The sequence below is a fragment of the Ranitomeya variabilis genome, chromosome 5 (genome assembly GCF_051348905.1).
Source record: "Ranitomeya variabilis isolate aRanVar5 chromosome 5, aRanVar5.hap1, whole genome shotgun sequence".
Taxonomy (NCBI): domain Eukaryota; kingdom Metazoa; phylum Chordata; class Amphibia; order Anura; family Dendrobatidae; genus Ranitomeya; species Ranitomeya variabilis.
The window spans coordinates 40681151-40825329 of record NC_135236.1 but is presented as its reverse complement, the minus strand read 5'-3'; the positions used below and the strand labels follow the sequence as shown (position 1 = coordinate 40825329).

General features: G+C 46.3%; 2 protein-coding genes across 2 annotated transcripts; one reads left to right on the top strand and one right to left on the bottom strand.

Annotated features, from left to right (window-relative positions):
• Positions 1-43589: 43589 nt before the first annotated feature.
• Positions 43590-139198, bottom strand: LOC143774275 (NXPE family member 3-like). Its single transcript, XM_077261691.1, has 7 exons — positions 139123-139198; positions 138843-139006; positions 109499-110014; positions 71022-71242; positions 70494-70564; positions 59720-59935; positions 43590-45139 (listed from the first exon to the last, which is right to left on the bottom strand). The coding sequence occupies exons 2-7, from the start codon at positions 138954-138956 to the stop codon at positions 44607-44609; spliced, it is 1671 nt and encodes a 556-aa protein (XP_077117806.1). The 5' UTR covers positions 138957-139006; positions 139123-139198; the 3' UTR covers positions 43590-44606.
• Positions 60808-69722, top strand: LOC143773359 (uncharacterized). Its single transcript, XM_077260834.1, has 3 exons — positions 60808-62284; positions 62379-63286; positions 69642-69722. Exons 1-3 carry the CDS (start codon positions 61387-61389, stop codon positions 69720-69722), a joined length of 1887 nt encoding a protein of 628 aa, XP_077116949.1. The 5' UTR covers positions 60808-61386.
• Positions 139199-144179: the final 4981 nt, after the last annotated feature.

Genomic DNA, 144179 nt, shown 5'->3' with positions numbered 1-144179 from the left:
AGGCAAGATAGCTTTCCTGTTTCTACCTTTAGGGGAAGCTAGATCTCCGGCTGTGACGAGGTGTCCAGGGAGTGGCAGGAACATCCCACGGCTACTGCTAGTGTCTGTGTTAAGATTAGGAACTGCGGCCGGTATAGTTACCACCTGCTCAGAGCTAGTCGCATGTCGCTCCTTAATCACCAGAACATAACAGTACAACTGGCCAAAGATGAGCTGAATGCATCTCAAAAGAAGGAAAAGAAAAAGAGTTCTGAGCCATTTTTTTTTTCTTTAGTCTGTTTTGTCTTTTTCCTTCCTCTTAATCTCTGGGTGATTCAGGATTTGGATGTGGGCATGGATGTTCAGGGGTTGTTTTCTCGTGTGGATCAGCTTGCTGTAAGAGTACAGAGTATTCAAAATTATGTTGTTCAGACTCCGGCCTTAGAGCCTAGAATTCCTACTCCGGATTTCTTTTACGGGGATAGAACTAAGTTTTTGAACTTTAAAAATAACTGCAAATTGTTTTTTGCTCTGAAACCCCGTTCCTCTGGTGACCCCATTCAGCAAGTAAAAATAGTTATTTCTCTGCTGCGTGGTGACCCTCAGGACTGGGCATTCTCCCTTGAGTCAGGGGATCCGGCATTGCTTAATGTAGATGCATTTTTTCAATCGCTCGGATTATTGTATGACGAACCTAACTCTGTAGAGCATGCTTAGAAAACACTGTTGGCCCTGTGTCAGGGTCAGGAAGCGGCAGAATTATACTGCCAGAAATTAAGAAAATGGTCTGTGCTCACTAAATGGAATGAGGATGCTCTGGCAGCAATTTTCAGAAAGGGTCTTTCTGAAGCCCTTAAGGATGTTATCGTGGGGTTCCCCACGCCTGTTGGTTTGAGCGAGTCTATGTCTCTGGCCATTCAGATTGATCGGCGCCTGCGTGAACGCAAAGTGGTGCACCATATGGCAGCGTCCTCTGAGCAGAGTCCTGAGCCTATGCAATGTGATAGGATTTTGACTAGAGCGGAACAGAGGGGATACAGACGTCAGAATGGGCTGTGTTTTTACTGTGGGGATTCTGCTCATGCTATTTCTGATTGCCCTAAGCGTATTAAGAGGGTCGCTAGATCTGTTACCATTAGTACTGTGCAGCCTAAGTTTCTCCTGTCTGTGACCCTGATTTGCTCATTGTCATCTTTTTCTGTCATGGCATTTGTGGATTCGGGCGCTGCCCTGAACTTAATGGACTTGGAATTCGCCAGGTGCTGTGGTTTTTCTTTGCAGCCTTTGCAGAGTCCCATACCCTTAAGGGGTATTGATGCTACACCGTTGGCCAAGAATAAACCTCAGTATTGGACTCAGCTGACTATGTGCATGGCTCCAGCACATCAGGAAGATTGTCGTTTTCTGGTGTTGCACAATTTACATGATGTTGTACTGGGTTTTCCATGGTTACAGGTGCTGGATTGGAAATCAATGTCTGTGACTAGTTGGGGTTGTCAAGGGGTACATAGTGACGTTCCTTTAATGTCAATTTCCTCTTCCCCCTCTTCTGATGTTCCTGAATTTTTGTCAGATTTCCAGGATGTATTTGATGAGCCCAAGTCCAGTTCCCTTCCTCCACATAGGGACTGTGATTGTGCTATTGACTTGATTCCTGGCTGTAAGTTCACTAAGGGCCGACTTTTCAATCTGTCTGTGCCAGAGCATGCAGCCATGCGGAGCTATGTAAAGGAGTCTTTAGAGAAGGGGCATATTCGGCCGTCTTCATCACCATTGGGAGCGGGATTCTTTTTTGTTGCCAAGAAGGATGGCTCCTTGAGACCCTGTATTGATTATCGTCTTCTTAATAAGATCACGGTCAAATTCCAATACCCTTTACCTTTGCTCTCTGATTTGTTTGCTCGGATTAAGGGGGCTAGTTGGTTTACCAAGATTGACCTTCGAGGGGCATATAATCTTGTTCGTATTAAACAGGGTGACGAATGGAAAACTGCATTTAATACGCCCGAAGGCCATTTTGAATACCTGGTGATGCCTTTCGGGCTTTCTAATGCTCCTTCTGTATTTCAGTCCTTTATGCATGATATTTTCCGCAATTATCTTGACAAATTCTTGATTGTGTATTTGGATGATATTTAGATTTTTTTCCAATGATTGGGAGTCTCATGTGAAGCAGGTCAGGATGGTATTCCAGATCCTTCGTGATAATGCTCTATTTGTGAAGGGGTCTAAGTGCCTATTTGGAGTTCAGAAGGTCTCTTTTTTGGGGTTTATTTTTTCTACTTCTTCTATAGAAATGGATCCTGTTAAGGTCCAAGCCATTCATGACTGGATTCAACCCACATCTGTGAAGAGCCTTCAGAAATTTTTGGGCTTTGCTAATTTTTATCGCCGTTTCATTGCCAACTTCTCTAGTGTGGTTAAACCCCTGACCGATTTGACGAAGAAAGGTGCTGATGTGACTAATTGGTCCTCTGAGGCTGTTGAGGCCTTTCAGTAGCTTAAACGCCGATTTACTTCTGCCCCTGTCTTGCGTCAGCCGGATGTTTCTCTTCCTTTTCAGGTTGAGGTTGACGCTTCTGAGATTGGGGCAGGGGCCGTTTTGTCACAGAGGAATTCTGATGGTTCCTTGATGAAGCCATGTGCCTTCTTTTCCCGAAAGTTTTCGCCTGCGGAACGCAATTATGATGTCGGCAATCGGGAGTTGTTGGCTATGAAGTGGGCATTTGAGGAATGGCGACATTGGCTTGAGGGAGCCAAGCACCGCATTGTGGTCTTGACCGATCATAAGAATCTGATTTACCTCGAGTCGGCCAAGCGGCTGAACCCTAGACAGGCTCGGTGGTCCCTGTTTTTCTCCCGTTTTGATTTTGTGGTCTCATATCTTCCGGGATCTAAGAATGTTAAGGCGGATGCCCTCTCTAGGAGTATTTTGCCTGATTCTCCTGGAGTCCTTGAGCCGGTTGGCATTCTTAGGGAAGGGGTGATTCTGTCTGCCATCTCCCCTGATTTGCGGCGGGCGCTTCAGGAATTTCAGGCTGATAAACCTGACCGCTGTCCTGTGGGGAAGCTGTTTGTTCCTGATAGATGGACAAGTAAGGTAATTTCTGAGGTCCATTGTTCTGTGTTGGCCGGTCATCCTGGGATTTTTGGTACCAGAGATTTGGTTGCTAGGTCCTTTTGGTGGCCTTCCTTGTCGCGGGATGTGCGTTCGTTTGTGCAGTCCTTGTGGGACTTGTGCCCGGGCTAAGCCTTGCTTTTCCCGCGCTAGTGGGTTGCTTTTGCCTTTGCCTGTCCCGGAGAGGCCTTGGACGCATATTTCCATGGATTTTATTTCGGATCTTCCTGTGTCCCAGAGGATGTCTGTTATCTGGGTGGTTTGTGACCGGTTCTCTAAAATGGTCCATTTGGTACCTTTGCCTAAATTGCCTTCCTCCTCTGATTTGGTTCCATTATTTTTTCAGCATGTGGTTCGTTTGCATGGCATTCCGGAGAACATTGTGTCGGACAGAGGTTCCCAGTTTGTTTCCAGGTTTTGGCGGGCCTTTTGTGCTAAGATGGGCATTAATTTGTCTTTTTCTTCGGCGTTCCATCCTCAGACAAATGGCCAAACTGAGCGAACTAATCAAACCTTGGAAACCTATTTGAGATGCTTTGTGTCTGCTGATCAGGATGATTGGGTGGCTTTCTTGCCGTTGGCCGAGTTTGCCCTTAATAATCGGGCCAGTTCGGCTACTTTGGTTTCGCCTTTCTTTTGTAATTTTGGTTTCCATCCTCGTTTTTCTTCAGGGCAGGTTGAGCCTTCTGATTGTCCTGGTGTGGATTCTGTGATGGACAGGTTGCAGCAGATTTGGACTCATGTGGTGGACAATTTGACATTGTCCCAGGAAAAGGCTCAGCGTTTTGCTAACCGCCGTCGGTGTGTTGGTCCTCGGCTTCGTGTGATTAGGAACTGCGGTCGGTATAGTTACCACCTGCTCAGAGCTAGTCGCATGTCGCTCCTTAATCACCACACCATAACAAATCTCCACGTTAGTCGTTATCGTAAGACATTTTTAATTATACCCGTCTGGAAAAAGTTACAGGAAGCCACATTTTAAACAACTGATTTTTCTCCTCATTAGTTAAATCAAACTTATCAGCAAAACTCTCCAATATCTCTGAATTTCTGCACAGATGGGTTTTGTTATCATATGCAGGAATGATTTTGCATAATTTTAACAACTTTTTCCTAATTTGGAGTTGGGCCTCTGGGACGTCTTCTATTTTTAGTGGCCCTTGTACATCTGCCCTAGTACGTCATCTTCATCAGTTCTCATGTCTCCTCCCACATTTCCTGCATCTTTTTTTACATCATGAGACACAAGGTCACCTTTAGTGGCCATTACAGACACATGTCTTACATCTTGTTCACTCTCCATATTACAGTCAATCTTGGGAACATCCCTAATTTCCTTTGACACCTTCTACACAGTCTTTTTTAGATTTCTCTGACACAAACTTGTGAAATACATCAACCAAATGTAAAATATTTTTCAATTTTTCTTTTTCTCTGGAAATCAGCTTCTTCTTCTTAGAATCTATCTTTAAATTCTCAATCATGCATTCTGCATATAAACTAAGCCAAAAGGCTTCTAAATTAGACTTGTTTAAAGATATAAATTTCAGTTGACTTGACTTAGAATATGAATTAGTTAAATCCATTTTTCTTACCTTGAAATATCTCAGCTTGTAGTTCCTTTGTTGGACAACGCTGGGCTCTGGTCATCAGCACGTCTATCTTCAGTACGTCTGGCACTTGTAATACTTCTAGTACTTGTCAATCCATCTGGCACCTGTTAGTCTCACTCATAGGTTCTGTGTGATCCTTGTGACTTGAAGTATCTTAATGGAATTCCTGAAAACTTGCACGATTGACATTTAGTGAAGCTCTTCTCTCTTCCCCTGTGTGTAAGTAGAAGGAAATCCACAAAAATAGCACGAAAAATCAGGTATGGCTGGCTGGCCGGCCAAATGTTAAATATGCTTATTTTGCATATTTATTTAATCAGGACTCTTTACCAGATGCCTCATAAAAAATGTAGTGGTTTATTGGATTGTCCACCAAAAAACACCATTGCAGCAAAACATAAAGTAGGTGAAATAGTTACAGAGATTGTCAATTTGTCCATATCAAAGTTTGTTCCCAATTTTTCCTGAGATTCTGAATGGTAAATGGCGTCTGTCTCTGTCATGGAGTATGATACAAGTCATCATAAGCACATGGCTACCAGCTGTTCATTCCATCTGTGTGGAGTCTGAAGTCCGTAGAGAATGAAGGAGAAGGCACAAATGACAGCCCCCAAGTGACCGCCCCCACCCTCCTAAGAGCGGTGATTATATATGTCCCTTAGACCACATGTTCTCTCTATATGGTGTTAACTTTTACTCTGAGCTAAATATACAGGAATAGCTTTTTGTAATGTCAGCGAAACCTTCCACAAAGCTCAGTAAAGCAATTGAGTGTAACAATAATAATTAATATTTAGCACAATCCTGTTATTGATTGCTGTCAGAAGGACTTTTCTGTTCAAGAAATGTCATTTATAGGGTTCATTTTATCTGCTGATGCGTCCTGGGAAGTTGCAGGCCATAGTAGATTGAGTACAACCAGGTCATTCAAAGCATTACAATGTTTTCTAGGATTCACCAACTATTATAGGAAATTCATTAGGGATTTTTTCTCAGATTGCTAAATCTCTTATTGACCTCACATTTAAGGGGGGCAGATCTCAAGGTTTGGCTACTGAATGCTATTAGGGCTTTTGAAAAATGGAAAGAGTTTTAAGTCTGTTCCTGTTCTAATCCAACCCAATCTCCAATAAACATTTATTGTGGAGGTGGATGCTTTGGAGGTTGGGGTAGAGGCTGTTATATCTTAGCATTCCAAAACTCTGACCAATTTTCAGCCATGTGCTTTTTTCTATAAAAAATTTTGGGTCAGCTGGAAGAAATCTTGATGTTAGAAGTTGTGAGTCTCTGGCTTTTAAACTGTCATTGACCATCAGAAGTTAGCACATATTAAATTAGATAAATGACTAACTCCTAGACAGGCCAGATGGTCTTTATTTTTTTCTAGATTCAATTTCTCTATCATATTGAGGCCAGAGTCCAAGAATGGGAAGTCTGACACACTATCATGCAATCATAGCTCTGTTTCTCCTCCAGCTGTGGTTTTTGTGGTATCTTCGGAGTGGGAAACTGAGATCAATAAAGTCCAGTCATTGGCTCTTTCCATCACTTCTGGGTGCAAATTATTTCTGCCTGTGTACCTAGGATTGTGTCTGTTGCAGAAGTTTTATGATTTTGTCTTGAGTGGTCATCCTGGGATGCGGAAAGCTATTACTAGGCTTTTTGGCGTCTGTCAATGAATAATGATATTAAAGATTTTACATCCGCTTGTGAAGTCTGAGCACTCTTTAAAGTCTGTCATAACTGGCCGGCCAAGGAATTCGTTTAATTGCCAATTCCATAAAGACCGTGGACTCATTGGTCCATGGATTTCATTAAAGATTTGCCTTCGGTTGTAAAACTGTTATTTGGCTGGTGGTTGACCAATTCAGCAAACAGTCTCATTTTCTTCCTTTGTCAGGGTTATCTAAACGTTACTCAGCATCACAGACAGTGCACAGAAAAGACAGCATGAGCTCACAGCTGATTCTTTCTGTGAGGTAACACATTTACCTGCCTGTTTTATCACAGGAGTATTTCTGCCACGTCTTCAGTCCTCATCACAAATAAAGTCAGTGACATGATTTTAGTGGCAGCTGCAGCCAGAGCTGGAGCAGCTCTGCATGGTCAGACACAGCCATTACACAATACATAGCAGGGGCATATTTATAAAATTATCTAAGCACAGGAACATTATCTTAACACATCCAATTGTGGAACTTATTTTTATTCTAAAATCTATTGATGAAAATGTACATTTAACCCCTTACTGACATCAGACGGTATAGTACGTCCGATGTCAGCTCCCCTGCTTTGATGCAGGGCTCCGCGGTGAGCCCGCATCAAAGCCGGAACATGTCAGCTGTTTTGAACCCGCAATAGCGGCGGGTGAAATCGCGATTCACCCGCTGCTATTAACTAGTTAAATGCCGCTGTCAAACGCAGACAGCGGCATTTAACTACCGCATCCGGCCGGGCAGCCGGAAATGACGTCATCGCCGACCCCCGTCACATGATCGGGGGTCGGCGATGTATCAGGACAGTAACCATAGAGGTCCTTGAGACCTCTATGGTTATTGATCGCCGGTAGTTGTGAGCGCTACCCTGTGGTCGGCGCTCACAGCACACCTGATTTTCTGCTACATAGCAGCGAACAGCAGATCACTGCTATGTAGCAGAGCCGATCGTGCTGTGCCTGCTTCTAGCCTCCCATGGAGGCTATTGAAGCATGGCAAAAGTTAAAAAAAGGTAAAAAAATGTGAAAAAAATAAATAAAATATAAAAGTTTAAATCACCCCCCTTTCGCCCCAATCAAAATAAATCAATTAAAAAAAAAATCTAATCTACACATATTTGGTATCGCCACGTTCAGAATCGCCCGATCTATCAATAAAAAAAAGCATTAACCTGATTGCTAAACGGCGTAACGAGAAAAAAAATCAAAACGCCAGAATTACGTTTTTTGGTCGCCGCGACATTGCATTAAAATGCAATAACGGGCGATCAAAAGAACGTATCTGCACCGAATTGGAATCATTAAAAACGCCAGCTCAGCACGCAAAAAATAAGCCCTCAACCGACCCCAGATCATGAAAAATGGAGACGCTACAAGTATCGGAAAATGGCGCAATTTTTTTTTTTTTAGCAAAGTTTGGAATTTTTTTTCACCACTTAGGTAAAAAATAACCTAGTCATGTTAGGTGTCAATGAACTCGTAATGACCTGAAGAATCATAATGGCAGGTCAGTTTTAGCATTTAGTGAACCTAGCAAAAAAGCCAAGCAAAAAACAAGTGTGGGATTGCACTTTTTTTGCAATTTCACCGCACTTGGAATTTTTTTCCCGTTTTCTAGTACACGACATGGTAAAACCAATGATGTCGTTCAAAAGTACAACTTGTCCCGCAAAAAATAAGCCCTCACATGGCCAAATTGACGGAAAAATAGAAAAGTTATGGCTCTGGGAAGGAGGGGAGTGAAAAACAAACACGGAAAAACGAAAAATCCCACGGTCATGAAGGGGTTAAACTGTCTGTTACTCTAATTATACACAGCACTATTTTGCATTTAAAAAAAACAGGCCACATTTTTTCCAGTGTAGTATTTCCAAGACAGCCCTCATATATCTGCGTGCTCCAAGTTTGGTCATTGTAGACCGGTGGACCCCTTTTTTGCTGTCTGATACTCTCATTCTATACAGTACTATTTTGCATACAAAAAAGGCCACATATTTACCAGTGTGGTATTTCCGTGACAGCCCTCATATATCAGCGTTCTCTAAGTTTGGTCATTGTAGACCAGTGGACCCTTTTTTTTGCTGTCTGTTACTCTCATTCTATACTGCACTATTTTGCATATAAGAAAATGCCACATATTTGCCAGTGTGGTATTTCCGTGACAGCCCTCATATATCTGCGCGCTCCAAGTTTTGTCATTGTAGGCCGGTGTACCACTTTTTTTGCTGTCTGATACTCTAATTCTATACAGCACTATTTTGCATTTAAAAAAGCAAAAAACAAGCCACATATTTGCCAGTGTGGTATTTCCGTCACAGCCCTCATATATCTGCGTGCTCCAAGTTTTGTCATTGTAGGCCGGTGTACCCCTTTTTTTGCTGTCTGATACTCTAATTCTATACAGCACTATTTAGCTTCAAAAAATATAAAAAGGCCACATATTTGACAGTGTGCTATCGCTGTCAGACGTCTGATGTATTTGTGGCCTACAAAATGTGGAATTCAGGCCTACATTCAGCTGTATTTGCTATCTGTTACCCCAGTTCGCTACACGATTTTAGTTTAAAAAATTAACATATGCAGGCCACAAATCGAACGGTGTGATATCTCGTTAAAAATACTTCTCTTTCAAGTTGATATGGCTGCTTCATGACTGTGTTAAATGCTCCAACTACTACCTCCACCATAATCATCATCTTCTGCCTAGAGGCAGTCACTGCGCACATAGAAAGTCTGAGGTGCAGAGTGTGAACGCTTAGGCGGTGCTGTACTCTGTCTCTGTATTACGAAGGCGTATGTTACCGCCAATTAAAGTGTTACTGCCAGAAAGCGAGGAGCCATGTTCACAGTGACCGCCAGAGAGCGAGGCACCATGCGATCAATGACCGTAAGTACAGCACACATTCGCGGTAAAGAGAGAGACAGTTTATGCTCCGTGTTCAGCTTTGCAAAACAATAATTAAAGGGCACAGAGGAATGACAGAGGACGTTGGTATGGTCAGCAAGGTACTCCCTCAGCATTTTCCCAAACAAAGCACTCCTTGTGAGAGTCCCCCATGCATCAGGGCCAGTGCGATAGGAGGGTCTGAGAAAACTGTCCTTGAACTTTGTCAGTGTTCCACTGCCTCTGCTGAATTGTAGTTGTGTCTTTCTCACCTGTACTCTTTGCTTGGCCAACGAACTGTGACCTCTTCTGCCAGCGTTTTCAGATGGGAATGTTTTCAATAATTCTGCAAGAAGGGCCCTATGGTTCTCCAACATTGTAGTACACCTGTATGCCTCTGGAATAAGTCTCCTTGTATCATGGGTCTAGAAGTGTCACCAATCAGTATTCCCTCTCTGTCACCCCAAATTTTGAGAACGCGAGGGTGACAGGAAAGGCAGCGGAACATAAACTCAGCCATGTGTGGAAGACTGCTAACAGTTGATACTTCCGTGTCATCACCAAGAGGACAACTGACCTTGCTCTCCTCCTCCTCCTTGTCCTCAGGCCACCAAAACTTTCGCAAAAACCTCAGTAATATAATTGTAAATACTTAATTGTAAATACATTCCCCTGTAGTTTTTATCTCCCCCACCTCATTGTAGAATGTAAGTTGTCATGAGCAGGATGTTTTTTTGGGGTTTAATTATTGTTATCGTTGTTACTTAGTGTAGATTGTAAGCTGTCACGAGCAGGGTTGTTTTATTTCTGTTTAATTATTGTATTATTGTTATCATTGTTACTTAGGACTGTTGTGTTTGAAACTAAATATGTTGACGCTGTTGAGGGAGGATCTAAAGTGATCCTTCACGGTTAACTCAGTGATTTCCAAGTTAATCTACAAGGCGTTGCCGGCAACTGAAAATGACCAGACGGAGACGTGTGTCTCTGTTTGGGGGGGGATCAAGCTGATCTCTCTGGCCCCCGTTTATTGTGTATGACTTTTCATAGTCATAGAAATTATACTTCAACCAATCAGCATAAGAACACGCTCACAGTTCTTAACCTATAAGAATACAGGAACAGTCTGGACGTCAAAGTCTTTTGGAAGTGCATCTGAACAGCAAGGTGGATTGCTGTTGAGGGGAGATAGAGAGAAAAAAAAATAAAAAATCTATAAATCTTCAGCACAGCGAGTGTGAGCGAGCTGAGTGTGACCTGAGCGTAAGTGTGAACGGCGGTAAGTGTGTGACTTGTGATTCAGTGACTTTGGAATCAGGGAGTTTCCAAGGGAGGAATTGCTTCTGTTTTTTTTTTGTTTTTTTGGGTTTAATTAATACTTTGTATTTATTTTTAATTAACGTTTCTGTGTGGTGCAATCCCCATTAGGAAATGTGCTCCACAATTGTTAATGCCATCCAGTGTACATCTTGCCACATGTATGCAGTCCTTGACCAGCCGGTCGAGGGTACATACTGCTGTGCGAGATGTGAGCACATTGTGCATTTGGAAACCCAGATACTGGATCTAAATGTGCAGCTGGCAACACTGAGATCCATAGACAATATGGAGAGGAGTCTTCTGCTCACAGAGCAGACGCTCAATGGGATAGATGAGGAGGGGGATGGTAGGATGGAGCTGCAGGACAGTGTGGCAGTTAGCTGGGTGACAGATAGAAGGCGGGGTAGAGGGAAGAGTGCCAGGGAGGCTAGTCCTGATCTGGCACACCCCAATAAGTTTGCTAAGTTGGCAGATGAGGGGGGTGCCAGTGCAGGGGTAGCACTGCTGCAGCCAGGCATGTCCTCTGAAAGCCGGAGGAGTGACTGCTCCAGTAAGGAGGGAAATAGGAGAGCAGGGCAGGCCAGACAGGTGCTGGTAGTGGGGGACTCAATTATTAGGGGAACAGATAGGGCAATCTGTCACAAAGACAGGGATCGTCGGACGGTGTGCTGCCTACCTGGCGCTCGAGTCCGACACATCGCTGATCGGGTGGACAGATTACTGGGAGGGGCTGGTGAGGACCCAGCGGTCATGGTGCACATTGGCACAAATGACAAAGTTAGAGGTAGGTGGAAGGTCCTTAAAGATGATTTCAGGGAATTAGGCTGCAAGCTGAAAGCAAGGACCTCCAACGTGGTATTTTCCGAAATACTGCCTGTACCACGTGCCACGCCAGAGAGGCAACGGGAGATTAGGGAGGTTAATAAGTGGCTCAAGAATTGGTGTAGGAAGGAGGGGTTTGGGTTCCTGCAGAACTGGGCCGACTTCTCAGTTGGCTACAGGCTCTACGCTAGGGACGGGCTGCACCTCAATGGGGAAGGTGCAGCTGTGCTGGGGGAGAAAATGGTTAGAAGGTTGGAGGAGTGTTTAAACTAGGGATTGGGGGGGAGGGTATTCATTTTATAGGAGGGGAAGATAGTGCAGATAGAGACCTGGGCACAAATAAGGAAGTTGGGGGTGGCGGTGGCATGGGGGGTGGGGTTAGAACAGTTAGTAATTTAAGAAAGAATAGAGGTACAGAGAGTAACATCAAGTGCATGTATACTAATGCCAGAAGCCTCGCCAACAAAATGGATGAATTAGAACTAATGTTGTTGGAGCATAATTATGACATGGTGGGGATATCTGAGACGTGGCTGGATGAGAGCCATGACTGGGCTGTTAACTTGCAGGGCTATAGCCTTTTCAGAAATGACCGTACAGATAAGCGAGGGGGTGGGGTGTGTCTGTATGTAAAATCGACCTTAAAACCCATCCTGCATGATAATATAGGTGAATCTAATGAAAATGTAGAGTCTCTGTGGGTGGAGATAAGGGGAGGGGGAAGAAAAAATAATAAATTACTGATAGGGGTTTGTTATAAATCTCCAAAACTAATGGAAGCAATGGAGAATATCCTCGTAAAGCAAATAGATGAAGCTGCGACTCAAGGAGAAGTCATTATTATGGGGGACTTCAACTATCCTGAAATAGATTGGGGAACAGAAACCTGCAGTTCCAGCAAAGGTAATCGGTTTTTGACAACTATGAGAGACAATTACCTTTCACAATTGGTTCAGGACCCAACAAGGAGGGGGGCACTGCTAGACCTAATATTAACCAACAGGCCAGACCGCATATCAAATATAAGGGTTGGGGGTCACTTGGGGAATAGTGATCACAAAATAATAAGTTTTCATGTAACCTTTAATAAGATGGGTAGAAGGGGGGTGACAAGGACACTAAACTTCAGGAGGGCAAATTTCCAACGGATGAGAGAGGATCTTGGTGCAATTAACTGGGACGATATCCTGAGACATAAAAGTACACAAAGAAAATGGGAGACATTTATTAGCATCCTGGATAGGACCTGTGCACAGTATATACCGTATGGGAATAAACATACTAGAAATAGGAGGAAACCAATATGGCTAAATAGAGCTGTAAGGGGCGCAATAAGGGACAAAAAGAAAGCATTTAGAGAATTAAAGGAAGTAGGTAGTGAGGAGGCATTAAATAAATACAGAAAATTAAATACATTCTGTAAAAAGCAAATCAAGGCAGCAAAGATTGAGACAGAGAGACTCATTGCCAGAGAGAGTAAAAATAATCCCAAAATATTCTTTAACTATATAAATAGTAAGAAACTAAAAAATGACAGTGTTGGCCCCCTTAAAAATAGTCTGGGTGAAATGGTGGATGAGGATGAGGAAAAAGCCAATATGCTAAATGACTTTTTTTCATCAGTATTTACAAAAGAAAATCCCATGGCAGCCAATATGACTAGTGATAAAAATTCCCAATTAAATGTCACCTGCTTAACCCAGCAGGAAGTACAGCGGCGTCTAAAAATAACTAAAATTGACAAATCTCCGGGCCCGGATGGGATACACCCCCGAGTACTGCAGGAACTAAGTACAGTCATTGATAGACCATTATTTTTAATCTTTAAAGACTCCATAATAACAGGGTCTGTACCACAGGACTGGCGTATAGCAAATGTGGTGCCAATATTCAAAAAAGGGGCAAAAACTGAACTCGGTAATTATAGGCCAGTAAGTTTAACCTCTACTGTGGGTAAAATCCTGGAGGGCATTCTAAGGGATGCTATGCTGGAGTATCTGAAGAGGAATAACCTCATGACCCAGTATCAGCACGGGTTTACTAGGGACCGTTCATGTCAGACTAATTTGATCAGCTTCTATGAAGAGGTAAGTTCCGGACTGGACCAAGGGAACCCAGTGGACGTAGTATATATGGACTTTTCCAAAGCTTTTGATACGGTGCCACACAAAAGGTTGTTACATAAAATGAGAGTAATGGGGATAGGGGAAAATATGTGTAAGTGGGTTGAGAGCTGGCTCAGGGATAGGAAACAAAGGGTGGTTATTAATGGAGCACACTCGGACAGGGTCACGGTTAGCAGTGGGGTACCACAGGGGTCAGTATTGGGCCCTCTTCTTTTTAACATATTTATTAATGACCTTGTAGGGGGCATTCAGAGTAGAATTTCAATATTTGCAGATGACACTAAACTCTGCAGGGTAATCAATACAGGGGAGGACAATTTTATATTACAGGATGATTTATGTAAACTAGAAGCTTGGGCTGATAAATGGCAAATGAGCTTTAATGGGGATAAATGTAAGGTCATGCACTTGGGTAGAAGTAATAAGATGTATAACTATGTGCTTAATTCTAAAACTCTGGGCAAAACCGTCAATGAAAAAGACCTGGGTGTATGGGTGGATGACAAACTCATATTCAGTGGCCAGTGTCAGGCAGCTGCTACAAAGGCAAATAAAATAATGGGATGTATTAAAAGAGGCATAGATGCTCATGAGGAGAACATAATTTTACCTCTATACAAGTCACTAGTTCGACCACACTTAGAATACTGTGCACAGTTCTGGTCTCCGGTGTATAAGAAAGACATAGCTGAACTGGAGCGGGTGCAGAGAAGAGCGACCAAGGTTATTAGAGGACTGAGGGGTCTGCAATACCAAGATAGGTTATTACACTTGGGGCTATTTAGTTTGGAAAAATGAAGACTAAGGGGTGATCTTATGTTAATGTATAAATATATGAGGGGACAGTACAAAGACCTTTCTGATGATCTTTTTAATCATAGACCTGAGACAGGGACAAGGGGGCATCCTCTACGTCTGGAGGAAAGAAGGTTTAAGCATAATAACAGACGCGGATTCTTTACTGTAAGAGCAGTGAGACTATGGAACTCTCTGCCGTATGATGTTGTAATGAGTGATTCATTAATTAAATTTAAGAGGGGACTGGATACCTTTCTGGAAAAGTATAATGTTACAGGGTATATACACTAGATTCCTTGATAAGGCGTTGATCCAGGGAACTAGTCTGATTGCCGTATGTGGAGTCGGGAAGGAATTTTTTTCCCCATGGTGGAGTTACTCTTTGCCACATGGGTTTTTTTTGCCTTCCCCTGGATCAACATGTTAGGGCATGTTAGGTTAGGCTATGGGTTGAACTAGATGGACTTACAGTCTTCCTTCAACCTTAATAACTATGTAACTATGTAACTATGTAACTATGAACAATGCACCCTCAGTCTCATGTTCTGTTTAGATTGCAACAATCAAGGTCTCATAACAGCTGTAAACTTTAGCCTACTAACAAAATTTATATCAAAACAACAAAATGGAGTCGAAAAGCACAAAATGGAGATTCTTAATTTGTCCCTTCACATTCCCCCCTAGATACATTTTGTTAACTAATGTCCAGCATCAGAGGTACTATCCCAAGCTATAAGCTTGAGGGGTACTGGTCTTCACATGGCTGGTGCCATGTTACCAGCCATGGCTGTTACAGCGTACCCGTCCCCCCTGTATACTAGAATTTACGAATAACAATTATTGATAACAGTGGTGGGGATCTTTTGAAAATAGCCATGCTCTTGGCTTCAACATCTTCCTCAGATAACTTTGTGAAATCGATGTAGAGAAGAGCAGGGGTGGCAACGCTTTTGGTTTCATCATTAGTTGTCTTAGTGCAAAATTTCCTAATACATACAGAAATACACCAAAGAACAAGTTTTAGTATTACATACATGACAAGGATAAAGGCAGCGATGTGTAACAAACTCTGTAAGATTCCAGCTATCCAGCCCCCAAGTCCCTCAAATCAATTGGCTAGATTAAGAAAGGAGAAGGTGTCTGCACACCAACTGTCCTTATTACGGTCATTGTCTTTATTATATTGATCTCTGAGTCTTTGAATGTCCTCTAACTTCATAGTGCTATTGGGATCTATATAATGACAGCATGCGGGTCCAATAACCTGACACATACCACCCTGTGCTGCTGTTGAGTAATCCAGTACTACAGTATGTTGATTAGTGACTATGATAAGTTGGTTTTGGACAGCAACAGTAGTATTAAGTATATCCAATATATCCTCAAATTTGATCATCTAGAAAAGCTGTGGCCCTAACCAATTTATCCCACATTTGTGTAATCATAGGGTAAATAAAAATAGAACTGACAATTTTATTGGCTATACCCATCTGTACTACTAATCTTTCATGATATTGTACAAACTTATTATTCAAGGATGTTGGGGAATTTAGGCTGTCCCATGTGGTTACCAATATTATTATATAGCAATACGAAAAACCAAAACATTATATCCCCTTATTTGCTACTAGTCTGTTTGACCAGCTTGCAGTGCGATACGTGGATCCACGTCGGCCTTCCCTCCAGCTTTACTGACATAGGAGTGATACTGAGGACTTGGTAGGGACCGTCATACAAGGGTTCTAGTCCATATTTTCTGACATGCCTTTTCACGACCACAAAACCACCAGATTTCAAGTTGTGACAAGTGTCGGTTTCTGCTGAATCTGGAAGGGAAGAAGAAACTAAAACATAGGTGTTAGCAAGATTTTTACTAAGCTGAATAACATATTGAACAGCACGGTCAGTTTCTTCTGACAACTACTGAGACTGGAAATTTTCAACTGGGGGCCTAGCACCAAACAATATCTCATATGGGGACAGGCCATATTTTGCCTTAGGGGTAGTGCAAATGTGGTACAGTACAATGGGTAGGAGCTCTGGCCATGGAGCCATAGTCTCCTGCATCATTTTGGTCAATTGTCCCTTCAGTGTGCCGTTCAGCCTCTCAACTTTCCCACTGGATTGTGGATAGTACAGAGTATGGAGGGCTACAGTGGATCCAAGCATTATCAAAACCTCCTGATACACATGAGAAGAAAAGACCGGGCCTTGGTCACTTTTAACGACTTCTGGAACACTATATCTGCATATGACTTCCTTCACCAGTTTCTTCGCTGTAGTCTTTGCAGTCATGTTGGTAACGGGGAATGCCTCTGGCCAACTGGAGAACATGTCGACAACCACCAGACAATATTCATACCTTCCAGACTTAGGCAATGTGATGTGGTCCACCTGGAGCCTTTGGAAAGGATAGTCGGGCTTAGCAAGGTGCTTCGGGGTACATGTTGAAATTGACCGGGATTGCAGGTCTGACAGATAGTACATGCACGGTTGAGTGCTGTCAGGACTGTAGAAATACCTGGAGCCCAGTAGAATTTTTGTACCAGGGCTAGGGCCTGGTTTTTTCCTTGATGTGTGGGCCCATGTGCCCACATGGCAATAGCAGGGTACATCCGCTTAGGGAAACACACAAGTTGGTCCTTTTTCCAGAGACCATTGTCCATACATGCTCCATCAGCCTTCCACTGCTTCACCTCTTCCTTTGGGGACATTCTCTGCATCGTCATTAAGCGGTCTCGCGGGGTCCGACAGAAAACCTCAGTCTGGCGTAGATCATCAGGTTCCTGTAGAGTCAGTGTTTCTTGTAACTGTTTACGCTGAGAGTGTGTGGTCACCATAGCTGGTATGGTCAGGTCAATGGGTAGGAGAGCAGCAGCTTTTGCTTGCATATCTGCAAAGGCGTTACCAACAGTCTGTGGACTGTTCCTAGGACCGGGCTCCTTAACTTTGATAAAGGCCACCTGGGTAGATAATTTGATTGAGTCCATGAGGGTTTTAACAGCTTCAGCAGTCTTCACTGGAGTCCCGGCGGTGGTAATAAACCCTCGATTGGCCCATAGGGCTCCGAAATCATGAGCAATACAAAATGCATACTGTGAGTCCATGTATATATTAGCCCACCTGTTATGATCTGGTGACCTTGGAGCTGCATGAGAGACTTTCTCAGGAGTAGGTGGTACCTGTACTGACCGCAAACCCTAAACTAACACCGCAACTAGAAGTAGCCGTGGGATGTACCTAACACGTCCTAGACATCTCGACACAGCCGGAGGACAAAATATCCCTATAGATGGAAATGGGAATTCTATCTTGCCTCAGAGCAGAACCTTAAAGGATAGGCAGCCCCCCACAAATATTGACTGTGAGTATAGGAGGAAAGACACACTCAGGCAGAAAAACAGGATTTAGCAAAAGAGGCACTTCTAGCTAAATAGAAAAGGATAGGACAGAATTCTAAGCGGTCAGTATTAAAATCCTAAAAATATCCACAGCAGATAATACAAATATTCCACATCTAACTAAAGACATAGAAAGTATATCTGCATCTCCTGAGAATCCAGCACGACTGAAAAATCCAAACAAAGTCTAAGCTGGACAAAAACACAATAATTTGCACTGAATTGCAAAGCACACTGCATGTGTGCACAGAGACAAAAAACCAGACACTTATCTTAGCTGAATTGGTAGCAGGGCATGAGGAGCCAGAGAGAGATGCAATCCCTCCAAGTACAATGGACAACTGGCACAGACTCATGGATCCTGCACACCTAAATACCTAATAGAGCTGCAATCAGCAGAAACACCTGCCCGGATTACAACCCCAAGACAACTGCACTACCACCAACAGCCACCGGAGGGAGCCCAAGAGCAGAATTCACAACACCCGCCTGTCTTTGGCCAGAATACATGCAGTAGACAGAGCCTGAAGTTCTACTTCTTGTGCTGACAGTGAGGGAGGTAGGGCAGCTGCGTGCACTACACCGCATCCAGTGTGGAACCTGCCAAAATCATCAGCATATCTTGAACCGTCTTTCAGGGCATTGTAGAGAGGTTGCATTATGCGGGATGCGTGCGATATCCACTGACGACAATAAGTACATAGTCCAAGAAAATGCTGGAGTTCAGTCTCATCTTTCGGAAAAGGAAGGGAGCTGACGGCTATTATTCCTTCTTTTGTGAGGTGTCTGACACCCTGAAGGAGACAGTGACCCAAAAATATCACTTGACCAAGGCAGAACGGAAGTTTCGAGGGCGAAACCCGACAGTTCAGATCTGCCAGATACTTGAGGAGGCTAACAGTGGCAGCAATGGCTTCCTGCTCTGTTCGTGCACACAACAAAAAATCATCCACATTATGTTCATCTGCATAGGGGTTATTTAACGTGAGGACCATCTTACCGTCATCTTGGAATTGTATTCTGGAGCGGAACTGTGATAATAAATCTGCCCCCAATAAATTTACCGGACATACGGGAGAGATTAGGAACTGAACAGTAACTTCAGGGAAGGGTCCCAATGGGATGGGTTTTGTAAGAGTATATTTATTGTATCTGCCATCTACTCTAATTAAAACAAACTCTTGATCTGAGAATTGACATGGCGGGGCTGGGGAGTGAGATTCCCAGACATAGGGTTAAAAGGGGTATTGGAGAACTGAATTTGTGTAGGGTGGGAGGAGGGCAGGAGCTGGAGTCTGTTACATGGGCCACTGATAAGGAAAGGAGCTGTGTCCTTGCAGCTGTGGGGGGGGGCTGTATTTGGAGCGGGAATTGCTGTGGCTACTGGTTTAACCTTTGCCTTTTCTGCTGATGCAGAACGGGCTAAGTTCTTTTGAAAACTCTTTACTACTTTTAATGCATCATCCGGAGTGGAAGTCTCGATATCGGGTCTGACTGATATTATTGCCTCTTTCAATTCAGATTTAAGGCCGGACATTAAAGCTGCTACAAAAAGGTGTGAATGGGCTTTTTGTTACAATGAGAATCCCAGATCTTTAAATACTACCATAAGACGCCCATAGAACTTCTCGGCAGTCCAGGATATATTGGTGCTTTGGGGTTAAGGGGCATAGGGCTTACAGTCGGGAGTAGAGGCTTAATTTCCTGGGGAGGGACCATATTTCACTTTCAGGGAGACCCCCCTGTCCCAAATTTTTAATTATTTGCTTTCCAGACACATTAATCTCAGTCACTTTCTCAGTTCCTTCTAGTACCACAAAACATCCAGTTTTTTGTCATAGTAATAGACAACTTTCCTTTTTCAACGTGACAAAACAATCAGAATTCACGTCCTCTGTTGATCCTCAATTTGCTATATATCAACCACTCAACTTGAAGCAGGTGAATCTTTTACCAATCTTTCAATCACACTGATAACCAAACAATCACTTACAAGTTTCCTTCTAAAACTAGGCACTTTATTTCACTTTCAATTTCCAATTTCAACTTACATTATTTCTTTGTACTTCAAAACAATATTGTCGCTTTAAACAAAACACAGATCTCCCAGCGCGTACTACACCAAGAAAATACAGAGAGACTTAGAACGCAGCTACGTGCCCCCTCCATACCAGAGACACAGCATAGATAAGAAAATCGCAACATTCCTCAGCACAGAAAGAAGAAAGCAATCGCGCAGCTATTTGACCCCCCCATCTGGTATTTTAGAAATTTCACACAGAAACGGAATACAGCAGTTCTCAGACTTAATTAATTTCTACAAAAACTACATCACACAATTCATGTGCCAGAACACCTTAGAAAAACCAATGATTGAGAATATTTTCCTCATCTTTGGGCTAACAATATCAGATTCATCACACAAATTCAAAGTCTTCTTCTTCTTCCACGGAAACTGATTCTCCTTTAGAGCTAAATATCCTTACTTAGTCGTGCATAGTACTAGAGCGGCCGTATAGTCTATTCCACTAGGTTTACCTGTCCCCCGCTGGGACAACCCAAAATTGCGGTACTCAGCGAAAGGAGGAGGGCGTCTCAGACTTTCCCTCCGGACACCTCTGGAAATACACATATATATCTATATCTGAGTTACGCATCCTACCCATCTTCGATCACCTCACCGCGCCTGATTCTAACAGTGATCAGGAATTCAGGATATTTTGACTATAAAGAGAATTACATCACTGGTCAATCCGAGGTGTCCATCCCTTATGAGGTACGGTTCGAGCACTGGGCTCCCAACGGAACTACACCTCTATATGATTCCACCCAAGAATCACCCCACCATCGGGGACAAACCTCAGATCCTCTTTGCAGCAACAAACACAGGAAAAGCACACCAAACGGTCAGTCTGGACAGTATAACTGCCAACTTACCGTGGTTGTGGGGGATGATCAGTCCCAATTTTCCAGTGCCTGCGTCCGGTCCGAGGGTCCTTTGTCTTGTTTTCCTCCGGGGGGCAGAGGCGTTCCTATTTGGGGCCCCATGTTTCGGGCGCCAACTGTTGAGGGAGGATCTAAAGTGATCCTTCACGGTTAACTCAGTGATTTCCAAATTAATCTACAAGGCGTTGCCGGCAACTGAAAATGACCAGACGGAGACGTGTGTCTCTGATTGGGGGGGATCAAGCTGATCTCTCTGGCCCCCGTTTATTGTGTATGACTTTTCATAGTCATAGAAATTATACTTCAACCAATCAGCATAAGAACACGCTCACAGTTCTTAACCTATAAGAATACAGGAACAGTCTGGACGTCAAAGTCTCGTAGAACAATGCACCCTCAGTCTCATGTTCTGTTTAGATTGCAACAATCAAGGTCTCATAACAGCTGTAAACTTTAGCCTACTAACAAAATTTATATCAAAACAACAAAATGGAGTCGAAACGCACAAAATGGAGAATCTTTCTTAATTTGTCCCTTCACAACGCTACATAAATAACTATGAATATTAATATTAGAACACAGAGAAGCAGGATGGAGATGTTAATTATGGCATCATTGCCGCTCACCATCTTGGTGAATTCCTCAAAGTTTTGGAGGATGGTGCATATGTCTGACATCCATGTCCACTCCTGAGATCTCATGTGTGAACTTAAAACCAACAGCCTTGTTGATGCTGGTAGTCAACATCTGCCCTCTTCTGCTCACAAATCCTTTCCAAAATATGCAGTGTAAAGTTCCAATGCATGGGGAGGACATCACACACCCGTCGGTGAGCCAGAAGCTAAAAGTGCTGCAGAAGCACGGCAACGGCGGATGAAGCTGTAGCTGACTTTCTAAAATGGGTTCGCAGAGCCTCGTAATTTTCCAAGCACATCTGCCACCTCCGGGTCGCTTTTCAGAAAACGTTGAACAATGAGGTTAAGCACATGGGCCAGGCATGGCACGTGTGTGAGCTTGCCTCGACACAGAGCAGCCACCAGGTTCCAGCCATTGTCACACACGACTATGCCTGGTTGTAGGTTCAGTGGTGTCAGCCACACATCTGCCTGCGCTTTCAGAGCTGTCCACAACTCTTCGTCATTGTGCAGTTTATCACCTAAGCATATTAGCTTCAGCACAGCCTGTTGCCGCTTGCCTGAGGCAGTGCTGCAGTGCTTCCAGCTTGTGACTGATGTGTTACTTTCGGAGATGGAGGCCGAAGAGTATGCGAAGGGGGAGGAGGTGCAGTAGCTGTAGACTGTGGTGGCAACCCAGATTTAGGTAGGGCCCGCAATACTCGGGGTTGGGAGGACGTGCACCATCCCAAGGTTGGACTGGGTCCCGGTTTCCACTATGTTAACCCAGTGTGCCATTAGTGAGATGTACCATCTCTGACCACAAGCACTTGTCCACGTGTCTGTGGTTAAGTGGACTTTCCAAATAACAGCATTGTGGATGGCACGGGTAATGTTGTGGGACACGTGCCTGTGTAATGCCGGGACAGCACACAGGTACAAATAATCCCGCATGTTCGGGGCCTCAGGGTGATCCTCGACTCTGCCCTCTCTTTCAAGATGCAGATCCAAGCCCTTAATAAATATAGCACAATTTGTACTTAGTTTTTAAGCTTTAAATAGAAAAAACCACTAAATAAGATAGAAAATACAGCGACAGTGGAATTTAAAACATAACTTTTACTAATATTGGATAAAAGTCACAATAGTGTCACCCAAAGTGATATAAAAATAAGGGGCAAGGTCCCAACCAAGAGACCTACAAAAAAAACCCCGTTAGGATTCAAAACAACTCCGCCCGAGTTAGCAAAAAAGCGGAATGTATCCAGACCAACGTATGGTTTAAACAATAGCTGCCAGAGACATATACATATGAATAGCAGAACCATATATATTGCAGTTGGTTGCAGGTAAAACAATTATCGTTGCATAGAAAAAATGGCATCTATTATTGATGATGCTATAAATAACTGTTAAGATGAAAACGGAAAAGGAACAATCTCACCCATTCCAAGATACGTGAGCAGGAGCACCGGAAAAACCTCTAGTCAGGAAACGATCCGGGACTTGATGAAAAGGGATGACAATACCCTGTCATTCCCTATGGGGCTACCGGTAAGCTATCCCCAGAGCTCCTGCCCTTACAAGGGCAGTCCACAACTACCCCTGCAATAGAATGCCCTGCACTCTCCCTGTGTTCAGTCCCGACGCATTTCCTCCAAGTCAATCATCAGGGGACCAGCTTGTATAGAGAGATGAGTGCCTACATATTAAGAGAGGGAGACAATAAGTTCTGCCACCCACTATGCTGTCTTACAGGGATGTACTGAACACAGGGAGAGTGCAGGGCATTCTATTGCAGGGGTAGTTGTGGACTGCCCTTGTAAGGGCAGGAGCTCTGGGGATAGCTTACCGGTAGCCCCATAGGGAATGACAGGGTATTGTCATCCCTTTTCATCAAGTCCCGGATCGTTTCCTGATTTTCCTTTCAAGCGCTTGAAAGACCTTAGATGACGTCACGGCTTGTGATTGGTCGCGTTGCGGTCACGTGACCGCTCCGCGACCAATCACAGGCCGCGACGTCATCTAAGGACTTTCAAGCGCTCATTCTTAGGAACGGAAGATGCCGGTTACATCGGTAAGGTCCAGGCTGTGTCGGAGAGGTGAGTATATCAATATTTTTTATTTTTAGTCTTTATTTTACACATTAATATCGATCCCGATACCGATTCCCGATACCACAAAAGTATCGGATCTCGGTATCGGAATTCCGATACAGCAAATATCGGCCGATACCCGATACTTGCGGTATCGGAATGCTCAACACTACTGATCACATATTATTTAGCTACTAATAAAGACATTTGTGTTGAGCATTTGAATTAATGCAGTAGTCCATTTAAAATGGTTAAGGCAAGGGACGGGGAAGTGGACGTGATGCTGATGGTGCATCCAGAGCAGGGCCGGCGTCAGCACCCGGCGCACCCGGGCAAGTGCCGGGGCCCTGGCGACACAGGGGGCCCACTCACGCTGTCATAGATGCATGGCACAAGCATCTTCTCACTCGTCACTCAGCCAGGCAGGCAGGCACATAGGGGTTAAGAGAACGTAGCCAGCCGTGACTGTTTGTGGGCGGAGAGAGCACGTTCTCCTGCTCTGCTCTCCGCCCCTGGCTGGCTACAGTGAGTGCATGCAGCCTGCTCTCCGCCCCTGGCTGGCTACAGTGAGTGCATGTGTGCCCCGCTCTGCAGCCCTCTGCAGCCGTCCTGTGTACCCCCACCCTGCCTGTGTGCCTCTGCAGCCGTCCTGTGTACCCCCACCCTGCCTGCCAGGCTCCGCAGCTGTCCTGTGTACCCCACTCTGCCTGTGTGCCCCGCTCCGCAGCCGTCCTGTGTACCCCCACCCTGCCTGTGTGCCTGCCAGGCTCTGCAGCTGTCCTGTGTACCCCCACCCTGCCTGTGTGCCTGCCAGGCTCCGCAGCCGTCCTGTGTACCCCACTCTGCCTGTGTGCCCCACTCCGCAGCCGTCCTGTGTACCCCCACCCTGCCTGTGTGCCCCGCTCTGCAGCCGTCCTGTGTACCCCACTCTGCCTGTGTGCCCCGCTCCGCAGCCGTCCTGTGTACCCCCACCCTGCCTGTGTGCCCTGCTCTGCATCCGTCCTGTACCCTCACCCTGCCTGTGTGCCCTGCTCTGCAGCCGTCCTGTGTACCTCAGTGCCCCAATAATAGAGTAGCACCCCCATAATAGAGTAGCACATAACTGAACCCCATGAGACATAAGACACATTCATGTACACACGGCAATACAGAGCGAGCTGCTCCTGCGTGCTGAACTTATCAGGCAGATTCCGGAGGAGCTCCTACCAGCGCCTGAGTGACTCTGAGTGCAATGGTATCCCTGTATTCTGGGGTTCTGGGTGAGCTGGGCGGCTGCAGGTTGCAGCTGAGATGCTGAAGTACTGTATATACACTGTACAGTACCACTCCTCCTGTATATATACACTGCACAGCACCTCTCCTGTATATATACACTGCACAGCACCTTTCCTCCTGTATATATACACTGCACAGCACCTCTCCTGTATATATACACTGCACAGCACCTCTCCCCCTGTATATATACACTGCACAGTACCACTCCTCCTGTCCTGTATATACACTGCACAGTACCACTCCTCCTCTCCTGTATATATACACTGCACAGTACCACTCCTCCTCTCCTGTATATATACACTGCACAGTACCACTCCTCCTGTCCTGTATATACACTGTACAGTACCGCTCCTCCTGTCCTGTATATATACACTGCACAGTACCACTCCTCCTGTCCTGTATATACACTGCACAGTACCACTCCTCCTCTCCTGTATATATACACTGCACAGTACCACTCCTCCTCTCCTGTATATATACACTGCACAGTACCACTCCTCCTGTCCTGTATATACACTGTACAGTACCGCTCCTCCTGTCCTGTATATATACACTGCACAGTACCACTCCTCCTGTCCTGTATATACACTGCACAGTACCGCTCCTCCTGTCCTATATATATACACTGCACAGTACCACTCCTCCTGTCCTGTATATATACACTGCACAGTACCACTCCTCCTGTATATATACACTGCACAGTACCACTCATCCTGTCCTGTATATATACACTGCACAGCACCACTCCTCCTGTTCTTTATATATACACTGCACAGTACCACTCCTCCAGTCCTGTATATATACTGCACAGTACCACTCCTCCTGTATATATACACTGCACAGTACCACTCATCCTGTCCTGTATATATACACTGCAGAATTAACAATAGCTGTCAGTCATGTAAGAAGTGAAATCTGGCATTGTACTATACATTTCTCTGTCATATCTGTGCATCATAAATCGGGGTATGTGTTAAAGGAGGGGCCCACTGAGACTCTTTCGCCCGGGGCCCTCAAAAACCTGGAGCCGGCCCTGATCCAGAGGACAAGGCCGTGGGCAAGGTGAAAGTGGGCAACAACAAAGACCCACATCTTCTCGCTCGACCTTCCTGTCCCAGTTTCTGGGGGACCGCAGCACACCACTATTGAAGCCAGAGCAGTGTGAAATGGTTGTTGGTTGGATAGCGGATAATGCTTCCAGTCACTTAGCCACCACCACCTTGTCTTCCACACGGTCAAGTCTGAGTAACCATAAGTGTGGCCAGGATATTCCTCACCCTGATCCTCCTTCCTCCCACCATGCCAAGTGCCATGAGACAACTGATCCCACACTTGGACACTCTGAAGAGCTGTTCAGTTTTCCATTTCAAGATTCAGAAATCTCTGCCGGTCAACTTGAAGTGGGGATAGATGAGATCGCATGTAGAGCTGCCCAAAGCTTTGACCAGCCCAGGTCACACAAAGGCGATGATGGGAAAGTGTCACAAAAGGTGGACGATGATGAGACACAATTGCTAGAAAGTCAGGAGGAGGAGCAGGGTGCGGATGTGGAAGACGAGGTGGTGAATGACATAGTGACTGACCCAACCTGGCAGGAGGACATGCATAGCGAGTACAGCATCACAAATGGGGAAGGAGGCATATCCCCCAACAGGCAGGAAGAAGCAGTGTGGTGGCCACAGACAGAAGGCATGCATCCGTTCCCTGTAACACCAACATGAGTGAAGTTGCCATTCCACCTGTGAGATCTTTCCGAGTCTGGCTATTTTTAAAGACTCTGCCAATAACCCCAAACAGGCCATTTGCAGCACCTGCCATGCCCGCATCAGCAAGGGTAGCAAAACAACCAGCCTGACCACCACCAGCATGATCAGGCACATGCAAGCAAAGCACCCGACTTTGTGGGCCGAACCCCAGGCTCCAGGACCACTGCCTGCTGGTCACACCACTGCTTCTTCCACTGTTTTGCATAGAAGCCAATCCCCAGTACACCGTGCATGTGAAGATGCCTCTAGCCCTGCACCTGTTGTGTCCCACAGTCAAGCAGCACCATCAGCAAGCGCTTTCACGTCCTTGTCCCAGCACAGGGTTCAGTTGTCTATAACCCAGTCTTTGGAATGCAAGCGGAAATATCCAGCCAATGCCCCACAGGCCATAGTCCTCAATTCTAATATTTCTCTTCTGCTTGCGCTAAAAATGCTGCCTTTTAGGCTTGTTGAGATGGAAGATTTCTGCAACCTGATAGCGGCAGCCGTCCCAAGGTACTTGGTCCCCAGTCGCCACTATTTCTCCCTGTGTGCTGTATCGGCATTACACCAGCATGTGTCCCACAACATTACCCGTGCCCTCAAGAATGCTGTTACCGGGAAAGTCCACCTAACCACGGACACGTGGACAAGTGCTTGAGGGCAGGGACTGTCAGAAGCTGGAAGCACTGCGGCATTGCCTCAGCCAAGCGGCAACCGGCTGTGCTGAAGATAATCTGCATAGGTGACAAACCGCACAATGCAGAAGAGTTGTGGACAGCGCTAAAAGAGCAGTCATAAATTTGGATGACACCGCTGAACCTACAGCCAGGCATGGTCATGTGTGACAATGGCCATAACCTGGTGGCGGCTCTGAGGCAAGGTGAGCTCACACACGTACCTTGCTTGGCCCATGTGCTTAACCTCATGGTTCAATATTTTCTGTAAAGCTACCCGGAGCTGCCAGATCTGCTAGTGAAATCTGTCTGCCCATTTTAAAAGGTCAGCTACAGCTTCAGCCGCTCTTGCCGTGCTTCAGCAGCGGTTTCAGCTTCCAGCTCACCGACTGTTGTGTGATGTCTCCACGCTTTGGAACTCTACACTGCATATGTTGGAAAGGATTTGTAAGCAGAAGAGGGCCGTTGTTGACTACCAGCATCAACAAGGCCATCAAATTTCAGGTCAGACTCCACACTTAAGACCTCAGGAGTGGACATTGATGTCAGACATATGTAACATCCTCCAAAACTTTGAGGACTGCACCAAGATGGTGAGCGGTGATGACGCCATAATTAGCATCACCATCCCGCTTCTCAGCATTCTGAAAAACTCTCTGCTCACAATCAAAGAGGATGCATTGCAGGCAGAGCACGAGGACATGGAGCAAGGAAACATACAGGAGGATTACACTCAGCCCAGCCTCATGTCTTCTCAACTTGGATTGGAAGGCAATGAGGAGGAGGAGGAGGAAGGACAGGAGCTACTTTCATGCGCTATAAACGGTACTACAAACACATCTGTATTAGCTTCTGTTCAGCGGGGATGGCCTGAGTACAGGGAGGATGAGGATGAGGAGGACAGCATGGACAGTCATCCTGTTGGTGAGGACACGGAAGTCTTGTCTGGCACGCATGGCTGACTTTATGTTGCGCTGCATTTCACGTGACCCTCGGATTATCAAAATTTTGGGTGACACTCATTACTGGTTGGTGACACTTTTAGACCCATGCTACAAGGAGAACTTTCAATCTCTTCTGTCTAAGGCAGAGAGGTGTACTAAAATGTTGCAGAATCACAGGGCCCTTGTAGCGGAATTACATAGAAAATTTCCATGTGAGAACGCTGGCAGCAGACGTCAGAGTTTGTTGTACAACCAAGGACTCCAAGCGAGAGAGACAGAAGTACAATCCAGCTCAGGCAGGGGAACAATGGCCAAGTTCTGGGACAGTTTTCTCAGACCCTCCCATCGTGGCGGCACAGAGGCAAGGGGTGCTGTCACAAGAAGTGCAATGTTTGGGAAGATGGTGAGGGAGTACCTTGCAGATCGTACAAACTTCCTCCGTGATTCCTCTGTGCCTTTTAATTATTGGGTATCCAAGCTGGACACGTGGCTCTCTATGCCTTGGAGGTCCTGGCCTGCCCTGCTGCTAGCATTCTGTCAGAGACTTCTGTACACCACCAAGTGAAAACAGCGAAACATAACTTCAAATACATTCTCTTTTTGGGGAGGTGTATTCTCCTGCACCTCTCCACTACCACACATGGGTATACGCTTCCAGATTTGGTCTGTTTGTTTTTATCCTCCTCCTTATCCTCATCCTCCTCATCCAGAACCACTACATTACCAGGGTGAACGTGGTCTGTATGGTGCATTTTGGCCAAGGGTGCTGTGATGGCACTCTTTTATTTTTTTAAAAAAGGACAATACATTGGGGAATTTAGCATGACATTACATTGGGCCTACTTCTAAACTCTGTCTCCTGCAATCTGTCCTGTACCTGCCAGTAGATCACCAGGGTGATCGTGGTCTGTACGGTGTATTTTTGGCAAGGGGGCTGTGATGGCATTCTTTTATTTTTTAAAAAAAGGACAACACATTGGGGAATTGGGCATGAAATTACATTGGACCTACTTCTTAACTGGGTCGCCTGCAATCTGTCCTGTACCTGCCAGTAGATCACCAGGATCAATGTGGTCTGTACGGTGCATTTTGGGCAAGGGGGCTATGATGGCACTCTTTTATTTTTTTTAAAAAAGGACAACACATTGGGAAATTGGGCATGACTGTTATGACCTGGTGGTTAAGAGGCCACACTGATATGACCTGGTGGCTAAAACGCAACATGGGACGAGCTCTGAGAAGGTGGTATCTCTACTGACCGCAGTCCCAGAATATAGAAAGCTATCTTGCCTCAGAGAAAACCCCAAAAGGAAAGATAGCCCCCCACAAATATTGACTGTGAGTGGAGAGGGAAATTACGTACACAGAAATGAAATCAGACTTCAGCAAAGGAGGCCAATACTAAACTTGATAGACAGAGAGAAAAGGATACTGTGCGGTCAGTATTAAAAACTACAAAATCCACGCAGAGTTTACAAAAATGAACTCCACACCGACTCACGGTGTGGAGGGGCAAATCTGCTTTCCCAGAGCTTCCAGCTAGCCTGAATATGACATAGTGACAAGCTGGACAAAAAGAGACATATTTGCAAAGCAATAGAGTCCAAAACAAATGGACAAGCAAGGACTAGCAAGAACTTATCTTTTGCTGACAAGGACAGGCCATATGAGAAATCCAAGGAGAGAACCAAATCCAACCCAGAACATTGACAGCAGGCATGAACTAAAGCCCAGAGCAGGTTTAAATAACAAACCCACGCAAGGCGATCAGTGGAGGCAGCTGCTACAGCTACCTAAAAGAGCAGCAGTTCCACTTGAAACCACCAGAGGGAGCCCAAGGGCAGAACTCGCAAAAATACATTAGCAACCACAGGAGGGAGCTCCAGAACGGAATTCACAACAGTACCCCCCCCTTGAGGAGGGGTCACCGAACCCTCACCAGAGCTCCCAGGCCGATCAGGACGAGCCAAATGGAAAGCATGAACCAAATCGGCAGCATGAACATCGGAGGCAACAACCCAAGAATTATCCTCCTGGCCATAACCCTTCCACTTGACCAGATATTGGAGCTTCCGCCTCGAAAAACGAGAATCCAAAATCTTCTCCACCACATATTCCAATTCCCCCTCAACCAACACCGGAGCAGGAGGATCAACGGAGGGAACCATAGGTACCACATATCTCCGCAACAAGGATCTATGGAACACATTATGAATGGAAAAAGAAGCTGGAAGGGCCAAACGAAAAGACACCGGATTGATAATTTCAGAAATCTTATAAGGCCCAATAAAGCGAGGCTTGAACTTAGGGGAAGAAACTTTCATAGGAACATGACGAGAAGACAACCAGACCAAATCCCCAACACGAAGCCGGGGACCAACACACCGACGACGGTTAGCAAAACGTTGAGCCTTTTCCTGAGACAACGTCAAATTGTCCACCACATGAGTCCAAATTTGCTGCAACCTGTCCACCACAGAATCCACACCAGGACAGTCAGAAGGCTCAAGCTGCCCCAAAGAAAAACAAGGATGAAAACCAAAATTACAAAAAAAAGGCGAAACCAAAGTAGCCGAACTAGCCCGATTATTAAGGGCAAACTCGGCCAATGGCAAAAAGGTCACCCAATCATCCTGATCGGCAGACACAAAGCATCTCAAATAAAGGTACCGTCACACTAAGCGACGCTGCAGTGATACAGACAACGATGCCGATCGCTGCAGCGTCGCTGTTTGGTCGCTGGAGAGCTGTCACACAGACAGCTCTCCAGCGACCAACGATGCCGAGGTCCCTGGGTAACCAGGGTAAACATCGGGTTGCTAAGTGCAGGGCCGCGCTTAGTAACCGATGTTTACCCTGGTTACCAGTGTAAAATGTAAAATAACAAACACTACATACTCACCTTCGCGTCCCCCGGCGTCCGCTTCCCTGCACTGACTGAGCGCCGGCCCTAACAGCAGAGCGGTGACGTCACCGCTGTGCTCTGCTTTCACTTACGGCCGGCGCTCAGTCAGTGCAGGAAGCGGACGGCGAGGGACGTGTGACAGACATCAGCGGGTGAGTATGTACTGTTTGTTTTTTTACATTTTACACTGGTAACCAGGGTAAACATTGGGTTACTAAGCGCGGCCCTGCGCTTAGTAACCCGATATTTACCCTGGTTACCATTGTAAAACATCGCTGGTATCGTTGCTTTTGCTGTCAAACACAACGATACACGGCGATCTGATGACCAAATAAAGTTCTGAACTTTAATCAACGACCAGCGATATCACAGCAGGATCCTGATCGCTACTGCGTGTCAAACACAACGATATCGCTAGCCAGGACGCTGCAACATCACGGATTGCTAGCGATATCGTTTAGTGTGATGGTACCTTAAGTCTCCAAAGTCTGATTAGTTCGCTCGGTCTGGCCATTTGTCTGAGGATGAAATGCAGAAGAAAAAGACAAATCAATGCCCAGCCTAGCACAAAAGGCCCGCCAAAACCTAGAAACAAACTGGGAACCTCTGTCGGACACAATATTCTCCAGAATACCATGCAAACAAACCATGGAACCAACTCTGAAGAGGAAGGCAATTTAGGCAAAGGCACCAAATGAACCATCTTAGAAAACCGGTCACAAACAACCCAGATAACCGACATCCTCTGGGAAACCGGAAGATCAGAAATAAAATCCATAGAAATATGCATCCAGGGCCTCTCAGGGACCGGCAATGGCAAAAGTAACCCACTAGCACGGGAACAACAAGGCTTGGCCCACGCACAAGTCCCACAGGAATGCACAAAAGAACGCACATCATGTGACAACGAAGGCCACCAAAAAGACCTACCAACCAAATCTCTGGTACCAAAAATACCAGGATGACCAGCCAACACAGAACAGTGAACCTCAGAAATCACTCTACTAGTCCATCTGTCAGGAACAAACAATTTCCCCACAGGACAGCGGTCAGGTCTATCAGCCTGAAATTCCTGAAGAACCCGCTGTAAATCAGGGAATATGGCAGAAAGGACCACCCCTTCTTTCAGAATGCCGAACGGTTCAAGGACCTCAGGAGAATCAGGCAAAAAACTCCTAGAAAGGGCATCAGCCTTAATATTCTTAGAACCCGGAAGATACGAAACCACGAAATCAAAACGGGAAAAAAACAAGGACCATCGAGCCTTCAGCCGTTTGGCAGACTCGAGGTAAATCAAATTCTTATGATCGGTCAGGACCACAATACGGTGCTTAGCTCCCTCAAGCCAATGTCGCCACTCCTCAAACGCCCACTTCATAGCCAACAACTCCCGATTGCCGACATCATAATTGCGTTCAGCAGGCAAAAACTTGCGGGAGAAGAAGGCACACGGTTTCATCAAAGAACCAACAGAATCCCTCTGAGACAAAACGGCCCCTGCCCCAATCTCAGAAGCATCAATCTGAACCTGAAACGGAAGAGAAACATCTGGTTGGCGCAACACCGGAGCAGAAGTAAATCGGCGTTTAAGCTCCTGAAAGGCAGAGACAGCCGCAGAGGACCAATTCGCCACATCAGCGCCTTTTTTCGTCAAATCAGTCAAGGGTTTAACCACGCTGGAGAAGTTAGCAATGAAACGGCGATAAAAATTTGCAAAACCCAAAAATTTCTGAAGGCTCTTCACGGATGTGGGTTGAATCCAATCATGAATGGCCTGAACCTTAACCGGATCCATCTCCATAGATGAGGGAGAAAAAATAAAGCCCAAAAAAGAAACCTTCTGCACCCCAAAGAGACACTTAGACCCCTTCACAAACAAAGCATTGTCACGAAGGATCTGAAATACCATCCTGACCTGTTCCACATGAGACTTCCAATCATCGGAAAAAATCAAAATATCGTCCAAATATACAATCAAGAATTTATCAATATAAGTCCGGAAGATATCATGCATGAAGGATTGAAAAACAGATGGAGCGTTAGTGAGCCCGAATGGCATCACAAGGTATTCAAAATGGCCTTTGGGCGTATTAAACGCAGTTTTCCATTCATCACCCTGTTTAATACGAACAAGATTATATGCCCCCGAAGGTCAATCTTCGTAAACCAACTAGCCCCCTTAATCCTAGCAAACAAATCGGAAAGCAGAGGTAAAGGGTATTGAAACTTGAACGTGATCTTATTCAAGAGGCGATAATCAATACAAGGTCTCAAGGAGCCATCCTTCTTAGCAACAAAAAAAAAACCTGCTCCCAACGGTGAAGAAGATGGCCGAATATGCCCTTTCTCCAAAGACTCCTTAACATAACTCCACATGGCGGTATGTTCAGGCACAGGCAGGTTGAAAAGTCGGCCCTTAGGAAACTTACTGCCTGGAATCAAGTCAATCGCACAATCACAGTCCCTGTGCGGTGGAAGGGAACTGGACTTGGGCTCATCGAATACATCCTGAAAATCAGACAAAAACTCTGGAATTTCAGAAGAGGAAGAAGAGGAGATTGACATCAAAGGAACATCATTATGAACCCCCTGACAACCCCAACTAGTCACAGACATAGATTTCCAATCCAACACAGGATTATGTACCTGCAACCACGGGAAACCCAGCACGATAACATCATGCAAATTATGCAACACCAGAAATCGACAATCTTCCTGATGGGCTGGCGCCATGTGCATGGTCACCTGTGTCCAAAACTGGGGTTTATTTTTAGCCAAAGGTGTAGCATCAATCCCCCTTAAAGGAATAGGGTTCTGCAAAGGCTGCAAGGGAAAACCACAACGCCTGGCAAACTCAAAATCCATTAAGTTCAAGGCGGCGCCTGAATCCACAAACGCCATGACAGAAAATGATGACAATGAGCAGATCAAGGACACCGATAACAGAAATTTAGGTTGTACAGTACTGATAGTAAATGAACTAGCGATCCTTTTTGTCCGCTTAGGGCAGACTGAAATGACATGAGAAGCGTCGCCACAATGACTTTGCTCTAAGGACGACGCCACAGCGCGCACAGTTTGACGCTCTCGCAAGCGCCGATCAATCTGAATGGCCAGAGACATAGAATCACTCAGACCGGAAGGCGTGGGAAACCCCACCATAACATCTTTAACGGATTCAGAAAGACCCTTTCTGAAAATTGCTGCCAAAGCATCATCATTCCATTTAGTCAACACAGACCATTTTCTAAATTTCTGACAAAACAATTCTGCCGCCTCTTTAACAGAATTAAGAATATAGTCAACAAATTTTTACCTATTCTCTATGAGGATGCCAGTTTGGCTACAATTTTGGGTACAGGAATTAATGTGATATCAAGAAAAGCTTTGACTATCGGCAATAGGGTTTCACCGAGCATGTTCCGTTCCTGCACAAATAGCAGTAGAACCTGGCTAAATTATACGGGTTTCTATAAATGTGGCAGTAACAGATGTAAAACGTGTGATCATGCACTAGTCACCAAGACATTTAATGATTCCACTGTTTCTCAGTTTTTCAATATAAAGCAATATATTAACTGTAATACTGCTTGTGTAGTTTACAAGATTGATTGTACAATATGTAATTTGTCTTATATTGGGTGTACCTCTCACAAGTTAAAAGTACGAATTATTGAACATTTGCGAGATGTAGAAAAATCAGGTGATTCTGTTCGTTCTATGTCAGCAGCATCTAGGCATTTTAGCACTCAGCACGCTGGCAATACTGATTGTTTTCGTGCTTATGGTATAGAACGAGTTAACAAACCTTTATGAGGAGGTGATTTCAGACGCTGTCTTTTGATGCGAGAGGCGTTCTGGATTTATCACCTGAACACTCGCTTTCCTGCAGGTCTTAACAAGCGCAACGAACTGATGTATCATTATTAGGATTTTGTGTCATGAGTATTTGAGAATAATGTTTCTTTTACATATGTTCATATTTGTATAAGTGTATATGTGTAATAATTTTTCGTTTTTATGTGTGTATTTTTATACCATTAGGACCTTTCCTTGTCATGTGATTGAGGGTTTTCTGTTCATTGGTTGGTGGTAGCTATATGAAGTCAATTGTTCATTTATGTGTAGCTTTGACAAAGATCTGCAAAGATCGAAACGGGTAGCTCGTTTCCTATTGTGCTATGGAGAGTCACTCAGCCTATGTTTTTACTATGGATCAATAAAGATTTGGAATTTTAAAATTTTGGAGCTGGAACGAACCTTTTTCTATTTGTCTACTCAACACTACGTACATCAACGTGGAAGTTCCGTGCACCTGCTGAGGCTGCCTGGTGAGCTGGCTTTTTGTTTCTTATTTTGCTGCCGCCTCTTGACCCTGAGACAGGGCCAACAAGGTTTTCTCCGCTTGATCCACAGAATTCAGTTCATCATATAATAATCCTAAAGCCTGAAAAAAGGAATCTACATTAAGCAAGGCCGGATTCCCAGATTTCAGGGAAAATGCCCAATCCTGTGGATCGCCACGCAGCAGGGAGATGACAATTTTAACCTGCTGAATGGAATCACCAGAGGATCGCGGTCTCAGAGCAAAAAACAGTTTACAATTGTTTTTAAAACCCAAAAATTTGGACCTATCACCTAAAAACAAATCAGGAGTAAGAATCTTCGGCTCTAAAGCAGGAGTCTGAACAATATAATCAGAAATACCCTGTACCCTAGCAGCAAGCTGGTCTACACGGGAAGCTAATTCCTGAACATCCATGCTGGCACAAGACTCCTCAGCCACCCATAAATAAAGAGGGAAAAAAGACAAAACAGACTGCAGAAAAAAAAAATGGCTCAACACCTTTCTTCCCTTCTTCTAAGATGCATTTAACTCATTATGGGCCAGTTGTACTGTTATGATCTGGTGACCTTGGAGCCGCATGAAACTTTCTCTGGAGTCGGTGGAACCTGTACTGACCGCAAATCCTGAACTAACACCGCAACTAGAAGTAGCCGTGGGGTGTGCCTAACATACCCTAGACACCTCGACACAGCCGGAGGACTAAATACCCCTATAGATGGAAATAGGAATGCTACCTTGGCTCAGAGCAGACCCCCAAAGAATAGGCAGCCCCCCACGAATAGTGACTGTGAGTAGGAGAAGAATAGACACACGCAGGTAGAAAACAGGATTTAACAAAAGAGGCCACTCTAGCTAAATAGAAAAGGATAGGACAGATTACTAAGCGGTCAGTATTAAAACCCTTCCAAAAATATCCACAGCAGATAATACAAAAAGTTCCACAATCTAACTAAAGACATGGAATGTATATCTGCCACTCCAGAGAAGCCAACAAGACTGAGAAAATACTGACACAATCTAAGCTGGACAAGAAAACACAGAGAATAGCACTGAATTGTGAAGCACACAACATGTGTGCCACAGGAAAAAAAACCAGACACTTATCTTTGCTGATTTGGCAGAAAGGCAGGAGGAACCAGGCAGTGGTCCTACACCTCCCAACAACAATTGACAACTGGCAAGGACTAATGAATCCTGCACACCTAAATACCCCAGTCAGAACTGCAATCAGCAGATACACCTGACCAGGACTGCAACTCAGGGGCAACTGCATTACCACCTACAACCACCGGAGGGAGCCTAAAAGCAGAATTCACAACAAGGGGGCCCATGTTAGGTGTCGAGTTCCCACTGCTGCACAGGGGGAATTTCAAACCATGTCCGCTGCGGTCTCCCATTCTCCTCCAGCTGCAGTGGAACCTGCTCAGCGGAGATGTCGGTCCCAGCATCTGGCTCAAGCTGATACTGTTCAAATGGTTACTGCTGCCTTTCCAGGCTCTGCCTTTGTAGCCAGCACTGATCAGCAGCAAGCAGGCCTTTCTGGGACTAAGTAGTGCTTTTCCCATACTGAGCATGCCCACGGGATGACCTCCCATTGGAGGTTAGGGGTCACATGCTCAGGTCATGTTGCAGCTCCTATTAGACCATCAGGAAGGGCCTGGAGCGCTACTGCTATAAAAGGTTTGCATGGCCGCTCGGCCATGTGCTAGTGTAAACTTATTTACTTGTGTGTGTGTAGATGAATGCCTGTCGATGGATGAAAGCTCCGAATCATTCCAATTCCTAGTGTTGTTGCCTGCTCACGAATGGTGGAAGCTACCTAGTGCCAGAGAGTGCTACTCTGCACATCCAGCACACAATTCAACATCTCTCAGCAGCGACCGCCAGTGTGGCACCATGCGTTTAGTGCGCTTTCCGGGCCCTGGTTAGGGTGGTTAGTGGTGTCTGACAGAGCGGCGTTGTACGCACTCTTGTGTGATAAATTATTTTTATTAGTTCAGCTCTACCCCTGACACCACAGTAACGGTGTCAAGTGTAAGAGGTCTAGAGGAACTCTTTCCCCGTGTCTTGTGACAGAGTTCTGTGACCCTTTACTTGCGCTCTCTGTGCGGTATCGCGGCCCTGTGACGCAACAGGGTTCGCTTCCTTCATACCAGTTGAAGCTAACCCGTGTGTGTATTCTCATTATATCGCCATGTAGTCCGCCATTACCAAGCAGCAGGTGTCCTTTCTGCACGGTGGACCCCAGACTGCGAATTTATCTCATATCCTCTCTAAATATTATTTCGTGCGTTCCACCAGTCCTAACACCACATCAATGTTGGCAAAGACTTCATAACATTTGTGTACCTTAAAGAGCTCCCTAAAAAAGCTCCTTTTTGTGTTGCCTGGTTGTTCACATTGGACATAATACACTTCATATAAATTTGATAAAGCAATGCTGTTAGTTTGGCTCAGTAGTTCATAAACATATAGCTTTGTCCACTATATTAGTTTCTCTCTTTGAGAGCCATAACTTTGGCTGCCTCAAATGTACAAATAGCGAATACACAAATGGCGATTTGTAAACAAGATTAAAATACTGTATACCGAATGCATTCAGACAATCACATAGCTGCATTTCTTGTAAAACATTTACAGATGTGACAGACAATGCTCGTAGTGACACAATCTTGATAAATGTTTGTTTATTCACTTCACAAACAGTTCTAAAGCTGGAGTCACACTAAACGACTTACCAACGATCACGACCAGCGATACGACCTGGCCGTGATCGTTGGAAAGTCGTTGTGTGGTCGCTGGGGAGCTGTCACACAGACAGCTCTCTCCAGCGACCAACGATCAGGGGAACGACTTCGGCATAGTTGAAACTGTCTTCAATGATGCCAAAGTCCCCCTGCAGCATCCGGGTAACCAGGGTAAACATTGGGTTACTAAGTGCAGGGCCGCGCTTAGTAACCCGATATTTACCCTGGTTACCATTGTAAAAGTAAAAAAAAAAAAACACTACATACTCACATTCTGATGTCTGTCACGTCCCCCGCCGGCGTCCACAGGGTTAAAACTGCTTTCGGCAAGAGCGCTGCTAATGCACGCGCTGCTGCCGAGAGCTTCCCTACACTGAATGTGTCAGCGCCGGCATTAACAGCGGTGACGTCGCCGCTGTGCTCTGCTTTATGGCCGGCGCTGACACAGTCAGTGCAGGGAAGCTCTCGGCAGCAGCGCGTGCATTAGCAGCGCTCCTGCCGAAAGCAGTTTTAACCCTGTGGACGCCGGGGGACATGACAGACATCAGAATGTGAGTATGTACTGTTTTTTTTAACTTTTACAATGGTAACCAGGGTAAATATCGGGTTACTAAGCGCGGCCCTGCGCTTAGTAACCTGATATTTACTCTGGTTACAAGTGAACACATTGCTGGATCGGCGTCACACACGCCGATCCAGCAATGACAGCGGGTGATCAGCAACCAAATAATGGTCCTGATCATTCCCCAACGACCAACGATCTCCCAGCAGGGGCCTGATCGTTGGTCGCTGTCACACATAACGAGATCGTTAGCGGGATCGTTGCTACGTCACCAAAAGCGTGACGTTGCAACGATATCGTTAACAATATCGTTATGTGTGACTCAGCCTTAAGCCTCTGTATGTTTGCTGTTTGTCATTGTAAAACATTAAGATGTTAGGGCTAGCGGAACACACCAAATAATTAGAGAAAAGGAATAAGGTGCGTTCGCAGCCCGGGGTCCACCGTGCAGAGATGGAACCTGCTGCTAAGCAATGACAGACTATATGGCGGTACAATGAGGATACACACTAGTTAGCTTCACCCTGTGTGAAATAGGCGAACCCTGTTGTGTCACAGGGCCGCAGTACCGCACGTAACAAAACTAATAATTAAATAGCACGAGAGTGCATGCGATGCCGCACTGGCGGACGCCACTAACCACCCAGACTTGGCTTTGGAAAGCGCCGTGATAGCGCATGGTGCCACACTGGCAGTCACAGGAATAGACGCTGTTTGTGTACCAGTGTTGGTCACTAGTCGGGCGCTAGATTACAATCATCCTCCTTAGGCCTCTTTCACACTTCAGTCTTTTGGCGTCAGTTTGAATCCACCGTTTTCATCAAATAGCGGATCCGCCATTTTTTTTTTTGCGGATCCGCTAATTTCCCATAGACTTGCATTAGCGACGGATTGTGGCGGATGGTCGTCCGTTCCATCCACCATGTGACGGATCCGTCGAAATTTGGCGGACGTCATCTAGACATAGACGGACATTATAACGTTTTTTGTCTGTGCCGAAATGGCGGTTCGCGACGGATCCGTCGCATCCGCCATTCCATAGAATGGCCGCCTATGGGCGATGGATCCGTCGCGACCGTCATTTCGGCGGATCCGTCGCCCCAATCCGCTTTTTCAATTGCGCATGCTCCAAAAAGTAGATACTTTTCCCAGACAACCCCCAAGTAACGGATCCGTCAAAAAACCGGATCCGTTAGAACCATTTTCTCAACAATTGTGACGGATCCGTCACTATGTCAGAGCAGACTGACGCCAAACAACTGAAGTGTGAAAGGAGCCTTACGCGAGCATTCAAACACAAGGGAGGGGATGATTAAGAGCGACTTACACACACACATAAACAAGTGTATACTAGCGCATGGCCGTGCGGCCATGCAAACCTCTTATAGCTGCAGCATGTACAGGACCTTCCCAGAAGGACCAATGGGATCTGCTGCAGTATCTGAGCATGTGACCCTCAATCTCCAACGGGATATCTTGCCCTGGGCATGCTCAGAAGGGGAAAAGCAGGACTTAGTCCCAAAAGCGTCTGCTCGCCGCTGCCCAGCTCTGGCTTCCATGGCAGAAGCTGGAAAAGCAGCAGTAACTCTTTGCACAGAGTGAGACTGAGTGAGACGCTGGGACCAATGTCTCCGCTGAGCAGGCTCCACCGTGGCTGATGCAAAATGAGAGACCGCAGCAGAGATGGTTTGAGATTCCCCCTGCGCAGCAGTGGGAACTCGATTCCTAACATAAGGTTTACTGAAACTATGCCTGTGGTGGTTTGATCTAAATCCTTTGACGTTTGCAGTAGAATTGCGTTGTATTGCAAGTATTAGCATTTTTTAAAGCCGTATCTGAACCTTAGTGTTAAAAACATGACAAATAAAATTGCCAAAGTCTCCTGTAAATAATTCTGCAAAGAGGGAACCATCATACCATAAAAAATACGAGTGGATTTTCATGGGCCCATCCAGTATGTGGGTTAAAGGCGTAATGGGGTGCATATGACTATGCAACAGGGCTGACCTTGCTGCCAATGTGTAAAACAAAGGAGTATGGAGTACAAAATGCACATTGTGAAGTGGATTTTTCATGGCCCATCCAGTATGTGGGTTCAAAGGCTTATTGGGGTGCATATGAATTGATAGCAGGGCAGGCCTTACATTCAATGCAACACTTTTTTCAGGAGTCCCCCCTGGACATCTTATTAAAGTGGTATTGTGGTGCGTAGTAATTCTTGGCAGCCCATCCACTCACAGCATAGGCTACATCAGTTTAGGAGACCCACTGTTTCATAATGGCCCTTTAAGAAGATTAATGCCACCTGATGCACCAGTAAAAATAGGCTTTGTGACTGTGACTTTAAGAGTCCCTCCTTCATAAATGAAACAAGATGGGTCTGCTTATGTGTCACACACCACATGGCCAGCTAGGGGTGACATATTTTCCAGCAAAACCCGTTTTGGTTTCGTTTTAATGTGTTTTTTTGTGGCACCGGGAGAAATGGTATGAATCTCAGTAAAAATTGGTTAAAGCTATGAACTAGGAGTCAGGAATGCTTCCAGGGGCGATCCCCATGAGGTCCCTGTGTCATTTGAGCAGTGTTTCCATCATTTTCAGACATTTTTAGACCTTTAAAGGACCCCCGGGGGGGATCGCGGTAAAAATACTTTGGTCTCCCATAGACTTACTTTGGGCTCGTTGTTCTGGCCGAGTACCCGAGTATTCCAATCTGCTCGACTCGAGCAACGAGCACCCAAGCATTTTAGTGCTCGCTCATCACTATCTAGCAGCCATGAGGTGAAAGGAAGCTGTAGCTTCCTAAGTTCTGCCTGGATCATTGACCAGAGCAGACGTTCTTATAGACGGAGCACTGCCAAAATCCCTATACAGGAGAGATCTGTTTCCCTGGGATGAAGACTTTTCAAAATGGACTAAGGACTTACAACACAGGACCCCAGGACAAGGGCCTCCACTGAAGGGGTCTCAGGCGCCCCGATACCAGCTGTTGGAGGACTGTAACTCTCGGCTACCGTGGTCGTTGTGGGTACGGCCCATGGATAGTGTCAGGGAAAGAACAGGAATCCAATGTTGTGCCTTGTTTCTATCATCCATTCTTGTTCCATCATCTTTTTATGAAAAACAACAAAATAAAGTTTTCCCTGTTGGATCCCAGCAGTGACCCTGGACTCTTATTGCCTGGACTGCAGTAACCTAACCAAGGAGGAGAAAATGTAAACTGTGTAGAAAGACTGCACCATTTACATCTCACATGTACAAGGGGCTGGGAGTGCTCGCTGACTGTGTGCTCAGTTGACTCTGTCACAGTACTCTGCCTTTAAGTAACCCGGCTACGACTACTCCCCGGTACCCTTGTTACATGTGCTCCTGTCTGTAGGCGCTCCTCTCAGTCTCTGCCCCTGTCCGTAGGCGCTCCTCTCAGTCTCTGCCCCTGTCCGTAGGCACTCCTCTCAGTCTATGTTCCTGTCTGCAGGCTCTCCTCTCAGTCTCTGCCCCTGGCTGTAGGTGCTTCTCTTAGTCTGTACTCCGGTCTATAGCCTCTCCTCTCAGTCTGTGACCCTGTCTTAGGCGCTCCTCTCAGTCTGTGCTCCTGGCTGTAGGTGCTCCTGTCAGTCTGTGCACCTGTCTGTAGGCACTCCTCTCAGTCTCTGCCCCTGTCAGTAGGCGCTCCTCTCAGTCTGTTCTCCTGTCTGTAGGTGCTCCTCTCAGTCTGTGCCCCTGTCTGTAGGCACTCCTCTCAGTCTCTGCCCGTCTGTAGGTGCTCCTCTCAGTCTGTGCTCCTGGCTGTAGGTGCTCCTGTCAGTCTGTGCACCTGTCTGTAGGCACTCCTCTCAGTCTGTGTGCCTGTCTGTAGATGCTCCTCTTAGTCTCTGCCCCTGTCTGTAGGCACTCCTCTCAGTCTGTGTGCATGTATGTAGGCGCTCCTCTCAGTCTCTACCCCTGTCTGTAGGCGCTCCTCTCAGTCTGTGTGCGTGTCTGTAGGCGCTCCTCTCAGTCTGTGTTCCTGTTTGTAGGAGCTCCTCTCAGTCTGTGCTCCTGTCTGTAGGCACTCCTCTCAGGCTGTGCTCCTGTCTGTAGACACTCCTCTCAGTCTGTGTTCCTGTCTGTAGGCGCTCCTCTCAGTCTGTGCTCCTGTCTGTAGACACTCCTCTCAGTCTGTGTTCCTGTCTGTAGGCACTCCTCTCAATCTGTGCTTCTATCTGTAGGCACTCCTCTCAGTCTGTGCTCCTGGCTGTAGGCACTCCTCTCAGTCTGTGCTGCTGTCTGTAGATGCTGTTCTCAGTCTGTGCTCCTGTCTGCAGTCGCTCCTCTCAGTCCTTGCTCCTGTCTGTAGGCGCTCCTCTCAGTCTGTGCTCCTGTCTGTAGGCGCTCCTCTCAATCTGTGCTCCTATCTGTAGGCACTCCTCTCAGTCTGTGCTGTCTGTAGGCGCTCCTCTCAGTCTGTGCTCCTGTCTGTAGGCTCTCCTCTCAGTCTGTGCTCCTGTCTGTAGATGCTGTTTTCAGTCTGTGCTCCTGTCTGCAGGCGCTCCTCTCAATCTGTGCTCCTATCTCTAGGCACTCCTCTCAGTCTGTGCTCCTGTCTGTACGTGCTCCTCTCAGTCTGTGCTCCTGTCTGCAGGCACTCCTCTCAGTCTGTGCTCCTATCTGTAGGCTCTCCTCTCAGTCTGTGCTCTTATCTGTAGTTGCTCCTCTCAGTCTGTGCTCCTATCTGCAGGTGCTACTCTCAGTCTGTGTGCCTGTTTGTAAGCGCTCACTTATATTTTCTTGTCATTGTAGCTGAATGAGATCTTGCTGTTTGTCAGATCTTGTTTTTGTCAATGGCAACATATACTGTACCTTATTACATAACTTTTTAACTATTTATGAGGTTAAATAGAAAACATAGAAGTTTTGCTCTTGTTTTTTGATGTTTTCTATTTTCCTTTATTGATGTGCTACACACATAAGATGTTACCTTTATTCTGTGGTCAGTCCAAATTTATGGATTTATTTAGTTTGTATTTTACTACTTTTAGAACAATAAATACTCTGTTTGAAAAAAATAATCTTATTTTTGTATCACCATACTTTTTACAATTTTCCATCAATGGCGCTGTGGGAGGACTGTTTTCTTTTGTGTATCAAAATGTAGTTTTCAATGGAATTATTTGACCATGCCTCCACTAAGATCTGAGAGGCAGTAGTGAATTGTAGACAGTATCAAGGCTCTGGTTGCCATTGCAATCCATCAGGACCCCATGGTTGCCTTGCAAATTCCAGTGTCAGTATTGACACGGCTGCTGCGCTCAGTGTATGGCTGCATATGTAGTCACAGCAGCAGTGAACTCAGGGAGGAAAGGGTAACTAACATCTGATATTATTTTAAGCTAGCAAAGGTCATTAGAGGCTGGAAAAAAACTATTCAGGAATCTTGAGACATTTATAGGGGTTCTCTAGCAGTGGACAACTCCTTTACAAGGGTTTTCCACTAATATTGTTTTTTCTATCCAATGAATTTGTGCTGCATGGAAACAACAAATAGAGCAGATAGTCACCTTCCCCTGGTCTAGTGAATCTTCTCCATGCTATTCCGGTGTTTGCTTACCAGCTGCAGTGTTGTTGTTGTGACTGACTAATAGTTCAGCCTACTGGTCAAGGCTTCCACGGCAGTACAAGTTTTTCATGTGGCCCCTTGGGGAAGTTAATTTTCTACTCTTGATCACGAGGTTAACAGCCAGGAGTGAGCACATGGACATCATAGACCTCAGCTTGTACTTTCTTCATCTCAGCTGGGTGAGGTGTGCTCGGATAAGTTATTTTCTATGGCATCATGAGTTTCTCTTTCCAGACAAATACAAAAACTTTTTACAGATACAAACTTTAGTGTGTTGGAATTAATAATTGTTTTTACAGAAACAGCAGTAAATATCCAGACCAGACACTGGGATCTATTGTAAAAGTACAGCATGTAAAATTCATAGGGCATCTCATCATTTTGGACATATGTGAGACAACATGAGATCCACCTCGTTCTTGAGGACTGGGGGTCCAGGATGGATGTCGTCAGGAAGATAGTGGCAGGATGTCATGTCCCAGACATCTAGGATTATCACCCCCATTCCCTTGAAGGCCGCTCTCAATATAATGTCCAGCTGAAGAGTTAACCAATCACTGATATATAACATCTTAAAACCAGTGTTAGCGGATTTAATTATCACAGTAGTTTCAGGGCTCCGAAAAAGTAAAGATGCAACTGCCTGTTTGACCTTTTCCAATCTTTCTAAGTAAACCCTCAGTGGAAAAGATGCGAAATGGGGACAAAGAGTCATCACTACAACGGTGTCAGGGCCACCATCGATCCCGGCCAGTTGAGCTGATTCATATTGAAGGTTAGAAACTAATGTCTTTGAGGTCTTTAAGGGCAGTCCATGGGACCTATATCTGATGACCAGACCAGAGTCAGCATCTACTGCTAAGAGAGGTCCCGTAGGGTAATGAACGTGTAGGTCTATCTTCTTGAGACCTAAAATAGGAAATGACTTGTATTACGTCACACATATGTCTACTACAATTGTCCTTTCATTCATGATCTCTACCATTCAGATTATGGAAATGCATGTGGAAATTTACAAAGTAGTTTACAATATACAGTATTTAGAAAATGTAAAGAGATTGTCCTTTGAACAAATTACATTTTAATCAATAGATCTTTGGCTAAAAATAAGTTCCACATTTGGATGTGTTAAAATTTTTTCCTGTGCTGACATAATGTTATAAATGTGCCCCTGCTAATTACTGTGTAATGACTGTGTCTCACTGTAGGGATTTGGTCTGCACATACCACTTCTCCTGGCTGGTGAAGGAAACAAGAGATTGGCACGATTCAACCACTCACAGTGTCCTAAGGATGCTTTGAGTGACATCTCAACTACCTTATAGGATCAAGGGCGTGCTGAGTGGTCAAGATTATAACCTTCTGGCTTATAACCTTGGACTCCTTGACTTTCTCGACTCGCGGCTTAAATGCTAAAAAAAAAACGCTAAAAAATTGCATAGAAAACCGCATAAAAATGCATGAGGATTTCCTGGGAGTTGTGTCAGGTTTTTCTCAGGAAAATTCTGCACAAATTCCTGAACGTCTGCACATACCCTTACTCAGCGTAACATTACAAAGGGCCTACAGTTATGGCCAAAAGTGTTGGCATCTTTGAAATGGTTCCTGAAAATGAAGTATTTCTCCAGGAAAATTATTGAAATTCCGCATGTTTTGTTATAAACATGCGTATTTCCTTTATTATTATTATTTATTGTTATAGCGCCATTTATTCCATGGCGCTTTACATGTGAGGAGGGGTATACATAATAAAAACAAGTACAATAATCTTAAACAATACAAGTCATAACTGGTACAGGAGGAGTGAGGACCCTGTCCGCGAAGGCTCACAATCTACAAGGGATGGGTGAGAATACAGTAGGTGAGGGTAGAGCTCGTCGTGCAGCGGTTTGGTTGATCGGTGGTTACTGCAGGTTGTAGGCTTGTCGGAAGAGGTGGGTCTTCAGGTTCTTTTTGAAGATTTCAATGGTAGGCGAGAGTCTGATGTGTTGTGGCAGAGGGTTCCAGAGTAGGGGTGATATGCGAGAGAAATCTTGTATGTGATTGTGGGAAGAGGAGATAAGAGGGGAGTACAGAAGGAGATCTTGTGAGGATCAGAGGTTGCGTGTAGGTAAGTACCGGGAGACGAGGTCACAGATGCATGAAGGAGACAGGTTGTGGATGGCTTTGTATGTCATGGTTAGGGTTTTGTACTGGAGTCTCTGGGCAATGGGGAGCCAGTGGAGGGATTGACAGAGGGGAGAGGCTGGGGAATAGCGGGGGGACAGGTGGATTAGTCGGGCAGCAGAGTTTAGAATAGATTGCAGGGGTGCGTGAGTGTTCGAGGGGAGGCCACAGAGCAGGAGATTGCAGTAGTCAAGGCGAGAGATGATGAGGGCATGGACTAGGGTTTTTGCAGATTCTTGGTTGAGGAATGAACGGAGTCGTGAAATATTTTTGAGTTGAAGTCGGCAGGAAGTGGAAAGGGCTTGGATATGTGGTTTGAAGGAGAGATCAGCGTCAAGGATTACCCCGAGGCAGCGAGCTTGTGGGACTGGGGAGAGTGGGCAGCCATTTACTGTAATGGTTAGGTTCATTGGGGGGGTCGCGTGAGATGGGGGAAAGATGATGAATTCTGTTTTGTCCATGTTAAGTTTCAGAAATCTAGCGGAGAAGAAGGATGAAATAGTGGACAGACATTGAGGGATTCTGGTTAGTAGGGAGGTGATATCTGGTCCAGAGATGTAGATCTGTGTGTCATCAGCATAGAGGTGATACTGAAAGCCATGAGATTCTATGAGCTGTCCCAGGCCAAAGGTGTAAATGGAGAAGAGCAGGGGCCCAAGGACTGAACCTTGCGGGACTCCGACAGATAGGGGGCGAGGTGAGGAGGTGGTGTGTGAGTGGGAGAAGCTGAATGTCCGACCTGTTAGGTATGATGAGATCCAGGATAGGGCCAAGTCTGTGATGCCAAGGGATGAGAGGGTCTGTAATAATAGGGAATGGTCCACTGTGTCAAAGGCAGCCGACAGGTCGAGGAGGAGGAGAACAGAGTAGTGTCGCTTGCTCTTGGCGGTTAAGAGGTCGTTGGTGACCTTAGTTAGGGCAGTTTCAGTGGAGTGGTGTGACCGGAAGCCAGATTGTAAGCGGTCAAAGAGGGTGCAAGAAGAGAGATGGGAGGACAGTTCAAGGTAGATGTGTTGTTCCAGTAGTTTGGAGGCATAAGGGAGAAGTGATATAGGGCGATAGCTAGATACAGAGGATGGGTCAAGAGAGGGCTTTTTGAGGATAGGTGTGATGGAGGCATGTTTAAAGCTTGAGGGGAAAACACTAGTTGTTAGTGATAGGTTGAAGAGATGGGTTAGGGTTGGGATGAAGACTGTGGTGAGGTTTGTGTGTATTGGAACAACACAGAAAAACAAAAAACAAAAGAAGAAATGTAAATTGGACATATTTTTACACAAATCCCAAAAAGTGGGCCAGACAAACTTGTTGGCACTTTACCAAATTTGTGGGTAAACAACTTTGTTTCAAGCATATAATGCTAGTTCAAACTCACCTGCGGAAAGTGCAGGTGTGGGCAATATGAAAATCACACCTGAAACCAGATAAAAAGGGGAGAAAATGACTCAATCTTTGCATTGTGTGTTAAGCTGCCGTCACACTATCAGTATTTGGTCAGTATTTTACATCAGTATTTGTAAGCCAAAACCAGGAGTGGGTGATAAATGCAGACGTTGTGCATATGTTTCTATTATACTTTTCCTCTAACTGTTCTTGTCCTGGTTTTGGCTTACAAATACTGATGTAAAATACTGACCAAATACTGATAGTGTGATGGCAGCCTTAGAAAGAGAAGAAAAAAACTGTCTTAGGGTTTGAGAACCTAAATTGCTGAACAATATCAACAATCTCAAGCTTACAAATCCATTTGCAGAAATCTTCATATTCCTTTGTCAACATAATCAAAAAGTTTACAACCCATGGCACAGTAGCTAATCTCTCTGGAAGTTAACGGCAGAGAAAAATTGATGAAAGGTTGCAACGCAGGACAATCTAGATGGTGAATATGCAGCCCCAATCCATTTCCAAATAAATTCAAGCTGTCCTGCAGGCTCAGGGTTCATCAGTGTCAGCGCAAATTATCTGTCGACATTTGAATGAAATGAAATGCTATGGCAGGAGACCCAGGAGGACCCCACAGAAATATTAAAAGTTAGACTGCAGTTTTCCAAAATATACATGATTTAGCTAAACTTTTTCTGGGAACATGTCTTGTGGACAGATGAGACCAAGATAAAGCTTTTTGGAAAGCACATCATTCTACTCTGTTCCAAAAATAAGGCCAACAAAGAATAGAACACAGTACCTACAATCAAATATGGTGGAAGTTCAAAGATGTTTTGGGGTTGTTTTGCTGCTTCTGGGTGTCTTGACTATGTGCAAGGATTCATGAAATCTGAAGATTACCAAAGGATTTTGGGTCGTAATGTAGTGAGCAGTGTGAGAATGCTGGATTTGTGTCCTAGGTAATGGATCTTCCAGCAGGACAATGACCCCAAACATACTTAAAGAAGCTGCAGAGATGGATTGAAATAAAGTGCTGGACAGGAATGTGGAGAGATCTTAAAATTGCTGCTAGGAGACGGCACCTGTCACTGCTCGGTTGTTGGGTGACCCGGGACCAGGGGCTCCTTCCCTGTCCCTAACACTAGGGGGTGCCCTAGCTCAATTTGTTCCCCTGGTTAATTTTGAAGGTGAAGATGTCGGGGCCATGTACCTTGCCTTATCTCCTGAATCCACCGTCTGTTTGGACCCTTCCCCACCTAGGGAAGAGGGGAGTAGTTGTACACCGTAGTACACCTACCAGATGAACAGGGGCAATGGAAAATACCAGACATAGAAATATTCACTCACAGAGGAATGCACTGGGAAGTGGAGGATGGGGAAAAACCAAAGTAGGAGAAGGAAAGGGAATTATCACACTTACAAACCCAAGCAGCAGTCACATATAAACCCACCAAATGCCTTCTCATACAACCACCAAACAACTATCTTCCCAGCCATGCAGCATAAGCTATCTCTGACTATGTGTGTCAGTCAGGACCTAGATTATTTTGGGGATAGGAGTGGCTAACCTTGCTCAGCTGAGAGCCCTAGCTCTCAGAGTTCTCAACATGATCGATTAACCCCTGTTCTGTCAAAAGAAATTTACACTGTTTAAAAAGAAGGTGAAATGCTTCTTTTCGGCACAGTAGTAGGAGCAATCAGACTCTGCGGTCTTCTGGCTCCTCTCTGGCGCGGTAACCCTGTGATAGCGCCCTTCAAGTTTGAGAGACAGTTTGCAAAAGAAAAGTGGTCCAAAATTCCAGTTTAGAGGTGTAAGAAGCCTGTTGACTGTCATAGTAAGTGATTGATTGCATTTGATTATTTCAAAAGGTGTGCAACCAAATATTAAGTTGAGGGTGTGAAGAATTTTGTCCTGCGACCAACGATCAGGGGAACGACTTCGGCATTGTTGAAACTGTCTTCAGCGATGCCGAAGTCCCCCTGCAGCACCCGGGTAACCAGGGTAAACATCGGGTTACTAAGTGCAGGGCCGCGCTTAGTAACCCGATGTTTACCCTGGTTACCAAAAAAAAACAAACAGTACATACTCACCATCTGATGTCCGTCAGGTCCCTGGCCGTCTGCTTCCTGCTCTGACTGACTGCCGCCGTACAGTGAGAGCAGAGCGCAGCGGTGACGTCACCGCTGTGCTGTACTTTCACTTTCACTTTGCGGCGCTCAGTCAGAGCAGGAAGCAGACGGCAAGGGACCTGACGGACATCAGATGGTGAGTATGTACTGTTTTTTTTTTTTTTACATTTACGCTGGTAACCAGGGTAAACATCGGGTTACTAAGCGCGGCCCTGCACTTAGTAACCCGATGTTTACCCTGGTTACCAGTGAAGACATCACTGGATCGGTGTCACACACACCGATTCAGCGATGTCAGCGGGACCTCAACGATCAAAAAACGGCCCAGGCCATTCCGACACGACCAGCGATCTCACAGCAGGGGCCTGATCGCTGGTACGTGTCACACATAGCGAGATCGCTACTGAGGTCGCTGTTGTGTCACAAAACTTGTGACTCAGCAGCGATCTCGCTATGTGAGACGGGGCCTTTAGTCTGGAAAAAAAAATTGCAATTTTTATTATTGACGAAAACACCTCTACTTCAGTGCTTCGTTAACCAATAACGATGGAATTCACGCTTCAAGTGGGAGCACTTCACACTGAATCCATTTCCTGTTTTGTCTTAGATAATTTACCTGCTGGGGTGGTACTGGGACTTCCATGACTGCAGTTTCACAATCCTGTTATTGATTGCTGTCAGAAGGACGTTTCTGTTCAAGAAATGTCATTCCTAGGGTTCATTTTATCTGCTGATGGGTCCTGGGAAGGTGCAGGCCATATTAGATTGAATACAACCAGGTCATTCATAGCATTACAATGTTTTGTAGGATTCACACACTATTATAGAAAATTCATTATGGATTTTTTCTCAGATTGCTAAATCTCTTATTGACCTCACATTTAAGGGGGGTAGATCTCAAGTTTTGGCTACTGAATGCTGTTAGAGCTTTTACAAAGTTTTATGTCTGTTCCTGTTCTAATCCAACCCGAGCTCCAAGAAACATTCATTGTGCAGGTGGATGCTTTGGAGGTTGAGGTAGAGGCCGTTATATCTGTCATGTCGGATGCTATTCACACTAGGGCATCCGACAGACAGCGGTAATTCCGCATTTGTCCACTATGCACTCAGTGGCGGCGGCTAGATTTCATCTAGGTTGTTCGGGGGGTTAATCTAGCTGGTACTCGGATTGGAGGCTGGGTCTCGCCCACTGCCTTTAAATAGTTCTGCTGAACTTTGGGCGTCGCCGATTATAGCTTGTGTCTTGTGCCTGGTGATCTCGGTCTGGAGTGGTGGTCTAGGAGAGGAAATATCGTATCTGGTGGTGTATTATCCTTCGTCATATTTCTCCTTTCCAATATTTGTATTTGTTTTGCCCTGTGCACATTATAGTGTTTTCCTGTGTGTCTGCGGCGTGGTGCGTTTTCAGTTTTCCCTGTCTGTGCTTTCTGTAGGGGTTGGTGTGAGGTTTTATCACTAGGTGGCGGGTGGAGGTTTCAGCTTAGTACTGAAACAGGAGTCAGGGTCTGGCCTGGCGGCCCAGACATGCACACCTTCAGTGTAAACTCTGGGAGAGGGACAGACAGGGTTTCCCTAGTCTGAGGGATATTGCAGGGGCCCGGGTAATCAGCTGTAGTCTACCCAGTACCCCCGTGACACTATAATCGGCCCCAAAATTTTGTATTCCATGGATCCCATGACTTCCATAACCCGCCAGCTGGAGGCGCTGTCCTTACAGGTCACTGAGCTGAAAGGAGCAGTCCAGCAGCAGGGTCTTGTAGTATCTAATGTGCAAGCTGAAAATGCAGGTGGAGTTGCAGAACCTAAGATCCCTTTGCCTGAGAGGTAATGAGGCTCAGCGTGTGGGCCCGGTGTTGTCATTGCTGAACGGAGACCCCCAAGCTTGGGCGTTTTCTTTACCATCTGATTCAGCTGCAGTTTTTTTCTGCTCTTGGACTCATTTATGATGATCCTGACAGACTGGCTTTAGCAGAATCTAAAATTTGCGCTCTCCACCAGGGGGAGCGAATGGCGGAGGATTACTGTTCTGAATTTCGCCGCTGGGCGGTGGACACGCAGTGGAATGACCCGGCGCTGCAGAGTCAATTTGTTCATGGGGTTTCGAGAAGGGTTAAACAAGCCCTTCTGATGTATGAGACTCCTGCTTCTCTAGAGTCTGCTATGAGTCTTGTTGTTCGCATTGATCGCCGTTTGCGTCAGGGGGTGCAAGAGACGCCGCCTTTGGGTGAAGGCGTAGGTGCACGTGAGGTTGCTGCAGGTGAGCCCACGGAGCCTATGCAAATCGCAGGGGTGTCACATACTCGTGTCCCCTCGCTCAGGAAGCAGGGAGCCTGTTTTTGCTGTGGTAAAGATGGGCATTATGTAAATGCTTGTCCTCTGTTACCTAAGAAAAAGCGCATCGGCGGAAAACTACTAAGCTCAGAGGGTGTGGAGGAGACTAATCTGGGTTTATGCATATCTTCCATTGTGGTCTCTCAATGTATGCTCCCTGCCAGGGTTATGGTCGCTGGCAGAGAGCTGCCATCTCATTGGTGAGGAGTTTGCGCGCACGGCCGGGTTCACGGTCGAAAAACTGCCTCCTCCTATCCGGGTGGTCACCATCAATGCTGCTCCTCTCCCACAGGGGGAAATTACTGAGTTTGTGGCTGAAGTGAAACTCCACATTGGGGTACTACCTTTCGAGCAGGTTACATGTAGGGTGCTCAGTAATCTTCCTGCACAAATGGTTTTGGTTTTTCCATGGTTATCTTTGCATAACCCTGTGATTGACTGGAAAACTCAGGACATAATCCAGTGGAGCGGATTTTGCCAGGAGAATTGCCTGGCCACATGTGTGTCCGCCGTGACTCCTAGCATTCCTGAGTCACTGCTGGATTTCGCGGATGTGTTCTCAGAGAAGGGTTGCTCAGAATTGCCACCACATCGCCCCTATGACTGTACTATCAGGTTTAAACCTGGGGCCAAATTGCCTAAAGCTAGGATGTTTAACATCTTTGGTCCTGAGAGGCAAGCTTTAAAGGACTACATTGCTGAGAGTTTGAGCAAAGGGCACATCAGGCATTCGTCCTTGCCTGTGACAGTGGGGTTCTTCTTCATTAAAAAGAAAGATGGCGGACTACACCCGTGTCTGGATTTCAGGGAGTTAAACCAGATTACGGTTCGTGATCCATACCCTATGCCACTTATACCGGATTTGTTCAACCAGGTGGCTGGTGCTAAGTGGTTCTCCAAGCTGGACCTCAGGGGGGTGTACAACCTCATAAGAGTCCGTCAAGGTAATGAGTGGAAGACGGCTTTTAATACTCCTGAGGGTCATTTTGAAAATTTGGTGATGCCATTTGGGTTGACAAACGCGCCTGCAGTATGTCAACATTTCATAAATGATGTGTTCTCGCATGTTTTGGGGAAATTCGTTATTGTGTACTTAGATGACATTCTCATTTATTCATGCGATCGTGATACTCATTTAGAGCATGTCAGAGAGGTGTTACAGCTTCTCAGAGAGAATAAGCTCTATGCTAAACTTGAGAAATGTATATTTTCGGTTCAGGAGTTGCCTTTCTTGGGTTATATTGTGTCCGCTTCAGGGTTTAAAATGGACGCCGCTAAGGTGCAAGCGGTGCTGAGTTGGGAACGGCCTGATAACCTAAAAGCGCTTCAGCGGTTCCTTGGGTTTTCTAACTACTATAGGAAGTTTATCAAAGATTTTTCTACCATTGCTAAACCGCTTACTGACATGACGAAAAAGAGTACCAATTTCTCCGCCTGGCCTGAGGCTGCTGTGCGCGCATTCGAATTTCTGAAGAACAGTTTTGCTTTGGCCCCCATTCTGGTGCAACTGGACGTATCAAAACCATTTACCGTGGAAGTCGATGCACCTGAGGTTGGAGTGGGGGCGGTGCTGTCACAAGGCTCATCTTTGGGCGAGTTGCGTCCATGCGCCTACTTTTCCAAGAAGCTGTCGCCCGCCGAACGTAACTACGATATCGGCAACAGGGAATTGTTGGCTATCAAGTTGGCTTTTGAGGAATGGTGACACTTCTTGGAGGGGTCGGTCCACCAGGTTACAGTTATCACCGACAATAAAAACCTGATTTATCTGGAGTCAGCCAAGCGTCTGTCCCCCAGGCACGCTCGCTGGGCATTGTTTTTCACGCGGTTTAACTTTTTTGTTACTTACCGACCGGGGTCTAAGAACACTAAAGCGGATGCTTTATCCAGGTGTTTTCCGGGGGGAGAGCCTCGGGAAGATCCGGTACCCATCCTCCAAAAAGGTGTAGTGGTCTCGGCTCTCATGACAGAGGTTAAGGATGAGATTGCCGAGGCTCAGGAGGAAGTACCACCAGAGCTTCCCATTAACAAATCGTTTGTACCACTCCATCTTCGCCTAAAGGTGTTGGGTGAGCATCATGATGCTGTCCTGGCTGGCCATCCAGGGGTTAGGGGTACCTTGGAGTTGGTGTTGCGTCGGTTTTGGTGGCCCAAAATCCGACAGGACATGGTCTCGTACGTGTCAGCATGTACCATGTGTGCTAGGGCTAAGACGCCTCGCTCCCGTCCTGCTGACACTTTACATCCGCTAGGGGTACCCAGTAGGCCATGGACGGAGATCTCCATGGATTTTATTACAGATTTGCCCTCTTCAGCTGGGAACACGGTCATCTTGGTGGTTGTTGATCGGTTCTCAAAAATGTCTCACTTTGTGTCCTTACCTTCGTTGCCCAACGCTAAGACTCTGGCTCAGGTATTTGTACAGGAGGTGGTCAGACTTCACGGGGTTCCGTCTGACATCGTGTCTGATAGAGGTACACAGTTTGTGGCAAAATTTTGGAAAGCATTTTGCTCACGGCTGGGGATCAAGTTATCACATTCTTCAGCATTTCATCCTCAGTCAAATGGTCAGACCGAGCGTATGAACCAGAATTTAGAGCAGTATTTACGCTGCTTTGTTTCTGACAATCAGGAGGAGTGGTCGAAGTTCCTTCCTTTGGCGGAGTTTGCGATAAATAATCACCGCCAGGAATCGTCCCCGTTCTTTTGTGTTTACGGGCATCATTCTCAATTTTCTACTCTGCGTCAGGGGGGCTCTGCTGGCGTCCCGGAGGAGGACCAGCTAGGAGCACAACTGTCATCTGTCTGGAGGAGAGTTAAACAGCACTTGCTGAGTGTGGGTGCTAGGTACAAACGTGTGGCTGACAGTAGACAGGTGCCAGGTCCGGACCTGAGTGTGGGTGACTGGGTGTGGTTGTCCACAAAAAACATCAAACTCAAAATACCATCCCTGAAATTAGGTCCAAGGTTTATTGGTCCATTTAGGGTCACCGCCATCATTAACCCAGTAGCCTACCGATTGGAGCTTCCTACGGTTTATAAGATACACAACGTGTTCCACAGATCGTTGTTAAAAAAGGTGGTGGGTTCCGTGGACACGATGCCGACGCCATCTCCAGTTTTGGTGGATGGCAATTTGGAATTTGAAGTCTCCAAGGTGGTTGACTCTCGAGTAGTGCGCCGCACATTACAGTACCTAGTACACTGGCGTGGTTATGGGCCGGAGGAGAGGTCTTGGGTATCAGCCTCGGACATTCATGCGGACTGGCTGTTCAGTATGTTTCACCGCCGCCATCCGGACAAGCCGGGTCCTATAAGTCATGAGGGCCCTGGGGTCCCTCGTAGAAGGCGGGGTACTGTCATGTCGGACGCTATTCACACTAGGGCGTCCGACAGACAGCGGTAATTCCGCATTTGTCCACTATGCGCTCAGTGGCGCCGGCTAGATTTCATCTAGGTTGTTCGGGGGTTAATCTAGCTGGTACTCGGATTGGAGGCTGGGTCTCGCCCACTGCCTTTAAATAGTTCTGCTGAACTTTGGGCATCGCCGATTATATCTTGTGTCTTGTGCCTGGTGATCTCGGTCTGGAGTGGTGTTCTAGGAGAGGAAATATCGTATCTGGTGGTGTATTATCCTTCGTCATATTTCTCCTTCCTATATTTGTATTTGTTTTGCCCTGTGCACATTATAGTGTTTTCCTGTGTGTCTGTGGCGTGGTGCGTTTTTAGTTTTCCCTGTCTGTGCTTTCTGTAGGGGTTGGTGTGAGGTTTTATCACTGGTGGGCGGGTGGAGGTTTCAGCTTAGTACTGAAACAGGAGTCAGGGTCAGGCCTGGCGGCCCAGACATGCACACCTTCAGTGTAAACTCTGGGAGAGGGACAGACAGGGTTTCCCTAGTCTGAGGGATATTGCAGGGGCCCGGGTAATCAGCTGTAGTCTACCCAGTACCCCCGTGACAATATCTTAGCGTCCAAAACTCTGACCATGTGCTTTTTTCTATCAAAAAATTTGGTCGGTTGAAAGAAATCATGATGTTAGAAGACGTGAGTCACTGGCTGTTAAATTAGCCTTTGAGGGGGCGGTTCTTCAAGTCACTGTGGTCATTGACCATCAGAAGTTAGCGCATGTTGAATTAGCTAAATGACTAACTCCTAGACAGGCCAGTTGGTCCTTATTTTTTCCTAGATTCAATTTCTCTATCATATTGAGGACAGAGTCCAAGAATGGGAAGTCTGACATACTGTCATGCAGTCTTAGTTCTGTTTCTCCTCCACAACCTCCATCTTCCATGCTCCCTAAGGGTATTGTGGATTTTGTGGTATGCTCGGAGTTGGAAACTGAGGTCAATGAAGGTCAGTCGTTGGCTCTTTCGGCCACTCCTGGGTGCAAATTAATTTGTGCTTGTGTACCTAGGATTGTGTCTATTGCAGAAGTTTCATGATTTCGTCTTGAGTAGTCATCCTGGGAGGCGGATAGCTATTACTAGGCTTTTTGGCTTCTGTCTATGAATAATGATACTAAAGATTTTGCAACAGCCGGGCATGGAATTGGCTCAATTGCCAATTCCATAAAGACCGTCGACTCATTGGTCCATGGATTTCATCAAAGATTTGCCTTCGATGGTAAAACTATTATTTGCATGGTGGTTGACCAATTCAGTAAACAGTCTCATTTTTTTCCTTTATTAGGGTTATGTAATGCAGAAACTCTCCCTTTTATTTATAACGTACCCTACTGGTTTATGACCTTAACTTCCCCCACTCAGTGTCACAGAGAGTCCACAGAAAGGACAGCATGAGCTCACAGCAGATTCTTTCTGTGAGGTAACACATTTCCCTGCCTGTTTTATCACAGGAGTATTTCTGCGGCGTCTTCAGTCCTCATCACAAGTAAAGTCAGTGACATATGATTTTAGTGGCAGCTGCAGCTGGAGCACTTACATCACTGACTTGATTTATGATGAGTTCAGGGGACTGGGGACACAAAAGAAACACTCTCTTTTGTGATAAATCAGGGAGGGAAGTGTTTACCTCATAGAAAGCAGGAGCTACAAGCCACTGTTATATCATCTGCATAATTATTTATTCTTCCTCACCTGTCAAAAATTTGTGTTATGTGCCGATTCAAGAACTGGATCAGCTCTGCATGGACAGACACAGCCATTACACAGTACATAGCAGGGGCATAATTATAAAATTAAGCACAGGGACATTATTTTAACACATCTAATTGTGGAACTTATTTTTATACTAAAATCTATTGATGAAAATGTACTTTGTTAGCAGGACAACTCTTTTAAAGTCATCTGGTAGAGCATAAAGTGCACAAGTGAGCATGCAGCATGCAAAAAAACTGGAAACTGTAAAAGTTCTACACAGGACTAACCTTGCCCACCCATCAGAGTTTTTGGGGTGTATAAACTCTGTGCCTGCATCTTGAACCCTGAATCTGATCCTGTAGCTGTTTACTGTTGGCATAAGGCCGCAAAAAGCTTTTGTTTTACCCAAAGTTAAAAATATGAGGCTACACACTCAGTGTTTTTGTTCTTCTCATATGTCCAGAACCCCTAATTCTGATCCTCTTCCAGTACCCTGTATCTGAGTGTGTAATCTGTACCCCTTAGCTTATGGTTTTACCTGAAGTTCCAAATATGAGCCTGGTGAGACCCAGCTGCTAAACATAAGCCCTAGGGATCCCTTTTAACCATATAGGATGATGACACATACCATCAAAGACCCATTATACATATACACTGCTCAAAAACATAAAGGGAACACTAAAATACCACATCCTAGATATCTCTGAATGAAATATTCCAGCAGCAAATTTTTATTCACTGCATAGTGGAATGTGTTCAGAACAATAAAACATAACAATTATCAATGTAAGTCAAAATGAATTTTTGGGAATGATGCAACAAGTTTTTCACACCTGGATTTGGGGATCCTCGGCCATTCTTCCTTGCAGATCCTCTCCAGTTCCATCAGGTTGGATTGTGAACCTTGGCGGACAGCCATTTTCAGGTCTCTCCAGAGATGCTCAATTGGGTTTAGGTCAGGGCTCTGGCTGGGCCAGTCAAGAATGGTCACAGAGTTGTTCTGAAGCCACTCCTTTGTTATTTTAGCCTTGTACTTAAGGTCATGGTTTTGTTGGAAGGTGAACCTTGGGCCAAATCTGAGGTCCAGAGCACTCTGGAAGAGATTTTCATCCAGAATATGTCTGTACTTGGCCTCTTTCATGTTTCCTTCAATGACAACCAGTCATCCTGTCCCTGCATCTGAAAAACACCCCCATAGCAGGATGCTGCCACCACCAAGCTTCACTGTTAGGATTGTATTGGGCAGGTGATGAGCAGTGCCTAGTTTTCTTCACACATACAACTTAGAATTATCACCAAAAAGGTCTATCTTTGTCTCATCAGACCAGGGAATCTTATTTCTCACAGTCTGGGAGTCCTTCATGTGTTTTTTAGCAAACTCTATGTGGGCTTTCATATGTCTTGCACTGAGGAGAGGCTTCAATTGGGCCACTCTGCCATAAAGGCCCCACTGGTGGAGGGCAGCAGTGATAGTTGACTTTGTGGAACTTTCTGCCATCTCCCTACTGCATCTCTGGAGCTCAGCCACAGTAATCTTGGGTTCTTCTTTACCTCTCTCACCAAGGCTCTTCTCCCACGATTGCTCAGTTTGGCTGGACGGCCAGGTCAAGGAAGACTCCTGGTGGTCCCAAACGTCTTCAATTTAAGGATTATGGAGGCCACTGTGCTCTTAGGAACCTTGAGTACTGCAGAAATTCTGTTGTAGACTTGGCCAGATCTGTGCCTTGCCACAATTCTGTCTCTGAGCTCCTTGGCCAGTTCCTTTGACCTCATGATTCTCATTTGGTCTGACATGCACTGTGAGCTGTGAGGTCTTATATAGACAGGTGTGCGCCTTTCCAAATCAAGTCCTATCAGTTTAATTAAACACAGCTGGACTCCTTTGAAGGAGTAGGACCATCTCAAGGAAGATCACAAGGAAATGGACAGCAAGTGACTTAAATATGAGTGTCTGAGCAAAGGGTCTGAATACTTATGACCATGTGATATTTCAGGTTTTCTTTTTTAATAACTTTGCAAAAGTTTCTACATTTCTGTTTTTTTTTCAGTCAAGATGGGGTGTAGAGTGTACATTAATGAGAAAAAAATTAACTTTTTTGAATTTACCAAATGGCTGTGATGAAACAAAGCATGAAAAGGGGTGAATACTTTACATACCAACTATATATATATATATATATATATATATATATATATATATATATATATATATATACATACACATAGTGGCGGCCCATGAAACCCCCTGGGTTTGCTGAAAAAAAAGCCTCTTGGGGTATAAATCTGAATTCTGTGCCAATATCTTATACCTTATATCTGAAATATGGACCCTCTAGATCAGAAACTAGGTTAAGCCTGAAGAAGACAGAAGGTGATCTTACTTGGAATAGATCCCTCAAGATATTCAAACCACTGACGTAGAGTTGAGTCTCCCATCATGTAGATGTCTTTTCCTTTCAAGCAGGTGAGAGCCTCTGTGGGCTGAGGAAAATGACGGTTCAAGCAAGATAGCGATGTCCATATATCAGCGTAATAAAACCCAGAGGGCTGCGGAGAGTCTTGACCACGTTGGCATACAGAGAGGTTGGAGGTGAGTCCTACAAGACAATTGGATGGTATGATGGATGGACTGTGGCATCTTCTACACAGAGTACTCCAAATGAATGTCTATCTATATTGGGATGTGTGAAAGTTTTGTACAGTGGCATGTAAAGGTTTGTCTACCCGTTGTCAAATTTACATTTATTGTGAGCAATTAAGCAAGTTGAAGATGAAGTCATCTCTAAAAAACACATTTCTTCTACATTTTAGGCAAAAAAAGTATATATACATTTCCTGTGACTACCTCTTGAAGCTCATCAAGAGAATGCCAAGAGTGTGCAAAGCAGTCATCAAAGCAAAAGTTGGCTACTTTGAAGAACCTAGAATGTAAGACATATTTTCAGTTTTTTTAAACTTTTTTGTTAAGTATTTAATTCCACATGTGTTAATTCATAGTTTGATGCCTTCAGTGAGAATTTACAATTTTCATAGTCATGAAAATACAGAAAAATCTTTAAATAAGAAGGTGTGTCCGTTGTCCAAACTTTTGCTCTGTGCTGTAGTTATATACAACCCCTGGCAAAAATTATGGAATCACCGGCCTTGGAGGATGTTCATTCAGTTGTTTAATTTTGTAGAAAAAAAAGCAGATCACAGACATGGCACAAAACTAAATTCATTTCAAATGGCAACTTTTACCCTTCGCCACGACAGCACCCCACATGAGAGAGAGGGATCCGCCCCATAGGAACAGGAAACCTACAGAATAAAAGGAGGCGGTCCCATCTCCTCCTCAGTTTAGGTTTCCTGTTCCTACAGGGACCCAGCTTACCTACAGATGAAGAGGATCCCTGGGCCATGCACCCGCCTGCGTCGGTATCTGAGGGAACGGCAGGGGCTGCGGTTCCAGAAGCAGCGGTGGGGGAGCCCCTGCTTGCAGCCTCCCCCCTCGTCTGGCCAAGCATCCACGGTCCGGGTCCGGTCACCGTGGGTCCGCCCGGCACCGTGAGGACGCGCGCGCTGCTGCGGCCGGCTTAATATCCCTAGCCGCCGCATGGTGAGTGAGAGCGGCGCGTCTAACCCGGAAGTCGCTGGAGCACTTCCGGGTTGGTCCGGGGAGGCAGGAGAATGAGCGGCAGATTCAAAAATGCAGCGCTAGCGTCGGGCCGGTGTGTGTAAGATGGCTTCACCGGCCGACGATGCGCACTTGCCCGCAGTGCAACAGCGTTCTAGCAAGGAGAGTAGCGCTAGGAGCAGCACAAAGAGTGGTGGTCGACCTCCAGAGAAGGGTTCTACCACCAAACGAAATCCGCCTCCAGAACCGGTACCTGTCAGCTTCACTGGGTGAGTTTTTGAAAGAGTCTCTTCCTATATGCTGATATGTGTTCCTCCTGTATCTTTCCTCTAGACTAAGAAAAGGACACACAAGTCCAAGCACAAGGAATGTGCTTTATGTACGCAGCCCCTCCCGGATGATTATGTTAAAAAACTGTGTTCGGAGTGTATCATGCAAACCTTACGGCAGGAAAACATAATGACTCCATCAGATGTCAGAGCTATAATCCGGGAAGAAATGCAGGGGTTGGCGCAGACAAGTACCACCAGTACCCGTCAGCTTAGTAGGTCCAAATCTCCAGTCAGTTCACAGTCAGAGGATGTATGTATATCCTCAGGTGAAGCGGAATCCCAGCCGAGCTCATCCGAGACTGAAGGGGGACTTTGTCTTCCCAACAGCAGTGTGGACAATTTAATAAAATCTGTCAGAAGCACGATGGGGTGCTCAGATGAGAAAGAAAGTAAATCGGCTCAGGACATCATGTTCGCGGGGTTAGGACAGAGGAAACGTAGGTCCTTCCCCGTCATAAAAACTATTAAAGAAATAGTAAAAAAAGAGTGGGATAAGCAAAATAGAGGTTTTCTACCATCATCCTCTAAAAGACGCTATCCCTTCAGCGACGAGGAGCTAAATACCTGGTCAAAGGTGCCGAAGGTTGATGCCGCTGTAGCCTCCACAACCAAACAGTCGGTCTTACCGGTGGAGGATTCAGGAGTCCTGACAGACCCGCTGGACCGTAAAGCAGAAGCTTTACTAAAAAGGTCGTGGGAAGCCAACACGGGGGCGTTCAGGCCCGCCATTTCTAGTACCTGCACTGCGAGGTCACTACTAGTGTGGATGGAGCAACTGGAGGAACAGATTAGAGGTAGAACTTCGAGAGAGTCAATCCTGCCGAAATTCCCTCTAATCAAAGAAGCAGTAGCATTCCTGGCTGATGCCTCTGTGGATTCGCTACGCCTAGCAGCCAGGTCAGCCGGCCTAGTGAACACAGCCCGGCGAGCACTCTGGCTAAAGAACTGGAAAGGGGACGCACAGGCCAAAGCAAAACTTTGTGCGATCCCCTGCCAGGGTGAGTTCCTTTTCGGAAAAGCGCTGGATGAACTCCTGAGTAAAGCAGGAGAAAGGAAAAAAGGCTTCCCTAACCAGTATCTTCCATCCTACAGGAGAGCCTTCAGAAGACGTCCCTTTACCAGGAACAAGCCGTTCGAACAAAGGGAGCGATGGGAGTCGAAGGACCCGAAGCAAAAAGGTGCCTTTTTTAGCGGGTCCCATAACCCGAAACGCAAATACCGCTAACCAGGAGGTGGGCGGCAGATTAAAATTCTTCCTCCCCAAATGGGAACAAATAACATCCAGCCAGTGGATTCTGGACATTGTACAATACGGCCTAAAATTGGAATTTGACCGAATCCCTTGGGATTCCTTTATAGTAACATCTCCAAAAGGTCAAGACCAACAAAGGGCTCTGGAATCAGAGATCCTATCTCTTCTGTCTAAAAAAGTCCTGATAGAAGTTCCCCAGGATCAAGAAGGGAAGGGGTTCTATTCCCCTTTATTCTTGATCAATAAGCCTGATGGTTCATTTAGAACCATCATAAATCTCAAGAGATTAAACGCCTTCCTGCGTAATCATACCTTCAAAATGGAATCCATTAGTTCAACCATAAAACTCTTGTTTCCTAGGTGTGTCATGGCCGGAATAGACTTAAAGGATGCCTATTATCATCTTCCCATACATGCCGAACATCAAAAGTATCTAAGGGTAGCAGTCACCCTGGAAGGACAGGTTCGTCACTTTCAGTATGTTGCAATGCCATTTGGGCTTTCTATGGCTCCCCGCATCTTCACTAAGGTGATATTAGAAGTGATGGCTCATCTACGTCAACGAGATACCTTGATAATACCCTACCTAGATGACTTTCTAGTGGTGGGAAACTCTATGCTTCAGTGTAAAACCCGTCTATCTAATACGATCTCGTCCCTACAGGAGTTAGGTTGGATCGTCAACTTCGAAAAATCCCGGCTGAATCCAGAAACCGTCCAGACATTTCTAGGAATCCAGCTAGACGCCGTAAGTCAGAGATGCTTCCTCCCCCAGGCAAAGAAGCTGACTATACAATCAAGGGTATCAGACGCAATACGCAACCCCTACATGACATTAAGGAAGGGCATGTCTTTACTGGGGTCATTATCATCATGTATCCCTGCTGTACCATGGGCACAATTTCAAACTCGTCAATTACAGTATGAGGTATTGTCGGCTCAGGGAAAAGACGGACATCTAGAAAGCAGAATAACTCTTTCCAAAGATGTCTTAGAATCACTATCCTGGTGGCTAGACATGGACCACCTCTCAGAGGGTGTGCCATGGATAATAGACCCGTCTAAAATAATTACCACCGACGCCAGCCCTATTGGGTGGGGAGCACATATGAAAGACAGTCTGGCCCAAGATACTTGGAACCAGGCAGAATTGTCATATTCCTCCAATTGGAAGGAGTTAAAAGCGGTAGAATATGCCTTAAATCACTTTCTTCCGCAGATTCAAGGAGCAAATGTAAGAATTTACTCGGACAATTCCACCACAGTGGCATATGTGAACCGTCAGGGTTGTACAAGGTCAGGAAGTCTAATGACCATAGCTGCAGACATCTTCCAGCTGGCAGAGACTCATCTAACATCTCTAACAGCCCTGCACATCAGAGGTGTAGAGAACATCAGGGCAGACTACCTCAGCCGAAACGAGTTACGTCAAGGGGAATGGACCTTAAACAGATCCATATTCAGTATGATAACAGAATCATGGGGGATACCACAAATCGACCTATTTGCCACAAGAGACAACCGGCAAGTAAGAAGGTTCGCTTCCCTGAACTCCATGGATCACCCAGATATGTTAGACTCTCTCCACCATCCTTGGAGGTTCCAGCTGGCATACGCCTTTCCTCCGATGTCTCTGATTCCACTAGTGATCAGAAAGATCAGGAGGGAACAAGCAAGAGTAATCCTCATTGCACCATTCTGGCCGAAAAGACCATGGTTCTCTTGTCTCCAGACCATGTGCCTATGCGATCCATGGATTCTCCCATCAGACAAGAAGCTGCTGTCCCAAGGCCCCTTTTTCCACCCGCAAGTGAAAGGTCTTCACTTGACGGCGTGGAATTTGAGAGGCAACTACTAAGATCAAGAGGGTTCTCAGCAGAACTAGTAAACACCCTCTTATTGAGCAGGAAAAGATCTACCACCCTGATATATAGTAGGGTATGGAATAAATTCTTAGACTTTTACACGGTACCGTTCACTAAGCAAGTTCCAGTCACACCTATTCTAGAGTTCTTGCAAAAAGGCCGAGAGTTGGGGTTATCTGTAAATACCTTAAGAGTTCAGGTCTCGGCATTAGGAGCCCTATATGGATGCAATATAGCAGCTAATAGGTGGATCTCCAGATTCATAAAATCTTGTGAACGTAGTAAACCGGTCCATATTCCCCGTCTACCTCCGTGGGATTTAAATCTAGTGCTAGAGGCCTTAACCAGCTCCCCATTTGAGCCACTAGATTCAATACCTTTAAAAATCCTGACATATAAAGTAGCCCTCTTGGTAGCCCTAACCTCAGCTAGACGGGTTAGCGACATCCAGGCCCTATCAGTAGACCCACCCTTCTTACTGATATTCCATGATCGGATAGTCCTAAAACCAGACCCCTCATACCTCCCTAAGGTAGCGTCCACCTACCACAGGTCCCAAGAAATATTTCCCCCTTCCTTTTTTGATTCACCTGTAACTCCAGAACAGCATAAATTCCACACCTTAGATGTCAGAAGAGCCATCCTGACCTATATAGAAAGGTGTCAGACATGGAGGGAGAGTAGGGCTCTGTTTATCTCCTTTCAGGGCCACAAGAAAGGACATGGGGTCACGAGAGCTACCATATCTCGATGGATTAGAGATGCTATCTGCTTGGCCTATACATCAAAAGGCGAGATTCCTCCAGCGGGTATTAAAGCGCACTCAACACGAGCCATGGCTTCCTCCTGGGCGGAACAAGCAGATGTACCGATCCATTTAATATGTAAGGCCGCAACTTGGTCTACACCTTCTACCTTTTACAACCATTATAGACTTGATCTATCTGCATCTTCTGATCTGACCTTTGGTAGAGCTGTTCTTAATACAGTAATCCCACCCAAATAATGAATCTCTGAAAATCTCTCATGTGGGGTGCTGTCGTGGCGAAGGGTAAAAAGCCGGATTACTCACCGGTAATGCTCTTTTAATGAGTCCACGACAGCACCCATTTACTACCCTCCCTAAGTTATGCACAGCTCTTCCTTTTAAATTCACAAATAATGGTTGTATAGAGTTTAAGATATTTATGTTGCTGAATAAGAATTAATACTAAAGCTTTTGCGGTTCCCTTTTTGTACTCTGTAAACTAAACTGAGGAGGAGAGGGGACCGCCTCCTTTTATTCTGTAGGTTTCCTGTTCCTATGGGGCGGATCCCTCTCTCTCATGTGGGGTGCTGTCGTGGACTCATTAAAAGAGCATTACCGGTGAGTAATCCGGCTTTTCTGGCTTTAAAAAACACTAAAAGAAATCAAGAACAAAAAATGTGGTAGTCAGTAATGGTTACCTTTTTTAACCAAGCATAGGGGACAAATTATGGAATCGCTCAATTCTGAGTAAAAAAATATGGAATCATGAAAAACAAACAAACAAAAAACCCTCCAACACATCACTAGTATTTTGTAGCACCACCTCTGGCGGTGCAAGTAATCTTACTTTTTTTTTCTCCTGCAATTATAATCAATATCCTATGTGGTATAGGAAAATGCTTGCAGCTGAGCCAGATCACTTATACTAGCACCGCTATTGCAGTTTTTTTCTTGTACAATTAATTTTTTCAGCTTAAGCTTTATTTTTACAGATAGTGTTATGTTTGCTTCAAGAATTTGTTAAAATTTTATTGAGTCCCTTCTTCCCTCTACCCATGAAATTTTCCCCGTACGGTTGGCTGCAACACAACCCCAAAGCATGAATGATCCACCCCCATGCTTAATGGTTGTTGATAATTTCTTTTCCTGAAATTCTGTGCAATTTTTTCTCCACGCACACCTTTGATCATTGTGGCCAAAGAGTTCTATTTTAACCCCATTGGTCCACAGGACTCGTTTTCCTAATATTTGTTTAGTTGCTCTTTTGCATACTTCTGATGCTGAATTTTCTGGTGAGGATGCCGGAGAGGTTTTCTTCTGGTGACTCTTCAATGAAGGCCGTATTTGTGCAGGTGTCTCTGAACAGTAGAACAATGTGCCACAACTCCAGTCTCTACTAGGGTTGAGCGACCTTTACTTTTATAGGATCGGGTCGGGTTTCACGAAACCCGACTTTTTCAAAAGTCGGGTCGAGTGAAATCGGCCGATCCTATAAAAAAGTCGGGGTCGGGGTCGGCCGAAACTCGAAACCCAATGCAGTGCATTGGGTTTCCAATGGTTCCCAGGGTCTGAAGGAGCGGAAACTCTCCTTCAGGCCCTGGGATCCATATTTAAGTGTAAAATAAAGAATTAAAATAAAAAATATCGCTATACCTACCCTCTAACGGGCCCTGGTACTAACCGGGAACCTTCCTTCCTTAGAATCAGCCTTCCAGGACCTTGTGGTGATGTCGCTGTGACATCGCGGCTTGTGATTGGTCGCGCGGCCGCCCATGTGACCGCTCGCGCGACCAATCACAAGCCGCGACGACACCGTGACGTCACCGAAGGTCCTGGAAAGGCTGATTCTTAGGAAGGAAGGCTGCCGGAAAGAAGCAGGGCGTGTCCGAGGGTGAGTATATACCTAATAGGAATATACTCACCCTCGGCTTCATTCCGGCAGCCTTCCTTCCTAAGAATCAGCCCTTCCAGGACCTTCGGTGACGTCACGGCTTGTGATTGGTCGCGCGAGCGGTCACATGGGCGGCCGCACGACCAATCACAAGCCGCGACGTCACCGCGACGTCACCGCAAGGTCCTGGAAGGCTGATTCTAAGGAAGGAAGGTTCCCGGTTAGTACCAGGGCCCGTCAGAGGGTAAGTATAGTGATATTTTTTATTTTAATTCTTTATTTTACACTTAAATCTGAATTCCGATACCAATTTCCGATATCTTAAACATATCGGGAATCGGTATCGGAATTCCGATTCCAAATTCAGAAGATCGCCGACTTCATGGCCGACCCCACACAGGGGTCGGGTCGGGTTTCATGAAATCCGACTTTGCCAAAAGTCGGCGACTTCTGAAAATTGCCGACCCGTTTCGCTCAACCCTAGTCTCTACTAAATCTTTCTGAAGGTATTTTTCAGTCAAGCAGTGATCCTAACTTGCCTCTATAACAATCCTATGAGCAGCACTAACTGAAATTTTGCTTGGTCTCCAAGACCTTATCTTGACCTCCACAGTTCCTGGTAACTGACATTTCTTAATTACATTTCTAAATGAGGAAAGAGCAACCTGCTTTGTGGAACTCCACCATTTTCATTTTCAAACTGCAGTAGTCAGCTGCTTAGAAGAACCCATGGCTGCTGTTTTTTGACACAAGGTTAGAGGAGGCTGGGCTTTTATAAAGTTGGGAAATTTGCATCACCTGGCCTTTCCTAATGATGATTGTGAACACTCTATAACCTAACAGACTAATTAAGGACTGTAAGGGTACCGTCACACAGTGCCATTTTGATCGCTACGACGGTACGATTCGTGACGTTCTAGCGATATCGTTACGATATTGCTGTGTCTGACACGCAGCAGCGATCAGGGACCCTGCTGAGAATCGTACGTCGTAGCAGATCGTTTGGAACTTTCTTTCGTCGCTTGATCACCCGCTGACATCGCTGGATCGTTGTGTGTGACAGCGATCCAGCGATGTGTTCGCTTGTAACCAGGGTAAACATCGGGTAACTAAGCGCAGGGCCGCGCTTAGTAACCCGATGTTTACCGTGGTTACCAGCGTAAATGTAAAAAAAACAAACAGTACATACTTACATTCCGGTGTCTGTCCTCCGGCGTCTCAGCTTCTCTGCACTGTGAGCGCCGGCCAGCCAGAAAGCGAGCACAGCGGTGACGTCTGACGTCACCGCTCTGCTTTCCGGCTATGGTGCTTACACAGTGCAGAGAAGCTGAGACGCCGGAGGACAGACACCGGAATGTGAGTATGTACTGTTTGTTTTTTTACGTTTACGCTGGTAACCAGGGTAAACATCGGGTTACTAAGCGCGGCCCTGCGCTTAGTAACCCGATGTTTACCCTGGTTACCCGGGGACTTCGGCATCGCTCCAGCGCCGTGATTGCAACGTGTGCCCGCAGTCTACGACGCTGGAGCGATAATCATACGATCGCTGCGACGACACGGATCGTGCCGTCGTAGCGATCAAAATGGCACTGTGTGACGGTACCCTAACTTTGGTCCAAGTTATCTGAGCACACAAATCTCAAGGGTGCCGGAACTTTTGCATCAGTCCATTTTCCTATTTCTAATTGTTAAAATGTAAAAAATGACTTTTTTTGCCTAAAATACAAAGGAAATGTGTCATCTTTAACTTTAGGCCTTTTAGAGATCATTGCATCTTCAACTTGCTTAACTGTTCACAATAACAGTAATTTTGACCAGGTGTGCCCAAACTTTTACATGGCACTGCAAATGCCATGAAATAATCAAAATTATTACAATGGTTCATAGTAGTGTAAGGATACATGGCGGCTTTCTAAGTGACCCACAGTATTAAAGGGATACGCATCTGCTTCCATAGTGGCCCATTTTAGTAGATGGATACATATTTACTTGCACGGTGGCCCATGATAATAGAAGGATACATGTTTACTTCTTTAGTGGTCTCCGGTAGAGGAGGGTTTCATGTCTGCTTTAACAATGGTTTCCAGTAGTGGAGGAATTCGTTTTTGCTTTCATAGTGGTCTATGGTAGTGGAGGGCTTCATGTTCGCTTCTTCAGTAGGCTATGGTAGTGGAGGGCTTTATGTCTGCTTCTTCAGTAGGCTATGGTAGTGGAAGGCTTCATTTCTGCTTCTTCTGTAGTCTATGGTAGTGGAGGGCTTCATGTCAGCTTCTTCGGTTGTCTATAGTAGTGGAGGGCTTCATGTCTGCTTCTTTGGTAGTCTATGATAGTGGAGGGATTCATTTCTGCTTCTTCGGTAGTCTATGGTAGTCGAGGGATTCATTTCTGCTTCTTCAGTAGTCTATGGTAGTGGAGGGATTAATTCCTGCTTCTTCAGTAGACTATGGTAGTGGAGGGATTAATTCCTGCTTCTTCAGTAGACTATGGTAGTGGAGGGATTAATTCCTGCTTCTTCAGTAGACTATGGTAGTGGAGGGCTTCATTTCTGCTTCTTCAGTAGGCTATGTAGTTGAGAGCTTCATGTCTGCTTCTTCGGTAGTCTATGGTAGTGGAGAGCTTCATATCTGCTTCTTCGGTAGTCTATGGTAGTGGAGGGCTTCATTTTTTGCTTCTTCGGTAGTCTATGGTAGTGGAGGACTTCATGTCTGCTTTTTCTATATCCTATGGTAGTGGAAGGATTCATGTTTCCTTCTTTGGTGGTCTATGACAGTGGTTGGCTTCCTGCATGCTTCCTCAGTTGTCTACCATAGTGGAGGGCTTCATGCATATTTCCTCTGTGGTAGTGGAGGGCTTTATGCATACTTCTTTAATGGATTGTAGTAGTGGAGGGCTTCATGCATGCTTTCTTTGGTGGACTGAGGTAATGGAGGGCTTTATGTAAGCTTCCTTGGTGGACTGTGGTAGTGGAGGGCTTCATGCATGCTACCATGCTGGTCTAGGGTATTCTAAAGGTTAACATCTACATAACTGGTGCACTAGGGTTATAGAGAGGATAGTGCTGGCTTCTTTATGGTCTAATGTGGTAAAGGGGTTAATGCCTACTTTCCCGAGAATCTAGGTTAGTGAATTGGTGAATTACTACTTTACCAATGGTCTTATTACCGATCAATGCCTTCTCCCACAATTAATGGGACTGTGCCTTAAACAATGGCATCCTGCACCCCTAGATATGGCTCTGATTTTCAGGATGAATAAAATTCAGCAAGGAAAAAGGGAAAAGCACCAAAGCAGGAAATATTGCACAGCTTTATTTGATAGAGTGGAAACATTGCTTAGCAAATGTAGACTGATCATGTGGGGTAAACCTGAAAAAAGAGAGGAGAGGGGGATGCAGGTGCAACTTTTCCCTTAGCTTGTATTCTGTATCTACATAAACCTGCATGGATCTTACCCACTGAGCTGTTTCCAGTCTTGGCAATGATTAGAGACACTGAGCCAGGGATAATTTTGTCAGTGACTGAGCTGGAAGGAGGCAATAGGGACAATAAGGTGAATGGACTTAATTACAATCTAAACCTCTAATTGCATGTTCATAAATCATGGAAATCAATTATGGATTTCATGAAAACTTGGGAACACCCTTATTCCCCCAATTGGTGAAATATTGGTCAATCAAGTAATTTTGTTTTAGTTTGATTACATCATGATTGCGATAACATAACTCAGCTATGATGTCACAGATTGCTTTGTTTTACATAGGTGATAAATGTTAGATCTCTAAAGCAGGAACATCCGAGTTCAAGTTCAATGATCTTGAATGTGCATCTCCTTTAAGCCCAAAAATTTGCTACCACATCACCAATTTGATGCCATGACATCATAGATGTGTTGATGTCACTTAATCTGTGAATTCAAATCTGCTCTCATGACATCACAGATGTGATGAAGCTGTTACAGGTTTGTAGATGACCTCACTCACCCACTCAGTAGAGAGTCCTCCAGCTGGTTTGTCACTTTGTGGTTTCCACCCATGGAGTGATAGACCCAGGAGTCACACGGCAGCTTCCGTGGTCGCACACACTGCCAGATGTTGCCTGTGGCGGGGTCTTTATACGTACACACGTGTTTTCTTGACACCTCCAGGTTGCACTCCATTATCTCGCTGGTGCCATTTAGTTCAAAATAGCCCAAAAAAAAGACCTGAGAAGAAGAATTGTGGTCACACCATGATGTTACATCTTATTGCAAGAGGAGAACATTCTTTGTCCCTATGTAGTGTGCTAAGCAGAGCTGCTTGGGGTCTGGTGCATAAGGCCATAGCAGGAGTTGTGAACAACTGATAGGTGCTGGATATCAGACCACCATCCATCCTTGAGAGAGGTTATCAATATCTAAGTCCAATAAATCTCTTTAAGAATAACATTCTGGCTAAAGAAGTCTCTAAGTAAGAAGGGGGTAGGGTGCATGGTCTACAGACTAAACCAATCATGGAATAGGCCAAACTCTCCAGAAGCATCATGTAATGTTTAAGGTTCTACTAAAACCAGAAGATTCAAACACAGAGGGCCTCATTTATCAAAACTGCCCAAAAGAAAATACTGTCATTATTGCCTCTAGTAAGCTATGGTAGATCGACTCACTTGATTCGTGATTAAAGAGGTTGTCACAGGAACACTTTCCGTTTAAGCTATCTGCTGGTTTATTAAAAATGTACTGCATAAACCAGTAAAAAATTAAGTAAACAAACACGTTTTTTCTGGCATAATGGGGAAAACAAAATTAGCATTCAGTAAAGTCTGTGTGGCTGCTCAAGGATACAAAAACAAGGTTCTATTCTCTGTACCACAAGCACAGCTCTGGAGATCTCATCTCCAGACACACTGAACACTGAATGAGCTCAAGTGGCTCCACATTTACTTTCTGGACCACACCCTGGGTTGGAGAGATTTTGAACAGCCTCCCAACCACTCTTCAGATGTTTGCAAAAACCCAGCCCTTAATATGGCTGAATAACCCCTCTCAGCACTTGGTATGCTGGAGCATTTTTCCAGATTCATATCACTGAGGCTATCATCCTGAGTAACACATATTTCCCCTCCAGTATTTTACCAGTGACCTTCTCACACATTCCTCTCTCTGCCCAAAGCCGGGAGTTTTGGCACCTTCAGCCACTAAACAGGGAAATTAATTATATATGGTTGGCTATAAATATATCCATCGGCTTCCACATTTTTGTATGCCATGTAATTAATATGCATGTAGTTTATTATTAATTATTTTCTTATACTTATAACATAGTGTTTTTTTATATAATTTATTAAGGTAAATGGTTGTTATAATTTTATAACTACTGATGGTGATGCTACTGATGGTTTGAATTTTGTCCCTATAATTAATTTTTATAAATTCTATTTACCTGTAATTCACATCTTTATATAATATATAAGTTTATAAATATATTTCACCACACATAGCTGTAATATATCTTGATGCAATGCAGTCTTTCTTATTTACCATTATTTTTATTGTCCATTGGCGCTAACTTCTGAACATATTACTGTAGCCAGCAGACTCTAAGGCCACTATTTGGTCATGAATTGTCATGGCAAATATCAAGATTACACAATCATGAACTCAGGATGCCGATGGGGATAAATAGGAAGCCCTCACACTCTGTTAATCATTTATATGATGTAGTCACTATTGACAGCAGCATCTAAGGGGTTAAACAGATATGGACGCCGCCAACACTGATCGTAGCTGATGCAGCAAGTTGTCAACTACAGTGGACAGCCGACAGCTGCTGAATTGTCACCTGTATGGGGATGCTATTCTCTTATTTCTCAGGTCAGTAAAAAGATGTATTGGCGATCATTAAGGGGTTAAGCATGTATTAGACATTTAACCAATCAGAAGGATCCTATGACTGCACAACTAATCCCAGCATTACAAAGTACTGTACCAAAAAGACCATCAAGTGGGATGTAACAGCAATAATAGTAAATATAACACTACATATATGTTATATGCAGTTAGTATATACAGTTGTGCTCAAAAGTTTACATACCCTGGCAGAATTTTTGCTTTCTTGCCCTTTTTTCAGAGAATATGGATGATAACAGCAAAACTTTTTCTCCACTCATAGTTAGTGGTTGGGTGAAGCCATTTATTGTCAAACTACTGTGCTTTCCCTTTTTAAATCATAATGACAACCCATGTCGTACCATACCGTGTATTGCCCCCTCTAACATCAATGACAGCTTTAAGTGTTTTGTGGTAGTTGTGGATGAGGTTCTTTATTTTCTCAAATGGTAAAGCTGCCCACTCTTCTTGGCAAAAAGCCTCCAGTTCCTGTAAATTCCTAGGATGTCTAGCATGAACTGTGCGCTTGAGATCTCCCCAGAATGGCTCAATGATATTGAGGTCAGTAGACTGAGATGGCCACTCCAGAACATTCACTTTGTTCTGCTGTAGGCAATGACAGGTCGACTTGGCCTTGTGTTTTGGATCATTGTCATTTTGGAATGTTCAAGTATGTCCCATGTGCAGCTTCCAGACTGATGAGTGCAAATTTGCCTCCAGTATTTGCTGATAAGGTGCTGCATTCATCTTTCCTTCAACTTTGACCAAGTTTCCTGTGCCTTTGTAGTGTGAAGAGTTAAACTAAGATCAAAACTAAAGGGCTTGATTTGGTGCTTGTGACTCCATCTTGTTGTTTAAGAGATGAATTCTGTTATTTAACTAGGTAAAAGTTCATAGTTGTTGTGGGGCCAGATTGCTCCAGCCTGGCCAAGATATGAGACTGAGGGTGTATTGTTCTGCGAGACCTTGGCGCACAAGCTGTTATGTTTTTTTCCTATGCCACATAGACACAGCCATATATGTAGTTTCCGTTTTTTCTGTATTCTCATAAGTTAAGTGCTGCAAGTGTGTTTTTATACTGTTTGTTGAAGTATAACTTGCTAAAATCATAAAAGAGGTGACATAATAAATGGGGGTTAGAGACCTGCCTTTGATCCTCCCAAACAGAGATATGTCTCCGTCTGGTCATTCTCAGTTGCCGGCAACGCCCTGTGGATTAATTTGGAAATCACTTAAGGTACCGTCACACTAAACGATATCGCTAGCGATCCGTGACGTTGCAGCGTCCTGGCTAGCGATATCGTTTAGTTTGACACGCAGCAGCGATCAGGATCCTGCTGTGATGTCGCTGGTCGCTGAATAAAGTCCAGAACTTTATTTGGTCGTCCGATCGCCGTGTATCATTGTGTTTGACACCAAAAGCAACGATACCAGCGATGTTTTACACTGGTAACCAGGGTAAACATCGGGTTACCAAGCGCAGGGCCGCGCTTAGTAACCCGATGTTTACCCTGGTTACCAGCGTAAAAGTAAAAAAAACAAACAGTACATACTCACCCAGCGTCATACCTCCCCCAGCGTCTGCTTCCTGACACTGACTGAGCGCCGGCCCTAAAGTGAAAGTGAAAGCCGCTGTGCTGTTAGGGCCGGAGCTCAGTCAGTGTCAGGAAGCAGAAGCTGGGGGACGCTGGGTGAGTATGTACTGTTTGTTTTTTTTACTTTTACGCTGGTAACCAGGGTAAACATCGGGTTACTAAGCGCGGCCCTGCGCTTAGCAACCCGATGTTTACCCTGGTTACCTGGGGACCTCGGCATCGTTGGTCGCTGGAGAGCGGTCTGTATGACAGCTCTCCAGCGATCAAACAGCGACGCTGCAGCGATCGGCATCGTTGTCGCTATCGCTGCAGCGTCGCTTAATGTGACGGTACCTTTAGTCAACCGTGAAGGGTCACTTCAGATCCTCCCCCAACAGCTTGGTGCCCAATGTGGGGCCCCCAAATAGGGATGCCTCTGCCCCCTGGAGGACAACAAGACAAAGGACCCTCCGACCGGACACAGGCACTGGAAATTGGGACTGATCATCCCCCACGACAACCACGGTAAGTTGGCAGTTATACTGTTCAGACTGACCGTTTGGTGTGGTTTTTCTGTGTTTGTTGCTGCAAAGAGAATCTGAGGTTGCCCCCGATGGTGGGGTGATTCTTGGGTGGAATCATATAGAGGTGTAGTTCCGTTGGGGGCCCAGTGTTCGAACCGTACCTCATAAGGGACGGACACCCCGGATTGACTAGTGATTGTAATTCTCTTTTTAGTCAAAATATCCTGAAATCCTGATTACTGTTAGAATCAGGCGTGGTGAGGTGATCGAAGATTGGGTAGGATACGAAACGCAGGAATATATAGATATATATATATAACCAGAGGTGTCTGGAGGGATAGTCTAAGACACCCTCCTCTTTTCACTAAGTACTGCGTTGGAATTTTGGGCCATCCCAGTGGGGGATAGACCCGGTGGAACAGACTGAACTGCCGCTCCAGTACTGTGCACAACTGAAGTAAGGATATTTAGCTCTAAAGGAGAATCATGTTTCCATCGAAGAAAAAGAAGAGTTTGGATTTGTGTGATGGATCTGAAACTGTTAGTCTTATGATTCAAAGACGGGGAAAGAAATCTGTCAGGAATGCAGGAAAAATATTCTCAATCATGGGTTTTCCTAAGGGCGGGAGGCTACAGCCTGCGCTATGGGACAAAGGTATCAGTAAGAACAAGGGAAGGTTAACTGATAATGGTTTGCTTAAAGATGCTGAAGAATTCCGTGGTCTGGCACATGAATTGTGTGATGACGGTTATGTGGAAGTAGAAGAGGAAGTGAATTCTGGTTGTTTCTGTTATTGTTACGTTGAAAAAGGAAAGCTGTCTACTACTATGACAAAGACTGAGAGTGTGGTGCAAGGAGGAATTGAGAAAGTGACTGATGAGAGTGTGGTGCAAGGAGGAATTGAGAAAGTGACTGAGGGTAATGTGCCAGAAAAGCAAACAACTAAAAATGATGATCTGGGACAGGAGGTCTCCCTGTTAGATAATAAGGTCCCTCCTCAGGAAATCAAGCCTCTCCTCCCGACTATAAGCTCCATCACCCTCAACCCCAAAGCACCAATATATCCTGGGTTGCCAAAACTCAGTGTGCCCCCACCCTATGATCCTGCCGGGTGGATTTGTGAAGTATGCGGAGTTACTAATTCTCAGTGGAGAGAGGTCTGTTACAATTGTGGAGCAAGAAGACCTGGAGTTGTAGCCCCCACCTTTCCCTTGCTAAACGCTGACGGCACTTATTATCAGCCACCGCCAGCACCAGTCCCTGTTATGCCTAATATTGCTAGTGGTTATGAGTATCCACCCCTTCCTACTTTAGTCACCCGGTCAGAGACAGGATACACAGAGGAGATATAAGATTTCCAGGAAATGTATTCAAATGTTATTCCTGGACCCCACCGTCATGATGTGCTTTTTAGGATAGGGACAGGGGATCTTACGAAACAGCACGTTGGGGCCATAGTAAATGCCGCAAATAATCAACTCCACCACGCTGGAGGACTGGCCGTAACAATTTTACAGAAAGGCGGACCCATGATACAGGAAGAATCTAATTCATATATACAAACGTATGGCCAGGTAGAAACAGGACAGGTCGCAGCAACCAGAGCAGGACAGCTGCCGTGTCAATATGTAATACATGCAGTGGGACCACGATATGATCCTACCAACATTCCTAGGTTCCAATAATTACTTACTGAGGCTGTCCAGAACGCAATCCTGTTTGCTTCCTCTGTCCCCCCGGTACGATGCCTCAACGTACAATGGCCATACCATTAATCTCTGCCGGTATCTTTCAATATTCCAGGAAGGATGCCGCCATGGTCATAGTATCAGCAATAGAGCGGTGTATACAGGAAAACCCCATAAAATTGGAGGAGGTCCGATTTGTCCTCGATAGCCGCCTAACGGCCCATCAGGCAATACAATCTCTAACTGTAACAGAGCCTCCTGCACCGCCTCTGCAGCAGATGCCTCTCGTGCCCGTACTACCGCCACCTCCCCCTGCCCTTGAGTCAGTAATATCAGAGTTTGAAGAAGATGATGTGAAAGCTACTCCTGACAGGCCAAAGTACACCCCCTTTTCTCCATCCCAGATAGGCACCCTTTGTAACCAGTTACCCGATCCAAAAACCTCCCCCATGGCCTTTTATAGACAAATGGCAGCGAATCGAGAGATTTATTCCACTCCCCGAAGAGATCTATTACACTTACTTCGAGTAAAAGCTGGGGAGGGGTATTTTCCAATTATTGAGGGTGACATAACGTATAATGTGAATTTGGACGGGGGAAAATATGAGAGTGGTGTTGATTTCTGCAATACTTTAAAAGATTGGGCACAAGATTATTATTATTATTATTTATTGTTATAGCACCATTTATTCCATGGCGCTTTACAAGTGAGGAGGGGTATACATAATAAAAACAAGTACAATAATCTTAAACAATACAAGTCATAACTGGTACAGGAGGAGTGAGGACCCTGCCCGCGAAGGCTCACAATCTACAAGGGATGGGTGAGAATACAGTAGGTGAGGATAGAGCTGATCGTGCAGCGGTTGGTTGATCGGTGGTTACTGCAGGTTGTAGGCTTGTCGGAAGAGATGGGTCTTCAGATTCTTTTTGAAGATTCTGATGGTAGGCGAGAGTCTGATGTGTTGTGGTAGAAGGTTCCAGAGTAGGGGTGATACGCGAGAGAAATCTTGTATACGATTGTGGGAAGAGGAGATAAGAGGGGAGTAGAGAAGGAGATCTTGTGAGGATCGGAGGTTGCGTGTAGGTAAGTACCGGGAGACGAGGTCACAGATGTATGGAGGAGACAGGTTGTGGATGGCTTTGTATGTCATCGTTAGGGTTTTGTACTGGAGTCTCTGGGCAATGGGGAGCCAGTAAAGGGATTGACAGAGGGGAGAGGCCGGAGAATAGCGGGGGGACAGGTGGATTAGTCGGGCAGCAGAGTTTAGAATAGATTGGAGGGGTGCGAGAGTGTTCAAGGGGAAGCCACAGAGCAGGAGGTTGCAGTAGTCGAGGCGAGAGATGATGAGGGCATGGACTAGGGTTTTTGCAGATTCTTGGTTGAGGAATGAACGGATTCGTGAAATATTTTTGAGTTGAAGTCGGCAGGAAGTGGAAAGGGCTTGGATATGTGGTTTGAAGGAGAGATCAGCGTCAAGGATTACCCCGAGGCAGCGAGCTTGTGGGACTGGGGAGAGTGGGCAGCCATTTACTGTAATGGATAGGTTCGTTGGGGTCGCGTGAGATGGGGGAAAGATGATGAATTCTGTTTTGTCCATGTTAAGTTTGAGAAATCTAGCGGAGAAGAAGGATGAAATAGTGGACAGACATTGAGGGATTCTGGTTAGTAGGGAGGTGATATCTGGTCCAGAGATGTAGATCTGTGTGTCATCAGCATAGAGGTGATACTGAAAGCCATGAGATTCTATGAGCTGTCCCATGCCAAAGGTGTAAATGGAGAAGAGCAGGGGCCCTAGGACCGAACCTTGTGGGACTCCGACAGATAGGGGGCGAGGTGAGGAGGTGGTGTGTGAGTGGGAGACGCTGAATGTACGGTCTGTTAGGTATGATGAGATCCAGGATAGGGCCAAGTCTGTGATGCCAAGGGATGAGAGGGTCTGTAATAATAGGGAATGGTCCACTGTGTCAAAGGCAGCCGACAGGTCGAGGAGGAGGAGAACGGAGTAGTGTCGCTTGCTCTTGGCGGTTAAGAGGTCATTGGTGACCTTAGTTAGGGCAGTTTCAGTGGAATGGTGTGACCAGAAGCCAGATTGTAAGCGGTCAAAGAGGGAGCAAGAAGAGAGATGGGAGGACAGTTCAAGGTAGACGTGTTGTTCCAGTAGTTTTGAGGCATAGGGGAGAAGTGATATAGGGCGATAGCTAGATAAAGAGGATGGGTCAAGAGAGGGCTTTTTGAGGATAGGTGTGATGGAGGCATGTTTAAAGCTTGAGGGGAAAACACCAGTTGTTAGTGATAGGTTGAATAGATGGGTTAGGGTTGGGATGAAGATTGTGGTGAGGTTTGGGATGAGGTGGGATGGGAGCGGGTCGAGTGCACAGGTGGTGAGATGCGATCTTGAGAGTAGAGTGGCGAGTTGATCTTCTGTAATGGTGGAGAAGTTGGTTTTGGAGGTGGAGGGTAGGGAAGTTGGGAGGAAGGGCTCTGGGGCTTGTTGACCAAAACTGTCTCTGATGTTATCAATCTTCTGCTTGAAGAATGAGGCAAAGTCTTCAGTGGAGATAAGTGGGGAGGGAGGAGGTGCTGGGGGATGGAGGAGAGAATTGAAGGTGTTGAATAACTGTTTAGGGTTGTGAGACAGGGAGGATATGAGAGATGAGAAGTAGGTTTGTTTTGCTGTGACGAGTGTGGTCTTGAAAGTATTGAGAGTTTGAATGCGATGAAGTGGTCGTTGGAGTGGGATCTTTTCCATCTGCGCTCAGCAGCCCTGGAAGCTCGCCTCAGTTCTTTGGTCAGGCTGGTGTGTCAGGGCTGTCTGTTGATTTTGCGAGCTTTGGTATGTGTAAGTGGGGCAGCAGATTCCAAAGCTACAGCTATTGTGGTGTTATATAGAGTGGCAGCGTCATCCGCATTGTGTATGGAACTTATGTCTGTGAGAGGGAGGAGGGATTCAGAGAATGAATGTAGGTCAAGATGTTTAAGATTTCTGCGAGGGTGTGAAAGTTTGTGGGGTGGGGATTGTAGACATGGAGTGGAGAGAGATGAGAATGTGAGAAGGTTGTGGTCAGAGAGAGGAAGAGGTGAGTTAGAGAGGTTAGATAGGGAGCAGAGGCGGGTGAAGATGAGGTCCAGTGTGTGACCATCTTTGTGAGTGGCTGCAGAAGACCATTGAGTGAGGCCGAAGGAGGAAGTGAGAGATAGAAGTTTAGTGGCAGCTGAGAGGGAAGTGTCAATGGGGATGTTGAAATCGCCCATGATGATAGTGGGGATGTCTGCAGAAAGGGAATGAAGTAGCTAGGTGGTGAAGTGGTCAAAGAAGATGGTGGCTGGCCCTGGGGGGCGGTAAATGACAGCCAGTTGGAGGTTAGAGGGGGAGTAGATGCGCACAGAGTGCACCTCAAAGGAAGGGAGGGTAACAGAGGGTGGCAGTGGGATTGGGGTGAAGGAGCAGTTATCTGACAGGAGAAAACCAACTCCTCCGCCATGCTTGCTGCTGGGGCGGGGTGTGTGAGAAGCGCTTGAAAGACCTTAGGTGACGTCACTGCTTTGTGATTGGTCGCGTAGCGGTCACGCGACTGCTACGGACCAATCAGAGCGCCGTGACGTCATCTAAGGCCCTTCAAGCGCGCATTCTTAGGTACAACGGCTCCCGGTTACGGCGGTAAAGTCCAGGCTGCGTCGGAGAGGTGAGTATATCCCTATTTTTTATTTTAATTCTTTCTTTTACACATTGATATGGATCCCAGGGCCTGAAGGAGAGTTTCCTCTCCTTCAGACCCTGGGAACCATACAGGATACCGTCCGATACTTGGTGTCCCATTGACTTGTATTGGTATCGGTATCGGATTAGATCCGATACTTTGCCGGTATCGGTCGATACTTTCCGATACCGATACTTTCAAGTATCGGACGGTATCGCTCAACACTACTGATGGAGCACTTATGGACAATGGTCTCTGGAAAAAGGACGAACTTGTGTGTCTCCCTATGCGGATGTACCCTGCTATTGCCACGTGAGCACATAGGCCCATACATCGAGGAAAAAACCAGGCACTTGCTCTTGTGCAAAAATTCTACTGGGCTCCAGGTATTTCCACAGTCCTGACAGCACTCAACCGTGCATATAATAGCTGTCAGACCTTCAATCCTGGTCAGCTTCAATGTGTACCCCCAAAGCACCTTGCTAAGCCTGACTATCCTTTCCAAAGGCTCCAGGTGGACCACATCACGTTGCCTAAGTCTGGAAGGTATGAATATTGTCTGGTGGTTGTCAACATGTTCTCCAGTTGGCCAGAGGCATTCCCCGTTACCAACATCACTGCAAAAACTACAGCAAAGAAACAGGTGATGGAAGTCATATGCAGATATGGTTTTCCAGAAGTCATTGAAAGTGACCAAGGCCCGTCCTTTTCTTCTCTTGTGTATCAGGAGGTTCTGCCAATGCTTGGATCCACTGTAGCCCTCCATACTCCGTACCATTCACAATCCAGTGGGAAAGTTGAGAGGCTGAACGGCACACTGAAGGGACAATTGACCAACATGATGCAGGAGACTACGGCTCCATGGCCAGAGCTCCTACCCATTGTACTCTACCACATTCGTACTACCCCTATTGCAAAACATGGCCTATCTCCATATGAGATATTGTTTGGTGCCAGGCCCCCAGTTGCAAATTTCCGACCTCAGCAGTTATCAGAAGAAACTGACCATGCTGTTCAATATGCTATTCAGCTAGTAAAAATCTTGCTAACACCCATGCTCTAGTTTCTTCTTCCCTTCCAGATTCAGCAGAAACCGACACTTGTCACAACTTGAAGCCTTGTGATTTTGTGGTCGTGAAAAGGCATGTCAGAAAACACGGACTAGAGCCCTTGTATGACGGTCCCTATCAAGTCCTCCTCATCACTCCTACATCAGTAAAGCTGGAAGGAAGGCCGACATGGATCCACGCATCACACTGAAAGCTGGTCAAACAGACTAGTAGCAAATAAGGGGACATAATGTTTTGGTTTTCTATAATAATATTGGTAATCGCATGGGACAGCCTAAATTCCCCAACATCCTTGAATATTAAGTTTGTACAACATCATGAAAGATTACTGAGAGATTTGTTGGATAATTCCCAGTCTCTGGCAGGTTGCTGGATTTGCACACATTCACCCGTGTCAGCCACGAGCATCCCCTTTTTGCTATACCTGTCCCGCCTAAGGAGTTGTTTGCCTGGACCAACTGTTCTGACACATTTGCTAACAATGCCACAGATAATGCTAAGTTATGGAATACTACTGTATAGTAGTATATACTACTACTGTGAGCAATGCACACTTTCAATATCTGGCCTATAAAGAAGGAGCTTGGGTACCTAAAGGTACTGTCACACTAAACGATATCGCTAGCGATCCGTGACGTTGCAGCATCCTGGATAGCGATATCGTTGTGTTTGACACGCAGCAGCGATCAGGATCTTGCTGAGATATCGCTGGTCGTTGCTGAAAGTTCAGAACTTTATTTGGTCGTCAGATCGGCGTGTATCGTCGTATTTGACACCAAAAGCAACGATGCCAGCGATGTTTTACAATGGTAACCAGGGTAAATATCGGCTTACTAAGTGCAGGGCCACGCTTAGTAACCCGATGTTTACCCTGGTTACCAGTGTAAAATGTAAAAAAACAAACAAACACTACATACTCACCTTCGCGTCCCCCGGCGTCTGCTTCCTACACTGACTGAGCGCCAGCCGTAAAGTGAAAGTACAGGACAGCGGTGACGTCACCGCTCTGCTGTTAGGGCCGGCACTCAGTCAGTGCAGGAAGCGGACGCCGGGGGACGCGAAGGTGAGTATGTAGTGTTTGTTTTTTTTACATTTTACACTGGTAACCAGGGTAAACATCGGGTTACTAAGCGCAGGGCCCGGGGACCTCGGCATCGTTGGTCGCTGGAGAGCGGTCTGTGTGACAGCTCTCCAGCGACCAAACAGTGACGCTGCAGCGATCGGAATCGTTGTCTGTATCGCTGCAGCGTCGCTTAGTGTGACGGTACCTTAAGAATAGGATTAGTTTAACCAATCTTGGCCAAGTTCCAACATATGGTTTACAAATTAGTTTTGATGTGACTTCACACTCTACTGATGCCTTCAAACCAATATTGTTAGAAAGAATGATACATAATACGTCATGGAAATTTTCTAGTCTGTTTTTACAAGGTTCTAAAGACATCTGCGCTAGTATTCCTGGCAATATACCTTGAAATGAGTCCTCTGGATATGTGCCAGGAACCCCCACTTGAGGGAATCCTGATGTGGGTTATTGTAGTCCTTTGGGACAGTCTCCGACTTGGTGTATGCTTCAGAATGTGTCTGCATTTATAGACTTAGTCCATAGATTGGTACTGCAACATTCAGCCTTATGGGATTTAACTGTTGATATGTTCTGGGTGTGTGGAGACAATGCTTATAAATGGTTGCCAGTAGGGGTATAGGGTGCTTGTACTCTAGGTCGATTGACCCCTGCCACCTTTGTCCTCTCAAATAGTTGGATACACAGACTATACCCAAACATACATTATATAAAAGAGCTGCAGAAAACTCACCCCACCCTTCGGGGAGACCACATGTAGTACAGATGGGTATAGCCAATAAAATTGTCAGTTCTATTTTCATTTAACCTATGATTACACAAATGTGGGATAAATTGGTTAGGGCCACAGACTATCTAGATGATCAAATTTGTGATATATTGGATATACTTAATACTACTGTTGCTGTCCAAAACCAACTTATCATAGTCACTAATCAACATACTATAGTACTGGATTACTTAACAGCAGCACAGGGTGGTACGTGTCAGGTTATTGGACCCACATGTTGTCATTATACAGATCCCAATAGCACTATGAAGTTAAAATTAAAGTTAGAAGACATTCAAAGACTCAGAGATCAATATGATAAAGACAATGATCGTAATAAGGACAGTTGGTGGGCAGACACCTTCTCCTTTTTCAATCCAGCCAATTGGTTCAAAGGAATGGGGGGCTGGATAGCTGGAATCTTGCAAAGTTTGTTACACATCGCTGCCTTTATCCTTGTCATGTATGTAATACTAAAACTTGTTCTTTGGTGTATTTCTGTATGTATTAGGAAATTCTGCACTAGGACAGCTAATGATGATACCAAAAGCGTTGCCACCCCTGCTCTTCTCTACACCGATTTCACGAAGTTACCTGATGAAGATGTTGAAGCCAAGCGCATGGCTACCTTCAAAAGATCCCCACCACCGTCATCAAAAATTGTTATTCATAAATTCTAGCATACAGGGGGGATGGGTACGCCGCAATAGCCATGGCTGGTAACATGGGACCAGTCATGTGAAGACCAGTACCCTTTGAGCTTATAGCTTGGGATAGTACCTCTGATGCTGGACATTAGTTAACAAAATTTAACTAGGGGAGATTGTGAAGGGTTAAACTAAGATCAAAACTAAAGGGCTTCATTTGGTGCTTGTGACTCTATCTTGTTGTTTATGAGATAAATTCTGTTAATTAACTAGGTAAAAGTTCATAGTTGTTGTGGGGCCAGATTGTTCCAGCCTGGACAAGATATGAGACTGAGGGTGTATTGTTCTGCGAGACTTTGACGCACAAGCTGTTATGTTTTTTTCCTATGCCAGGTAGACACAGCCATATATGTAGTTTCCGTTTTTTCTGTATTCTTATAAGTTAAGTGCTGCAAGTGTGTTTTTGTACTGTTCGTTGAAGTATAACTTGCTAAAATCATAAAAGAGGTGACATAATAAACGGGGGTTAGAGATCTGCCTTAGATCCTCCCAAGCGGAGATACGTCTCCGTCTAGTCATTCTCAGTTGCCGGCAACACTCTGTGGATTAATTTGGAAATCACTTAGTCAACTGTGAAGGGTCACTTCAGATCCTCCCCCAACAGCTTGGTGCCCAATGTGGGGCCCCCAAATAGGGATGCCTCTGCCCCCCCGGAGGACAACAAGACAAAGGACCCTCCGACCGGACACAGGCACTGGAAATTGGGACTGATCACCCCCCACGACAACCACGGTAAGTTGGCAGTTATACTGTTCAGACTGACCGTTTGGTGTGGTTTTTCTGTGTTTGTTGCTGCAAAGAGAATCTGAGGTTCCTCCCCCAACAGTAGCTCTCACATCCCCAAAACATTAGCAATCCATCTCCGTGTTTTACAGTAGCAATGGTGTTTCTTTCATCACAGGCCTTAATGAGCTCTGTCATGGTTCCCAATGGCAAGGAAACGTCAGAGAACTTAAATAACAGACTAGCTCTTGGGTGATGGATAGTGTTGAGCGATACCTTCCGATATCGGAAAGTATCGGTATCGGAAAGTATCGGCCGATACCGTCAAAGTATCGGATCTAATCCGATACCGATACCCGATCCCAATGCAAGTCAATGGGACGAAAATATCGGAATTAAAATAAACCCTTTATAAACTTGTAGGTTCATTCTACATGAAGGAAAACAACTAAGAATAATGTAGGATGTATTGGGGGACGTGGCGGAGATATTAAAGGCACAGAGGTTTAGCCCAATGTAATAGAATAGCAGGATTTTGCGTTTTTTTTTATGACGTTCGGCGTTAGAAAGAATTTGACTATGTTAATTTTTTTTTTAATGTCAGATATTGATGTTTCACTGCTTCCACGCCCTTCACCTTTTTTTTTACTTCTCCCACGCTTTCTTCTTAATTATCCTCATCATCAGCTTCTTTGACATCAACTTCTTCACCTTATTCATCTTCTTCTTCATCTTCTACCTATTATTTTTTGGGTTACATTGTTCATATTGTTTTTAGTTTACTATTATCTTCATCATATTCTACTTCTTCATCATATTCTTATTTGTGACAGGCATTCCCGTAGTTGTTATCTATAAAAGTTTGAAGATTACACCTTCCGTTCTGCCTGTCACAAAACAGTTACATTTGTCCGCGTTCAGTTTGGCCTGCAGCATCAGGCTTTATCCAGGGGCACCACGAGGAGGAACGGACTCACCCCCATACACTGCTTAGTCTTCTTCTGCTTATAATTTACATAATATTTTTTGCTCTGATATTTTGTGTTATGCTTAATGTCCTTCTGCTCTTTGTTCTGCAGCCTCTTGTTCTTCTGCTTCTCGGTCTTCCAGGTCGTCGTCGTCTCCAGGGTCGTCGTCTCCGGGGTCGTCGTCATCGGGGTGGTCTCCGGGGTCGTCGTCATCGGGGTGGTCTTCAGGGTCATCGTCTCCAGGGTCGTCGTCATCACGGTGGTTGTCGTCTCTGGTGTCGTCGTCATCTTAGGGGTGGTCTTCCGGGTCATCGTGTTTAGTCTCTTGAACTTGGAAATGTAGCAGAAGGTACAAGAAGGCTGAGAAAATGCCGAGAACCAGCTGATGGAACTGGAACTCGGATGGCTACCCGAAGGTCCAAGAGCCAATGGAACGACCGAGGACGAGCTGACGTTACTGGAACCCGGTTACTAAGCAGGAGGTACCTGTGCTGAAAGCACTACCAAGGACCACCTGACGTTGGTGGAACTCAGATACCCAGAGGGAGGCACCTAAGCCAAAGGCTCTGCCCGGAACCAGCTGACGGTACTGGAACCAGGATGGGGAGCAGAAGGTACAAGAGCAAAAGACACTGCCGAGAACCAGCTGACGGTGCTGGAACCCGGATGGGTAGCCGAAGGTCCAAGAGCCAATGGAACTACCGAGGACCAGCTGACGTTACTGGAACCCGGTTACTAAGCAGGAGGTACCCGTGCCTGAAAGCACTACCAAGGACCACCTGACGTTGGTGGAACTCGGATACCAAAGGGAGGCACCTAAGCCAAAGGCTCTGCCCGGAACCAGCTGACGGTACTGGAACCAGGATGGGGAGCAGAAGGTCCAAGAGCAAGTGTCTGCGTGGCTTTTGCAGGACACGTTGCCGGCTGCACAGCAGGGGAACAGCTGGCGGTGCTGGACCCCACTGACACATTGGCGAGGTGTTTGGCTCTGTGCAGCCAGCACTTCCGGACAGCAACTAGCGGTGTTGGAGCCCGGGCTCTGCAGGGGGAGCAGAGTGTAGGCCGAAGCCTACTTGAACCAATTTCAAAGGTAACCTTTAACCCCCCCTCAGGGGTTAGAAAGTAGAAGAGCCACAGCTTATGCAGCAGTAGTGCTGCACAAGTCAAAGGTTGCTCTTTTAATTTCGCTCCTTGCACACGCTGAATGAAACACGTATAACATTTAGCCCTTTATACAGTCAAACTGTGTTGGAGGCGCGAGTTCCCTTTGTAATGAGACGCAGCACAGATGTCAAGAATCCCACCTTGGTGCTGGGTGCAGCCTCCTGAGCGTTGTTATTTGCTGTACAGGAGTCTGCGCTGTCGTGTTATCCCCTGGCCTAGCGCTGTTAGCGCTGCCCATCTTCTGACCTCATTTAATGTTGGCTGGTGCGGTTCGCGATGCCCATGAATCACAGCCCCGCAGTGTATTGACATAGTTAAAACACTGCGGGGCTGGGATTCATGGCCTGGCGCAGTACATATGTTCGCCTCTCGCTTGGGTTCTTACACCTGCTTCAGACTATGTGGCGTCAGCTGATCCCTTATCGCATGCCACGGCCATGAAGCCGCACAGTCTGAAGAAGGCGGAAGGAGATGAGGGACAGGCGAACTGATGCACTGCTCATGCCCATCAAACACACCCTCGCAGTCCCAATAAATAAGACACCGAGGGGCGTTGTGTGGGTCAGGGCGGCCGCAGAGGCGCAGGCAGCCAAACAATGATGCCAGAAGACGGGCAGCGCTACCAAGGGGGTTGCAGCGTGTCATTACAAAGGAAAGTCACACCACCGGGACGGTTAAATGGTCACACAGAGGACACATTGCAGACGTGTTTTCAGTTCCACATGTGCGAGGAGAATACGTTTCTGAGCCACCTTGCACACATGCAGCATTACCGCTGTACAAGGTGGCTGGATAACGTAAAAACGCCTGGGGGAGGGGGGACAGGTTCCCTTCAATTTCAGTTCTTGTGTCTGCGTGGCTTTTGCAGGACACGTTGCCGGCTGCACAGCAGGGGAACAGCTGGCGGTGCTGGACCCCACTGACACATTGGCTGGTGTTTTTCTCTGTGCAGCTAGCACATCTGGGCCCCAACTGGCGGTTTGTTAGAGCCCAGGGTCAGCAGGAGGAGGAGGAGCAGGAGCAGGGGGAGGGGAGTGTAGGCCGAAGCCTGCACTGGCGGCAGCTTTGGGTCTGTTGTGTCTGCGTGGCGGTCGCAGGACACGATGCCGGCTGCACAGCAGGGGAACAGCTGGCGGTGCTGAACCCCACTGACACATTGGCGAGGTGTTTTTCTCTGTGCAGCTAGCAGTACCGGGCCCCAACTGGCGGTGTTGGAGCCCAGGGTCAGCAGGAGGAGCAGGGGGAGCGGAGTGTAGGCCGAAGCCTGCACTCGAGCAAGTTGAAAGGAAACCTTTAACCCCCCCCCCCCAGGCGTTTGTAGCTGAAAGAGCCATTGTGTACAGCACTAATGCTGGAAAAGGTAAACTTAGCTCTTTTAATTATGGTCCTTGCACATGCGGAACCTAACAGTTATGAAATGTGTCCCCTCACAGCGTTAAACCGTCCGGTAGGTGGAACTTTCCTTTGTCGTGTGACGCAGCACAGCCATCATTTTTACCCCCTTGGCGCCGTGCGCCGCCTCCTCAGCGTTGTTTGAATCTGTCCCGGAGCCTGCGCTGTTAGGTTAGCCCTTGGCCATGCACACATTTTGCGCTGCCCGTCTTCTGACATCATTTGGTGTCAGGCTGGCTGCGCCTGTGCGGGTGCGCTGGCCGAGATCCCGCCTCGCAGTGTCGTCTAATGTAATCCCACCGCGGGCCTGTGATCCGTGCCCGTGCGCAGTGCATATCCTCGCCTCTCACTCCCCTCCCTACGGCTTTTTCAGACTGTGCGGTGTCACGGCCGTGGCATGCTATTAGGGACCAGCTGACATCGCACAGTCTGAAGAAGCCCTTTAAGGTTTAAGGTTCCCTTAAAGTAAACTTGTTGTGACTGCGTGGCGGTCGCAGTACACGTTGCCGTATACACAGCAGGGGAACAGCTGGCGGTGCTGAACCCCACTAACACATTGGCGAGGTGTTTGGCTCTGTGCGTACAGCACTTCTGGACGGCAACTGGCGGTGTTGGAGCCCAGGGACAGGTGGAGGAGGAGGAGGTTGGAGGAGGTTGGAGGAGGTAGGAGGGATTGCCACACACACAGCAGGGGAACAGCTGACGTTACTGAACCCCAATAACAGAGGAGGGACTGTTGACTGTGCGTACAGCACTTCTGGACGGCAACTGGCGGTGTTGGAGCCCAGGGACAGGTGGAGGAGGAGGAGGTTGGAGGAGGTAGGAGGGATTGCCACACACACAGCAGGGGAACAGCTGACGTTACTGAACCCCAATAACAGAGGAGGGACTGTTGACTGTGCGTACAGCACTTCTGGACGGCAACTGGCGGTGTTGGAGCCCAGGGACAGGTGGAGGAGGAGGAGGAGGTTGGAGGAGGTAGGAGGGATTGCCACACACACAGCAGGGGAACAGCTGACGTTACTGAACCCCAATAACAGAGGAGGGACTGTTGACTGTGCGTACAGCACTTCTGGACGGCAACTGGCGGTGTTGGAGCCCAGGGACAGGTGGAGGAGGAGGAGGAGGTTGGAGGAGGTAGGAGGGATTGCCACACACACAGCAGGGGAACAGCTGACGTTACTGATCCCCAATAACAGAGGAGGGACTGTTGACTGTGCGTACAGCACTTCTGGACGGCAACTGGCGGTGTTGGAGCCCAGGGACAGGTGGAGGAGGAGGAGGTTGGAGGAGGTAGGAGGGATTGCCACACACACAGCAGGGGAACAGCTGATGTTACTGAACCCCAATAACAGAGGAGCGACTGTTGACTGTGCGTACAGCACTTCTGGACGGCAACTGGCGGTGTTGGAGCCCAGGGACAGGTGGAGGAGGAGGAGGTAGGAGGGATTGCCACACACACAGCAGGGGAACAGCTGACGTTACTGAACCCCAATAACAGAGGAGGGACTGTTGACTGTGCGTACAGCACTTCTGGACGGCAACTGGCGGTGTTGGAGCCCAGGGACAGGTGGAGGAGGAGGAGGAGGTTGGAGGAGGTTGGAGGAGGTAGGAGGGATTGCCACACACACAGCAGGGGAACAGCTGACGTTACTGAACCCCAATAACAGAGGAGGGACTGTTGACTGTGCGTACAGCACTTCTGGACGGCAACTGGCGGTGTTGGAGCCCAGGGACAGGTGGAGGAGGAGGAGGTTGGAGGAGGTAGGAGGGATTGCCACACACACAGCAGGGGAACAGCTGACGTTACTGAACCCCAATAACAGAGGAGGGACTGTTGACTGTGCGTACAGCACTTCTGGACGGCAACTGGCGGTGTTGGAGCCCAGGGACAGGTGGAGGAGGAGGAGGTTGGAGGAGGTTGGAGGAGGTAGGAGGGATTGCCACACACACAGCAGGGGAACAGCTGATGTTACTGAACCCCAATAACAGAGGAGGGACTGTTGACTGTGCGTACAGCACTTCTGGACGGCAACTGGCGGTGTTGGAGCCCAGGGACAGGTGGAGGAGGAGGAGGTTGGAGGAGGTAGGAGGGATTGCCACACACACAGCAGGGGAACAGCTGATGTTACTGAACCCCAATAACAGAGGAGCGACTGTTGACTGTGCGTACAGCACTTCTGGACGGCAACTGGCGGTGTTGGAGCCCAGGGACAGGTGGAGGAGGAGGAGGTAGGAGGGATTGCCACACACACAGCAGGGGAACAGCTGACGTTACTGAACCCCAATAACAGAGGAGGGACTGTTGACTGTGCGTACAGCACTTCTGGACGGCAACTGGCGGTGTTGGAGCCCAGGGACAGGTGGAGGAGGAGGAGGTTGGAGGAGGTAGGAGGGATTGCCACACACACAGCAGGGGAACAGCTGACGTTACTGAACCCCAATAACAGAGGAGGGACTGTTGACTGTGCGTACAGCACTTCTGGACGGCAACTGGCGGTGTTGGAGCCCAGGGACAGGTGGAAAAGCAGAGGAACACAATGTAGGCCGAAGCCTGAGAAAGTCGAAAGGGAACCTTTAACCCCCCCCCAAGGCGTTTGTAGCTGAAAGAGCCAGCTTGTGCAGCACAAAAGATGCAAAAGGAAAAGGTGGCTCTTTTCATCATGCTCCTTGCACACGCAGAACTAAACACTTATAAAATGTGTCCCCTGAAACCGTGAAACCGTCCCGGAGGTGGGACTTTCCTTCGTAATATGACGCAGCACAACCGTCATTCCTACCCCCCCGGCGCCGCGCCCCGGCTCCTCAGCGTTGTTTGATTCCGTCCCGGAGCCTGCGCTGTTATGTTATCCCGTGGCCAGGCACACTTAGCGCTGCCCATCTTCTGACATCATTTGGTGTCAGGCTGGCTGCGCCTGTGCGGCCGCGCTGGCAGAGAGCCCGCCTCGCAGTGTCTTCTGATTTAATCCCACTGGGGGCCTGGGATCCATGGACATGCGCAGTGCATATCCTCGCCTCTCACTCCCCTCCCTACGGCTTCTTAAGACTGTGCGGTGTCACGGCCGTGGCATGCTATTAGGGACCAGCTGACACCGAACAGTCTGAAGAAGCCATAGGGAAATGAGTGAGAGGTGGAGGTTCAGATATGCACTGCGCATGTCCATGGATCCCAGGCCCCCAGTGGGATTAAATCAGAAGACACTGCGAGGCGGGCTCTCTGCCAGCGCGGCCGCACAGGCGCAGCCAGCCTGACACCAAATGATGCCAGAAGACGGGCAGCGCTAAGTGTGCCTGGCCACGGGATAACATAACAGCGCAGGCTCCGGGACGGAATAAAACAACGCTGAGGAGCCGGTGCGCGGCGCCGGGGGGGTAGGAATGACGGCTGTGCTGCGTCACATTACGAAGGAAAGTCCCACCTCCGGGACGGTTTTACGGTTGCAGGGGACACATTTTATAAGTGTTAAGTTCTGCGTGTGCAAGGAGCTAAACAAAAATAGCTACCTTTTCCTTGTGCAGCATTACTGCTGCACAAGGTGGCTCTTTCAGTAACAAACGCCTTGGGGGGGGGGGGACAGATTCCCTTACATTTCAGTTGTTGTGTCAGCGTGGCGGTCGCATGACACATTGCCGGCTACACAGCTGGGGATCAGCTGACGTTACTGAAACCCAATAACACTGGGTCGTATGTTTTGACTGTGCAGACGGCACTTCTGAGCCTCAACTGGCGGTGTTGGAGCCCAGGAATTAAAGTTCAGGTGGTAGAAAGATGAACACAACAGGAGACCTGGATAACGTATACAGTGACCTAATTATTTAATCAGGAGGAGGAGTGGCAAATTCCTGCGAGATCCAGGCCTTGTTCATTTTCAGGAAAGTAAGCCGGTCAACGTTATCGGAGGATAGTCGCATGCGACGGTCAGTTAGTACACCACCTGCAGCACTAAAGACACGTTCCGATAATACACTGGCCGCAGGGCAAGACAGCACCTCCAATGCATACTGGCTTAGCTCTGGCCATGTATCCAGCTTTGAGACCCAAAACTTGAAAGGGGAAGAGCCGTCTGGGAGTACAGCAAGAGGGCAAGACATGTAGTCTGTCACCATCTGACGGAACCGTTGCCTCCTGCTGACTGGAGCCGTCTGTGATGGTGTAGACTTTTGTGGGGGGCACAGAAAACTGTGCCACAGTTGGGCCATATTGGTCTTGCCTTGGGCAGAGGCACTGCTTCTGCTCCCTCTTTGTGCAGAGCCTCCACCACTGCCTGGACGCACTGAGCTGCTTTGGAATGCACTAGCAGCACTTCTCTCAGTTGGAATGGAGAAGATGATGGAATTGACCAGTGTGTCTTGGTACTCCCGCATTTTTCGCTCACGGTTCAACGGTGTGATGAGGCTTTCTACGTTGTCCCGGTAGCGAGGATCGAGGAGGGTGAACACCCAATAATCAGACATGTTGAGAATGTGGGCGATGCGGCGGTCGTTTCTCAGGCACTGCAGCATGTAATCCACCATGTGCTGCAGACTGCCAACTGCCCAAGAAACGCTGTCCCCTGCTGGAGGCGTGATCTCTGCCCGCTCGTCATCACCCCACCCTCGCTGTACACACTGAGTACTGGACAATTCGGTAACTCCCTCCTCTGGACGGACGTCTTCCTCCTCCATTGACTCCTCCTCATCCTCCTCACAAACTGTCCCCTGCCTAAGCGTTTGTGAGGAACCACGTGGCGCTGACTGTCCAGAAGATGATGGAAATGGTGAATCCTCATCCTCCACCTCTTCCACAACATCATCCCTTAGCGCTTGCAGTGATTTTTCAAGCAGGCAGATAAGGGGGACAGTCATGCTGACTAGTGCATCATCTGCACTCGCCATCCGCGTGGAATAATCAAAGGGACGCAAAACCTGGCAGACGTCATTCATAGTGGCCCACTCTGTGGTTGTGAAGTCTGTACGGCGCTGAGTGCGACTTCTTTGCGCCTGAAGCAGCTGGTACTCCATTACAGCTTGCTGCTGCTCACACAACCGCTCCAACATATGTAACGTGGAATTCCACCTGGTAGGTAGGTCACATATGATGCGATGTTCCGGCAGGCGGTGTCGGCGCTGCAGAGCCGCAATGCGCGCTTTTGCCGTGCTGGAACGCCGCAAGTGAGCACACTCTAGGCGGACCTTGTGCAGCAGTGCATCAAGATCCGGATAGTCCCTCAAAAAGCTCTGCACGACCAAATTGAGCACATGTGCCAGACATGGGATGTGAGTGAGGTTGCCGAGGCCCAGAGCTGCCACCAGATTTCGGCCATTATCACACACTACCATGCCTGGCTGGAGATTCGCTGGCACAAACCACACATCGCTCTCCTGCTTGATGGCATTCCAGAGCTCCTGCGCTGTGTGGCTACGATTCCCCAAAAAAATTAATTTCAACACGGCCTGTTGACGTTTGGCCACGGCTGTGCTCATGTCGGTCGTAACAGGTACACGTTCATCATGGGTCCATGTGGAGGTGGACTGTGACGGCTCCTGCAGCGATGATTCTGAGGAACTGGTGTAAGAGGAGGAGTCAATGCGTACAGAATGGATTCCTGCAATCCTTGGAGTGGGCAGGACACGTCCTGCGCCACTCGCACGGTCTGTACCCGGCTCAATGACATTAACCCAATGGGCAGTGAGGGAAAGGTATCGCCCCTGTCCATGTTGACTGGTCCACGCATCGGTGGTGAGGTGGACCTTGCTACTGACGGCGTGCAGTAGCGCGTGTTTTATGTGTCCCTCCACATGCTTGTGCAGGGCAGGGACGGCTTGCCTGCTGAAGTAAAAGCGGCTGGGCACATTGTACTGTGGGACTGCCAATGACATCAAGTCACGGAAGCTGTCAGTCTCCACCAGCCTGAATGACAGCATTTCCAGTGACAGAAGTTTGGCAATGCCTGCAGTCAGAGCCTGTGCTCGTGGGTGGTTTGACGAGAAAGGCCGCCTTTTCTCCCATGCCTGTACTACCGATGGCTGTAGACTGGGCTGGGAGTGTGTGGATGACTGGGAAAGTGGTGCTGCGGGTGGAATTACAGCGGGTCTCTGGACAACAGGGCCAGAGGTTCTTCCACGGCGATCCTGGGAGGAAGCCGAACCAGCTGCGTGTGAGCTAGAGGAAGAGGCAACACGAGCTGAAGAGGTGGTAGCTGCCGCTGTTGGTTGGCCTACCTCTTCAGTGTGTTTTTCTAACAACGCCGGGTGCCTGGTGCGCACATGTTTCCACATGTTGGAGGTATTGAGGCTGCTGACATTTCGACCTCTTTTGACTTTGTGATGACACACGTTGCATCTGACATAGCAAATGTCATCTGCAACTGTGTCAAAAAAGGACCAGGCACTGCAAGTCTTGGGAGCGCCCTTTTTGGCTTTTGGAAGAGACATGCTCCTAACGGGTGCCAAAGCGGAGGCTGCAGGATCCGCAGTCTTCCCCCTCCCTCTCCCTCTTTGGGCCGTACGGGGAATCTCTTCCTCAGAGCTGCTCCCACCACCTTCCTGTCCCTCACGCCAAGATGGGTCGAGGACCTCATCATCTACACTACCCTCTGCCCCCAACTGCTCCTCCTGGGTAGTCTCAGCAGCAGAGCACGCACCAGTAAGTGGCACCTGAGTGTCATCATCAGCTGATGCGGCCTGCGATGTGGTGACCGGAGCCACTGGCCCACCCGCCTCTTCAGAGGAAGACAGAAAAAGCTGTTGGGCATCACTGCACCCTGCCTCTTCTTCCATTTCTCCAATGCTGCTTGGCTGGCCCCCTGTTTCCAAGCCAAGAGATTCAGAGAACAGAAGTAGAGACGGCTCCTGTCCTGGGCTCTCTGTCTGCCTGGGCAATTTGGCAGGTGGTGAAGAGACAGATGGCTGCTCTCCAGTGCTCTGTGTCTGAGAGGATGTGGCACTAATGGAAGTTGATGCATTAGCTGCCATCCATCCGACAACGGCTTCAATTTGGTCTTCACGCAGCAGCGGTGTACGGCGCTCTGACACAAAGCTGCGCATGAACGACTGTTGCCTGGTGAAAGTGGGTGCTGATGAGTCACCGGTGCCCGCAGCAGGCACAGAATCCCCACGTCCCCTCCCTGCTCCGCGCCCACGCCCACGTGCCTTACTCACTGCCTTCTTCATCTTGGTTGACTGATAAAGATAAGCAGAAAAGTACTAACGGATTTGTGTGCTTATTCCTGAGCAACTCCTCCTAACAGGTATAAGAAACACTAATTTTCTAAAGTGTGGACTAGACTTTAATATGAGCTAATGTGGCCTACACAAATGTAAAGTGGTGTAACTGGTGTGTTTGGTGAACTTTATTATTTATTTCTTTTTTGGTGGCTGAACTGACAACAGATAGAGCTGCAGTCACACAGAGACCGTGCAGACAGACGTAAACGGCGCTGCAAGGCCCAAAAACCCTCCTCTACTTTATCCTATGTAGTGTTTTTCAACAAATTAGCTGGAGACGGGTGGAAAGACACTAATAGGATTTTTTTAAATTAATTAGCAGCAGACTACACTACTTGAAAAAAAATTAAAATTGATTTGGCGGTATGACGCAGTGAACAACCCTGAGCTGGAGACAACCAGGCTACGGCTGCTCACAGACTACAGGGCGAGCTGCAGTCACACGGAGACCGTGCAGACAGCCGTAAACGGCGCTGCAAGGCCCAAAAACCCTCCTCTACTTTATCCTATGTAGTGTTTTTCCACAAATTAGCTGGAGACGGGTGGAAAGACACTAATAGGATTTTTTTAAATTAATTAGCAGCAGACTACACTACTTGAAAAAAAATTAAAATTGATTTGGCGGTATGACGCAGTGAACAACCCTGAGCTGCAGACAACCAGGCTACGGCTGCTCACAGACTACAGGGCGAGCTGCAGTCACACGGAGACCGTGCAGACAGCCGTAAACGGCGCTGCAAGGCCCAAAAACCCTCCTCTACTTTATCCTATGTAGTGTTTTTCCACAAATTAGCTGGAGACGGGTGGAAAGACACTAATAGGATTTTTTTAAATTAATTAGCAGCAGACTACACTACTTGAAAAAAAATAAAAATTGATTTGGCGGTATGACGCAGTGAACAACCCTGAGCTGCAGACAACCAGGCTACGGCTGCTCACAGACTACAGGGCGAGCTGCAGTCACACGGAGACCGTGCAGACAGCCGTAAACGGCGCTGCAAGGCCCAAAAACCCTCCTCTACTTTATCCTATGTAGTGTTTTTCCACAAATTAGCTGGAGACGGGTGGAAAGACACTAATAGGATTTTTTTGAATAAATTAGCAGCAGACTACACTACTTGAAAAAAAAAAAAAAAAAAAGAACAGTATGAGGCAATGAACCACCCTCCCTGAACTGAATACAACCAGCTATGGATGGCCTATGTGGCTGCACTCAGACTAGAGAGTGGGCTGCACTCACACACACACACACACACACAGACCTTGCAGATCGCTGTGAAAACAGCGCTACAAGGCAAAAGCAAGGTGAATAGTAGGTGAACACAGCGGTTGCTAAATTAGCCTTTGGAAAGCACAAAGAAGCAAATCGCTATCTCTAAACTGTCCCTCAGTCAGCAAACAGCGTCCTGTCACTAACTGAATTCACAGCAGAGTGATCGGAAAATGGCGCCAGCGACTTTTAAACTGCATCATGACATCATTTCAGCAGCCAATCACAGCCTTGCCAGTAGTTTCATGCCCTCCATGCTAAACAGGATGTGCCCACACTTGGAATCATTCTCATTGGCTGAATTTCTGAATTTTGAATCTTGGAACTTCCGATTCCGGTATCCGATACGCGGCAAGTATCGGAATACCGGTATCGGAATTCCGATACCGCAAGTATCGGCCGATACCCGATACTTGCGGTATCGGAATGCTCAACACTAGTGATGGAATCTCGAGCTGACCGTGAGCTAAACCTACCACACAACTAACAGTGGCCGGGTGACGTACCTACGTTTTATCCCTAGACGCCCAGCGCCAGCCGGAGAACTAACTAACCCTAATAGAGGAAAAAACAGACCTGGCTTACCTCTAGGGAAATTCCCCCAAAAAGGAGACAGAAGCCCCCCACATATATTGACGGTGAGTTCAGAGGAAAAGACATACGCAGTATGAAGGTAGGTTCAGCAAAGCGAGGTCCGCTTACTAGATAGCAAGAAGATACAATAGGGAACTTCATGGTCAGCTGAAAACCCTATTAAAATACCATCCAGAAATTACTTTAAGACTCATGTGTCAACTCATGACACCGGAGTGGTAATTTTGGCCCACAAGAGCTTCCAGCTACAGAAACATAACATAACTGTGAACTGGAACAAAAATGCAAACAAACTTAGGACTAAGAGTCCAACTTAGCTGATAGTAGTCTAGAAGCAGGAACATGCAACAGAAAGGCTCTGGTTACATTGATGGCCGGCACTAGAATAACTGAGCAGCAAGGCTAAATAGGATACTCCCATATCCTGATGGAAACAGGTGAACAGAGAAAGTGAAGCACACAAGTCCAGTACCACCAGTGACCACCGGGGGAGCCCAAAAACCAAATTCACAACAGTACCCCCCCCTCAAGGAGGGGGCACCGAACCCTCACAAGAACCACCAGGGCGATCAGGATGAGCCCTATGAAAGGCACGGACCAAATCAGAGGCATGAACATCAGAGGCTGTCACCCAAGAATTATCCTCCTGACCGTAGCCCTTCCACTTGACCAGATACTGAAGTTTCCGTCTGGAAACACGGGAGTCCAAGATCTTCTCCACAACGTACTCCAATTCACCCTCAACCAACACCGGAGCGGGAGGCTCAACGGAAGGCACAACCGGTACCTCATACCTGCGCAATAATGACCGATGGAAGACATTATGGATAGAAAAAGATGCCGGGAAGTTCAATCGAAAGGACACAGGGTTAAGAATCTCCAAAATCTTATACGGGCCGATGAACCGAGGCTTAAACTTAGGAGAAGAAACCCTCATAGGGACAAAACGAGAAGACAACCACACCAAGTCCCCAACACGAAGACGAGGACCAACACGACGACGGCGGTTAGCAAAATGCCGAGTCTTCTCCTGGGACAACTCCAAATTGTCCACCACCTGTCCCCAAATCCGATGCAACCTATCCACCACAGTATCCACTCCAGGACAATCCGAAGACTCCACCTGACCAGAAGAAAAGCGAGGATGAAACCCCGAATTGCAAAAGAAAGGAGAAACCAAAGTGGCAGAACTAGCCCGATTATTGAGGGCAAACTCCGCCAACGGCAAAAAGGCAACCCAGTCATCCTGATCCGCAGACACAAAACACCTCAAATAAGTCTCCAAGGTCTGATTAGTTCGCTCAGTCTGGCCATTAGTCTGAGGATGGAACGCAGACGAAAAAGACAAATCAATGCCCATCCTAGCACAGAACGCCCGCCAAAATCTAGACACGAACTGGGTCCCCCTGTCAGAAACGATATTCTCCGGAATACCATGCAAGCGAACCACATTTTGAAAAAACAGAGGAACCAACTCGGAAGAGGACGGCAACTTAGGCAAGGGCACCAAATGAACCATCTTTGAAAAACGGTCACACACCACCCAGATGACAGACATTTTCTGAGAAACAGGGAGATCAGAAATAAAATCCATAGAGATGTGAGTCCAAGGCCTCTTTGGAATGGGCAAAGATAACAACAATCCGCTAGCCCGAGAACAACAAGGTTTGGCCCGAGCACAAACATCACAAGACTGCACAAAAACTCGTACATCTCGAGACAGAGAAGGCCACCAGAAGGACCTAGCCACCAAATCCCTGGTACCAAAGATCCCGGGATGACCTGCCAACGCAGAAGAATGAACCTCCGAGATGACTCTACTGGTCCAATCATCAGGAACAAACAGTCTACCAGGCGGGCAACGATCAGGTCTATCCGCCTGAAACTCCTGCAAAGCCCGTCGCAGGTCTGGGGAAACAGCAGATAACATCACCCCATCCTTAAGGATACCTGTAGGTTCAGAATCACCAGGGAAATCAGGCTCAAAACTCCTAGAAAGGGCATCTGCCTTCACATTTTTAGAACCTGGTAAGTATGAGACCACAAAATTAAACCGAGAGAAAAACAACGACCAGCGCGCCTGTCTAGGATTCAGGCGCCTGGCAGACTCAAGATAAATCAAATTCTTGTGATCGGTCAATACCACCACCTGATGTCTAGCCCCCTCAAGCCAATGACGCCACTCCTCAAAAGCCCACTTCATAGCCAAAAGCTCCCGATTACCAATATCATAATTTCGCTCGGCGGGCGAAAATTTTCGAGAAAAGAACGCACAAGGTCTCATCACGGAGCAATCGGAACTTTTCTGCGACAAGACCGCCCCAGCTCCGATCTCGGAAGCATCGACCTCAACCTGAAAAGGAAGAGTAACATCAGGCTGACGCAACACAGGGGCGGAAGAAAAGCGGCGCTTAAGCTCCCGAAAGGCCTCCACAGCAGCAGGGGACCAATCAGCAACATCAGCACCCTTTTTGGTCAAATCAGTCAAAGGTTTAGCAACATCAGAAAAAACAGTTATAAATCGACGATAAAAATTAGCAAAGCCCAAAAATTTCTGAAGGCTCTTATGCAACGAAGGTTGCGTCCAATCACAAATAGCCCAAACCTTGACAGGATCCATCTCAATGGAAGAGGGGGAAAAAATGTACCCCAAAAAAGAAATCTTTTGAACCCCAAAAATACACTTAGAACCCTTCACACACAAGGAATTAGCCCGCAAAACCTGAAAAACCCTCCTGACTAGTGTTGAGCATTCCGATGCTGCAAGTATCGGGTATCGGCCGATACTTGCTGTATCGGAATTCCGATACCGGGATTCCGATACTCTTGTGGTATCGGGTATCGGGTATCGCAACAACATTAATGTTAAAATGTGTAAAAGAGAGAATTAAAATAAAAAATATCGCTATACTCACCTGTCCGACGCAGCCGGGACTTCAGCGAGGGAACCGGCAGCGTTGTTTGTTTAAAATTCGCGCTATTACTTGGTTACGTGAATTCCCGGCTTGTGATTGGTCAGGTCGGCCACGTTGCCGGGACGCGGACCAATCACAGCAAGCCGTGACGAAATTACGTCACGGCTTGCTGTGATTGGTCCGCGTCCCGGCAATATGGCCGCCCTGACCAATCACAAGCCGTGACGTCACGGGAGGCTGGACACGCGCCCATTTTAAAATGAGCGCGTCCAGCCTCCCGGCTTGTGATTGGTTGACCGCGGCGCAACCAATCACAAGCCGTGACGTCACGGGAGGCTGGACACGCGCCCATTTTAAAATGAGCGCGTCCAGCCTCCCGGCTTGTGATTGGTTGACCGCGGCGCAACCAATCACAAGCCGTGACGTCACGGGAGGCTGGACACGCGCCAATTTTAAAGTGAGCGCGTGTCCAGCCTCCCGTGACGTCACGGCTTGTGATTGGTCAGGGCGGCCATATTGCCGGGACGCGGACCAATCACAGCAAGCCGTGACGTAATTTCGTCACGGCTTGCTGTGATTGGTCCGGGTCCCGGCAACATGGCCGACCTGACCAATCACAAGCCGGGAATTCACGTAACCAAGTAATAGCGCGAATTTTAAACAAACAACGCTGCCGGTTCCCTCGCTGAAGTCCCGGCTGCGTCGGAGAGGTGAGTATAGCGATATTTTTTATTTTAATTCTTTCTTTTACACATTTATATGGTTCCCAGGGCCTGAAGGAGAGTTTCCTCTCCTTCAGACCCTGGGAACCATCAGGAATACCGTCCGATACATGAGTCCCATTGACTTGTATTGGTATCGGGTATCGGTATCGGATTGGATCCGATATTTTGCCGGTATCGGCCGATACTTTCCGATACCGATACTTTCAAGTATCGGACGGTATCGCTCAACACTACTCCTGACCTGTTGGACATGAGAATCCCAGTCATCCGAAAAAATCAAAACATCATCCAGATACACGATCATGAATTTATCCAAATATTCCCGGAAAATGTCATGCATAAAGGACTGAAAGACTGAAGGGGCATTTGAAAGACCAAAAGGCATTACTAAATACTCAAAATGGCCCTCCGGCGTATTAAATGCGGTTTTCCACTCATCCCCCTGCTTAATTCGCACCAAATTATACGCCCCACGGAGATCAATCTTAGAGAACCACTTAGCCCCTTTTATTCGAGCAAACAAATCAGTCAGCAGTGGCAGAGGATACTGATATCTGACTGTAATTTTATTCAAGAGTCGATAATCAATACACGGCCTCAAAGAGCCATCTTTTTTAGATACAAAGAAAAAACCGGCTCCTAAGGGAGATGAAGAAGGACGAATATGTCCCTTTTCCAGGGACTCCTTAATATATTCTCGCATAGCAGCATGTTCAGGTACAGATAGATTAAATAAACGACCCTTTGGAAATTTACTGCCCGGAATCAGATCTATGGTACAATCGCAATCTCTGTGAGGAGGTAGTGAACCAAGCTTAGGCTCCTCAAAAACATCACGATAATCAGATAAAAATTCCGGAATCTCAGAGGGAATAGATGACGAAATGGAAACCAAAGGTACGTCCCCATGAGCCCCCTGACATCCCCAGCTTAACACAGACATTGCTTTCCAGTCAAGAACTGGGTTATGAGATTGTAACCATGGCAATCCGAGCACCAAAACATCATGTAGATTGTACAACACAAGGAAGCGAATCGTCTCCTGATGGTCTGGATTCATACGCATAGTCACTTGTGTCCAGTATTGTGGTTTATTACTAGCCAATGGTGTAGAGTCAATACCCTTCAGAGGTATAGGAACTTCCAGAGGCTCTAGATCAAACCCACAACGCCTGGCAAAGGACCAATCCATAAGACTCAAAGCGGCGCCAGAGTCGACATAGGCATCCGCGGTAATTGACGATAATGAACAAATCAAGGTCACAGACAGAATAAACTTAGACTGTAAAGTGCCAATTGAAATAGACTTATCAACCTTTTTTGTACGTTTAGAGCATGCTGATATAACATGAGTAGAATCACCACAATAGAAGCACAACCCATTTTTTCGCCTAAAATTCTGCCGTTCGCTTCTGGACAGAATTCTATCACATTGCATATTTTCTGGAGCCTTCTCAGAAGACACCGCCAAATGGTGCACAGGTTTGCGCTCCCGCAAACGCCGATCAATCTGAATAGCCATTGTCATGGACTCATTCAGACCTGTAGGTGCAGGGAACCCCACCATAACATCTTTAATGGCATCAGAGAGACCCTCTCTGAAATTCGCCGCCAGGGCGCACTCATTACACTGAGTAAGCACAGACCATTTACGAAATTTTTGGCAGTATATTTCAGCTTCATCTTGCCCTTGAGATAGGGCCATCAAGGCTTTTTCAGCCTGAATCTCTAAGTTAGGTTCCTCATAAAGCAACCCCAAAGCCAGAAAAAACACATCCACATTGAGCAACGCAGGATCCCCGGGTGCCAATGCAAATGCCCAGTCTTGAGGGTCACCCCGCAGCAAGGAAATTACTATCCTAACCTGCTGTGCGGGATCTCCAGCGGAGCGAGATCTCAGGGAAAGAAATAATTTACAATTATTTTTGAAATTCAGGAAACGAGATCTATCCCCGGAGAAAAATTCTGGTATAGGAATTCTAGGTTCAGATATAGGAGCATGAATAACAAAATCCTGTAAATTTTGAACCTTCGTAGCAAGATTATTCAAACCTGTAGCCAAACTCTGAGGATCCATTTTAATCAGGTGAGATCAGAGCCATTCAAGGATTAGAAGGAGAGAGAGAGACAAAGGCTGCAATTAGAGCAGAAATGCAACTAAGTCAACTATAGAGCAAGCTCAGAGGGAAAAAAAAAAAATCTGCAGACTTCTTTTTCTCTCCTTTCTTCTGCCAACGGTTTTAACCCTTGGCCGGCCATACTGTCATGGTTCCCAATGGCAAGGAAACGTCAGAGAACTTAAATAACAGACTAGCTCTTGGGTGATGGAATCTCGAGCTGACCGTGAGCTAAACCTACCACACAACTAACAGTGGCCGGGTGACGTACCTACGTTTTATCCCTAGACGCCCAGCGCCAGCCGGAGAACTAACTAACCCTAATAGAGGAAAAAACAGACCTGGCTTACCTCTAGGGAAATTCCCCCAAAATGGAGACAGAAGCCCCCCACATATATTGACGGTGAGTTCAGAGGAAAAGACATACGCAGTATGAAGGTAGGTTCAGCAAAGCGAGGTCCGCTTACTAGATAGCAAGAAGATACAATAGGGAACTTCACGGTCAGCTGAAAACCCTATTAAAATACCATCCAGAAATTACTTTAAGACTCATGTGTCAACTCATGACACCGGAGTGGTAATTTCGGCCCACAAGAGCTTCCAGCTACAGAAACATAACATAACTGTGAACTGGAACAAAAATGCAAACAAACTTAGGACTAAGAGTCCAACTTAGCTGATAGTAGTCTAGAAGCAGGAACATGCAATAGAAAGGCTCTGGTTACATTGATGGCCGGCACTAGAATAACTGAGCAGCAAGGCTAAATAGGATACTCCCATATCCTGATGGAAACAGGTGAACAGAGAAAGTGAAGCACACAAGTCCAGTACCACCAGTGACCACCGGGGGAGCCCAAAAACCAAATTCACAACAGAGCTCTCTCCAAATGTAACGTTTATTGTTGTGGCCAAAAAGTTCAATTTTGGTCTCATTACTCCAAATTACCTTGTTCCAGAAGTTTTGAGGCTTGTCTCTGTGCTGTTTTGCGTAGTGTAGGTGAGATACTTTGTGGCATTTGTGCGGTAATGGCTTTCTTCTGGTGACTCGACCATGCAGCCAATTTTTCTTCAAGTGCCTCCTTAATACAGCCACATGCTAGTTTTCAGAGAGTCCTGTATTTCAGCTGATGTTATTTGTGGGTTTTTCTTTGCATCCCATACAATTTACCTGGCAGTTGTGAACGACATTTTGTTGGTCTACCTGACCGTGGTTTTGTTTTTACAGAGGCCCTGATTTTCCATTTGTTAATCACAGTTTGAACACTGCTGACTGGCATTATCAATTCCTTGGATATCTTTTTGTATCCCTTTCCTGTTTTATACAGTTTGACTACCTTTTCCCGTAGATCCGTTGACAATTCTTTTGCTTTCCCAATGACTCACAATCCAAAAACGTCAGTGGCTGGATGAGAGATGCAAGAGTCTGTCTAGATCCCAGAAATTCACTCAGCTTTTATGCACACACACTGATTACAAGCAAGCAGGTCACAGGTAAGGATGTTACCTTTAGTAGCCATTCAAACCCATTTGTGTCAACTTCTGTGCATGTTATCAGGCCAAAATCACCAGGGTATGTGAACTTTTGTTCAAGGGCATTTGGATATTTTGGGTTGTTATTATGATTTAAAAAGAGAAAACACAGTAATTTGACAATAAATGGCTTCACTCAACCAATAACCATGAGTGGAGAAAAAGTTTTGGTGTTATCATTCATATTCTCTGAAATAGGGGCAAGAAAGCAAAAATTTTGCCGGGCAATGTAAACTTTTGAGCACAACTGTATACGCAGTACATCCAAGGTAAGACAGATATACCCAAAGCCCGAAACAACCCATAACTCATAAGGGAAACAAAACCCAATAAGTAAATTGGACTGCTGAAAAGATTTCACCAATGCAGGTATATCAAGTACCAGGTGATCAATCGCAAGGTAACCACTGACCATAGGTGAAATACATCCGAGAGTTAGATAGCCGTATTATGGAGTAACGCTCCTCAATAGGGTGCAAGAAACAAAACATAAGACAAGCTGAGCAAAGGATAGGTATACCTCAGACTTAAAAGAGCATGAGCAACAAACTATGATAGAACAGGGGAAGAACCCCACTTGTATCACTGGTCATCCTACTCGACAAGTGGCCCTAGTGGCCAACTGCTGAATGGATGTCCAGTTTTGGCTTTTCCATGCCTTGAAGAATCCTGACCCCATACTTCAGGAATTGCATTTTGCTCTCTCTTGACTTGGCATCTCCATCTTCTATACCTACTGGCATGTAGAGTTTGTTCTTTGATATAAAAACAATAAATGATTTGTTTATAATGATTCAACTTTTAACCTTCTGCGTCAACATTTTTCCTCGCTTTATGTCCCTACTCTCCTTACTGACACATATGGGGTTTTTGGCTGTCCATTTTTTGAATGAGAATCGGCCTTATTGACATTCCCTTTTTGATATTATTGGTTTGCTAAGTCCAAGAAGGACTATTTTATTATAGTCGATCTTGCATTCCTATGGTTAGAAGCATTTCTCTTTTCAAACATCATAAAGATTTGTTCCACTATGTGTCCATAATACCAGAAAGGAAGTGTGGTCCTCAAGAGGGTCACCATACTCCTTGAGTCTAGCAGTCCAGTCACTTTCAGACCATTCACCTTTAGGGGTTAAGCTTGTGGCCCCTTGCTGGGTGAACCGTTCACACTGTAGGCCGAATACGCATAGTATGAAAAACAGTGTCCTAAGCTACAGTCAATCTGCTCAGATGTCAGCGGACAACGGGAGGCTATATGGTGTGGGCAGTGACATGTCCAGCATATAATATCACCAGCTGGGACCTGGACTGTTGGGAGCCCGAATATGGAGTGGGTTGCCTCGCCAAGGAACCCCCGACCCAGTCCGACCAAGTTATCGACATTCTGGGGATGACGCTGGGCAGCTCAAGTCTGCATTGACCTTGGAAGGGAGTGCAGGAACCTTTCCATCAACACATGTTCTACCATCTGCACAGGGGTAGAGGATTCTTGCTGCAACCATTTTTGACCATGAGCATGAGAGCAAACATTTGGGAGTGAGGGGGTTTGTCACGGTAATACTCACAGCGGTGGACCAGTTCGAATCATAGAATGTTAGAGATGGAAGAGACCACCAGAGTCATTGTGTCCAACCCCTTGCTCAATGCAGGATTCACTACACCATCTCAGACAGATGTCTGTCCAGCCTCTGTTTGAAGAGAACGCACCACCTCTCCACTCACTGACCACCTTCACTGTCAAAAAGGTTTTTCTAACATCTAATCTGTATCTTCTCCCTTTCAGTTTCATTCCATTGCTTCGAGTGTTCCATGTGCAAATCAGAATAAGGATGATCCCTCTACACCAGGGGTGGGCAATTAATTTTCCTGAGGGGCAACATGAGAGACCATGACTGTTGTGGAGGGCTGAACCAATAGGACAAAATTAATTCTACTCAATATTAATATTCATATATTATAATTATTATATTATTGATAATTATATTCATGTTAATTGTATCACTTAATATTGAGCAGAATTAAGTATGCTGACATCCCCCTATATATCGTTTCAACCCAAGTACAGCCCCTTCTGTATATCGTATGAGTACTCCCACAGACCCTTATACTGTATATGGTAAGAGCCCCAAACAGCCTCCCCCCATATGCGGCATGAGCCCCACACCTTCCTCCTCCATATGCGGCATGAGCCCCACACCTTCCTCCCCATAAGTAGCATGAGCCCCACACCAGCCTCCCCCATATGTGGCATGAGCCCCACACAGCCTCCCTATATACACTGCATGAGCCCCACAGAGCTTCCCTTTATAGACTGTATGAGCTCCACAGAGCCTCCCTATATACAGTGTATGAGCCCCACACAGCCTCCCTATGTACATTGCATGAGGCCCCCATAGCTTCCTCATATACTGCATGAGGCCCCCATAGCCTTCCCAAATGCAGCATGACGCCCCCATAACCTCCCCATGTGCAGCATGATGCCCCTGTAAGGCGGCCAGGGTGGTAGTCGTGGCAACTGTCTGTTCTGTTCCCACACACTGGCGACCTACAGATGAAATACAGTGTCCCTTCTGCTGCATGTGCAGCGCATGCAGCAGCACACGGTTATGGTCAGAGGCTTCTTGACTGCTGTCATGTCGGCTCTGCACTCATGAGCTCTGCAAATCACTTCTGAGACATGGTCTTTTTCCAACAGCTTAACTTTACTAGACAGCAGTATATTCCTCACATAGGCAGCACAGTTCAAACACAGAGACATCTTCTTATCTGCATTCATCACACAGGCAGCACAAGTTAAACACAGAGACATCTTATCTTTCACTGCCTTCCAGGCAGACTCGGTTCTTCCTGCCAACTCTGTCATTTTTGACCACTTCACTCTTTTCATCCTGTAAAAATCATATAGCATCATTTGACTTTTTTTTTGCTTTTGACTTACCCCCAAAATTCTTTCTATTGCTTTTGGTCTCCCTTGAAAGCCTAACTTCATTATTGGCTTTAGCCCTTTTAACGCTTGCCCTGCATTCCCTGCAAACAGTATTATATTCTTCTTTAGATATGTCCCCCTCTTTCCATTTAATATACATTTTTTTTCCTTTTTAACAAGTGTTTTATTTCTTTGTTCATCCATCCTGGTCTCTTTAAATGTATTTAATGCTTTGTTCTTTTCTGGATTGTTACTGATTGTTCAGTGAAAATTTCAGTTAGCAAAATCTCCCATCTTTCTTGGACATTTCTGTCCTTTAGAACATCCAGCCATTGGACCTTTCCTACAAACTTTCTGATTCCAATAAAATCTGACTTTCTGAAGGCCAACCTTGTGCCTTGACAATCATTGTCATCCCCCAAGCACGCCAAAATTTCAGTTTTCAGTTTCACTTATTCTATTATTCTTTGGCATCTTGTAAGGCAAAGCAATAATAGGCTTTCTGGGGCTTCCCAATTAAGTATGGAGCCAGCACTTCCACCCATTGCTCTGGCAGGAGTTTTTCCCTCTCGGTGACCCTTTCAAAAATGGTCAAAAGGCCTCTATGTCGTCACCCGGGGTTATTTTCTGCAAGGCTTTTCTTACCACCTTCCAAAATGGAAAAATCATCAGCTGACCTTGCAGTCAGAGCCGCAATGTCACGAACTTGTTCTGTGAGTAGTTGCTGCTGCTTAAGTTTTCAGCAAAATTAGATAAACAAACATGACCCTTCTGACATAACGCAAAAAAACAAAAATAGCTTATAGTACAGTCTGTGTGGCTAGGAGGATTACCTGCTCAGGGAAATAAAATTAAGGTTCTGTTCTCTTTAATACGAGCACAGCTCTGGAGATCTCATGTCCTGGCACACCAAGCACTGAATGAGTCCAACTCTGCTCCACATTTACCTTCTGGACCACACTCTGGGGTGGAGATATAGTGAACAGCCTCCCACCCACTCTTCAGCTGTTCTCAAAAACCAAGGCCTTTATTTGGCTGATTAGCACCTCTCACCGTAGGAATTTAACAGAAACATCAGTGCTTTGCAGCTATCTAAATAAAAGGCATTTCTGTCTTCTCCCCAGAGATCTGGACCTGTTCCTGTTAGTTTGCAGGTGCCTTAACTCTACTCCTTAAATTTACAATAATATGAATTTCAGGCCCATTTATGGCATTTGGTCCTGGTGACATTAAGCAGCTCTGGTAAAATAAAAGCTTGTTAACATCCATTTGTTTAGGTAATCGTGATGGTTTTCATATGAATGATCATTTGTGCAATATTTTTAACATGTAATCCCAAAAACACCAGCAAACTAACAATTATGACTTTATTTTCATACCACAAAATTAACAGAGACCCCAAAAATCAATACAATCACAGCCCACGCCCCAAAACAAGTACAGACCGTAAAAAAAAAATCAAGCCCCCTCAGCCCAAAAAACAAAGACTTTAAAATATCAAACTCGAGACCAGTTTTAAGAATAAATCAGACCTCAGATCCCCAAATGAAAACCAGACTCCCTGATAAAACACAGAATCCAGACCCTAAAAATATTCACAGTCCCCAAACTAGACTTCTAGATACACGCTTCAAACCAGATCCCAGACTAACTACAGATCTAAGACGAAACCATTTTACAAAACTTAAAAATAACTAAAGATCCAAGGCTAGACCCTCCAGATAACTATAGACCCCAGATCAGAACCACTAAATTAATATGGACTCCATAGCAGATCTTAGAATTAATATGGACACCAAACCTCCTGATAAAGATTTTAGACCCTATATTTAAATTCTAAAATAAAATTCCACCCCTCACCTAATATCTGTTCTGAGGTGTAGTCCTAAGTAGCCATCTACCTCTAGTACCAGCCCCATCTTGGATTGCTGAATGCTGCGCTTACCTTCTCTGGATGACTTTCCCTCTTTCTCTTCAGAACATCAACAGCTTCACTGGAATGAATGAGCCTGATCTGCACTCGAGCTTCCCCCGGCCACGGAAGAAGCAAAGTGGCCAAGTAGCTTCCATTATTATAGTCCTTGACTTGTCCGGTCACTCCAGCTTTAAGTGCTGGTGAGTGGAGCTTGGCCCGGAAGAAGTCTCCACCATATTTCTTTTGTTGACCATTGTGATCCCGAGCTGTGATGGTCACTTCCAATTTCTCCCCAACTCTATATACTTCCCGTGGACTCAACAGTTCATAACTACATTTGTTAGGACTGGTGGAGAATTTATAATGTCTGACAGGAGATGGGGGTCCAGGCCAATCAATCAGTCTTATAAACTTTTCGAAGTTGGGGTTAATAGATCTGGAAGAGACAGTGGTGGATTTCTGGGTGCTCATAGGAGGAGTCTGTTTCTTAGGGGATGGAAATGTATATTTTTCTTCATAAATCATTAGAAAGAATCTGAAATGAAACTAAAAATATTATAAATTAGAAAAAAGCAACATTTTTTACAGACTTATCTTCATGACTCTCTTGGACTATCTTACATAAAGAGGTACTATGATAGATAGCACAACATTCTTATCTGCTTGTAAGAAAATTCTTGCACTTTTACTGACTACAGCAGCACCTTCTGACCCCAATAAAATTAAAGAATCTGAACAATGCAAAAAGAGATACATCCTGATTGAAAAAACAATTTTTTCAATGTATGCATAGATAGCATAAATTAACCCCTTCACCCCTATTTTCATCTTCCTAACCAGGCAAATTTTACAATTCTGACTACTGTCACTTTAGGAGTTAATAATTCTGGAATGTTTGAACAAATCCCAGTGATTCTGAGATTTTTTTTTAGCCAAATTTTGAAAAATTTGCAATTTTCATGCTTTCAATATTTATGTATTTAAACCTGTTAGTCATGCTGTAAAAAATAATTAATAAATATCATATCACACATGTCTATTTTACATCTGCATAATTTTTGAACATTATTTTTTTTATTAGGAAGTTAGAATGGTTAAAAGTTGACCAGCGATTTCTCATTTTTCCAACAAAATTTTACAAAACCATTTTTTAGGGACCACATCATATTTGAAGTAACTTTCAGGGGCCTATGTGACAGAAAATACCAGAAGGTGACGCCATTCTAAAAACTGCGCCTCAACTGTGTTCAAAACCACATTGAAGAAGTTTATTAACCCTTTAGGTGCTTCACAGAAATTAAAGCAATGTGAAAGGAATATAAATTAATGTTTTAATTTTTCACCAAAAATGTAAGGGTAACAGGAGAAAATGCACAAAACAATTTGTCATGCAATTTCTCCTGAGTGAAATGAAAGGGAAGACTCTGATTCTTGAAGGATTTTAGGGGAGTTTGAGGATATTCATGGTATAAAGTTAGAATTTTGATAGCATGGTCCTGAGTATGCTCAGAGGAAAGAAGAGTTGACCACCACGCATGTGAGGTTATCTCCATGCAAATACGTTTCCTTCAGGCGTGCCAAACGTCTGTGGAGAAAATCCAATCTACTCGAATATTTCATCCATTATAAGTTTATGCATAAAACATACAACACTGCCCTTCACCTCTCCAAACAAACCTATTTCAACACCCTCATTACTTCACTATCCAAAAACTCTAAACGACTCTTTGACACTTTTCATTCCCTACTCAACCCAAGAGTGCAAACCCAACCACGGATCTCCACGCTGACGATCTGGCCAATTATTTCAAAGAAAAAATTGACCATATCCGATAGAAATTATCTCTCAATCTCCTGATACCATGCACTGTCCTCCCCCACTGCATCTAGCTCACTCTCTGACTTTGAACCAGTCACAGAAGGAGTGATCAGGCTCCTTGCATCTTCTCGCTCTACTACTTGCACCAGTGACCCCATTCCATCACATCTCCTCTAGCCCCTTTGCCCTGCTGTCACCACTCATCTAACAAAAATATTCAACCTCTCCCTCTCTTCCGGTATCTTTCCCTCCTCATTTAAGCATGCCATCAAACATCCATCACTTAAAAAAACATCCCTCGACCAAAACTGTGCCGCTAACTATAGACCGGTCTCTAATCCTCCCTTCATCTCTAATCTCCTGGAACTCCTGGTCCACTCCCGTCTTATCCGTTATCTCTCAGATAACTCTCTTATATATAATTCTTGACCCTCTACAATCCAGTTTCCGCTCTTTACACTCTACTGAAACTGCCCTCACTAAAGTCTCTAATGATCTAGTAACAGCTAAATCTAATGGTCAATGCTCCCTGCTAATTCTCTTGGATCTCTCCGCAGCATTCGACACTGTAGATCATCAGCTCCTCCTCACTATGCTCCACTCCATCGGCCTCAAGGATACCGATCTCTACTATTTCTCCTATCTCTCTGACCGATCCTTCACTGTATCTTTTGCTGGCTCCACCTCCTCTCACCTTCCCCTTTCTGTTGGGGTTCCTCAAGGATCAGTCCTAGGCCCCCTCCTCTTCTCTTTGTATACTGCCCCTATTGGTCAAACAATCAATAGATTTGGTTTCCAGTACCATCTGTATGCTGATGACACCCAATTATACACTTCTTCAGATATCAAGCCTGCCTTTTTAGCAAACACCAGTGATTGTCTTACCGCTGTCTCTAACATCATGTCCTCCCGCTATCTGAAACTGAACCTGTCAAAAACTGAACTCGTGTTTCCTTCCTCTACTAATGTACCTATGCCCTATATTGCCATTTCCATGTGTGGTTCCACCATTACTCCCCAGTAACACTCCCGCTGTCTTGGGGTCATACTTGATTCCGAGCTTTCATTCACCCCCCACATCCGATCTCTGGCTCGCTCTTGTTATCTGCACCTCAAAAACATTTCTAGAATTCGACCATTTCTTACTTTCGACTCTGCAAAAACTTTCACTGTTTCTCTTATTCATTCTCATCTGGACTATTGTAACTCTCTCTCTACTAATCGGTCTCCCTCTTACCAAACTCTCCCATCTCCAATCTGTCTTGAATTCTGCAGCAAGACAGATCATATTCCTCACCAATCGTTACACTGATGCCTCTAACTTGTGCCAGTCATTACACTGGTTACCCATCCACTCCAGAATCCAGTACAAACTTATTATCCTCACCCACAAAGCACTCCATGGCTCAGCACCACCCTATATCTCCTCCCTGGCCTCAGCCTACCAACCTACCCATGCTCTCCAATTTTGCTAATGACCTGAGGTTACATCCTCAGTAATCAGAACCTCCCACTCCCGTCTGCAAGACTTTTCACGTGCTGCGCCAATTGTTTGGAATGCATGACCCAGGTTAATATGATTAATCCCCAATCCCCTCAATTTTAACCCCTTAAGCCCCGAGGGTGGTTTGCACGTTAATGACCAGGCCAATTTTTACAATTCTGACCACTGTCCCTTTATGAGGTTATAACTCTGGAACGCTTCAACGGATCTTGGTGATTCTGACACTGTTTTCTCAAGACATATTGTACTTCATGATAGTGGTAAAATTTCTTTGATATAACTTGTGTTTATTTGTGAAAAAAACGGAAATTTGGCGAAAATTTTGAAAATTTCGCTATTTTCCAACTTTGAAATTTTATGCCCTTAAATCACAGAGATATGTCACACAAAATACTTAATAAATAACATTTCCCACATGTCTACTTTACATCAGCACAATTTTGGAACCAACATTTTTTTTTGTTAGGGAGTTATAAAGGTTAAAAGTTCACCAGCAATTTCTCATTTTTACACCACCATTTTTTTTAGGGACCACATCTCATTTGAAGTCATTTTGAGGGGTCTATATGATAGAAAATACCCCTCAAAACCACATTCAAGAAGTTTACTAACCCTTCAGGTGTTTCACAGGAATTTTGGGAATGTTTAAATAAAAATGAACATTTAACTTTTTTTCACACAAAATTTATTTCAGCTCCAATTTGTTTTATTTTATCAAGGGTAACAAGAGAAAATGGACCCCAAAAGTTGTTGTACAATTTGTCCTGAGTACGCTGATACCCAATATGTGGGGGTAAACCACTGTTTGGGCGCATGGCAGAGCTCGGAAGGGAAGGAGTGCCGTTTGACTTTCAATGCAAAATTGACTGGAATTGAGATGGGACACTGTTATGATGACCTGGTGGTTAGGAGCACTAGGAATGACCTGATGAGCAAACTAGTAATACAGGACAAGCTCTGGGAAGTGGGAGCTTTGCTGACCGCAACCCCTAAACCTATCACAACAACTAGGAATAGCCGTGGAGCGTACCTGACTCTGCCTAGACGCCTCTTCACAGCCTAAGAGCTAACTACCCCTAAAGATAGAAAATAAGGCCTAAAGGAATGAAATAGGTTTCAGCAAAGGAGGCCAGACTTAACTAAACAGACTTGAGGATAGAAAAGGTATCGTTGCGGTCAGCATAAAAAACTACCAAAAAAACACGCAGAGTGTGCAAAAGAGACCCCACACCGACTCACGGCGTGGAGGTGCCACTCTGCATCCCAGAGCTTCCAGCTAGCCAGACAGAATCATGATAGCAAGCTGGACAAGAAAACAGTGGTAAACAAATAAGCTAGCAGGGACTTAGCTTTTGCTGGAGTAGACAGGTCATCTGAAAGATCCAAGAGCAAACTGAACCAGTACTAGGACATTGACAGCTGGCATCAAGTAACGATCTAAGTGGAGTTAAATAGAGCAGCCAGCCTAGGACTAAACGAGGTCAGCTGAGGACAGAACCTCAGAACCAGCAGCTCCACTCACAGCCACCAGAGGGAGTCCATGGACAGAACTCGCCGAAGTACCATTCATAACCACCGGAGGGAGTTCGAGAACAGAATTCACAACAGTACCCCCCCTTGAGGAGGGGTCACCGAACCCTCACCAGAGCCCCCAGGCCGATCAGGACGAGCCAAATGAAAGGCACGAACAAGATCGGCAGCATGAACATCAGAGGCAACCACCCAAGAATTATCCTCCTGACCATAACCTTTCCACTTGACCAGGTACTGAAGTTTCCGTCTCGAAATACGCGAGAATCCAAAATCTTCTCCACCACATACTCCAACTCCCCCTCAACCAACACCGGGGCAGGAGGGTCGACGGAGGGAACCATAGGAGCCACATATCTCCGCAATAACGACCAATGGAACACATTATGGATGGCGAAAGAAGCTGGAAGGTCCAAACGAAACGACACAGGATTAAGAATTTCAGAAATCTTATAAGGACCAATGAAACGAGGCTTAAACTTAGGAGACGAAACCTTCATAGGAACATAACGAGACGATAACCAAACCAAATCCCCAACACAAAGTCGGGGACCAACACAGCGACGGCGGTTAGCGAAACGTTGAGCCTTCTTCTGGGACAATGTCAAATTGTCCACCACGTGAGTCCAAATCTGCTGCAACCTGTCCACCACAGAATCCACACCAGGGCAATCCGAAGACTCAACCTGTCCTGAAGAATAACTAGGGTGGAAACCAGAATTACAGAAAAAAGGCGAAACCAAAGTGGCCGATCTGGCCCGATTATTAAGGGCGAACTCAGCCAAAGGCAAGAAGGACACCCTATCATCCTGATCAGCAGAAACAAAGCATCTCAGATATGTCTCCAAAGTCTGATTGGTTCGTTCGGTTTGGCCATTTGTCTGAGGATGGAAAGCCGAAGAAAAAGACAAATCAATGCCCATCTTAGCACAAAAGGACCGCCAAAACCTCGAAACAAACTGGGAACCTCTGTCCGACACGATGTTCTCCGGAATGCCATGTAAATGAACCACGTGCTGGAAAAACAACGGAACCAAATCAGAGGAGGAAGGCAACTTAGGCAAAGGCACCAAATGGACCATCTTAGAGAAGCGATCACAAACCACCCAGATAACCGACATCCTTTGAGAGACAGGGAGATCTGAAATAAAATCCATGGAAATATGCATCCAGGGCCTTTTCGGGACCGGCAAGGGCAAAAGCAACCCACTGGCATGAGAACAGCAGGGCTTAGCCCGAGCACAAGTCCCACAAGACTGCACAAAAGAATGCACATCCCGTGACAAGGAAGGCCACCAAAAGGATCTGGCCACCAAATCCCTGGTACCAAAGATTCCAAGATGACCAGCCAACACCGAACAATGAACCTCAGAGATAACTCTACTAGTCCATCTATCAGGGACAAACAGTTTCTCCGCTGGGCAACGGTCAGGTCTATCAGCCTGAAACTCCGGCAGCACCCGCCGCAAATCAGGGGAGATGGCAGACAAAATTACCCCCTCTTTGAGAATACCAGCCATCTCAGGAACTCCCGGAGAATCAGGCACAAAACTCCTTGAAAGGGCATCAGCCTTCACATTTTTAGAACCCAGAAGGTACGAAACCACAAAATCGAAGCGGGAGAAAAACAGCGACCATCGAGCCTGTCTAGGATTCAACCACTTGGCAGACTCGAGATAAGTCAGATTCTTGTGATCCGTCAAGACCACCACGCGATGCTTGGCTCCTTCAAGCCAATGTCGCCACTCCTCGAACGCCCACTTCATAGCCAACAACTCTCGATTGCCCACATCATAATTGCGCTCAGCAGGCGAAAACTTTCTAGAAAAGAAAGCACATGGTTTCATCACCGAGCCATCAGAACTTCTTTGAGAAAGAACAGCCCCTGCTCCAATCTCAGAAGCATCCACCTCGACCTGAAACGGGAGCGAAACATCTGGCTGACACAACACAGGGGCAGAAGAAAAACGACGCTTCAACTCCTGAAAAGCCTCAACGGCCGCAGAGGACCAATTGACCACATCCGCACCTTTCTTGGTCAAATCAGTCAATGGTTTAACAACACTAGAAAAATTAGCGATGAAGCGACGGTAAAAATTAGCAAAGCCCAGGAATTTCTGAAGGCTCTTCACAGAAGTAGGCTGAGTCCAATCATAAATGGCCTGAACTTTAACAGGGTCCATCTCGATAGTAGAAGGGGAAAAAATGAAGCCCAAAAATGAAACCTTCTGAACTCCAAAGAGACATTTAGACCCCTTCACAAACAAGGAATTAGCACGAAGGACCTGGAACACCATTCTGACCTGCTTCACATGAGACTCCCAATCGTCCGAAAAGACCAAAATATCATCCAAATATACAATCATGAATCTATCCAGGTACTTTCGGAAGATGTCATGCATAAAGGACTGAAACACAGATGGAGCATTAGAAAGCCCGAATGGCATCACCAGGTACTCAAAATGGCCCTCGGGCGTATTAAATGCTGTTTTCCATTCGTCGCCCTGTTTAATACGCAGAAGATTATATGCCCCTCGAAGATCTATCTTGGTGAACCAGCTAGCCCCCTTAATCCGAGCAAAAAAATCAGACAGTAGCGGCAAAGGGTACTGAAATTTAACGGTGATTTTATTGAGAAGGCGGTAATCTATACAAGGTCTAAGAGAACCATCCTTCTTGGCCACAAAAAAGAACCCTGCTCCCAACGGTGACGACGACGGGCGAATATGCCCTTTCTCCAAGGACTCCTTTACATAACTCCACATAGCGGCGTGTTCTGGCACAGATAAATTGAACAGTCGGCCCTTCGGAAACTTACTACCAGGAATCAAATTAATAGCACAATCACAATCCCTATGAGGAGGTAGGGCACTGGATTTGGGCTCATCAAATACATCCCGGTAATCTGACAAGAACTCAGGGACTTCAGAAGGATGAGAAGACGAAATTGACAACAATGGGACATCCCCATGTACCCCTTGACAACCCCAACTAGATACAGACATTGATTTCCAATCCAATACTGGATTATGGACCTGTAGCCATGGCAAACCCAAAACGACTACATCATGCAGATTATGCAACACCAAAAAGCGAATATCCTCCTGATGTGCAGGAGCCATGCACATGGTCAATTGAGTCCAGTACTGAGGCTTATTCTTGGCCAAAGGCGTAGCATCAATTCCTCTCAATGGAATAGGATACTGTAAGGGCTCCAAGAAAAAACCACAGCGCCTGGCAAACTCCAAGTCCATCAAATTCAGGGCAGCGCCTGAATCCACAAATGACATAACCGAATAGGACGACAAAGAGCAAATCAGAGTAACGGACAAAAGAAATTTTCGCTGTACCGTACCAATGGTGGCAGACCTAGCGAACCGCTTAGTGCGTTTAGGACAATCAGAGATAGCATGAGTGGAGTCACCACAGTAAAAACACAGCCCATTCTGACGTCTGTATTCTTGCCGTTCAGCTCTGGTCAAGGTCCTATCACATTGCATAGGCTCAGGCCTCTGCTCAGAAGATACCGCCAAATGGTGCACAGTTTTGCGCTCACGTAAGCGTCGATCGATCTGAATGGCCAAGGACATAGACTCATTCAGACCAGCAGGCATGGTCCTTAAGGGCTTCAGAAAGACCCTTTCTGAAAATTGCCGCCAGGGCACACTCATTCCACTGAGTAAGCACAGACCACTTTCTAAACTTCTGACAATATACCTCCGCTTCATCCTGACCCTGACACAAAGCCAGCAAGATTTTCTCTGCCTGATCCACTGAATCTGGTTCATCATAAAGCAACCCAAGCGCCAGAAAAAACGCATCTACATTACGCAATGCAGGATCTCCTGGCGCAAGGGAAAATGCCCAGTCTTGAGGGTCGCCACGTAGCAAAGAAATAATGATTTTTACTTGCTGAATGGGGTCACCAGAGGAGCGGGGTTTCAAAGCAAAAAACAGTCTACAATTATTTTTGAAATTCAGGAACTTAGATCTATCCCCAGAAAACAAATCAGGAATTGGAATTCTGGGTTCTAACATCGGGTTCTGAACTACATAATCTTGAATGCCTTGTACCCTTGCAGTGAGTTGATCCACACAAGAGACAGACATTGAATGTCCATATCTACACCTGTGTCCTGAACCACCCAGAGATTTAGGGGAAAAGAAAAACAAAACACGCTGCAGAGGAAAAAAAAAATGGTCTCAGAACTTCCTTTATCCCTCTATTGAGATGCATTAACACTTTACGGGCCAGCTGTACTGCTATGATGACCTGGTGGTTAGGAGCACTAGGAATGACCTGATGAGCAAACTAGTAATACAGGACAAGCTCTGGGAAGTGGGAGCTTTGCTGACCGCAACCCCTAAACCTATCACAACAACTAGAAATAGCCGTGGAGCGTACCTGACTCTGCCTAGACGCCTCTTCACAGCCTAAGAGCTAACTACCCCTAAAGATAGAAAATAAGGCCTAACTTGCCTCAGAGAAATTCCCCAAAGAAATAGGCAGCCCCCCACATGTATTGACTGTGAGTTAAGATGGAAGTCACAAACACAGGAATGAAATAGGTTTCAGCAAAGGAGGCCAGACTTAACTAAACAGACTTGAGGATAGAAAAGGTATCTTTGCGGTCAGCATAAAAAACTACCAAAAACCACGCAGAGTGTGCAAAAGAGACCCCACACCGACTCACGGCGTGGAGGTGCCACTCTGCATCCCAGAGCTTCCAGCTAGCCAGACAGAATCATGATAGCAAGCTGGACAAGAAAACAGTGGTAAACAAATAAGCTAGCAGGGACTTAGCTTTTGCTGGAGTAGACAGGTCATCTGAAAGATCCAAGAGCAAACTGAACCAGTACTAGGACATTGACAGCTGGCATCAAGTAATGATCTAAGTGGAGTTAAATAGAGCAGCCAGCCTAGGACTAAACGAGGTCAGCTGAGGACAGAACCTCAGAACCAGCAGCTCCACTCACAGCCACCAGAGGGAGTCCATGGACAGAACTCGCCGAAGTACCATTCATAACCACCGGAGGGAGTTCGAGAACAGAATTCACAACAGGACACCATGTTGGGTTTGGAGAGCCCCTGATGTGCCTAAACATTGAAACCCCATGCAAGTGTCACCATTTTGGAAAGTAGACCCCCTAAGGAACTTATCTAGATATGTGGTGAGCACTTTGACCCACCAAGTGCTTCACAGAAGTTTATAATGCAGAGCTGTAAAAATAAAAAATCATATTTTTTCACAAAAATTATCTTTTCGCCCCCAATTTTTTATTTTCCCAAGGGTAAGAGAAGAAATTGGACACCAAAAGTTGTTGTGCAATTTGTCCTGAGTATGCTGATACCCAATATGTGGGTGTAAACCACTGTTTGGGCGCATGGGAGAGCTCAGAAGGGAAGGAGCGCCATTTGACATTTCAATGCAAAATTAACTCGAGTTGAGATGGGACGCCATGTTGCGTTTGGAGAGCGCCTGATATGCCTAAACATTGAAACCCCCCACACATGACACCATTTTGGAAAGTAGTCCCCTTAAGGAACTTATCTAGATGTGTGGTGAGCACTTTGACCCAACAAGTGCTTCACAGAAGTTTATAATGCAGAGCCGTAAAAATAAAAAATCACATTTTTTCACAAAAATGATCTTTTCGCCCCCAATTTTTTATTTTCCCAAGGGTAAGAGAAGAAATTAGACCGCAAAAGTTGTGCAATTTGTCCTGAGTACGCTGATACCCGATATGTGGGGGTAAACCACTGTTTGGGTGCATGGCAGAGCTCGGAAGGGAAGGAGCGCCATTTGACTTTTCAATGCAAAATTGACTGGAAATGAGATGGGACACCATGTCGTGTTTGGAGAGCCCCTGATGTGCCTAAACATTAAAACCCCCACAAGTGACACCATTTTGGAAAGTAGACCCCCCTAAGGAACTTATCTAGATGTGTTTTGAGAGCTTTGAAGCCCCAAGTGTTTCACTACAGTTTATAACGCAGAGCCGTAAAAATAAAAATTTTGTATTTTCACATGGGTAACAGGATAAATTGGACCCCAAAAGTTGTTGTCCAATTTGTCCTGAGTACGCTGATACCCCATATGTGGGGGAAAACCACCGTTTGGGCGCATGGCAGAGCTCGGAAGGGAAGGAGTGCCATTTGGAATGCAGACTTAGATGGATTGGTCTGCAGGCATCACGTTGCATTTGCAGAGCCCCTGATGTACCCAAACAGTAGAAACCCCCATAAGTGACCACATATTGGAAACTAGACCTCCCAAGGAACTTATCTAGATGTGTTGTGAGAACTTTGAACCCCCAAGTGTTTCACTACAGTTTATAACGTAGAGCCATGAGAAAAAAAAAACATTTCCACAAAAATTATTTTTTAGCCCCCAGTTTTGTATTTTCCCAAGGGTAACAGTTGAAATTGGACCCCAGAAGTTGTTGTCCAATTTGTTCTGAGTATGCTGATACCCCATATGTGGGGGAAACCACTGTTTGAGCGCATAACAGAGCTCGGAAGGGAAGGAGCGCCATTTGGAATGCAGACTTAGATGGATTGGTCTGCAGGCGTCACGTTGCATTTGCAGAGCCCCTGATGTACCCAAACAGTAGAAACCCCCATAAGTGACCCCATATTGGAAACACTAGACCTCCCAAGGAACTTATTTAGATGTGTTGTGAGAACTTTGAACCCCCAAGTGTTTCACTACAGTTTACAACGCAGAGACGTGAAAATAAAATATCTTTTTTTCCCACAAAAATGATTTTTAGCCCCCAAAATGTTTATTTTTCCAAGAGTAACAAGAGAACTTGGACCCCAAAAGTTGTTGTCCAATTTGTCCCGAGTACGCTGATACCCCATATGTTGGGGTAAACCCCTGTTTGGGCACACGGGAGAGCTCGGAAGGGAAGGAGCACTGTTTTACTTTTTCAATGCAGAATTGGCTGGAATTGAGATCGGACGCCATGTCGCGTTTGGAGAGCCCCTGATGTGCCTAAACAAAGGAAACTCCCCAATTCTAACTGAAACCCTAATCCAAACACGCCCTTAAACCGAAACCCAACGGTAACCCTAAACACACCCCTAAACCTGACACACCACTAACTCTAATCCCAACCCTAATCCCAAATGTAAATGTAATCCAAACCCTAACCCTATCTTTAGCCCCAACCCTAACCCTAACTTTAGCCCCAACCCTAACCCTAACTTTAGCCCCAACCCTAGCCCTAACCCTAACCCTAACCCTAGCCCTAACCCTAGCCCTAACCCTAATCCTAGCCCTAACCCTAACCCTAGCCTTAACCATAACCCTAGCCCTAACGGGAAAATGGAAATAAATACATTTTTTTAATTTTATTATTTTTCCCTAACTAAGGGGGTGATGAAGGGGGGTTTGATTTACTTTTATAGCGGATTTTTATGATTGGCAGCTGTCACACACTAAAAGACGCTTTTTATAGCAAAAAAGTTTTTGTGTCTCCACATTTTGAAACCTATAATTTTTCCATATTTTGGTCCACAGAGCAGGGCAGTTTCTAGCCCAAAAATGACACAGGGCGAGAGTAGGAAATTTCTCCCCCCCCCCCCCCCCCCCCGGCACCGAAAATAATAAACATTATTTTTGTGGGCTTGAGTAATAAATAGAGAGCAGGCTTGTATCTTCCCTTTTTTTAATAAATTATAATTTGCCTTTAACTTATATAGAACTTGGGGAAAAGGGACAAGTATGCTAATTATTAACGGTGAGAACAAAGTTGTAGGTAAATAATATCTATTAATTATTTTGGAAACAGATCCTAAAAATTGTAGGTTGCAGATTTATGAGAAACTGACTCTTCTAGATTTAGCCGCTGCAAAAGCATTAATAGCTTCCGAATAATTCAGCTTTTCTGCCAGTTCATTTTCTATTGATAAAATAGCAAGAGATGATAACCTCTCATCTGTCATTGTGGTACGAAGATATGTTTTTATCAGCTTCAGTTTGCTAAAGCTTCTCTCACTGCTTGCAACTGTAATCGGAATAGTTAGTAATATCCTCATGGCAATCCATATGTTTTTAAACAGGTCATGAGAGTGCGTGTAATTTATGTGCTTCAAAACCTCCAGTGGTGTTATAGAAGAATTTGAAATCATTGGCTGAATATGTTTTAATTCTTCCAGCAATTCATTGCCGTCAATGTCACATTGTAGTTTGTCTACCTCTGCAGTATGGCTTAGCATATTTTCCAACGATTTGCACATATTTTTAAGTTGTTCTTTTTCTGGCAAATCTTTAATGTTGTATAGAAAGCCCCAACATTTATTATGCTCAGACAGTTGTGAGAAACGCCTCTCCAGTGATGCAACCATGTTATCTACAAGAGGGTAGAAAACAGAAATCTTAAAATGTTGCTCTGCATCTGTAATTAACTCATCCTGACTTTCATAGTCAAACAATTTTTTTTTTTTACTGGGCCTTTTATTTATTGTAAATTTAGCTTCGATGCCCAAGTCTGTAGCCATTTCAGTGGCCACGGTCTTTGCAGATTCATAGCCAGAATCACGATATTCTTTTACAAATATGGTACACTTCTTCAACAAATCGTTGCATCGAGTCATCTCCATATTTTTTGACTGCATAGATTTACTTACGATTTGTACCTGAAATAAAAGGTCATACCATACTACCAGTGTGATTAGAAAGGCAAAGTCTTCCAACATCACTGACAGTGACTTTGCTTCAGAAGCAAGAGTGGGATCATCAACCTTTTGCTCCAAATCTAGGAGAGCCTCGTGAATTTCCGGATATTGATAGCGTACTGCCTTTAAGCTTTCAACACGGCATTCCCAACGAGTAGCACATACCTTCTTCAGCGTAAGATGCTTCACATGTTCACTTATTATACACCATCGTTTAGAAGATGATGCAAACAGGTTATAAAGCCTTTGTAACACACCGAACAGATTTACAGATTTTACCGATGATTTGGAAGCGTCACCTATAACCAAGTTTAAACTATGGCATCCACAGGGGTTAAAAAATGCCCGAGGATATTTTTTTAAGATTCTAGCCTGAACTCCTTTTTGCATGCCTATCATGTTGGCACCATTGTCATATCCTTGTCCTCGACAATTGTTCATGTCCAGGTCACATTTACTAATCTCTTCTAAAAGGAGATTGGCGAGACTTTCCCCAGATGTATCAGTAGCAGGACGATAGCCAATAAAATGTTCCTTTATTGCTACGTGATCATCATCTATATCAACAAATCTTAAGGTGTATGACAACTGTTCAGTGTGACCTGCATCTTGTGTGCAGTCCAACATTATTGAAAAATACTTAGATCTTTTGGCTTTTTCTAGAATACATTTCTTCACCTGAGAGGCCATCAAGCAGATAATTTCATTTTGAATTAAATTTCCACAGTAATGTGTATGGATTTCCTGGGAAGTAATTCGTTTTAAATGATCTCTCATTACTGGTTCAAATTTTCCAAGAAGCTCTATAAGCCCAAGGAAATGTCCATTATTTGGTGTAAACAATGTATTTGACGATCCTCGAAAAGCTAAATTATTGGTTGCCAGGTATACAGTTACTGCCATAACTCTTTCCAACACTTCTCGCCAGCGGTTATGTTCCTGTGTAATCTGGGTTTGCAAATCTTTATCAATTCCTGTATTTTTTTTAAGATTATTCTGTGCATCAATCCATGCATGACGTGAATTTACATGTGCAGCAGACAATTCATGTGTAGATAGGTATTCCCCAATATGTGCCCAGTTGCTGATGCCTATAGTCCCAAGCTTGGATTTTGGATTGTGATCAAACAACTTACAGCAGAAGCAGTACACTCTGTCTGCAGAAACAGAATATTGTAGCCATCGTCTGGGTACCTTCTCTCGATTTGGCAGCACAAGGAATCCATAAAATGAGGAAAAATGACGCTTTTCATTGTCCCTGGGGTATATGAAATCAGAGGCAGGCAGAGGTTGTGGTCCTTGGAGGACAATATGGTCTTTTACTTGACCCTTGATTGGTTTTGGCCACAATGCTATATCTTTATAGGTAAAGACATCCTTATTTGAACACTCTGAGTTATCTTCGGAAATGTCTGTAGAAAGAACATCATTTGTACTTCCAGACTCATGCGATGACACAGCTGTAACAGCCTCTGCAGGTTTAGGTGCAGTCTGCTCATTTTCAGATGTATTTATTGAACAAGATGTTTCAGACTCCAGTGTTGAAGACATCATTCTTGATTTGTGATGTTCATCTCCAGATTTGGGATCACGTTCTTCATGTGAAAAGTAGCTCAGACTTTGAGAGCCTGAACCTTGTGGTTCCGTTTCTGAAGAAACATATCCTGGGTGTGGTACTGCACTTTCTGTCTGCAAGTACATTGCCATTAATTTTGCACCTTTTGCATCTTCACTCTTCTTTTTTTGCTTTCTTTTTCGAAATTGTGCTCCTGAAGGCTTAGGAGGTGGCATTATAACTGGTCTTTAAAAAGAAAAGACAAAAATTTGACAGTAAAAGATATCATTTTATGTTATGCAATCATACAAGCAGAATGTTGAAATGTTTGTCTGGTGCAAAGAGTGCGCTGGGTGAGGATGCCACCAGACTGCCAAAGATGAGGTAAGTCAGCTGGGCCCCCTCCCGGGTTTCATGCTGTGGGGCATGCCAAATCAGCATGCCCCAAGGGTGGTTGGGGGGGGGGCAGGTGTGGGGGTCCCCATCCAAAAAAAAAGGCTAGCCCAACCCATCCCATCCCTCAGACCCCCTCACCTGTTCAGTGTGTCAGTGCCCTCTGCCCTCTGAGTCTGAGCGCGCTCAGACTGCTAAATGGGGCTGCTGGGAAGGGAAGGACTAATCCATAGGCAGGGGGTGGGCATTTTTGCTATACTGCTACCACTGTCAGACTAGACTGCAGCCTGTCCTGTCCAGCATTGAAATTGGCAACAGCCAGGCAGCCTAGTCTGACAGTGATAGTGTGTGTGCTTAGCTCTTTGATCACTGTCTCAGGGAGCGCCCGTGCTCAGCCGAGAGCGCGGCGCCCCTGCTATCAGTGTGGGAGTGGCCGAGCTGCCTCATCCTGGCTGTTCATTCTCGCTGTTCATCCAGCGCGGAGCGGAGGTGAGTGGCGGCGCCGAGGTGGCCGCAACCATTATGTGCGGTGCGGGGGGGGGGGCGCGGCGACGCGAGGCGATGATCTGACCGCTCAGCTGTCAGATTTGCAGCTGAGTTCGGGCAGGGCGCGCCCGCGCTCAGCACTGAGCGCGGCATCCGCGCCCCTGACAGCCCTTAAACAGCAGCAGCAGCGGGCAGGGGACCACCGGGGCCCGAGGCCTCTCCTGCGCCCCCCGGCCCCACGGCGCCCCGTGTGGCCGCCCTGCCCGCCCTGTTGAAGAAACGGCCCTGCCACAGAGTCATGTGAGGTCTTGTTTTTTGCGCGACGAGTTGACATTTTCATTGGTAACATTTTCGGGCATGTGACATTTTTTGTTCGCTTTTTATTCCGATGATTTTTGTGAGGCAGAATGACCAAAAAACAGCTATTCATGAATTTCTTTTGGGGGGTGGGCGTTTATACCGTTCCGTGTTTGGTAAAATGGATAAAGCAGTTCTATTCTTCGGGTCAGTACGATTATAGCGATACCTCATTTATATCTTTTTTTTATGTTTTGGCGCTTTTATACGATAAAAACTATTTTAAAGAAAAAATAATTATTTTGGCATCGCTTTATTCTGAGGACTATAACTTTTTTACTTTTTTGCTGATAATGCTGTATGGCGGCTCGTTTTTTGTGGGACAAGATGACATTTTCAGCGGTACCATGGTTGTTTATATCTTTCTTTTTGATCGCGTGTTATTCCACTTTTTGTTTCGGCAGTATGATAATAAAGCGTTTTTTGCCTCTTTTTTTTTTTTTTTTACGGTGTTCACTGAAGGGGTTAACTAGTGGGACAGTTTTATAGGTCGGGTCATTACGGACGCGGCGATACTAAATATGTGTACTTTTATTGTTTTTTTTTAATTTATTTAGATAAAGAAATGTATTTATGGGAATAATATATTTTTTTTCTTCTTTATTTAGGAATTTTTTTTTTTTTTTTTTTTTACACATGTGGAATTTTTTTTTTTTTTACTTTGTCCCAGGGGGGGACATCACAGATCGCTGATCTGACAGTTTGCACAGCACTCTGTCAGATCAGCGATCTGACTTACAGCGCTTCAGGCTTACCAGCGCCTGCTCTGAGCATGCGCTTTGTAAGCCACCTCCCTGCAGGACCCGGATGCAGCCCCGCAGCCATTTTGGATCCGGGCCTGCTGCAGGGAGGAGGAGGTAAGAGACCTCGGAGCAATGCGATCACATCGCGTTGCTCCGGGGGTCTCAGGGAAGCACGCAGGGAGCCCCCTCCCTGCGCGATGCTTCCCTATACCGCCGGAACACTGCGATCATGTTTGATCGCAGTGTGCCGGGGGTTAATGTGCTGGGGGCGGTCTGTGACCGCACCTGGCACATAGTGCCGGATGTCAGCTACGATAGTCAGCTGACACCCGGCCGTAATCGGCCGCGCTCCCCCCGTGAGAGCGGCCGATCGCATATGACGTACTATCCCGTCACTGGGAATTAAGTCCCAGGTCACCTTGACGGGATAGTACGTCATATTGGATTAAGGGGTTAAGCATGCCCTAAAAACACATTTCAGACTGGCCTACCACCTTAACACATTAATCTAACTATCCCTATGTGGCCCATTCAAAATTATTACCATAACCAGGTTCCTCGCATCATGTTCACACATGCTTTATGCAGTTAATAGCCTCTGTGTCTGTACTGTTACATACTTAGGCTGATAACTAGTGTTGAGCGATACCTTCCGATATCGGAAAGTATCGGTATCGGATTGGATCGGCCGATATTAAAAAAATATCAGCTATCGCCGATACCGATACCCGATACCAATGCAAGTCAATGGGACCAAAATATTGGAATTAAAATAAACCCTTTCTTTCCTTGTAGGTTCATTCTACATGAAGGAAAACAACTAAGAATAATCTAGGATGTATTGGGAGAGGTGGCGGAGACATTAAAGGCATAGAGGTTTAGCCAAATCAAATAGAATAGCAGGAATTTTATTTTTTTTTTTTTTTAAGACGTTCGGAGTTACAAAGATATTGACTATGTTAAGATTTTTTTTATTTTGTCAGATATTGATGTTTCACTACTTCCATGCCCTTCACGTTCTTTTTTACTTCTCCGGCACTTTCTTCTTCATCATCCTCAGCAGCAGCATCTTTGACATCAACTTCTTCACCTTATTCATCTTCTTCATCTTCTACCTATTATTTTTTTTGTTACATTCTTCATATTCTTTTTATTAAACTATTATTCTTCTTCATATTCTACTTCTTCATCATATTCTTATTTGTGACAGGCATTCCTGTAGTTGTTATCTATAACAGTTTGAAGATTACACCTTCCATTCCGCCTATCACAAAAGAGTTACAACAGGATTTGTCCGCGTTCAGTTAGGCCGGCAGCAGCAGGCTTTTTCCAGGGGCACCACGATGAGGAACAGACACACCCCCATACACTGCTTAGTCTTCTTCTGCTTATAATTTAGATAATATCTTTTGCTCTGATGTTTAGTCTTGTGCTTAATGTTCCTCTGCTCTTTGTTCTGCAGCCTCTTGTTCTTCTGCTTCTCGGTCTTCCGGGTCGCCGTCTTTAGGGTCTTGAACTTGGAAATGTAGCAGAAGGTACAAGAAGGCTGAGAAAATGCCGATAACCAGCTGATGGAACTGGAACTCGGATGGCTACCCGAAGGTCCAAGAGACAATGGAACTACCGAGGACCAGCTGACGTTACTGGAACCCAGTTACTAAGCAGGAGGTACCCGTGCCAGAAAGCACTACCAAGGACCACCTGACGTTGGTGGAACTCGGATACCCAGAAGGAGGCACCTAAGTCAAAGGCTCTTCCCAGAACCAGCTGACGGTACTGGAACTAGGATGGGGAGCAGAAGGTACAAGAGCAAAAGACACTGCCGAGAACCAGCTGACGGTACTGGAACCCGGATGGGTAGCCGAAGGTCCAAGAGCCAATGGAACTACCGAGGACCAGCTGACATTACTGGAACACGGTTACTAAGCAGGAGGTACCCGTGCCAGAAAGCACTACCAAGGACCACCTGATGTTGGTGGAACTCGGATACCCAGAAGGAGGCACCTAAGCCAAAGGCTCTGCCCGGAACCAGCTGACGGTACTGGAACCAGGATGGGGAGCAGAAGGTACAAGAGCAAAAAACACTTCCGAGAACCAGCTGACGGTAGTGGAACCCGGATGGGTAGCCGAAGGTACAAGAGCCAATGGACCTACCGAGGACCAGCTGACGTTACTGGAACCCGGTTACTAAGCAGGAGGTACCCATGCCAGAAAGCACTACCAAGGACCACCTGACGTTGGTGGAACTCGGATACCCAGAAGGAGGCACCTAAGCCAAAGGCTCTGCCCGGAACCAGCTGACGGTACTGGAACCAGGGGGACCTATTCAAGATTGTCTTCCTAGAGCCCCAACTAGCGGTGTTGGAGCCAAGGGTCAACAGGGGGAGCAGAGTGTAGGCCGAAGCCTGCATTGGAGGCAGCTTATTGTCTGTTGTGTCTGCGTGGCGTTTGCAGGACAAGTTGCCGGCTACACAGCAGGGGAACAGCTGGCGTTACTGAACCCCACTGACACAGTGGCGGGTGTTTTTCTCTGTGCAGCCAGCACTTCCGAGCACCAACTGGCGGTGTTAGAGCCCAGGGACAGCAGGAGGAGCAGAGTGTAGGCCGAAGCCTGCACTGGAGGCAGCTTAGTGTCTGTTGTGTCTGCGTGGCGTTTGCAGGACACATTGCCAGCTACACAGCAGGGGAACAGCTGGTGTTGCTGAACCCCACTGACACAGTGGCGAGGCGAGTGTTTTTCTCTGTGTAGCCAGCACTTCCGAGCACCAACTGGCGGTGTTAGAGCCCAGGGACAGCAGGAGGAGCAGAGTGTAGGCCGAAGCCTGCACTGGAGGCAGCTTAGTGTCTGTTGTGTCTGCGTGGCCTTTGCAGAACACATTGCTGGCTACACATCAGGGGAACAGCTGGCGTTGCTGAACCCCACTGACACAGTGGCAAGGCGAGTGTTTTTCTCTGTGTAGCCAGCACTTCCGAGCACCAACTGGCAGTGTTAGAGCCCAGGGAATCAAGGAGGAGCAGAGGAGCAGAGTGTAGGCCGAAGCCTGCACTGGAGGCAGCTTAGTGTCTGTTGTGTCTGCGTGGCGTTTGCAGGACACATTGCCGGCTACACAGCAGGGGAACAGCTGGCGTTGCTGAACCCCACTGACACAGTGGCGAGGCGATTGTTTTTCTCTGTGTAGCCAGCACTTCCGAGCACCAACTGGTGGTGTTAGAGCCCAGGGAATCTTGGAGGAGCAGAGGAGAAAAGTGTAGGCCGAAGCCTGCACTGGAGGCAGCTTATTGTCTGTTGTGTCTGCGTGGCGTTTGCAGGACACGTTGCCGGCTACACTGCAGGGGAACTGTTATGATCCTAGTGGCAAGGATCGCAAGTAGGACAAGCTAAGAAACTAAACCGACTACAAACTCTGGGGAAGTGGTAACTGAATTGACCGCAACCTGATCCTATCCGCAAACAACTATAGGCAGCCGTGGAACGTTACCTGAAAATTCTAGACGTCTCTTCACGGCCTGAGAAACTGACTATTCCTAGAGGGAACGAAAGTCCTCACTTGCCTCAGTGAAATTACCCCAAAGATATAGAATAGCCCCCCACAAATATTAACGGTGAGTTAAGGGGAAAGCACAAACGCAGAGATGAAATTAGATTTAGCAAATGAGGCCCGCTAACACTAGAAAGCAGAAAATAGAAAGGGAACTGTGCGGTCAATTAAAAACCCTATTCAAAATATCCACGCAGAGATCGCTCGAGCCCCCGCACCAACTAACGGTGCGGGGGAAGCAACTCTGTACCCCAGAGCAAACCAGCAGAAGAAATCACATATTAGCAAGCTGGACTAAACTCATCATGCACAGAAATCATATTGCAGACTGATGAGCAAAAAATAATTAAACAGAACTTAGCTTCTCCTGAAGAGACTGAAACCGATGATAATCAGGAGTAATCAGAATAGCACTGAGTACATTGACAGCCGACAACAAGTGGAAGTGAAACAGAGCTAAATAGGAAACTCCCAAGTGAATAACGAGGCAGCTGATAGCCACAGACCCGCAGGATATCAAACAAAGCCACCAGGGGGAGCCCAAAACAAAAGTCACACAATACCACCTGTGACCACAAGAGGGAGCCTGAAAACAGAGTTCACAACAGGGAACAGCTGGCGTTATTGAACCCCACTGACACAGTGGCGGGTGTTTTTCTCTGTGCAGCCAGCACTTCCGAGCACCAACTGGCGTTGTTAGAGCCCAGGGAATCAAGGAGGAGCAGAGGAGCAAAGTGTAGGCTGAAGCCTGCACTGGAGGCAGCTTATTGTCTGATGTGTCTGCGTGGCGTTTGTAGGACACGTTGCCGGCTACACAGCAGGGGAACAGCTGACGTTACTGAACCCCACTGACACAGTGGCAGGTGTTTTTCTCTGTGCAGCCAGCACTTCCGGGCACCAACTGGCGGTGTTAGAGTCCAGGGAATCAAGAAGGAGCAGAGTGTAGGCCGAAGCCTGCACTGGAGGCAGCTTATTGTCTGTTGTGTCTGCGTGGCGTTTGCAGGACACGTTGACGGCTACACAGCAGGGGAACAGCTGGCGTTACTGAACCCCACTGACACAGTGGTGGGTGTTTTTCTCTGTGCAGCCAGCACTTCCGGGCACCAACTGGCAGTGTTAGAGCCCAGGGAATCAAGGAGGAGCAGAGGAGCAGAGTGTAGACCGAAGCCTGCACTGGAGGCAGCTTAGTGTCTGCTGTGTCTGCGTGGCGTTTGCAGGACACATTGCTGGCTACACAGCAGGGGAACAGCTGGCGTTGCTGAACCCCACTGACACAGTGGCGAGGCGAGTGTTTTTCTCTGTGTATCCAGCACTTCTGAGCACCAACTGGCGGTGTTAGGGCCCAGGGAATCAAGGAGGATCAGAGGAGCAGAGTGTAGGCCGAAGCCTGCACTGGAGGCAGCTTAGTGTCTGTTGTGTCTGCGTGGCGTTTGCAGGACACGTTGCCGGCTACACAGCAGGGGAACAGCTGCCGTTACTGAACCCCACTGACAGAGTGGCAGGTGTTTCTCTCTGTGCAGCCAGCACTTCCGAGCACCAACTGGTGGTGTTAGAGCCCAGGGTCAGCAGGGAGAGCAGAGTGTAGGCCGAAGCCTAATTGGAGCAAATTGAAAGGGAACCTTTAAACCCCCCCAGGCGTTAGTAACTAGAAGAGCCACCTTGTGCAGCTGTAATGCTGCACATGGAAAAGGTGGCTCTTTTAATTATGTTCCTTGCACACTCTGAATGGAATACTTCTAAAATTTTGCCCATCATACCGTGAAACCATCTCGGAGGCGGGACTTTCCTTCTTAATGAGACGAAGCACAGCTGTCAAAAATACCCCCTTGGTGCTGGGCGCAGCCTCCTGAGCGTTGTTTTTTTGTGTTCCGGAGTCTGCGCTGTTGTGTTATCCCTTGGCCATGCGCTGTTACTGCGCATGCCCATGAATCCCAGCCCCGAAGTGTCTTCCGATTTATTCACACTGCGGGACTGGGATTCATGGCCTTGCGCAGTAAATATCTTCGCCTCTCACTCATGTCCTTATGCCTGCTTTAGACTGTGCGGTGTCAGCTGATCCCTTATCGCATGCCACGGCCGTGAAGCCGCACAGTCTGAAGAAGGCAGAAGGAGATGAGTGAGAGGCGAAGATATGCACTGCGCATGCCCATGAATCCCAGCCCCGCAGTAAGAATAAATAAGACAATGCGGGGCGTGATCTTGGGCAGGGCGGTCATACAGGCGCAGCCATCCTGACAACAAATGATGTCAGAAGACGGGCAGCGCTAAACGTGCATGGCCAAGGGATAACATAACAGCGCAGGCTCCGGGACAGATTCAAACAATGCAGAGGAGGCGGCGCACGCCACCAAGGGGGTTGCTGCGTGTCATTACGAAGGAAAGTCACACTTACGGGACGGTTAATCGGTATCAGGGGACACATTTTATAAGTGTTTAGTTCTGCGTGTGCAAAGAGTATAACAAAAAGAGCCACCTTGTCCAAATGCAGCATTTGTGCTGCACAAGGTGGCTCTTTTAGTTACAAACACCTGGGGAGGGCAGGTTCACTTTAATTTTTGTTGTAGTGTCTGCGTGGTGTTTGCAGGACACGTTGCCGGCTACACAGCAGGGGAACAGCTGGCGTTACTGAACCCCACTGACACAGTGGTGGGTGTTTTTCTCTGTGCAGCCAGCACTTCCGGGCACCAACTGGCGGTGTTAGAGCCCATGGTCAACAGGAGGAGCAGAGTGTAGGCCGAAGCCTGCACTGGAGGCAGTTTAATATCTGTTGTGTCTGCGTGGCGTTTGCGGGACACGTTGCCGGCTACACAGCAGGGGAACAGCTGACATTACTGAACCCCACTGACACAGTGGCGGGTGTTTTTCTCTGTGCAGCCAGCACTTCCAGGCACCAACTGGCGGTGTTAGAGCCCAGGGAATCAAGGAGGAGCAGAGGAGCAGAGTGTAGGCCGAAGCCTGCACTGGAGGCAGCTTATTGTCTAATATGTCTGCATGGCGTTTGCAGGACACGTTGCCAGCTTCACAGCAGGGGAACAGCTGGCGTTACTGAACCCCACTGACACAGTGGCTAGTGTTTTTCTCTGTGCAGCCAGCACTTCCGAGCACCAACTGGCGGCGTTAGAGCCCAGGGAATCAAGGAGAGCGGAGCGTAGGCCGAGGCCTAATTGGAGCAAGTTGAAAGGGAACCTTTAACCCCAGGAGTTTGTAGCTGAAAGAGCCATCTTGTACAGCACTAATGCTGCAAAAGGAAAAGGTGGCTCTTTTTATTATGTTCCTTGCAAATGCAGAACTAGACACTTATGAAATGTGTCCCCTCACACCGTGAGACTGTCCCGGAGGTGGGACTTTCCTTCGTAATGGGACGCAGCACAGCCGTCATTCCTACCCCCTTGGCGACGTGCGCCGCCTCCTCAGCGTTGTTTGATTCTGTCCTGGAGCCTGCGCTGTTATGTTATCCCTTGGCCATGCGCAGTTAGCGCTGCCCGTCTTCTGACATCATTTGGTGTCAGGCTGGCTGCGCCTGTGCGGCCGCGCTGCCCGAGATACCACCTCACAGTGTCGTCTAATGTAATAACACTGCGGGCCTGGGATCTATGGGCATGTGCAGTGCATATCTTCGCCTCTCACTCCCCTCCTTCCGGCTTCTTCAGACTGTGCGGCTTCACGGCCATGGCATGCTATTAGGGATCAGCTGACGGCGCACAGTCTGAAGAAGGCGGAGGGAGATGAGTGAGAGCCTGAGGTGAAGATATGCACTGTGCATGCCCATGGATCCCAGGCCCGCAGTGTGATTAAATCAGAAGAGACTGCGAGGCGGCATCTCCGGCAGCGCGTTTGCACTGGCGAAGGCAGCCTGACAACAAATGATGTCAGAAGACGGGCGGCGCTAAATGCGCATGGCCAAGGGATAACATAACAGCGCAGCCTACAGGGCAGCAACTGGTGGTGTTGGAGCCCAGGGAATCAAGGAGGAGCAGAGGAACAGAGTGTAGGCCGAAGCCTGATTGGAGGAAGTTGAAAGGGAACCTTTAACCCCCCAGGCGTTTGTTACTGAAAGAGCCACCTTGTGCAGCAGTAATGCTACACAAGGAAAAGGTGCCTCTTTTGTGCTCCTTGCAAACGCTGAACCTAACACTTATGAAATGTGTCCCCTCACACCGTGTAACCGTCCCGGAGGTGGGACTTTCCTTCGTAATGGGACACAGCACAGCCGTCATTCCTACCCCCTTGGCGCCGTGGGCCGCCACCTCAGCGTTGTTTGAATCTATCCCGTAACCTGCGCTGTTATGTTATCCCTTGGCCATGCGCACTTAGCGTTGCCCGTCTTCTGACATCATTCGTTGTCAGGCTGGCTGCGCCTGTGCGGACCCGCTGCCCGAGATTCCGCCTCGCCTCTTCTGATTTAATCACACTGCGTGCCTGGGATCCATGGGCATGCGCAGTGCATATCTTCGCCTCTCACTCCCCTCCTTCCGGCTCTTCAGACTGTGCGGCGTCACGGCCGTGGCATGCTATTAGGGATCAGCTGACGGCGCACAGTCTGAAGAAGGTGGAGGGAGATGAGTGAGAGCCTCAGGTGAAGATATGCACTGCACATGCAGTGTCCCCTGCCTAGGCCTTTGTGAGGAACCACGTAGCGCTGACTGTTCAGAAGCTGATGGAATTGGTGACTCCTCATCCATCCCCCACCTCTTCCACAACATCATCCCTTAGCGCTTGCAGTGTTTGTTGAAGCAGGCAGATAAGGGGGACAGTCATGCTGACTTGTGCATCATCTGCACTCCCCATCCGCGTGGAATCATCGAAGGGACGCAAAACCTGGCAGACGTCCTTCATAGTGGCCCACTCAGTGGTTGTGAAGTCTGAACGGCGCGGAGTGCGACTTCTTTGCGCCTGATGCAGCTGGTACTCCATTACTGCTGGCTGCTGCTCACACAACCGCTCCAACATATGTAACGTGGAATTCCACCTGGTGGGTAGGTCACATATGATGCGATGTTCCGGAAGGCGGAATCGGTGCTGCAGAGCTGCAATGCGCGATCTTGCCATGCTGGAACGCCACAAGTGAGCACACTCTAGGCGGACCTTGTGCAGCAGTGCATCAAGATCCGGATAGTCCCTCAAAAAACTCTGCACGACCAAGTTGAGCACATGTGCCAGACATGGGATGTGAGTGAGGTTGCCTAGGGCCAGAGCTGCCACCAGATTTCGGCCATTGTCACACACTACCATGCCTGGCTGGAGATTCGCTGGCACAAACCACACGTCGCTCTCCTGCTTGATGGCATTCCAGAGCTCCTGCGCTGTTTGGCTTCGATTCCCCAAATAAATTAATTTCAAGATGGCCTGTTGACGTTTGGCCACAGCTGTGCTCATGTCGGTCGTAACAGGTAAACGTTCACGGGTCCATGTGGAGGTGGACTGTGACGGCTCCTGCAGCGATGATTCTGAGGAACTTGTGTATGTGGAGGAGTCAATGCGGACAGAAAAGATTCCTGCATTCCTTAGAGTTGGCAGAACACATCCTGCGCCACTCGCACGATCTGTACCTGGCTCAACAACAGTAACCCAATGGGCAGTGAGGGAAAGGTATCGCCCCTGTCCATGGTGACTGGTCCACGCATCGGTGGTGAGTTGGACCTTGCTACTGATGGCGTTCAGTAGCGCGTGTTTTATGTGTCCCTCCACATGCTTGTGCAGGGCAGGGACGGCTTGCCTGCTGAAATAAAAGCGGCTGGGCACATTGTATTGTGGGACTGCCAATGCCATCAAGTTACGGAAGCTGTCAGTCTCCACCAGCCTGAATGACAGCATTTCAAGGGACAGTAGTTTTGCAATGCCAGCATTCAGAGCCTGTGCTCGGGTGTGGTTTGCCGAGAATGGCCGCCTTTTCTCCCATGCCTGTGCTACCGATGGCTGTAGACTGGGCTGGGAGTGTGAGGATGACTGGGAACATGGAGCTGCGGGTGGAATTACTGTGGGTCTCTGGACAACAGTGCTAGAGGTTCTTCCATGGCGATCCTGTGAGGAAGCCGAACCAGCTGTGTGTGAGCTGGAGGAAGAGGCAACAACACGAGCTGAAGAGGTGGTAGGTGCCGCAGTTGGTTGGCCTAGGTCTTCAGTGTGTTTTTGTAACTCGACCGCGTGCTTGGTCCGCACATGTTTCCACATATTTGTGGTATTGAGGTTGCTGACATTTTTCCCTCTTTTGACTTTCTGATGACACACCTTGCATTTGACAAAGCAAATGTCATCTGCAACTGTGTCAAAAAAGGACCAGGCACTGCAAGTCTTGGGAGTGCCCGTTTTGGCTTTTGGAAGAGGCATGCTCCTTACGGGTGCCGAAGTGGAGGCTACAGGAACCGCAGTCTTCCCCCTCCCTCTCCCTCTTTGGCCCGTTCAGGGAATCTCTTCCTCAGAGCTGCTCCCACCACCTTCCTGTACCTCACGCCACAATGGGTCAAGGACCTCATCATCTACACTACCCTCTGCCACCAACTGCTCCTCCTGGGTAGTCTCGGCAGCACAGTATGCACCACAAAGTGGCACCTGAGTGTCATCATCAGGTGCGTACTGCGGTGTGGTGACCGGAGGCACTGGCCCACCCGCCTCTTCAGAGTCAGAGAGACAAAGCTGTTGGGCATCACTGCACACTGCCTCTTCTTCCAGTTCTCCAATGCTGCTTGGCTGGCCCCCTGTTTCCAAGCCAAGAGATTCAGAGAACAGAAGTAGAGATGGCTCCTGTCCTGGGCTCTCTGACTGCCTGGGCAATTTGGCAGGTGGTGAAGAGACAGATGGGTGCTCTCCAGTGCTCTGTGCCTGAGAGGATGTGGCACTAATTGAAGTCGATGCGTTAGCTGCCATCCATCCGACAACGGCTTCAATTTGGTCTTCACGCAACAACGGTGTACGGCGATCTCCTACAAAGCTGCGCATGAAGGACTGTTCCCTGCTGAAACTGGGTGATGATGAGTCACCGGTGCCCGCAGCAGGCACAGAATCCCCAGGTCCTCTCCCTGCTCCACAACCACGCCCACGCCCACGCCCACGTGCCTTACTCCCTGCCCTCTTCATCTTGGTTGACTGATAAAGATAAGCAGAAAAATACTAAGGGCTTAGTGTGCTTATTCCTGAACAGCTCCTAACAGGTATAAGAAACACTAATTTTCTAAAGTGTGGACTAGACTTTAATATCAGCTAATGTGGCCTACACAACTGTAAAGTGGTGTGTTTGGTGAACTTTATTATTATTTTTTTTTTTTTTGCAGAACTGACTACAGAGTGATGTGCACTCACACAGAGACCGTGCAGACAGCCGTAAACGGCTCTGCAAGGCCAAAAAAAGCTCCTCAATGTAATCCTATGTAGTGTTTTTCCACAATTTAGCTGGATACGGGTGGAAAGCCACTAATAGGAAGTATTTGAAAAAATGTGAAGCAGGCTGCATTAATTGCAAAAAAGGACAATGGATTTAACGGGATGAGGCAGTGATGCACCCTGAGCTTACTGCAACTGGCTGTGGCTGCGGACAGACTACAGAGCGATGTGCACTCACATGGAGACCGTTCAGACAGCCGTAAACGGCGCTGCAAGGCCAAAAAAAGCTCCTCTATGTAATCCTATGTAGTGTTTTTCCACAATTTAGCTGGATACGGGTGGAAAGCCACTAATAGGAAATATTTGAAAAAAAGTGCAGCAGGCTGCACTAATAGCAAAAAGGACAATGGATAGAACGGTATGAGGCAGTGACGCACCCTGAGCTGAATACAACCGGCTGTGGCTGCACACAGACTACAGAGCGATGTGCACTCACACACACACAGAGACCTTGCAGACAGCTGTGAACAGCGCTGCAAGGCAAAAGCAAGGTTCTCACACAGCGGTTGCTAAATTAGCCTGGGTAAAGCACAATGAAGCAAATTGCTATCTCAACTGGCCCTCAGTCAGAACACAGCGTCCTGTCCCTAACTGAATTCACAGCAGAGTGAGCCCTAAATGGCGGCAGCGACTTTTATAGTGCATCATGACATCATTTCAGCAGCCAATCACAGCCATGCCAGTACTTCCATGCCCACCATGCAGAACAGGATGTGCCCACACTTCTAATCAGTCTTCATTGGCTGAATTCGGGCAGTTTGAATTCTGGGAACTTCCGATTCCGGTATCCGATATACGTAAAATATCGGAACTCGGTATCGGAATTCCGATACCGCAAATATCGGCCGATACCCGATACTTGCGGTATTGGAATGCTCAACACTACTGATAACCGGTTCATGCAGCTTTACATGAACACCTGATTCTTACACTATGGCTGGTACGAACAACGAAAGCAATTGTTTCCATCCACCTCTCGTATCTCCCTTTTTCCTATAGATTGTAAGCTTGTGAGCAGCAGGGCCCTGATTCCTCTTGGTATCTGTTTTGATCTGTGTTTATTGTTATGCTGTAATGTCTATTGTATGTACAAGTCCCCTCTAAAATGTAAAGTGCTGTGGAATATGTCGGCGCTATAGAAATAAAATTATTATTATTATGCGTTTCTAAAAGGACCTCCAAAAATAGCCAAGACAGAGCGCGCCGGCTCTCTCTATGGTGCCCATCAAGCTCAATGGGTTGCAATGGCAGCCAAAAGCCCAACAAAGGCCTCCAGTTCTGTCATTATCATCAATGTAAAATCCTAGAAAACCCCATGTAGGGGTCCTTTGAGAACATGGCCATCAGCTAATTTTACATAGGTAGAATGGTAGCCCCCATGTACTTACCCCTGCCAGACATACAAGACACAAGATCAGGAGCCAGCGGTGCTTCATGTTCCGGAAGAAGAGTCTTCTGTAATATAGAGATCTCTGCAGTATACATTCCACTGCCTCTATCATTTACAGGATTTTATCTGTTACGTAGACTGCAGTTGTAAGAAGAAATTGACCTTTGGAAAATGTAATAAAAGATTAAACACCGGCGCTAAACTGAGATCAAGTGGCTAAAAAATGGGGGATAGATAAATAGATATTATGTACAGCTTTTAATAGATAGAGTACTCACTTGTACTGGGAATGATGCTCTTGTCTGTGAAAGACCGGAGAGGTGGATTAAGTGTATCTATAGACAAGTGAGATAGCTAGAAAAATGGATGAGAAAATGGTGGTTAATATATATATATTTTTTATATTTTTACAACATTAACCCCTTCACCCCCGGAGCTTTTTCCGTTTTTTCATTTTCGTTTTTCGCTCCCCTCCTTCCCAGAGCCATAACTTTTTTATTTTTCCGTCAATTTGGCCATGTGAGGGCTTATTTTTTGCGGGACGAGTTGTACTTTTGAAAGACATCATTGGTTTTACCATGTCGTGTACTAGAAAACGGGAAAAAAATTCCAAGTGCGGTGAAATTGCAAAAAACTGCAATCCCACACTTGTTTTTTGCTTGGCTTTTTTGCTAGGTTCACCAAATGCTAAAACTGACCTACCACTATGATTCTCCAGGTCATTACGAGTTCATAGACACCTAACATGACTAGGTTATTTTTTACCTAAGTGGTGAAAAAAAATTCCAAACTTTGCTAAAAAAACCCCAAACAAATTGCGCCATTTTCCGATACTCGTAGCGTCTCCATTTTTCATGATCTGGGGTCGGTTGAGGGCTTATTTTTAGCGTGCCGAGACGGCATTTTTAATGATAGCATTTTGGTGCAGATACGTTCTTTTGATCGCCCGTTATTGCATTTTAATGCAATGTCGCGGCGACCAAAAAAACGTAATTCTGGCGTTTCGTTTTTTTTGTCATTACGCCGTTTAGCGATCAGGTTAATGCTTTTTTTTGAAGATTTAAAAAAGTGGCGCAAAGTATCACACGGAAATGTCCTGCGGCGAAACCAACAATTCCCCACAAAAGTGAATTGTGAAATAAAGTTGCAGATAATAAATACACATATAATGTGTATAGGTTCGCGCTGGAAACGTGACCGTGTATAAGAGAACAAAAGGATAATGGGGAGACTGATAATGGTTTAGATAAAGGGGGATAATACGTTATTCCAGAGACAGAGTTATAAGCAGCAAGGGCAAAGTATATTTTAAAACGCTCACCCAACTCGTAGGGATGGTGAAGCGCATCCAGTAGTCCCGCAGATGCTGAAGGATAACCGTCCAGAAGATCCTTTCAGATGAATCAATCCAGATGGGACGGAGTCCGTAGATGCAAAAAGAGAGTCGTGGCTGCCCCGGCCGGTAGCAGCCACTGTTCACCTTGTGGCAGAAAAAGGCGAGGTCCGGCTGTGCCGGCGCCGCGTGTGAAGCGAGCGGTGCGCACGGCTAGACTGCAGGACCTGCGTGACGTATCTGTTCACGTGACCGCCGCTTACTGCCCGGTGATGTATATACGGAGTGCGGTAAGGACCACTATCCTACGCGTTTCGGAGACGCCTGTCTCCTTCTTCAGGGATGGTCCTTTACCCCACTAGAAATCCTTTTATACCGCCTCCCATGATCGGTTCCTTTATTGGAACCCAAATAGTTCAGCTCCAGCATTGAGACCTCTCGGTGCAACGGTGTCCAGTAGGAAAATCCACTTAGTCTCGACTCTGGACATTGCTTTAATAAAATTGCCACCTCTCCAATGTTTCTGTACCACCGCAATACCAGTAACTTCCATGTCTTTAACCTGTCCCCCATGATAATCAATAAAGTGCTTTGAGAGTGGGTGGCCCATGAACTTGGTTTTAATATTTCGGATGTGTTCATAGATCCTAATTTTCATTGGGCGTTTTGTTCTACCTACATACCTTTTCCCACAGGGGCACTGGTCAGTACCGGGCAGTAAGCGGCGGTCACGTGAACAGATACGTCACGCAGGTCCTGCAGTCTAGCCGTGCGCACCGCTCGCTTCACACGCGGCGCCGGCACAGCCGGACCTCGCCTTTTTCTGCCACAAGGTGAACAGTGGCTGCTACCGGCCGGGGCAGCCACGACTCTCTTTTTGCATCTACGGACTCCGTCCCATCTGGATTGATTCATCTGAAAGGATCTTCTGGACGGTTATCCTTCAGCATCTGCGGGACTACTGGATGCGCTTCACCATCCCTACGAGTTGGGTGAGCGTTTTAAAATATACTTTGCCCTTGCTGCTTATAACTCTGTCTCTGGAATAACGTATTATCCCCCTTTATCTAAACCATTATCAGTCTCCCCATTATCCTTTTGTTCTCTTATACACGGTCACGTTTCCAGCGCGAACCTATACACATTATATGTGTATTTATCTAATGCTTTTTTTTATTGATAGATCGGGCGATTCTGAACGCGGCGATACCAAATATGTGTAGATTTGATTTTTTTTTTATTGATTTATTTTGATTGGGGCGAAAGGGGGGTGATTTAAACTTTTATGTTTTTTTTATTTTTTTCACATTTTTTAAAACTTTTTTTTTTTACTTTTGCCATGCTTCAATAGCCTCCATGGGAGGCTAGAAGCAGGCACAACGCGATCGGCTCTGCTATGTAGCAGCGATCATCAGATCGCTGCTACACAGCAGAATTGCAGGTGTGCTGTGAGCGCCGACCACAGGGTGGCGCTCACAGCTGCCGAGGATCAGTAACCATAGAGGTCTCAAGGACCTCTATGGTTACCTTCCTGATGCATCGCCGACCCCCGATCATGTGACGGGGGTCGGCGATGACGTCATTACCAGCCGCCCGGCCGGATGCGGTAGTTAAATGCCGCTGTCTGCATTTGACAGCGGCATTTAACTAGTTAATAGCGGCGGGTGAATTGCGATTTCACCCGCCGCTATTGCGAGCACATGTCAGCTGTTCAAAACAGCTGACATGTCCCGGCTTTGATGCGGGCTCACCGCAGAGCCCTGCATCAAAGCAGGGGAGCCGACATCGGATGGTATAGTACGTCCAATGTCGGTAAGGGGTTAAGCTGACACCCGACTGGGTTATAGTTGTACGTTTGATCTCAATGGGGTCAGCAGGAGATTTTAGTGCTTGTTAGTAAGGGTTGCTGAAAAAATAGGCGATATATATCTCTCAATGATCAGTGTGCTTTGGTCCTATTGATAAAGTCCATAGAACTACTCACTAGAAGTAGGACTAGTAAGATCCTTGTCGGAGCAGTCAGATCCTTGGGATTTGCTGTTAAGTGCCCCGAGGTGCTGTACAAATGAAATACACAATTTGTATAGAGGATCTGACAAAATATCTGCCTGCTTGCAGTGGACTGGGTTTGCACTTTACAGCTGAGTCACTGAATAAAATCTCTACAATTACAGATGAGATTGCTGTTTTGTGCTGATTCAGGTATATCCCCGCGGCGTACACAGTGAGGAGCGGGTAACTACTAAGGTTCTCACCTATTAGAGCGGTGCTGCTGGATCGTCCGCAATAGATTGCAGAATAGCCGGCACTTACCTCGCGCTCTGGCCGGTAGCGACGCTGAGAGATTCGGCGGCCTTAGGAGGGGGCAGAGCTTGTTTGTGACGTCACAGAGCTGCGGGGACAGGTGCACATAGCGATCACTACTAACGCGTTTCAAGGGGATTCTCCCCTCTTCATCAAGGTTGTGCCTCTGATGATTAACCTGTTCTTTTAAAGTAGCTTGCCCCCCCTACATAAGGGCGGTAGTTACAGCATGGAGATCCCTAGATGTTCCAAAGAACACAGGTATGAGGATATATACAGAGAGTAATTTCAGTCATATGAAGGTAATAGAGTCAAATACACATACCAAGTATTCAGGTAAAGGGATCACACGCTGTCTCCCGCCTACCCCGACGCGCGTTTCGGCGATTTCCTTCCTCAGGGGGCGTGCCATGATGAGCAGCTGACGTTTATTTATAGTTAACCCACCGGAAGCCGTGTATGAACAGCAGAGAGAATCATCCCGCCCACATACCAGCATCATCGCCGACCGCTGACGCAGGCTCACATGGAGCCCCATGTGACCAAAACGTCAGACAGTGGGCGGCGCCAGAAGGTAAAGTGGGACGGAGCTGCTTAATACACTCCAGCAACCATCTTAGCTATGGGCAAAAAGCCAGAACTGCTAACCAGTGGCCCACATGTGATTATAACTTTGCACAGCGATACTAAACTTTCCCAAATAGATATAAGATGTGGCTATATATAAAGAGAGGGCCATTTCATATATCGCAGAGACAAATACCTATACATATAAATATATTTTATGCACCCAGCGACAAAAGAATATATATGCCAGATACCATACATATAATACATCTAAACAGCATTGCATATACATAAACATAATGACAAATTTATAAATATTACAATCCTTTTAACCACAAATAGATGTATAAATAAATATAGATATAGCATAAGTCACACAAACTGCCAAATAGATATACAAAAATAATAATAATACAATTATGCAAATACAATGGGCACAGTTTCTAACCACATGTAAACAGTATGCCCAGATAGCAGAATAGGCATCTGTAATTATTGATAATCCTCTTGCAAATTCAAAGGCACTCATCACGGTCCTGTGGTAATCATCACAAATGTCACTAAAATATAAATATACACGAGTTAAAAGCATAATAAAAAATACATATGCGGAAACCGTACTCATTAATGCACATCAGCCGGCGGACTCCAGAAGAGGAACGAAGGACAAACACTCATTGAGACCAAAGGGCTGAACCATATTAAAAGACTAAATCCATCTTGGCTCCAGCCTAGCCAGGCACTTGGACAGGCCACCCCCCCTAATATTGATTTTCAAATCATCAATACCACGCACCCTTAATAGGGTGCTATCACAATCATGGAAAGTCTTAAAGTGTCGTGGTATTGTTTTAAGGATGGAGGTGTCCATGTGGCCGATCGCGCCTGAATACCCAGAACGTGCTCCCTAGTGTGTACCTTAAGTTGGCGTGTTGTTAATCCAATATAAATAAGGCCACACGGGCACGTAACATAATATATCACATACCTTGTGGTACAGGTGATGCGTTGTTGGATCTTAAACGACCTTGTTCCGTCAGAATTAGAGAAACTGTCGCATTGATCAATGTTAGGGCAGGCGACACATCTGCCACACGGAACACAACCACCCCTCCTTCCAAAACCATCCAT

Excerpts from the sequence above, each read along its gene's own strand:
- LOC143773359 (XM_077260834.1), top strand. The coding sequence starts at position 61,387 with ATGCAAACCTTACGGCAGGAAAACATAATGACTCCATCAGATGTCAGA. Across the intron at positions 62,285-62,378 it reads TTGTGCGATCCCCTGCCAGG|GAGAGCCTTCAGAAGACGTC; the intron begins GTGAGTTCCTTT and ends TCCATCCTACAG. Across the intron at positions 63,287-69,641 it reads TAGGAATCCAGCTAGACGCC|TCTATGGTAGTGGAGAGCTT; the intron begins GTAAGTCAGAGA and ends CTTCTTCGGTAG.
- LOC143774275 (XM_077261691.1), bottom strand. The coding sequence starts at position 138,956 with ATGATAGAGGCAGTGGAATGTATACTGCAGAGATCTCTATATTACAGA. Across the intron at positions 70,565-71,021 it reads GAGGACTCTCTACTGAGTGG|CTCAGTCACTGACAAAATTA; the intron begins GTGAGTGAGGTC and ends GCCTCCTTCCAG. Across the intron at positions 45,140-59,719 it reads TCTTGAGGGATCTATTCCAA|GTCTCAAGAAGATAGACCTA; the intron begins GTAAGATCACCT and ends TTCCTATTTTAG.